Genomic DNA, 140,057 nt, shown 5'->3' with positions numbered 1-140,057 from the left:
TCACCTCACCCCAGAATAAATTTCAGACACCTGAATAACTAAGGCGTCGACTAAGAGTCATGAGGACCGAGTGGGAGAGTGGAATGTGGCCGCCAACTCCCTCACTCCGTGTGTGGGAAAGCTGTGGCCGTGGGCCGGCTCCCAAGAGGCCTGGCCCGCAGCCATCATGAGGTCCACGTCACAGCCAGGGATCAAAGCCACACTTTGTTTCCAGCTAAAGGCTTTTATATATTATTGCTTCTCCAGGCTCTAGCAACAGAAGACCTGACAAACCCTTTAGGGATCTCAAAACTTCCTGGCACAGCGCAGGGCGCCTGGGGGAGACTCCTTGGCACACACACAGCAAGCTCAGGGAACGGGGACTCAGCCTGGCCCTCCACAGTTTGCACGAGGCTGAGAAATCCCACCCCAACCAAGCAGGTCCAGGTCAGGCTCCTAGGGACAGATAAGGACTAGAACCTCCCGCCTGCCTCCAACCAGGTCCCCAGCCCTGGGAAGATGTAGTGGGAGTAGTAAGCCCTAAAGGCGTGCTGCGGCTTCATTCACTAGGCTACCTGTCAGGAATTCCAAAAGGACACCTTATTTTCAAAACAAAGCAAATCGGAATGACTCAGAGATCCTGAGATTGTTCTCAAGTTATGCAACACAGAGCTTACTGTGTGAATGGGGACTGGGCAGGCCTGAATTGGCTGAGCTTCCCCCAGATCTGTCCTCTTCCAGAAATGCAGGCTGCTCCACCACCGTCTCTGCACACGGCTCTTAGATCCCTAGTGCCTCCCCACTTTAAAGTGGCGGACAGGTTGTACCCCACTGCCACTCTGGGCCAGGACTGAAGATGTCCAGAGACAATACGCGTTCTGATTGCAGAAGCCCCTGAGAAGCAAACACCTAAAGGAAAACACACCCCCGCGGGGCCCACCTTCCACACAGAGAGAGAACGAGGAGCTCCTACCTCGCTGTGACAGACAGAGCTGGCCTTTGAGATCTGGTCCTCACTGCTTCCTGGGCCCACGCAGGCTGTGAGCTACTAGAAAAATCGACAGGGCCTGTCTCCTCAGCACAGCTTGGTGTTTCTGAGAAAACCCAAACGATGATTTCAAATGCAACTCGGATCTCCAGCTCCGCCCGTGTGCGGTGGGCGAGCCAAGCCCCTTTTATTTCAACAGAGCTGTTTCTATGAACTGGCTCATTCCTGCACCCCTCCCCGCCCACGCCCTGGTGTTGCTCAATGCGTGCCCTCAGCTGGCTGGCCGAGGGCTCCCAGAATACAGTCTCCCTTCCTCTACTCCCTCGTCACTCTCATCTCCTCCTACACCCCAACGATTCACAAACTGCCCAGGAAGGGCCTCTCTGCAAGGCCTTTCACAAACTGCCCAGGAAGGGCCTCTCTGCAAGGCCATCGCTGCGATGACCGACCACCGAAGACAAACTCCATCCGGTAGACCCGCAAGCCTGTTCAGATCGCCCTGGCCACAGCTGCTCCACCAACCGCCACATCCACCACAGACCTGGCTCCTCCATCCCTGTGGCGTGCTGCTGTCAGAACATTGCAGAACAACTGAACAGGAAGGATGAACACCACAGCCGGGGGTGAGACCGCCCATGACTCCCCAGGCGCAGGTTCTAGGGTGTTCCGGACTCTCAGACCGGAAGTCAGCAAACTGCACCTGCGCTGACGGGGACTCCGCAGGCCGCTCGGCTCTGCTCTGCCCTTGCCGGGGGAGAGCAGCTGCAGACAGCAGGTGAGCGAGCGTGCGTGGCTACAGACAGCAGGTGTGCGAGCACGCGTGGCTACAGACAGCAGGTGAGCGAGCGTGCGTGGCTACAGACAGCAGGTGTGCGAGCACGCGTGGCTACCCTTCAACAGCCGCACTGACAAAAAGCAGGCACCGCACCGCTGCCTGCTGAGCCTGTCTCGGACTCGGAATGCTAACGTGCCGGCTCGCAGAATTCGAGAATTTTCTAACAGCAGCCCTGCGGGCAAGACTGAAGAGCCGGTGCTGGCAGCAGCCGGGGCAGCCCGGGCCTCGGGGTGGGGGCGGGAAGCAGCACTCACCTTGACCAGCAGGGCTGCCACGATGCCCAGGACGGCGAGCAGCAGGAGGCCAAGCTTTCCTTTGTGGAACTGTTTCAGGAGGAAAAACTTGGCCCAGTCCACCTTGGACTGGCTGTTGGGGGGGTACCTGAGCTTGTTAGCGCTTTCTCCCTTTAAACTCTTCAACAAGCAGGGGCGCTGGTGGGAAAAAGTGTCAAAAGTATGCTTTCCGTGGTAAGCCCCCATCCCGCTGTGACCTATAAAAGAAGGAAAGAGACAACACAGGCTTCGCTGGGGGGGACACCAGCGACGTCTCCGGCTCGGCCCCCCCCCCCCCCCCCGGCGTGTGGCAAAGGTCTCTGTCCAGGAAAGGGTCTCCCCTGGCCCAGCGAAGCTGAGCTGTCACCCAGGGCTCCTTCCAACAGCAGGGCGAGCACACAGCTCTCTGAGGCCTGTGGCTCTGACGCACGCCCGGGACCGTGCCAAGAGCTTACGTGAAGTCTCTAAGATAATTTTTCCCACAACCCTACTTTGTGAAGCTCGCAGGCCCAGTCACGTGGCTGGCAGGCAGCAAGGCCTGGAACCCGGATCCGTCTGCCCCTACACGTACGTCTCATTCCCATCATTCCCCGTGGCTTTGTTTACCCACAGTCCCACTCACTCACTCACTTCCCCAAGCCCCTTGAGAGGAACAAGGACAACGGCCGCAGGGTTTCCAACTGCGGGTCCATGAGCAAGTGTCACAGCGTCGGCCCTCTAAGAAGCCACGCCCTGCGACAGTTTCCATTTCTCCCACGCACTGTGAGAACGACAGGCAGGCAGGTGCAAAACGGGGAGTGTGCGCTGAGCAGACAGACGGGCCTGTGCATGGCCCAGGGGAGGTTCACAGGGCCCAGAACGCAGAGCGACCACTCAGGAGGCGACCCCCAGGGGGCCCTGACATTAAGGAAGGGCAGAGGAAGAGGGGGCCGGCCAAAGGCACAGGCAAAGAAAGAGGGAAGTGGGAAAAACAGTGTCCAAAAAGCCGGAGGAAACAGAATTGTGGGAAACATAAAATTCATGGCTATGAAAGCTAGAGAATCCATGAAGGCCACTTAAGTTTTACCGAAGGACATAAAGCGGTTACGGAAACAGAGAGACGTAACACGGCCCCCTTAGGGCTCCCATCGTAAAGAGCCAAATTCTTGCCAAAATGATGTGTTTAGTTCCAAGTAATTTCAACCTAAATCCCAGAGATTTCAAAGAGCTTTCTCTGTGTGTGTGTGTGTGTGTGTCTGTGTGTGTGTGTTTAGGAGGTAGCAGTGATTCTAAAGTTCACCTAAAGAATAAATTTAGCACTGGACCCTGAAGCACAAACTACGGGCCTGGTTGAATATGTGGGTCTTAGAGACAGGCGACGTGGGCTCCATGGCCACAGGCTCTTCGACTCCCTTCCTGCCTCTCTGTGTGTGTGGACTCAGCCACACTAATGCTACCTATAAAGCTACTTTACAATGAAAACCGTGGGGTTGGCCCAGGGGAGGAGAAACCAGCAAGATAAAGAAACCAATGAGAAAACCCTATGAAAGACCTAAGCATGTGTTTTCTTGAGTTCCAATAGTATATAAAGATGATTATTCCAAAAAAATGGTGCTAACAGAATTGTTCTACTCTTTGGAGGAAAAAAGATAAAGGGGATAAATAAAATATTTTTTTAAGAAAGATAAAGGGAAGAGTCTCACATCACACAACATCCAAAATAAACTCCATGGTTAAATGTTAAAAAAAAGTCAAATATTGAGGGCAAACACAGGTTGATATTTACCTAACGTCACAGTAGGGAAGACATTCCTAGGCCTACTTCCCAAGTCGGAAACCATAAAGAAAAAGCCCTCCTAGGATCAGCTAACCGAAAGTTTCCAAATCACAGGGACAAGTAAAAAGACAAAATTTTAACCTGGGAAGAAATGCTTCTTACAGATACAACCAAGAATTAATTTTCTTACTTATAAAAAAAAGTCACACATAAGTAAGGGAGAGGTGAACATAGCAAAAATATCAAAAGGACATTAATAGAAAAGTCACGAGAACTAACCAAAAAAAAATTCAATGTCGGGAATAATCAAAGGAAGACAGACTTAGGTGGCAGGTGTTTTGGGTAGCAGTCCAGTAGCGGAACAGTCACGTGGGCGCTCATCTACCATTCCCAGGGATATAGAGGTGCAGCTCGGCAGGGGACTTGGCGATCCCTACCAGAAACCATGGAGACCTGGGCAGGCACTGTGGCCAGCACACTGAGCTGCCACTCGGGATGCCCATGCCTGTGTAAGAGTCCTGGCCGCCTGGCTTCCGATCCAGCTCCCTGCTACTGGCCAGCATGTGCACATGAGTCACATGTGCAGACCTGGATGGGGTACCTGGCTCCCGGCTTCAACCTAACCCAGTGCACAACTGTGACTACCAGAAGATGAGCCAAACCCCTTTCATTTAAACATTGCAGCCACTGCGACCACTTGGTGGTGAGCCAGCAGATCAAAGATTCTCTCTTTTTTTCTTATTGTTCCTCTGCCTTTCAAATATGTAAATCAATAAATACATTCAAGATTTATTTATTTATCTGAAAGGCAGAGTAACAGAGAGAGACAGGTTTTCCATCCTCAGGTTCACTCCCTAGATGGTCACAACAGCCAGGGCTGTGAGAGGCCAAAGTCTGGAGCCAGGAGCTTCATCCAGGTCTCCCACGTGGGTGCAGGGGCCCAGGGACTTGGGCCATCTTCCATGCTTTCTCAGGTGTATTAGCAGGGAGCTGGATCAGAAGTGGAGCAGCTGGGACTCGAACCAGAGCTCATTTGGGACACCGGTGCTGCAGGCCATGGCTTAACCTGCTGTGCCACAGAGCCAGCCCCAATAATTTTTTTTTTTTTATAAATCCCATGAAGACAAACATTGTCAAAGAAAAAAACCTAAACTATATATCAAAATATTAATAATGTTTATGTCTGGGAGTCATTACATTTTTCCTTATAGCTTTCTTGTGTTCTGCTTCATTGTTTGGACTTTTTGCCATTTCAATCTCTGGTACTTTTAGAATCAGAAGATAAGAGGATTTTTGTGTGGAAAACTTTTAAGCCCTTTTAATATAGGAATCAGCTTTCTAGACACTTTTCTGAAAGAAACAATCACAAATCACACAGATATGTAAGTATTATAATATCAAAAACTTTGAAATCACAACAATCTTACACCAGAAATGTATTATGCTAATGTGCCACATTCCTATGAAGGGACAGTGTGTGGTCACAAAATCATGACACAGGAGCTCGGCTGTGGTGCAGGTTAATCCTCCGCCTGCAGTGCTGGCATCCCGTATGGGCACCGGTTCTAGTCCTGGCTGCTCCTCTTTGGATCCAGCTCTCTGCTAAAGCCTGGGAAAGCAGTAGAAGATGGACCAAAGCTTGGGCCCCTGAAGAAGCTCCTGGCTTTTTTTTTTTTTTGGACAGGCAGAGTGGACAGTGAGAGAGAGAGAGAGAGAGACAGAGAGAAAGGTCTTCCTTTGCTGTTGGTTCACCCTCCAATGGCCGCTGTGGCCGGCGCACCGCGCTGATCCGATGGCAGTGCTTCTCCTGGTCTCCCATGGGGTGCAGGGCCCAAGGACCTGGGCCATCCTCCACTGCACTCCCGGGCCACAGCAGAGAGCTGGCCTGGAAGAGGGGCAACCGGGACAGAATCCGGCGCCCCGACCGGGACTAGAACCCGGTGTGCCGGCGCCGCTAGGCGGAGGATTAGCCTAGTGAGCCGCGGCGCCGGACTGGCTCCTGGCTTTGGATCTGCCCAGCTCTGGCTGTTGTGGATGGAAGATTCTTCTCTCTGTCTCTCTGTCTATAACTCTACCTCTCAAATAAATAGATAAAATCTTAAAAAAAAAAAATAACAACATGTAGGCAGGATGCCATAGGGTTGTGTGTTGTCCTGTGACATAAAGGTTAGGAAACAATACGCAACAGGACTCCTTTCAATAAAACATTCAACTGTACGTGAGTACGCATGTGTGTCACAGACACGCACCAGCTGTCTGGCACTATGGGTGATTTAAACTTTTATTCTTTGGGTAATTTACAGTGGAGTTGTGGGGAATTTTCTTATTCCCTGGATTCTTCTATCTTTCCCACATTTTCTTTAAAAAGCCTGTACTCCTTCTGCATTTAGGGGAGAAAGTCAGTTTTGTTTCAAAGAGGATACGGTTGGTGATGGCATATGCTACCTCATCAAGTAGGACAAGGACTGAACCCAAGCCCCTGAGATTTTCAATATGGGGCACTGTGATCCCACCCAGAACAGTTATAGAGCTGTCTGCTTCAACAGTTCCGTGGGAGCCAGGATCTTGTTGGCTGAACCGAGGAATGAAGGACAACAGAGCATAAGCCAAACTTTTTTTTTTTTTTTTTTTTTTTTTGACAGGCAGAGTGGACAGTGAGAGAGAGAGACAGAGAGAAAGGTCTTCCTTTTGCCATTGGTTCACCCTCCAATGGCCGCCGCGGCCGGCGCGCTGCGGCCAGCGCACCGCGCTGATCCGATGGCAGGAGCTAGGAGCCAGGTGCTTTTCCTGGTCTCCCATGGGGTGCAGGGCCCAAGCACCTGGGCCATCCTCCACTGCACTCCCTGGCCACAGCAGAGGGCTGGCCTGGAAGAGGGGCAACCGGGACAGAATCCGGCGCCCCGACCGGGACTAGAACCCGGTGTGCCAGCGCCGCTAGGCGGAGGATTAGCCTAGTGAGCCACGGCACCGGCAAGCCAAACTTTTAAGAATTTGGGCTGTGGGGGGCCAGCATTGTGGTACCTGGGACACCAGCATCCCATATGGCTGCCAATTCGTGTCTTAGCTGCTCTACTTCCAATCCAGCTCCCTGCTAACGGCCTGGTAAAAGCAGCAGCAGATGGCCCAAGTGCTTGGGCCCCCGCCACCCACATGGGAGACCTAGAAGAAGCTCCAGGCTCCGGACTTCAGCCTGGCTCAGCTCTGGCCACTGCAGCCATCTGGGGAACAAACCAGCAGAAGGAAGCTCGGTGTCTGTGTGTCTTTCTCTCTCTGTAACTCCAGCTTGCATATACATAAACAAATCTTAGGAGAAAGCAAGAACTCAGGCTGTAAATCTGCAATCATTCCAACCGCGACCCCAGGAGCCACCATCTTTCACTCAGTCCCTTTCTCACACTCACTCCATCGGCAGCTGCTGCTGCTTAGCCCCCAGAATAGTCGCTCCCCTCCCACGCTCACCCTCTCTAGTCTGGACCCGGCCAGATCCACTGGCCTCTGCCCACCTCAGCTCACGTGCGTCAGGCACTCTGCGGGTGCTGGCAAGATGTTTGCATCCCAAAGGGGACCTCAGCACTCACCAGCAGTGGCCTGGGTTCCTTGGCCATGGGACAAGGTCTCCTTGCCCAGGGACAGCTGGCCCTGCCACGCTGGCCCACTGTGTGATGTGCAGTCATTGATTTATGATATCACAGAGCGAGAGAGCGAGAGCGAGAGAATAATGGAGGGCTTGTGAAGACTGGTACTTTCACAATCTGCTCTGCTGCTCCGCCAGTTTTTACGATCGGCTGTTTTGTGATGTTCCTGGGTAGGCAGTGGACAAGCCTGCCACCCAAGTCCCAAGGGAGAAGTGAGGCCTGAGTCAGTCATCTCGGGAATGGGGAACGGGGGCAGCTCACAGCCCCACGGGAACGGCCGGACCAGGCCGCGTCCACAGGGCCGCCTGGGGAACCAATTTCTTTCCAAGCACAGACCCTGGAGCACAGGATCGCGTGCGCCCCCAACCACAGGGAAAGGCCTCTCCTCTCCACGGACGATAGGAGACTGCAGGGAACGCCTGGATCCCACTGAAGGGTTCTTTGCGTAGAAAACAAAGAGCCAGTAGAAGGTTCTCTTACGGCTGTCAGCTCCCAGCATTCTGAACATTTCCTCCACTACCTCACTTTAAAAAAAAAAAAAGAGGGAGCGATCAGAGAGCTTATTTAATTAATGAGAGACTGATTCTTGGCACTGCAATCTCCTAAATCTAAAAGAACAATAAACAAGTGAACAGAGTCATTGTAGCCACGGGCAGTGCTACCGAGGACAGAAATAGAGCAGGGAAGCGGGCAAACCAACGTCAACTGGGTGGCCCGGAAAGGCCCCTCTCGGGAGAGGACAGCCACGGGGGACCCACAGAGGAAGCAGCGGGAACTTCCTCGGCAGCCTGCCTGTGACTCGTGGAGGGGAGGAGCTTCTGGAATGTTCGCCAGGAGCACGGGAGATCCGTACTTACCCACTCCTCCAAAGGGCAAGGAGTTGAGCGTGAAGTGCATGATGACGTCATTGCCTGTGACACCACCACTGGACGTCTCGTCAATCATCCGTCTGATGAGCTGGGGACAGACCAAAGGCGTCCGGGTCACCGACACTGTGCTAAGGGGGCACTCGCTACCACTCACGCGGGAACCATCACCCTGGCTTTGTGTGCCAGCAGGAGTTCTTGGTGTGGGGGACATACGCCAACAGCCTTAGAAACAACCTAATTCGCTGTTCATCTCTAAGCTGAAAATCTGAAATCCAAAACTTGCTGAGTACCAACAGGATGCCACGAGTGGAAAATTCCACAGCTGATCATGCAAGGGGCCTCGGTCAAAATGCAGGTGTGCTAAAAACACTGCATACAATTACCTCTGGGTGGGGACAGGAAACATCAATGAGTTTTGTGTTTAGACTTGTTTCCACCCCTAAGATATCTCATTATGTATGTGCATATATTCTAGAACCTGAGAGAATCTAAAACACGTCTGGTCCCAAGCAGTGCAGAACAGGGCTACTTGACCTGTACATGAAGGAGACGCCCTGGACCTTACGGCCTGTGCTAGCAAAAGGCTCTGGATTACAACGAACAATTCAGACTATATTCTGGCCTTTAAAAATAATTTTATTATTTTTCTTTTTTTTTTTATAGGCAGAGTTAGATAGTGAGAGAGACAGAGAGAAAGGTCTTCCTTGCGTTGGTTCACCCCCCAAATGGCCACTACGGCCAGAGCTGTGCTGATCTGAAGCCAGGAGCCAGGTACCTCCTCCTGGTCTCCCATGCGGGTGCGGGGCCCAAGCACTTGGGCCATCCTCCACTGCCTTCCCGGGCCAGAGCAGAGAGCTGGACTGGAAGAGGAGCAACCGGGACAGAACCGGCGCCCCAACTGGGATTAAAACCTGGAGTACCGGCGCCGCAGGCGGAGGATTAGCCTAGTGAGCCACGGCGCCGGCCAATTCTATTATTTTTCAATCATTGCTGTAAATTATAGCACGTGAGTACTAGGTTTGTTTTTAGTCCTTATGAAATGCTAACCATATATATGACTGGCCTAAGGCACAAAGAGGGGCAATAATGCTTTATTAGTAAACGGTCATTTCGCCTGGGTGCCAAGGCCAAGGTCAAGTCTGCACTGAAACGACCTCCGGTGACCTACTGCTGGGCCGTGCTTCCCCACCCAGTTGCACCTGACCAGGAGACTAAGCCTCACATTGTCTGCGGTCACTGCCAATGTCACACAATCATTTTATTACCAGCCACGCGTCACAGGCCCCACGCGCCACAGGCCCCACACGTCTGGTCTCACTTCAGAAGTCTGTACCCTGTGCTCTCCATAGCGCTGCGGGTCCAGAAGCCAGCCTGTGACCCATTGCACTTTCCTGCTTCTAGTTTTCCTGTTTCTTCACAGGATCCTGAATTCCTCGCCCACCCTGAGGCCAGTGTCTGGTAGCAGCCACCAGGCACCTAGTGACATCAATGCCTGCGCCTCGAGCAAAGTGGCAGAGCTGCTCGACCTGCGGGGATGTGAAGCGCTCCACTGAGTCATTCGAGAAACTGAGTTCCAAGACATCACTGCATTTACACACCAGGGCCAGAGAGCTCCATCCCACCCGGCCCATCTGCCATTTCAGTCAAGGGCAGGCTCTTGCACACAGCAATGCCCCCTGGATTAACATCAGCAAAGCATCGAATGCTAGTACATCTAAGTCTTCCAATTATCCAGGAGCCATTTGTGAGTCAAAAAGCCTTGTGGGGCCAGCGCTGTGGCGCAGCGGGTTAAAGCCTCAGCCTGCAGCACCGGCATCCCATATGGGCGCCAGTTCAAGTCCCGGCTGCTCCTCTTCCCATCCAGCTCTCTGCTGTGACCTGGGAAAGCAGTAGAAGATGACCCAAGTCCTTGGGCCCCTGCAACCGTGTGGGAGACCCGGAAGAAGCTCCTGGCTCCTGATCAGCTCAGCTCTGGCCGTTGCAGTCATTTGGGAGTGAACCAGTGGAAAGGAAGACCTCTCTCTCTCTCTCTCTCTCTCTCTCTCTCTCTCTCTCTCTGCCTCTCCTCTCTCTGTGTAACTCTGACTTTCAAATAAATAAAATGATTCTTAAAAAAAAAAAAAAAGCCTTGTGATACTCCCCACTACAGTCTGAGATCTACCCCAGGGAACTGGGGAGAAAGGATGCAGGGATAACCCCGGGGCCTCATTAGTCAAGACAGCTCACTACACAAACACAACGTCCCCTGGCGCACGGTGATATGACAGAAATGACATCATCCTTTGTTGAACAGCACACAAGGAGGTGACTTGTGAGAAGTCACTATGATGAGGAGCTGTTCCCTCCCAGACTTACCTTATCGTTATGAGAAAATATATAGAGAGCCAGGGGCTTTTCACGTTCATTTATGAACTGTATAGCTTCGTCTGCATTTTTCACAGGCACTATCGGAAGAACTGGTCCGAAAATTTCTTCCTGCATCACTTTGGCTTCAGGGTCAACATCAGTCAGTACTGTCGGGGCTGAAACGAAAACACACAAAGTGCAAATGCTGAAGTGGGAGATTAAAAAAAAAAAATCCAAGTCTCCTGTCACACTTTTTATTTGTGTCTTCCATGTGTTTCGTCTGTCTCATCTATTTGTTTCGCCCTTTGCCTCTGCCACCCAAGTCAGGTCTCCGAAGAAAAGTCCCGAGTCCGTGGATGAAGCCATGCAGATGTCTCTGAAGTGGGATCTAAGGCATCCCTGTGTGAGGAGATGCCAACTCGGGAATATGTCTTCACATTTCATGCTGCACACAGCCATGTGCATGGTTTAACTGAGGTGCTGGTTCTCACGGATGAAAGCACAGACAGCTCCTCCGTCCAGCAAATGAACACTTCCCCCTTAAGTGCTTTCGTGCATAGCATCTCACTGGCTTGTACTTCTCCTCTGTGAGACAGATCCAGAAAAGACACTGAAAGGGTCAGTAGTCCCTGCCCCTGTTCCCGTGTTCCATTTGCCACAGGCAAGGGGCTCCAGAAAGGGCAACATGGATGGTGAAGGGGCTGCACCTGTTCCAGCAGCCATGCCACTTAGCAGTGCCCAGAAAGACCTGAGAAACCGGTCTTCAAATGAAAGAAGGCATCGAGAACAAGCAGCTGGCTTTTTCCCTACTCCTGGTTTCTCGTAGGCAGTCCTGGCACGTGGCTGAGGACACCATTCCAGGTGTGTATCGGTCGATGCCCACGTCTTCCTCGGGTCGGAGAACCTTGGTTTGGGCATCCAACCTCCTCGGCACGGCTGTGTGCTCAGCCAAGGCGACCCAGGCAGGGGCAAGTGCCAGTCAATCGAAGCTAATCGTAATAACCCCTCCCCCGGCCAATGATCAGTCTAGAAGCAGACAAAGGCAATAGGCTGAGGATGGGAGGAGGGAAAGGTGGAGAAGTAACCGCTAAAGCCCCCAGCTCAGCAGAGCCTTGAGACAGCTCATCGGGAGAGAAGAAACGTTTCCTCATTACTCATGGCCTTCAAGCTGGATTTTTTTAAGCCAGGCTTTTGGTGATCCGCAGCATCCTATCTGGTGAGCGGGCATAAGCAAAGCTATTCTGGGCTGCTTCTTTGCCAACCAAATGTATCTGTGATTTTTCGGTCACCTTGCATGTTACTTTAGAAAAAATGGAGTTCAAACTCAAAGTAATGCATGTTCTTGGTAGAAAAGAACGAACACAAAGAAGGCGAACAAATAAGGAACAAATCGCAAGTTCAAGCATGACAGGCTAAGGCTTGCTTTCTGGAATGGGACTGTCGCTGGCGAGGTGCAGAACTGTGGTGAAGGTCTTTCCTTTGTGCTGTTTTCCCATTCATAAACTGGAGAGCATCACATAAAGGATCGTTAGGAACAGAAACGGTTAAATAACACATGTGTAGGGGCCAGCGCTGCGGCGTAGCGGGTAAAGCCGCCACCTGCAGTGCCGGCATCCCATACGTGTGCCGGTTCAAGTCCCGGCTGCCTCACTGCTAATCCAGCTCTCTGCTGTGGCCTGGGAAAGCAGTGGAAGATGGCCCAAGTCCTTGGGCCCCTGCACCCACATGGGAGACCCAGAAGAAGCTCCTGGCTCCTGGCTTTGGATCAGCACAGCTCCGGCCATTGCGGCCAACTGGGGAATGAACCAGCGGATGGAAGACCTCGCTCTCTCTCTCTCCTCTCTGCCTCTCCTTCTCTCTGTGTGTAACTCTGACTTTCAAATAAATAAATAAATCTTTAAAAAAAAAACACACATGTAAACATGAAAGGCCAGTGCAACTCAGGTGGAATAACGAAGCATGCATACATATACAGATCTGTCAGTAGCTTATAAGAAGAGCAGTATACCAGAAAGCAGTATTTTTTTAATAGCTTAGTAAATAAACACTATATAGGCAAGCCTCTTTAGTATCAGTATGTAGTGTTACGGGTGGTACAGGACTTTTCTTCCCGAAGCTCATGCAGATGTTTAAACTGGGAAGCCTCCATGTTAGTGGTTGATGGGCCAAGGGTGCAGGCTTGATCTAAGGATGGCCTCTGAGAGGCGGGTCTGGTGGGAGGCCTTTGGCTCCCTGGGGGTGTGCCCTTCAGGGTGGTTCCTGAGACAGGCCTGATTACGGGAGTTCAAGTTCTGCCTCGCTGTCCTTTTTGGCTTACAGTGTGACTATCACTCTGCACCAGCCATGACCTCCACAGACACCGGCAATGGGGCCACCTGATCCTGAACCCTAACCTTCGAACTGTAAACTGAAACACACCTTCCCTTTCCCAAGAAGCTCCTCTCAGGGATTTTAGCTAATGAAAGGCTGATACAAGGAGTGTCAGTACAACCTGCCAAGCTGCTCTGCTTCCCGTAGGACCGGGTGGTTTCCATTACCTATGTAGCGCGTGGCCTCGTCGGTCTCCCCACCAAAAGCTATCTTTTGTCCTTCAAGCAAACTTTGTATCCTCTTAAAGTGACGAAGATTGATGATCCGTTCATAATCAGGAGACTCTTTTATGTTTTCTCCATAAAATTCCTATTTAAAACAATAGGAGTATTTAATTGTCACAAAATCCCACACATAGGATCTTCAAAAAAAATTTATGGAAAACACATACTGTGAAAGAAACCATGCATACATTTAAAAAATCTCCCATCCAAATAAACCTACATTTTCATTCAATTGTCCAGGAACTTCTTGAAGCACCCTCATGTTTCAATTGCTTTAAGTAAGGGCAAAATCCACCCGCGCCCAAAAATTGGCCTGCTATCATATCCTCACAGAATCCAACACACATTCTCCCCACGAAATAATTTAACAGTAGCACAGAGGTAGTAAGTGAAAGCTTTTTGGCAGGTCAAGGACAAGAAAATAAACCATTCCTACCTGCCCCCCCAATAGATCTATCATTTTCCATAGTTCTGGAAGGTTCCCAAGGATCTACTACTGTAGTCCATCCCTGGCTCTCCCGGGGCAGGGCTGTGGCAGCGGGAGCAGGCGAAGGGAAGACGTCTTGGTCTGGAGCAGGTCACTCATTTGTTCTTATAGTTGGTGACCACCACTCCCCTACACCAAGCTGTACAGAAACCCAGAGTCTGCAAGGCCTAATCTGCTACCTGCCGTTTACAGAAAACGTCTGTTGACCTCTGCCCCATTTTGTTGTTACATCTTCTCTGGACTGATCGATCTTTCACAGATCACAGCACTCAAATGGTCAAAACAGAGCTTTGCTAAATTACCATGACAGAAGAACCTCAATAAGCACACAACCAGGACTTTCTATGAAGACAATCACAAAGTTACCGAAGCAACCCCGGGGATCCACCCGCCCTCTCCCCATCCCACAACTCCCTTCACAGTCTCCTGTTCTGGATCCGCTGTCAGTCTTACCATTGATGCCCAACTCCCACATCCAGACCCCAGCACCTCACCCCAGGTCCCTGCCCGCTGCACGCCGTGAAGCATTTCAGTGAACTTGCTGGCACACAATTTCCACTCTCCAGTCATCTGCATCGCTCTGGTATTTTTGATCCTTGTTTCAGTGCTCAGTCAAGATTCAGGGTGCACAACGAGCACTCCAGAACTTTCTTTCACCCAGGGGGCCGAGGGGCCCCCTCACACCACTGACCTCGATCACCCTGCTCATCCTGTTCCTTCCTACCAATCCCGATTGCACACTTCATTCACGTCTTGGCTTATGACACTACCATGCAGCCGTCCTTAATCTCCTCACAGCAGATCCTTACTTTAAGCACGCCCAAAGCCTGACAGCCATATAGAGGGCACATTATAAGTAGATATTTAATCAACTCACTCCTTCCAACTTCTGGTCCTCTATAGACATAAGAATTGATAACCTTAACCAGCAAGAGCCACGGGTCTCTAATTATACAGTAAGAGATTGGCGCTCGTCTCGGAACCACGGAGGCACAGTTAATTTTTAAGCGTGTGCCATAACTGATCCCTAACAAATCGACTAGACGGTCACATGGATTTAACACCAACCTAATCTTGCTTCCAGCAGACATCCTAGGGAAGCTGCACAGAACACTTTCAATTAGCCAGAAAATTAATTCAGTCCCAGATGCTACTGGAATTCTCCCAGGTGGAAGAGGGCATGGAGACGCTGCCTGCAAATCGTTAAGCCGATTCCTTGTCTTGCTGAAATCAGTGGGCTCGGGTGTGTGGAGCACAAACCTGCACGGTTTCCTTAATCTTCTGCACAATGTGGTTCTGCAGGGACGCTTCACAGAGAACGTAGTCGGGAGCAATGCAGGTTTGGCCACAGTTCATGTACTTCCCCCAAGTTATGCGCCTGAGGGACAAAAACACAAATCCGCCCAAATATTCATTTGTTAGGCACGCTGTTTGTGGTGTTTAAATGGTTTGCAACTGAAATGCTTTCCTGTTTTTACTTGATTCTGTTTATTAAAAAAAAAATAAAAACTAGTCTCGACATCAGTCAGTTGGAACTTAGATTAATTTACATTTTCCGGCTGAGGAAGACGATTCTAAGGAGCAGGAGAGTTCTGAAGCCAGCTCAGGGAAATGGGACGTGCAGTGATGCCACACTGCCAGCTGTAGAGAAAGCGGACACAGCATCCCAACAGCCCCTTCCCGCTCCAGCCAAGGGCGTCTACTGCGTCACAGGACCTAGCTGCACACTCCGCCTCTCCCCATTTTGGCAGGATGTTCAGGGACAAAGCAGGATGAGTGCCAGCCTCTCAGATCCTTCCCCTCTACCAGGATCCTTCTCCACTACGGCAAGCCCTTCCTACACAGGGAACACAGCCCAAAATCTCAACACCCACCCACTCACTCACTCAGGGTCTCTCGTGCGAGCCATTATGCTCTACCTCAGAAACCCTGACCTAACTCCCTCCCGCCTCCTTTGCTCCCTGTCCGTGACAGGGAGAGGAAGCTACACTATCCAGAGCACAGTGTCAGCTCTACGTCCTGGTACCTCCTGATGGCTGAACTTGACATAGCAGAGGGAATCTGAAACCTTGTATTTCCTAGTTCTCAGGCGCAAGATGCTATTCCCAGCTACAAAATCAGTAATACTGGTGTTTCTCAAGAGATCAACTTCCAGCTGCAAATTTAAAGATTGTATTAGGCACACACAATCCTTTGGATTATCTACTTCCTGGATCATCTATTGAGAGCATTCAAGTTTCTTGCCAGACTTGTCTGTATTCTGGAGAACAGAAATTCCTAAGGACAACCACGTGATGCCAGGACCTACGGTCCCTGACTTCTCACAGCGGCACCAAGGGACAGTCTGCGAGAGCCCTGGTTGTCTTGACAACCCCTTCATGATGTTGTCTTTGTGCCATCAGGCACAGGGTTCAAGCACAGAGGATGAGGAGGCTACTGCTATGAGCTAGGCAGAGCGGAGAGCCAGCCTCACCTGCAGACAGTGTCCAGGTCACAGTCTTTATCGATGTAACATGGACTTTTCCCTCCCAGCTCAAGAGTCACCGGGGTCAGATGCTTGGCCGCAGCTTCCATGACGACCCTCCCGACGGCAGCATTTCCCGTATACAGAATGTGGTCAAAGCGCTCCTTCAGGAGCTCCGTGGTTTCCTTCACGCCACCGTTCACGACAGCGTACAGGTCCTGAAGAAAGAGAAACGGAAGCTCCTGCATTGCCAAGGTCACTGTAACGCCAACACCAGCAGTGCCTTCAAGTAAACGTGCAAACTTCAGGAAAACCCGGAGACCGTAAAGAACAGTGAGGGACGGGACGGATGACGTAAGAGAGGGCTGACCAAGGACAAGTGCAGGACAGAGCCGCTGGCACAGGGGAACCGACAGCCTCATTGGGATGGCCCCAGAGGCACCCTAGTTTTCTACCTGAGTTAGGCAATCGAGACACAGGTGAGGGCAGATGGTTGGACTTGAGCAGGGAAATGCAGGTCATGTGTGTGTGTGTATGTATGTGTGTATCTGTATGTGTGTGTGCATGTATGTGTATGTGTATATGTGTACGTGTATATGTGTGTGCGTGTATGTGTATGTGTGCATGTATGTATGTGTATATGTGTATGTGTGTGCGTGTATGTGTATGTATGTATCTGTATGTGTGTATGTGTATGCATGTGTGTATGTGTACGTGTGTGTATGTGTGTATGTGTATATGTGTATGTATGTGTGTATGTGTATATGTGTATGTGTGTGTATGTATGTATATCTGTATGTGTGTATGTGTACGTGTGTATATGTGTGTATGTGTATGTATGTGCATATGTGTATGTATGTGTGTATATATGTATGTGTGTGTATCTGTATGTATGTGTATATGTGTACGTGTGTATGTATGTGTATGTGTGTGTATCTGTATGTATGTGTATATGTGTACACGTGTGTGTGCATGTATGTGTGTATGTGTATGTATATGTGTACACGTGTATGTGTGTGCATGTATGTATGCGTATATGTGTACACGTGTATGTGTGTGCATGTATGTGTGTATGTGTATATGTGTGTGTATGTGTGTTTGTATGTGTGTGTATATGTGTGTGTGCATGTAAGCTGAGGATTTTGGTGAGAAAGTGGCTGCTGCCAATGGCCACACAACAGATCTCAGCTGCATGTCTTAAACTGAATGTTCTCTTCTCTGCACACACAGCAGGGCTCAGCCCACGACAGGATGCTGAACGAGCGGTACACAGCACGGCTGAGAGCGCTCGCTTGCAAAGTCCATCTGGGCTGAATCTGGGCTCTGCCACTTGCGGATTTACGTGACATCGGGCAAGCTGGGGACTTCTCTGGCCTCAGCTCCTCCTCCCCAGCTGCTGGGAACTGAGCCCCTGTGTGCACTGGGCTTTGCTTAGCGGCTGTTCTGTGAGAGAGAACACCCTGGACAGGGCAGAGAACACAGGACAAGGAAGGGAGACCAGGGAGATGTTCAGAAGATTCTGAGGGAGCATGAAGCTGGCTTGTGGGCCACACGGTGCCATGCGGTCTGCTCTTTGAAAGACTAAGCAGTTCGCACTCACCACGTAGTTTAACAGCCCAACCCATGTTTCTGGTTTTAACTTTGCTAAGGCTTTGTCTACAGAGCAGGTGTGAGTGACGCCTCCTTCCCAGTAAGCTAACAGCAACAGCAACTGTCCTACCCCCAACTGGACTGCTGAAACATGTACACCTGCTAAAGGGCAAAGCAGGCCCCTCCTCCTCCAGCTTCAGATTCCAAGTCCCCACACAATCCCTGACCTCTCCCTTCCTTCCAAATTACCATTCCTGGGGGAGGGGAGGAGGATAGCCACGCCTATAGGAACACAATTGCTCTCAGGGCTGCCTTAACACTGATAAGAGCCAGCCTTGGCCTGAGGCCACTGCAAATTAACAGGTGAGATACCGGTAGGAATTTTAAAGTTGTCTTTTGTTGAAAACAAAGTGAGACTTCTCCCTGCAGCCAGTGCAGGTGGAGCTCCTGGAGCCCCTCCCAACCCCAATTTCATGGTGGCGTCACAGTTTTCCTCCCTAGCAGGGAGCTTTCAATCCTCTCAAATGCCAACAGCGGAACCCCAGGGGCGGGGCTACACCCTCTGGCTCTCCTAGGCCACTTTTCTTTCTGACTCTTCCTGCCACATACATCCTTTTTTTTTTTTTTTTTTTAAGCAGAAGTACTCTTTCGTAATCACACAGATTGCCAAGTTGTTAGGATAAAAGAGATGGTCAGAGACAAGGGGCACCCAGCACGCTACCAGTCTCTCATAAATTAACTCACTAAATGAATACCTCTACAGCATAAGGTAGTGCAAACAAGGATTAATCCAACATGTCGCACGGTGGGAGATCTATCAATAGCAAGCGTGCCCGTGAAGCCAGGGGCCTAAACACATGTAACCGTCAGGGCTGGGCCATCCGCACTGCATTTTGGAACTTAATTTCTTATAGGAAGCCAACTGTTGGGCACTTGGGGAAACTGCAGATGCCTGGCCAGCAATGACATGCGTCAGCCGGAGGATCTAACGTGTGTTTTCCATGACAAACCGCTGTGTTCAAGACGGGGCAAGACATTCTTACCTGGTCTAAGTACTGAGGGAGCAGCTTGGCCAAGACCTGAGCCGTGTGTTCACTTAGTTCAGAAGGCTTGAGGATCACGGCGTTCCCTAGACACAGCACAAAGCAGAAGAGACTGGTAGCCGGGCACTTCAATCACAGCTGTCAGAATGGTGTTCGCGCAGGGAATCCAGTTACCGCCGCCTTCCTCACAATGAGCGTCATCGTTCTCTTCCGTGTCACCCCCGCCTCACACGTGCACATCTCACTGGCAACAGGCTCCAGCGGCCTTGCCTCCCTCTCCAGCTTTCTATCACTTCTCTCCCTCAGCCCTCGGGTTTTCCTCTCTACCCTGGAATCACTGGGCAAATAGGTTATGTCAACATGAGCTGTTGATCTAGATCCTGCGGAGTAAGAAATTATTCTCTCGGCTTTGGCTCTACACCCAAGCCACCGTTACTCACAGAGCCTTTATCTGAATGCAGAAGCTGGTCGGGCAGAATCAGGTGTTTGTCCAAGACCAGAGTCGGCAGCTGAGACCACAGCAGATCCTGACTCCAACCCCTTACAGGTTCATCCCCCCGGCACTTGGAAACTTGGCCATGCGGAGGTGGGTGCCGTGTTGTAACAGGGTAAGCCAGGGCTTGGGATGCCTGCATCCCATTCCAGAGTGCTGGTTCCAGCCCTAGCACCTCTGCTTCTGACCCAGGCTCCTGCTACTGCATCCTGGGAGGCAGCAGTGTTGGCTCAAGGGCCAGGGCCCCTGCCAGGAGTCCCTGCGAGGAGCTCCAGGCTCCTGGCTTCAACCTGGCCCAGCCCTGGCTGTGGTGGGAGTTTGGGGAATGAGCCAGCAGATGGGAGATTCTCTCTCTCTCCCCTGCTCTGCCTTTCAAGTAGATGAAAGTAAATAAACATTAAGAAGTAATCACACATATCCCAGCAGCCCACTTAGAAACACAACGAGAGAGAATGAACCCTTCTAAAGAGGCGTTCAGACACAAAGTGGCACCAGACCTGCAGCGATGGCGCCGATCAGCGGCTGAATGGTGAGGACGAACGGGTAGTTCCAAGCTCCGATGATCAGGACGACTCCCAGCGGCTCGGCCTGAACATAGGCCTCGTCCAGCATGGTGAACAGGTTCTTCTTCACCGGCTTAGCGGTGACCCAGTCGGCAAGATTATTCAGCATAAAGTCAATTTCCCCAAGGACGGTAATGACTTCCTGACTGTATGCATTCAATTCGCTCTGTTGTCAAAGAGCCACAGTTAACCTTGCGCAGCGAGTATGATCCACGTGGCCCAGAATGTCAAAAACCCCAGGCGGCGACGGCTGGTTAGCAGTCCAGACTCCTTCAAACCCTCGTAAGCACCTGCTGATCCCTTCCTGCTATAGTCAATGCCTCTAAACCCTTCTCCACTGATTCCAGCCTTCTCAAACTCCAACTGAAACACGGCCTCTTCCAGGAAGACCTCCCTGATTCAGGGTGGCCTGCCTCGATCACACTTCTAATACCTTAGCAAATAGGCTTTTGATCTGTATCTTAACATTCTACCCTCAACAATGTTTAACTCTATTTACATTTTACCTGTGCATGTTCTGATTCTTAAGTTTAAAACCCTCAGGGGCAGGGCACTGACGTCTCCAGTAATCCTACATAACACACGCTCACACATCTGATGCTTGCAAACAAATGGTTCAGGCTTTTCGGAAGCTTACTCTATCTTGTTTATTTAATATCATGGCTCCTTCCCACCAAAACATATAGAGCAACCCACGGAGAGGAGCTACATGCACGCCCCCAGAGCGCCCGCAAACGCACACCGGGGTGGGGGGGCTAACGCCAACGCCGGAGGCTCCGGCTTTATCGACATCGCTGGCGACGTCACTCCCACGGGGACAGCGTAACCCCAAAGCCAAGCAAACAAAATAAAACCCCGAGCTGCGGCAGAGCGAAGCCCCCGAGCGGCGTCCCGCGACCCCCGCCCGCCCGCGGCCGCGCGCCCACCTTGCACAAGTCGGCGGCGATGGCCGCCAGGATGTCCGCCTCGCGCTCCTGCACCATCCTCCGCAGGGCCTCGAGCTGCTGCAGCCGGAACCGCAGGGGCCGCGAGCGGCCGGATCGGAACGCCCGGCGAAGCCGCTGCACCTCGCGCTCCATGGCCTCGTCCTGAGGAGAAAAACGAGAAGTCGGCGGGAGCCGCGGCGAGGGGGCGTGGCGGGCCCCGCCCCGCTCCTCCTCCGCTTCTCCCCTCGCGGGGCGCCCACCGTGGACCCCGCGCCGCGACTCACTGCCACTCAGTCGCCACGTCCGGACAGGACTTCAGCCAGGGCCAAGTCCAACTGGCCGACCCCGCGGCGCGGCAGGGCTGGGCGTGACCCCGAGGCGCGCGCCCATTGGTCCGGGCGGCCCACGTGACCGCCGGATCAGGCCGCGGCCACGCCCCCTCCCCGGGGCGCGGCCCTCTGCGGAGCGCGCAGTCCCGCGCTTACTTGCCCGGCTGCTGGGGGGCGCTGTCCCGGCGCTCGAGGCTACGCGGGGCTTGGTAGGGGGAGGTCGGGGTGTGCGCGGCTGGAGCGCCGAGGTTGGGGGCTGCGGAGCGGGGCCGCTGGGAAGCGAAGCCTCCGGGTGGCTCCAGGAAGCGGAGAGAGGCGTCTTGGAGCAGCGGCGGGGCTGAGGCGCGGCGGTGGGCCGCTGGCTGAGAGAAGCGAGTCAGGCAGGGAGCGCCCGGACCCCGACGGGTCGCGGCCCGCGCCCCCCAAAGCGCCCTGCGGAGGCGTGCTCCCCTTCCTCTTCCATTTTGTGGCTCTTCAGATGTGGCCGGATGCGCGGCGGCGCGAGCTGCCGGCAGCGCCGGGCGTCGGGCGTCTGGGTCCCGGCACCCACCTCCCCACCCTCACCCTGTCCCTCGGGCTCCGGCTCCTCCCTCCGCGGATCGGCCGTCCCCACCCAGGCAGCGCCTCAGTTCCTGCGAGGTGGCTCCCCTACCCACTCTCCCCGGGGGCAGGGGGCCGAGACTGCGGCATGAGCAGGGTCGTCAGAGAGCTCGTGGAAAACCATGCACGGGTCGCAAGAATTCTTTGCATGAAAACAAGCTTATCTCTCTATCCCATTTCCCACGAGCTTGTTGAAGTATCCTCATGCATGCATTATCCTCTTCCATTCTTGCATGAAAGAATTCCCTTTCGGCTGCAGGTCACCTGCGGGCCCCGACTCCCCATGTTACAGCAGAACCCCCAAAAAGGAAACCCACCCGCTTCCTCGTTGCTAACCCAGTGGGGGAGTTCCCGGTTCTTTCTCCTCTGCACTCAGCGGCTGACCCGCGCCACCTTTTCCCTGCACCCTTGTGGTCTTCCGGTTAGCTCACCACGCCCTCTGGGTATTCCTCTGCTAGCTCTTTGGCAGTCGCCCGGTGTCGGAGAGGGCTCTAATCCCGGTCTTTTCTCTCAGCTCCCGAGGTACAATCAGCTGTGTCCTCTTGGTGTCCGTTTGAATGTCTGCAGAAAGGCTGAGTTACCCTCCTCCGTAAGCAAACAACACACGATGCGCCCCTCCAGTGGCCCCCTATCTTGAGAAGCGGGACTGTCCTTTGTTGTACTCCGGCGAGGGTCCTTGGAATCACCCTTGAGTCTTTGGCCCTGATCTCCAAAACAGGCCTCCGTTGAACCCATCCACTCTTATTTCGAATCAGCGCCACTTCCTCCTGAAGTGTCCACACCAGGGGTGTCTGAGTGACCTCCCTTCTTGCGCTCCTGGCTTTGTGAAGGTGACTTATCTGTAAACCTCATCAGCGGGCTTCCCATAAAGTTCGGCCGGCAAGGGGCACCCCCAGGAAATCAGAAGGCGGTTTCTGGCTCTTTCTACAGAGGAAGAGGAGGCAGGATTATGTCTTCCCAGGTCAAGGCAAAGGGCATAGGCGCTCGTCCAGCCTCTTGGTGTCCTGCCAAGGGTGTTGTAGCTGCTTCTGAACCGCCCCATTCTTCCTTTGACGTTTGATACTTTTAAGAGTCTTTCGGCGGCAAGGAATAACTAAGAGCGGTTTCTCTTTGATGACTGGACTCTCATGCACTTTGCGGAAGCCCGTTCTCCACCTGGCTGACAAGCCATCTCTCAAAACATACCCTGACCGTCCTTGCCCCCTGCTCAAAACTTGCCAGTGTCCTGCTGGCACATCTAGAATAAAACCCAAACCCCACGCTGAGTTCCCCCAAATCCTCCGACCAGGGCTGGGCCAGGTCAAAGCCAGGGGCCCACATGGATAGCAGGGGCCCAAACATTTGGGCCATCTTCTGCTGCTTTTCCCAGCAGGTAGCTGGGTTGGAAGTGAAGCAGCCAGGACATGAACCTGTGCCCGTATGGGATGACGGTGTAGCAGGCTGCTTTACTCATTATGCCCACAATGCCCAGCCCACCCCACATCCCTGTAGTGGTTTTGGGGCGTTTGATGAGTGAACCAGTAGTTGGGAGCTCTCTCTTTTCTCTCTCACTCTCAAATTAATAAAAAATGAATTAAAATAACAGTCTCTACTACTCTGTCCCTTACCCTGTTGTCCTTTTCCTAATGGTATAAATGGAATATTAATTTGCTTATTTGTCTTAGATGTTCACTGTACTGTTGGAACCCCTCGTGGGCACTCGTTCTTTATTGAATGAATGGTACACTTCTACATACTCTTGTCTGGTCTTGGCCCTGCCAACTTTGTGGCCCTTTCCAATAGCCTGTAATTGGAGGTTTCTTTAAGGAGATTCTTGGTGAAGCAAGCACACTGGCAAGACTTCAGACTCTTCTTCACTCCTCGTTTTTGCTTGCCTGCTAGAACTAAGCCAAATCCAAACACCAGTCCGTGTGGAGCCCGTGGGGTTAAAGTAGAGAGATTGCCAGTGAGAAGGTGAGCAGGCTTTCTACATTTCAGGAAAAAGCACTAGCGTCCAACGCACAGCAAGTCGGTAGAGAACTGAGGTTGGCCTGGGCATAGCAAGCCAGCCATCCAATGTCAATGTCTAGAACTGTCAAGATTTAAATTAGCTCAAAGCTCATCGCAGAGGATTCTCAGTTATCTTGTTGATTTGACCCATCAGAGACTTCAGCTAGAAACTCTGGGTTGAATACACCTTAAGTAAAAGTAAATTATCTAAGATAAATTGAGACAGGACTCATGCTACCAATCTTTTGGAAATATAAATACTGGGGACATGCATTTGGCCTAGAGGTTAAGATATCCACATGCCACATGGGAGCACCTGAGTTCAGTTTCCAACTCCCTCCTGGTCCTGATTCCAGCTTCTTGCTGAAACTGACCCTGGCAGGTAGCAGGGATGGTCCAATGGGGAGGCCTGGATTGAGTTCCTGGCTCCTGGCTTTCCAGTTCATGGTTGCTGGCTGTTGTGGGGCTTTGGGGAGTGAACCAGCAAATGGAAGAACTTGTGGTCTCTCTCTCTGTCTCTGTCTCTGTTTCTCTCTCTCTCTCTCTCCCTCCCTCTCTCTCTCTTTCTCTCGCTCCCTGCCTCTCAGATAATAAATATTTTTAAAGTAAATAAGAGAATTCTGAAGTGAAATTGGAATAGGAATCAGCATCACCTAAGATAAGGTCATCTTGAAGTAGCAAAGAGCTGCTGCCCCTTCTGAGAATAGGACGTAAGGATTTCTGGAAAGAACACCTAGGGTTCTGACATCACAATCACCGAGAGTTTGACTCTTTACCCACACTCAGGCATTATTAGTTGGAGAAATTAATGGATAGTGTTTTGTTTGGCATACAGGTATTTTAAAAAAACACATCCAGGGGCCTGCGCTGTGGCACAGCAGGTTAACACTCTGGCCTGAAGTGCCGGCATCCCATATGGACACCGGTTCTAGTCCCAGCTGCTCTACTTCCAATCCAGCTCTCTGCTGTGGCCTGGGAAAGCAGTAGATGACCCAAGTCCTTGGGCCCCTGCACCCACATGGGAGACCCAGAAGAAGCTCCTGGCTTGGGATTGGTGCAGTTCTGGCTGTTGCAGCCTACTGGGGAGTGAACCAGAGGATGGAAGACCTCTCTCTGTGTCTCTACCCCTCTCTGTGTAACTATGCAAATAAATAAATCTTAAAACACACACACACACACACACACATCCAAACACTTTAATAGAATAAGGTGATATATTTGGGAATTCTTTTTTTCTTCTCTTTCAAGATTTACTTATCCTAAAGACAGAGAGACACAGTGAGAAACAGAAACAGAAAAAGAGATATCTTCCATCTTCTGGTGTACTCCCCAAATGGCTTCAACCACCAGGGCTAAGCCAAGCAGAAGCCAGGAGCCAAGAACTCCATCCAGGTCTCCCACAGGGGTGGCAGGGGCCCAAGTCCTTGGGCCATCATCTGTTGCTTTCCCTGGTGCATCAGCAGGAAGCAGGCTGGGAAGCAGAGCAGCCAGGACTAGAACTGGCACTGTGACATGGGATGCTGGCCTCGCAAGTGGCAGGGGCAGAGATGGTGGTGACCCACTGCGCCACAACACCAACCCCTTGAATATTACTTCTCTCAGAAATGTGGTAGATTATGGTAATTTTAGTATGCCTGCCCGTGTTTCTTTCCAACCCCCCTTTTCAGTTCAAAAGGGCACAGTGGGTTAAGCTGCCACCTTCAATGCCCACATCCCATGTGAGCGCCAGCTGGAGTCGCAGTTGCTCTGCTTCGGATCCAGCTTCCTGTTAACCTGGGAAGGCAGCAGACTATGCCAAAGTATGTGGTTCCCTGCCACCCGTGTGGGAGACTCAGATGGAGCTCCAGGCTCCTGGCTTCAGCCCTGCCCAGCCCTGGCTGTTGCAGTCATTTGGGGAGTGAACCAGCAGATGGAAGACCTCTCTACCCCGACTCTGTAACTCTTTAAAATAAATAAATAAATCCTTTTTTTTTTAAAGGCTATCTCTTCTCTACTCAATTGCATTGTTTCTCTACAAAACTTAGTCAACTATATTAATGCAAGTCTATTTTGGTCTTTGTATTCTCTTCCATTGATCTCTCACCAATACCACACTATCTTGTTTACTATACTTTACATTAAGTCTGGACACTCAGCAGTCAGTTTTATAACGTCATTCTTCTTCAACTTGTTGGCTTATCCGGGCTTTTGCCTCCCCATGTAAATGTTAGAATCCGTTTGCCAAGGTCCACACAACAATTTGCTGGATTTTGATAGGGAATGTGTTGAATCTATAGATCAAACTGAGCAGAGCTGACACCTTGATGATGTTGAGTCTTCGTGTCAATGGATTTTCTCTTCATTTACCCAGATCTTCTTTGGTGAAGATCTAGCATATCCAGGCATATGGAAAGAAGTAGTTTCCATTGTGTAGAACTTTAGGCTTATGTCTAAGTAGCCTCCCATCCCTATTTTAGTGCTGATATAATTGGCATTGTTTTCCATTGCTTTTAATTTCAACTCAGAGTGTTCACGGTGGCACACAGGAAAGAGGCTGACTTTGGCTTAGCAACCTGCATCCTGAAGCCTTGCCACAATCACTCAGCAGTTCCAGGATTTTTGTTGTTGGTCGTAGCTGAGGTTTTCCACCTAGATAACCATGTGACTGAGAACAAGAGCAGCTTTATTTCTTCTGTCCTAATTCGCATATATTTTATTTCCTTTATTTCTCTTACTGCATTAGCTAGAACTTAAACTGTGGAGAAAAGAAATGGCGAGGTTGCTGTGGCGCAGTGGGGTAAGCCGTCATCTGCACATGGGCGATGGTTCAAGTCCTGGCTGTTCCACGTCTGATCCAGCTCCCTGATAATGTGCTTGGGAAAGCAGCAAAGGATGATCCAAGTGCTTGAGGCCCTGCACCCACATGGGAGACCTGGATGAAACTCTTGATTCCTGGCTTTGGCCTGGCCCAGCTCTGGCCATTTCGAACATTTGGGAAGTAAACCAACAGATAAAGATCTCTCTCTCTCTCTGTCTCTGCCTCTCCTCTCTCTTTCTGACTTTCAGATAAATAAATCTTTTTGAAAAAAAATTTTTTTTATTTATTTGAGAGGCAGAGTTATAGACAGTGAGAGGGAGAGACAGAGAGGTCTTCCATCCGCTGGTTCAATCCCCAAAAGGCTGCAATGCCGAAGCTGAGCTGATCCTAAGCCAGGAGCTTCCTCCAGGTCTCCCATGTGGGCACAGGGGCCCAAGGACTTGGGATGTCTTCTACTACTTTCCCAGGCCACAGCAGAGAGCTGAATCTGAAGAGGAGCAGCCGGAACTCGAACCGGCGCCCATATGGGATGCCGGTGCCACAGGCAGAGGATTAACCTACTGTGCCACAGCACAAGCCCCTAAATAAATAAATAAATAAATAAAAATAAATGGTAAGAGGGAGCATCCTTGTGTTATTTCGTATCAGCAGGAAGACATATTGTTTTGCTCCTTGAATGTTACCTAAAGTTCTTTGCACGTACTTGTTACTAAATTGAGAAAGTTCTCTATTATTAGTTTGCCATATGGCTTTATTTTTTATTGCCGTAAAACAAACATCACATAAAATTTACCAGTTAAAGGTCACAGTTCAGTGACTTTAACCATATTCACAGTGATCCGCCACCAGCACTATCATCCATTTCTGAATTTTTTACCTGCCCTGCCATAACCTCTGGGTATCTTTATTTAATGAAGTGGACTCTTCTGGTGCTGTGGTTTGGACATGGTTTGTCCCAACCAAGACTCGGGGGAGGCTTGGTCCCCAGTGCAGCGGTGCAGGGAGATGGGGTGGAGCGGGAGGTGTTTGGGACATGAGTAGGATCGGTGCCTTCCTCACCGCCACGAGAGCATGCTCTTAAACGTGAGCCCACCCCTCGTGTGTAGCCGCTTTCACAGGTGCCCACTTGCCCTTCTGCTTTCTGCCGTGAGTTGAAACAGCTCGAGACCCTCCCCAGATGGGGTCGCTCCCTCCTGGATTTCCCACCTCCAGAACTGTGAGCCGAAATAAGCCTTTCCTTCATTAATTAGCCAGTCGCAGGCATTGTGTTATGGCCACAGACTAAGGCACCTGGGTAATTCACGCAAGTGAAAGGATGCCGTCTTTGTCCCTGTGAATTTGCACACGCGACCTGGCGTAACTCCGAGGAGGACTTATTTTCCTTAGTTTCAAGGTTTATCTGTGTTGTTCCGTGTATCAGAATTTCATTCCTTTTTAAGGCTGACAATACTCCTTTGTAGGTATGTGCCATGTTTTGTTTATCCTTTGTGTGGTTTCCTCCTTTTCACTACTGCGAATGGGGCTGTGAACAATGGTGTGCAAGTCTCTGAGTCCCTGTCCTCCGTTCTTTCCAGGGTATACCTAAAGTAGAACTTTTACACCATATGCTGATTCTGTATTTAATTGTTCGAGATCCCTCACAGCTTTCAATATTGGTTGTATCATTTTGCATTCCCAACAGCAACATACAATAGTTCCAATGCTCCACGTTTTCACCAACATTTGTTATTTTGTTTTCTTTATGTAACACTTGTGATTTTAAGTTGCATTTCCCTAGTATAGAGAATATTTTCATGTGCGGACTGGCTGTTTATCTTCTCTGGAGAAATGTCTACTCAAGTCTCATGCCCACTTAACCATATTTTAAAATTTATTTTCTTTTTATTTTACAGGCAGGCACAGACAGAAAGCTATCTCCCATCCTCGAATTCACTCCCCAACTGTCTGCAACAGCCAGGGCTGGGCTAGGCCAAAACCAGGCGCCTGCAACTCAATCCCTGTCTCCCACTTGGGTGGCAGGAACCCAAATACTTGAGCTATCACCTGCTGCCTCCCAGGGAGCACATTAGCAGGAAACTGCAAACAGAAGCAGAGCTGGGTTTCGAACCAGGCACCCTGATATGGGATGTGGTTGTCACAAGCAGCAGTTTAACTGCTGAGCCAAATGCCTGACCCCCACCCCCACCCTATATTAACTTTTTTGACTTGAGCAGATTTTTGTTGGTGATGCTGAGTTCTGTGAATCTTTATAGGCTCTGAACACCGATCCCTTGTCAGATACATAGTTTGCAAACATTTCCTCCCATTCTATTAACTATTGTTAATGATGAGTTTTCTTTGATGCACACTTTTTAATTTTAACTCCTATTTATCTATTTCTCTTTAGTTGCTTGTGCACTTGGTATCAGATCCCAGGAACCACTGCCTAGTCCATTCTCATAGAGACTTTGTCTTGTGTTTTCCTCTAGAGGTTTTACAGTTTTGAGCCTGGATCTTAGGCCCTCCGCCGCTCTTTAGTTAACAGTTGTGTCTGGCAAACAGTGGTGGAGGTCCAACTTTCTCCTTTTTTTATGCAGATATTCAGTTTCCCTAGCACTGTGTGTTGAAAAGCAGCACCCTTGTTGAAATCATTTGCTCACATAGGCCAGAGTTAATTTCTCAGCTTCCAATTCTGTCTGTTGGTCTGTCTGTATTTCAGTACCACACATTTGGCTACTGTCACTTTGCAATGCATCTTGAAATCAGGAAATCCTCTAACTTTGTACTTCTTTTCCAAGATGGTTTTGGCTTCTTGGTTCCCTTGAGATTCCACATGGGGCCGGCACTGTGTCGTAGCAGGTAAAACCGCCACCTGCAGCACCAGCATCCCATATGGGCACCGGTTTGAGTCCCAACTGCTCCACTTCCGATCCAGCTCTCTGCTATGGCCTGGGAAAGCAGTGGAAGATGGCCCAGGTCCTTGGGCCCCTGCACCCACGTGGGAAGACCCAGAGAAAGCTTCTGGCTTCTGGGTTTGGATCGGCGCAGCTCCAGCCATTGCAGCAAATTGGGGAGTGAACCAGCGATGGAAGATCTCTCTCTGTCTCTGTCTCTCTGCCTCTCCTTCTCTCTCTCTGTAACTCTGACTTTCAAATAAAAAAATAAATCTTTAAAAAAGAGAGATTCCACATACATATGAAGATGGATTTTTCTATTTCTGCGATGTGCCTTTGGGATTTTGATAGGGATTGTATTCAATCTGTAGATTGATTTTGGTAATATTGCCATCTTAACAGTATTAACTGCTAACTCTTTTTAAAAGATTTATTTATTTATTTGAAAGGCAGTGTTACAGAGAGGCAGAAGCAGAGAGAGAGAGAGAAAGGTCTTCTGTCTGCTGGTTCACTCCCCCAGATGGCTGCAATGGCCAGAGCTGCGCTGATCCAAAGCCAGGAGCCAGGTCTTCCAAGGTCTCCCACATGGGTACAGGAGCCCAAGGACTTGAGCCATCTTCTACTACTTTCCCAGGCCATAGCAGGGAGCTAGATGGGAAGTAGAGCAGCCGGGTCTCGAACTGGTGCCCATATGGGATGCCGGCACTGCAGGCAGTGGCTTTACTTGCTACGCCACAGCACCGGCCCCTGTAATATACATTTATAACTAATCTAATTCGACTCTTGAATAACATTTCTCGTACTACACTTCATGAGTAATGCAAGTGCCTTATCCCAGAATATTTTCAATGCCTTTTCCTAACCTTTATTTTTGGAATCTATAAGCTATAATAACCCAAACGCAATGTTGCTACTACTATTTTAAACCATTTTTTAATCCATTAAATAAATTAATAATGGAAAAAATAAGAGCTTTTCTTTGACCTTCATTTATTGCTTTTCTAACTCTTCCTTTCTTTGTGTCTATCTGAGTTCCCAGTGGATTTCAGGAAAGATGGTTACCATGAGATCACAGTGCAATGCTTCCCACTCACGGGTATGGCGCAACACAGGAAAACAAAGACAAAACACAGAACCATAGTGTTAGGAAGGAAGTGGAGGAAACTGAGCCCTCACACACCGCTGGTGCTAACGTGGAAGGCACAGACACTGCGGAAAACACCGGTGGTTCCCCAAAACTTACATGCAGAACTACCGCATGGCCCAACAATGTCCTTCCTGCGTAAAAACTCAGAATGTCCAAACGAAAGCTTGTACGTGAATGTCCACAGCAGCACCGCTCACCAGTCAAAAGGAAGGGACAACCTACCCGTCCACTCACACTGGACACACACACCAACTGTGCCCACAGCCCAGGGAGACGGCGCTCAGCCCTGAAAAGGAAAGGGGTCTTAACACACGTCAGTCTGTGGGGGAATCGCAGAGGAACATCGTGCCAGACGACAGAAACCAGGCTCAGAGGGTCTCACGTCATATGACTCCTTCAAGATGAAATAACCACAACACGCAAACCCACAGCCGCAGATCAGAGATGGGTGTGCGCCCGAGGGGGGGGGGGGCGGGGTGAGATGGAGATCTATGGACTAGAAAGAGGTGGTGTCGGTGCAGCAGGGTGAGGGGGGCGGGGTGAGGCAGGGCTCTGGGCTGGGGACTCTGCTCATGGCCTGGTGGGCTTGCCGTTGGGAAAAACTAATTATTGGGATTTTTTTTGGTTTGGTCAAATGCGCTGGAAAAGGCTCTGAAGATCCCTTGTCTGGAAGGTGAAGCCACCGTAGCTGACAGCACAGCAGCCAGAGCACAGCTTGAGTTTCTGGTCATTAAAATATACGTTGCCGTAAAATTGTGTTAAAAGGCAAAAAAATGAAAACGACTTTTATTGACTTTATATTCCCCAAATATTGCCAGCCACACTTTCGGTTTTAAGATGTTCATTGTATCAAACCTCGACATTAACAGAATACATTAACAGACCAACTGAATGAGGTCAGCCACCAAGCACAAAAAAATGAAGCAACCTTCCCGAAGGAGGAAAACTATTTTCCATACAGAAAGAGTAAAGAACATAAAAGAACATTTCCAGGGGCCAGTGTTGTGGAGCAGCAGGTGAAGCCGCTGCTGGCGACACCCACATCCCACATGAGCACAGGTTCAAGTCCCTGCTGCTCCACTTCCGGTCCAGCTCCCTGCGAATGCACCTGGGAAAGCAGCGAAGGATGGCCCCAGTGTTTGGGCCTCTCTCACTCATGGGGGAGACCAGGGTGGAGTTCCAGGCTCCAGGCTTTGACCTGGCCCAGCCCCAGGTGTTGTGGCTGGGGAGTGTATCAGTGTATGGAAGATCTCTCTCTCTTTCTCTGCCACTCTGCTTTTCAAGTAAATGAAATCTTAAAGAAAGAAAAAAAAGAAGAACCTTTATAGTAGGCAAAATCAAATTTATGGATTTAGAAACCATGATGGAGTCAACAGAGAAAAAGTTTACTTCAAATTCTAGCTCCGTTCTCGAACCACTGTTAGGATAGGGTAGCTTCTCAGAATGACCAAGGAACAACACTAACATCTGGGGCATGAAGACCATCGGCCAAACGACAAGGTCGCCTTCCAGGCTTAACTGATGCCTATCATCTGTAATCGGTTAGTAGACAGCTGATGACAGTGTTTTAGCCACGGTCCCCAAAAACTCTTATTAGAATTCCGGCCAAAAAGACAGCAAGAGCAGCAGCTAAAGCCCCTCCGCGGTAGAAAATCAGCTGCCTCGTTGACAAGATGTGCCCGACAGTGGGCACCACGTACTGCGTGCCGCCTTCTTCTAGAACCACCAGCTGGGCCGTCTGGCTCTCCGGTCCAATGACATCAGGCAAGATCACTGCACCGGGCACTTCTCTCTCCAGCATTGGTAGAACTGTTTGCAGAGAACAGTGGGGGAGTTACCTTGTGAACCGGGTGGAGCAAAGGACTGTCACGGAAGGTGTATGAGATGACATGGTAAGCACTGGCTGCCAGTCGTCAGTCAGGATACATGGAATTACATTCAACACATTTCAACGGAGAGCCCGGAGTCCACCTGGCCAATGACCGGGACAAGTTTGATTGAGCAAGAGAGCAGGATTTCATAAACTAAGCCACTCCGGCTACACTCAGTTTCAATCTTTTTAAGAGAAATAGGGCACACTATAGCAAAGCCCCCATTACCTGTAGGGGGAGGGATGGTCTCTTTACTCCCTTTTAGCCCAGCTCGAACCCGTGCCTAAAAACAAATGTCAGGTGAGTACCGGAAGTGGAAGTCAAGGTAGCAGTCTTCTGTTCCAGTGCAAAGCTCCCGCTCAAGGGTGACGTCATCTTGCACCACCTTTCTTAGTCCTGAAAATGCCTCAGGCCAGCAGAACACAACACCAGACAACCAGGCTGAGCGCACAGCAATAGTACAAAAAGCCTGTTGCTAGCATCGCGAGTGTCGTGCATTGTTTGCACTTACACCTTTCAGTGTTCCTAAACACAGGTAAAAGCAGTAAATTCTAAAGATGAATGGTGTCAGTTTATGGTCCTGCCACACTCTACTCACCTCGTAAATCAAACTGAGCGCAAGAAAGACAAAATAAATCTCAGTTAGGCAAATCAAAAGGGTTGAAAACGGAAAGGCTGGGTACAGCTGATGGTGGACAGCAGTGAAACCAAACTCACCCCTGGTGTTCCGGGCAACAACCCCGCCTCAGGCCAGCACCTACCCATCTCCTCTCAAGCCCCAAACAAGAGAAGGGCTTCCCACTCAACACAGACGCATCCATCATGATCTTGACCCTCTAGCCCTACGCCGCGTCCCACAGATCACAGATGTGTAGCATACTACCTTTTAGTGAAAGAAAAGAAACCTACGCAAATCAGTAATCTGCATAAGCGGACCCAAACTGCTATTTCTCTAAAACTGTTACACTGAAACAGGAAAGATACTTGGCAAGCGAATTCCTTTTTCTGTTGCTGCTGTTCACTTGTAAGGTGCATTCCCCGGTCTGTAGGTGTTAACTCAGCTCCACAGCAGGAGGAAGACGCGCTGCAACGCACTGCAAGGCGGTCTTCCCTCTGCCCCACCTGGCCTGTGAGATACATTTCATGGCCCTAAGAGGTTCCTGATCACGTGCTGGGATCAAGCAGGGCCACGTTTCCAAAAAGACACCACCTGTTACCTGCTCTGCAGCTCTTGTCCAGTTTGTCCTCCAAACATACACCAGGTAGAAAAGGGCTTGAAAGAAGACACAGAGGATCAAGCCCGACCAGAGGCCTGTGGGTGTGAAATGAGTACACAGGTCAGATCTTCTCCAGATCCACAGAGTGAAGTCCCAGTTAACCTCCGCCAAATTTTACATGACAGCGATTAGGTTAAGCGCTACCAGGGAGGCGTTTGTCAATAACGGAAAAAAGACTGGAACAAAATGCATTGAGATGCCCCCACATGACATCATAGGCAATTTCAATCCTCTTAATATGTTTACATATGTACAGGTAGATAATTTGTTCAAATCTATTTATTTATTTATTTATTTTTATTTAAAAGACAGAGACAGAGACACACAGAGAGATCTTCAATCTGTTAGTTCACTCCCCCAAATACCCAGACAGGTCTCCCATGTGGGTGGCAGGGACCCAAATACTTGGACCATCACTACTGCTCCCAGGGTGCACATGAGCCGACATCTGGAGTCAGAGTGGAACTGGGACTTGAACCAGGTGCTCTGATAGAGGACGCGGGTATCCCAGTGTCTTAACCACTGCACCCAAGGCTCACTCCACAAAGGCAGATGTCCATTATGCTAAGTGAGACACGCTAGGCACAGAAACACAAATCCTGCACGATCCGTTTCACTTATGTGTGGGAGCTAAAAATAGCTGAACTTACAGAAGGGAAGCAGAGTGGTGGCTGCCCCGGGCCGGAGCAGGGAGGCTGGAGAGATGCTGACCCAAGGTGCTCCCAGTTAGGAGCACTACGTTCAGGACCCAGATGGTGATTCACGGGTGACTACTGTTCGTGACAATGCGTTGTATTCATGAAAACTGCTAACATTTTACATGTTCTCACCATTAAAAAAGAAGGTACCCAGGAGCAGGCTTTGTGACTGACACCCACATCCGATGTCGAAGCGCCAGTTCGAGTCCTGGCTACTCTGCTTCTGAGCCAGCTCCCTGTCAACGCACCCGGGAAGATGATGGTCCACATGCATGGGCGCCTACGCCCGCATCAGAGACCGGGATGGAGTTCTTGGCTCCTGGCTTCAGCCTGGCGTAGCCCTGACTGTTGTGGCCATTTGGGGAGTTAAGAAGCAGATGGAAGATCTCTCTCTCTCTCTCCCTCCCTGCCTATTTCTCTCTCCTCTCTCCTCTCTCCTCTCTCCTCTCTCCTCTCTCCCTCTCCCTCTCCCTCCCTCCCTCTCCCTCTCCCTCCCTCCCTCTCTCTCTCTCTCTCTCATCTGCCTTTCAAATAACTAAATAAGCATTTTAAAAGAATGTATAAGGCAACGGATATGTTAATTAGCTTAAATAACCCATTCTACAATGTATACATGTATCAAAACATCATGTTGTACACCGCAAATATATACAACTTCTATTTGTCAATGTAGCTAACACATCTGAGCACATACCATAGAAAATAGCAATAAGTACTTTAGTAGATAAAGAAGGAAACCACTTATTGACAAAGGAGCTTAAGATCTAATGGGGGGGGGGTCTTTTATTTATTTATTTTTTTCTAACACTTAAGCTGAATTAAATGTAAAGCCAAGGGTGAAGACGGTTGCTTTGGTTAAGTGGTGCTTCCGAGGGTCTTGTGGTAGAGAAGGACCGCGGTAAGTCCCTGGCAGTTCTCCTCCCAGGTACCTGTAGACAATGATGGTGCCAGGCTGGGATGAATCAGGTACTGCCTGGTCCAGTCCGTGCCGATCATTAAGCCAGCATGGGACATTACCAAGACGACGAGACACTAAGCACCAGCAGTGTGTGGACACCAGCCAGCTCTTCCGACGGCTTCCAGACTGACATTGCACCAAGAAAGGGGGAGAGAACTGACAGCAGCTCTTTCGCACAAACGCAGCTGGCCTCCAGGTCTCGGGGAGTCCAGCAGGTGGACTCAGAGTCAGTGCCCAAGTCTCCGGCCAGTCCGCATCTATTCTCTACGGACAGATCTACTGGAAGCGTCTTGGGATGAAGCCTAAGGGAGAAGGATCTCCCTGAGGAAGCCACGAGAGGTCTGAAAACAAGTTGCATTAAGCCGAGGGACCTCCACCTCTTCCGCCTGTAGGGGGAACAGGTGCGGAGCGCTAACATCTCAAGAAAGGACGTGAGTGATGCGGGGCGGAGACTGTGTACAGGTGACAAGTCCATCGCCATGCTGCTGTGTGCCCAGCTCTTCCCTTCTCACCCGTGGGCTAAAGCCCTCACACGTGCAAAGGCTGTTACTGAGCCACACATCGTCAGGCTTGGCAGCGGCACTGGGCAGAGCTTGCAAGCATGGGTGACCGAACCAGAAAGGCGGTCAGAGGGCGGAGATGTCGGCCAGAGTGTACGAATGTAGGTGCGGCTGAAACCGCAGAGTGGAGGGCAGGCACGAGGTCAGGCCAAAGATGGAGGCACCGTCAGCACCAAAGAGCGAGGCCCTGAGACTCACGGGAGAGCGCAGAGGCCAAGAGGAACAGCACCGTCGCCAGCATTCCAAGAGCAAAAGCAGATAGAGCGCCAGAGAAGTAGAGAAAAACCAAGATCCGAGTGCGAGCTGAGAAAAAAAAGGAACCTTGGGGCCGGTGCTGTGGTGTAGCGGGTAAAGCCACCACCTGCAGTGCAGCATCCCATAAGGGTGCCAGTTCAAGTCCTGGCTGCTCCACTTCCCAGCCAGCTCTCTGCTGTGGCCTGGGAAAGCAGTGGAAGATGGCCCAATTCCTTGGGCCCCTGCACCCACGTGGGAGACTGGGAAGAAGCTCCTGGCTCCTGGCGTCGGATCGGCCCAGCTCCGGCCATTATAGCCAACTGGGGAGTGACCAGCAGATGGAAAATCTCCCTTTCTCTCTCTCTCTCTCTGCCTCTCCTTCTCTCTCTAACTCTTTCAAATAAATACAACACAGGAACCTCGCCCAGATGCTAACACAGCACAGGCCCAGCGGATACAGCACTCAGTCAATGCCAGGTAAAGGGTTGGGGGAGGATGAGCCCCAAGGATAGAGGACAACACCAGGGCGGCTCTGGAGTCAGCTACCCGGGTCAGCTCCTGCTTCCCCGCTAACACGTGTGCTACTCTGACACACTACTAAATCCCTCAGGTTTTAGATCTTATGATAAAATGCAGCTAATGGAAATCATACCTTATATAGTTGTCATTAAGTTAAACGGCATAATATGCATAAAGAGCTTAGCACAGTTTGACAAAAGCTGTCCACGAATACTGTCTTATCTGTGCATTTGAGCAGTTACAGCATTTGCAGGAAAAATACAAATTTTGGCACATTTTGGCTTGTGGTCAAGGTGCCCATTAAGATGAACACAGCACACACTGGAGTGCATCGTGGGTTCAGTTCCCACTTCTGGCTCCTGACTCCAGCTGCCTGCTAATACAGACAATGGGAACAGCAGTGGACGCTCCAGGGGTTGGATTTCCGCCACCCACATGGGAGACCTGGGCTCCCAGTTTCAGTCTGGCCCGGTCCTGGTTGTTGCAGGCATGTGGGGAGTGGACCAGGGGATGGAAGCTCTCACTTGGGACTGGAAGACTAAATGCTACTAAGGTAGCACTACTCTGCAAAATAACTACAGGCTCGCATGCAGGCCTGATTAAGAACGCCAATGCCTTTTCAGACAGAGATGGAAAAGCTGGTCCTAGTTCAGGTGGGATGGCAAGGGGCCCCCAACAGCCGAAACAACAACAATGGAAAAGCATAACAAAGTTGCAGGATTCACAGCTCCTGACTTCAAAACTTATTACAAGGGGGCTGGTGCCGTGGCTCACTAGGTTAATCCTCTGCCTGCAGCGCCAGCATCCCATATGGGTGCTGGGTTCTAGTTCCGGTTGCTCCTCTTCCAGTCCAGCTCTCTGCTGTGGCCCGGGAGGGCAGTGGAGGATGGCCCAAGTGCTTGGGCCCTGCACCCGCATGGGAGACCAGGAGGAAGCACCTGGCTCCTGGCTTCGGATCAACGCAGCACGCCGGTCATAGCAGCCATTGGGGGGGGGGGTGAACCAATGGAAAAGGAAGACCTTTCTCTCTGTCTCTCTCTCTCACTAACTCTACCTGTCAAAAACAAACAAACAAACAAACAAAACCTTATTACAAAACAACAGTAAGCAGGTGAGGGTGAGGATGGGTAAGGACAGACATACAGACCAATGGGCCAGTACTGCAAGTCCAGAAATGAACTCCCAAGTCCACGGTCAGCTGACTTTTGACAAGCAGTCCAAGAGCACGCTGTGAGGAAGACTACGGTCTTCACCGAGACCTACTCACACGTCTTTCAGAGTGAATTCTGCCCAGCAGTGTGGGCTCCGAAGTTCCCCACCACTCACCAGGCCCCAACAGTAACTGACTCCTGCTTGAATCCATTATTTAGTCCTGGTCTTGGCCTGAGGGCAGGAGCTTGCTGACTTTGTTCAACACTGCATTTTAGACAGACATTGCTAACTCCTAACACGACAAGTGAGGGTTGAGGCGAGTCCCTGGGGAATCAAACGCATACCTATTATCCCAAGTTTGGCAGCAAACATCAGAGATACTCCAGTGGGAAATCCGAAAACATAGTAGCCGATGGCATTCAGGAGAGCACCAATCTTTTGTTTACCTGTGCCTCTCAGGACTCCTCCGGAAGTGCCCTAGGGAGAAGAAAAGCAAGGTTGCAGGCTCGGGGCTGTCGTCCTACCAAGTTCACGATACAACATTAATATCCCGTTACTTTGGATATGGTCAAATCTTAAAACAAGAGACCAAGGACAACATTTGGCATCTCAAGTTATGTTAACAACAGCTACAATACTAAAATGCAACAGCTTTCGTCAGAAAGCCATCACCGAATAGTATTGGGATCTGTTTATCCTGGCTGTTTAAGAATATTTTGTAAATGCAGATGTTGGGGCCGGTGCCGTGGCACAGTAGGTTAATCCTCCGCCTGCGGCACCAGCGTCCCATATGGACGCCAATTCCAGTCCCGGCTGCTCCTCTTCCAATCTAGCTCTCTGCTATGGCCTGGGAAAGCAGCAGAAGGTGGCCAAGTCCTTGGGCCCCTGCACCCACATGGGAGACCCGGAAGAGGCTCCTGGCTTTGGATTTGGCGCAGCTCCAGCCGTTGCTGCCATCTGGGGAGTGAACCAGTGGAAGGAAGACTCTCTCTGTAACTCTACCTCTCAAATAAATAAATAAAATCTTTTTTTTTTTTTTTTAAATGCACGTGTTATAGAGAAGATGTAGGAGCAGCCTTTAGCCTGGCAGTTAAGATGTTGCCTCCTACACCAGAGAGCTGGGTCTGATTCCTGCCTCCAAATCCGGCTGGTGCAGATCCCAGGAGGCAATGGTGATGGCTCCAGTAACTGGGTTCCCACCAACCAGCTTCGGCCTCCGCTGTTGCAGGTACTGGGAGAGCCAGATGATAGGAGCTCTCTCTGTCTCTCCACCTCTCAAATAAGTTATACAAAAGATTTTTAAAAATTTATTTGAGAGGCAGAAAGATGTACAGAGACACAGAGATCGCCCATCTGCTGGTTCAATCTCCAAAATGTGGGGGCCAACGCTGTGGCGCAGCAGGTTAATGTCCTGGCCTGCAGTGCCAGCATCCCATATGAACGCCGGTTCTAGTCCCGGCTGCTCCTCTTCCCATCCAGCTCTCTGCTGTGGCCTGGGAAAGCAGTAGAGGATGGCCCAAGTCCTGGGGCCCCTGCACCCAGGTCTGGAGGGAGCTCCTGGCGTCGGATAGGCACAGCTCCAGCCGTTGCGGCCATCTGGGGAGTGAGCAAGCGGATGGAAGACCTCTCTCTCTGTCTCTACCTCTTTCTGTAACTCTGTCTTTCAAATAAATAAACTAAATCTTTAAAAAAAAAAAATATCTCCAAATGCTCACAATAGCCAGGGCTGGGCCAGACCAAAATCAAGAGCCAAGAACTCAATCTGGGTCACCCCTGTGTGTGGCAGGGACTCAAACCATTGATCCATCACCTGCTGCCTCCCCGGGGTGCCCATTAGCAGGAAGCTGGAATTAAAAGCAGAGGCGGGACTTGAACCCAAGCACTCTGATGTGGGGTCCCATGTGGTGTCTTTACCACTGTGCCAAGTGCCTGCCCCACAATTAGTTACTTTTTAGCTAGGTGTCATTGATGGTATCTCAGCAGAAGTCAGTGTAATATCACTGCTGCTGACAATGAACATGACCTTGTCTTCGCACTATTCTTAGGACAGCCAGTGCTCCAATCGTGGGCTCAGAGTGACGCGGACAGAGTAGAAGTTGCATAGGGAAAAACAGCAAATGACAAATGGGCCTAGAGGGCGCGTCATGAAGGGTACGCGCTCGGCTGGGAACAAGCTTCGAGGAATGATGCTGCACGACAACACAGGGGCCTTCAGATCCCTGTCCTCCTCCCCCTCCCCCTCCCCCCCTCCCCCTCCCCCCTCCCCCTCCCCCTCTCCCTCCAGGGGGAGCCTGGAGACGGACTTTGTTGGCCCAGGGAGGCAGGCACAGGCTAAGTCAGAGAGGCGGAGAACGCGGGGCTCCTCTTCCTTGTGAGGCCGGGTTCTGGTGCAACCCGTTCCCTCCCTCCAAGGCTCAGGCTAAGCAAGAGCTCCCTCTGTGCAGAAACAGAACTGGACATTCGATTTTTTAGCTACAAGGCCAGAAGGAGCCCCGCCAGATACTCACTGCCAGTGCATCAAATAGATGAAAGGGAGCAAACACGGGCATCACTTGGCTCACCAGGGAAATAATATCTCTGTGGGAGGAAAAGCAAGCAGTCAGTGACCTAAAAAAACAAATCATGTGCAATCACCGGTTACCTGCTGACCTGACGCACCCGAGAGATGGAGCAGTCAAGTTAGTCAAAACAGTACGTTTCTTTTGGACAAAGTGCATAATAAAGCATAATTCCATGGGGAGGGGATTTGGAGCAATGGTTAAGTCACCACCTGGGACGCCCACGTGCAACGTCAGAGTGCCTGGTCCCAGTTTCCCCGCTTTGGACCCAGCTTCCTGCTAATGTGCACCCTGAGAGGCAGCAGGTGATGGCTCAGGGACTTGGGTTTTCTGACACCCACATGGGAGATCCGGATTGCGTGCTGTGCTCCTGGCTTTGGCCTGGCTTAGCCCAGCAGTTGTGGGCGTCTGGGGAGCGAAACCAAGAGGACGGACGATCTCTCTGTGTGTCTGTCTCTCCAAGTCACTCTCTCTGCCTTTCACACAAAGATAAAAAAAAAGTTTAAACTATTTTTTTTTAGAAAATGAGTGAGAACCAAATCAGGACACAGAGTCTCCATCCAGGTGACATCATGTTAGATGGCACAACAGGAAGCTCAAGTCGCAAAAGCAACTTTGAATTGGCAAGAACTGTCAGGATTGGCTATTTCAGAACACTGAGTCTAGTCAAAAACTCGCAGTAATAACTAAGTAGTAAGTAATACGAGGAGTGAGGGATGAAGAAAGAGGCTGATAAATATTAGGGATTCTGGCATTTCACCTCACAGCCACTTTGCCATCCCCCGCCGTGGTAGACAGCTGTAGGGGCCCTGCCTGCATTCCTGTCCTGACTTGCTGGGGCCAAGTTGGGCAATGAGCACCTTGGCCTCCAAAAATCAAGACTGTGTGATTTGATCTTCCTGGAGGGCCACAGGGAGCACTGGTACAGAGGCCTTGGGGGCTGTCCCCGTCAAAGACTTCAAAGAAACAAACAAAACCTAAAGTTTCATATGGGAGCAATGAAATTAACAAAATGTCAGGTTATTTCATCTTTATGAAAACTAATTTGCAAAGGTGACTGAATTATAAATAGCTGTGGAGCCAGCGCTGTGGCTCAGTGGGTTAATGCCCTGGCCTGAGGCACCGGCATCCCATATGGATGCCAGTTCGAGATCTGGCTGCTCCACTTCTGATCCAGCTCTCTGCTATGGCCTGGGAAAGAAGTGGAAGATGGCCCAAGTCCTTGGGCTCCTGCACCTGCGTGGGAGACCTGGAAGAAGCTCCTGGCTTCTAGCATCAGACTGGCCCAACTCTGGCTGTTGCGGCCACTTGGGGAGTGAACCAGGGGATGGAAGATCTCTCTTTCCCCCATCACCCCATCCCTAACTCTGCCTTTCAAATAAATTAATTAATGAATGAAAGAAAGAAAGAAAGAAAGAAAGAAAGAAAGAAAGAAAGAAAATAAGGAGCAAGGGCAACGGATGCTTCCTCCTTGTGGAGGCTGAGTTCCCCGGGATGCTGGTAGGACGTCGGGGTAGAGAGGAAGAACGTAACGAACGTGCCAGATTTTTTGATGAACGAGGAGCAAATGGAGATAGAAAAGAAAATGCTGTCACCCACGGAACTAGGAAACAAGAAATGCCAGGATGAGTACAAAGTTAGACAACAAGAATCAATGAGCCCACACGCAGGATCTTGCACTTGGGCTCACGAGGACAGCCACACACGAGAGGAAGGGGGTGTCAGGGCCGCCCAGTGGCATGCGGGCAGTCGCATCCCGGGACTCGGGGTGGTGTAGCCAACCAAAACCCCAACGCTGGCTCTCAGGCTCCACGGTGGTGCTAACCGTGGCTCACGGCACTGCCCTCGGGTCTGCGTGAATTCACGACGGTGGAGACGCAAGACCACGTCCCAGGAGACACGGCTGTATGAATGCCAGGCGTTTGCCAGGAAGAGCACAGGAGTCCCGTCTCCACCTGGGGCCAGAAATGGACGCTCTCCCAGGGCGGTCGCAAGAGCAACTCTGCTATCAGTGGGCAGAAGCTATGGGTGGGAGAGGGGGATTTCAGCCCCAAAACAGGAAAGGGGTCCTGAGAGCCCAAGCTGTCCTGGGAGGTAGCAAGTTCCTTCCCACCAAGCTTATTCAAGCAGAAGCTACACAGCGGACAAGGACAAGGACGTTTCAGAGGAATCCCGACGGCAGGTGGGTGATCACGTTCAATAGCTTTTTAGATCCCTTTAATTTCTATGATTGCTAATTTGGAAAGTTTTTTTTTTTTTTTGCCATTACTTTTTCAATTTTTTTTATTCTTCCTTCTCCTCCTCTGCTTTGACAATCCTACATGCATTTTAGGCCATTCACGGCTTTTCCTTCTCAGTCTTTCGTCTCTCTGCATTTCATTTGGGATGTCTGCCGCGTCTGTATCTTTAAGCTGACTATTCTTTCATTCTTTAGTGTCTAATCCACTACTAATGTCCTCCAAGGTGATTTCATCCCACAAGTTCTTTCCTCTCTCAAAGCTCAACTCAGTGGCTTTGTTTTGCTTTTGTATCTTTGTTTCACTTTGACATGTTTCTGTTTTCCTCTGACTTCTTGTAAATGTGCAAAATAGCTATATAGTTATATATATAGTTACATAAAGATATATTTATGTACTAATTCCATTACTTGTTTCATTTCTGGGTCAGTTTCAGTTGACTTGTTTCTCGTCATCATCAATAGAGGATCATAATTCTTGATAAACGTGGTAGTTTCACTTTTTTTGTTTTTAAAGATTTAGTTATTTATGTGAAAGGCAGAGTGACAGAGAGAAAGGGGAGGGGAGGGAGATAGAGATCTTCCATCTGTTGCTTCACTCCCCAGATGGCCACAGCAACCAGGGCTGAACCAGACCAAAGCCCAGAGCCTAGACCTCCATCTGGGTCTCCCGTGCGGGGAGCAGGGACCCAGGGATGGAACCGTCACCTACTGCCTCCCAGGGCTCACAATGGCAGGAGGGCAGGTCAGAAGCAGAGTAACCGGGACTTGAACCAGGCACTCAAGGATGACACGTGGGCGCCCCAGGCAGCAGTCTAAGCCCAGTCACGGTGTTCGCTCCTGCTTGGTGACTCTTAGTCGTACGCCGCACTCTGTGCACTTCACCATGCTGAGTACTGCGTATTCTTTTGCTATTTGCAAGCACCCTTGAGCACTGACGTGGTTAAGTTCTATGATGTAGTTAAGTTTTCTGGGATCAGTTAAAACCTTTCAAGGCTTGCTTTTAACCTTTGTGACACAGGAGCAGAACACAAGTTAGTTCTAGAGCTAATTTTGCTCCACTATGGAGGCCAGATGCTCTGCTAACTTTCCCAGCTGCCGAATGTGCTTCAAGGCTGTTCCGTTCTGGTTGGCAATGACAGAACTTTTTCCCCTATGATGGGTGTTCTGCCTGCTCCTTTGGATGCGTCCCCCGCCTTGGCCATGGCCCCCACCTTGGCCGTGGGCTGGAAACCCTCTCCCAGGAAGCTGGGGCCATCAGGGACTCTCTTCCTTTGTTTTGCCTCCCAGGAATTATTATTCTGCACTGCCTACAGCCCAACGTCTGAGAGCCGTTTGTTCTTCACTTAGGGTCTGAAGGTAAATCCAGTCCCCGGAACTTTATCAGATCAGATCACCTCCTTAGTGCTAAACTTTTGTAAGAATGTGTTAGGAGGCCGGCGCCGCGGCTCACTAGGCTAATCCTCCGCCTAGCGGCGCCGGCACACCGGGTTCTAGTCCCGGTCGGGGCGCCGGATTCTGTCCCGGTTGCCCCTCTTCCAGGCCAGCCCTCTGCTGTGGCCAGGGAGTGCAGTGGAGGATGGCCCAGGTGCTTGGGCCCTGCACCCCATGGGAGACCAGGAAAAGCACCTGGCTCCTGGCTCCTGCCATCGGATCAGCGCGGTGCGCTGGCCGCAGCGCGCCGGCCGCGGCGGCCATTGGAGGGTGAACCAACGGCAAAGGAAGACCTTTCTCTCTGTCTCTCTCTCTCACTGTCTACTCTGCCTGTCAAAAAAAAAAAAAAAAAAAAAAAAAAGAATGTGTTAGGGTATCAGTCTATCTAAAAGCAATAGGGTCAGAACAACTAGAAGAGTACATTTAAAAATAATAAAACTAGGGGCTGGCGCTGTGGCATAGTGGGTGGAGCCACTGCCTGCAGTGCCAGCATCCTATATGGGCATTGGTTTGAGTCCTGGCTGCTCCACTTCCAATCCAGCTCTCTGCTATGGCCTGGGAAAGCAGTAGAAGATGGCCCAAGGACTGCACCCATGTGGGAGATCCTGGCTCCTGGCTTCGGATCAGCCTAGCTCTGGCCATTGTGGCCATTTGGAGAGTGAACCAGTGGATGGAAGACCTCTCTCTCTGCCTCTGCCTCTAACTCTTTCAAATAAATAAATAAATCTTCAAAATAATAATAAAAAAACTAAATTTCTTCCTAAAAGTAATTTGAGGTAACTGATACAAATTACTGAAGCTCTTCTATGAACTGGTTTTTTAAATATTCACATGACACCTTATTATGAATCTATGCAGCGTGGAAACGCATAACTACAGAAAATGTAGTAACAGTCAGCCTGCGCTGAAGGCAATGATGCTTGTGGCTACTGCCCAGGCTACAGCAGGCACGGAAGTAGCCAGCGTGCCCGGACGGTGAGGGGCCTTCCTGGGGAGAGGCCGTCTGTGTGCTACTCCTGGGGGTCTCTGAGCAGAAGCAGCACTGAGCACGGAGAAGCCCCTCTCAGGTTTGATGAGCGCGTGAGCTGGCTAGTGGAGCAGCAGGGTGATGTTCGTGGGCTCCTGTCGCTCAAGCTCATTCAGAGGTAGTGCCGGACCTCTCTCCTGGCTGCACCCGGGCTTCTTCCCCAGTGAAGTGACATGCTCCGTGGGGCAGCCATAGTCAGAGAGAGGCAGTTCTGGATGAGTACCTACTTGTCACTGGTGAAGACGTAGGCGACCACATCCTTCAGAGCTGCGAGCAGGACGCCCACCACAAGCGCGCAGATGCCTGGAAAACAGAGAGGCCACGAGGAAGGACAGTTCCCCAGGGGGACGCGTCCTGCGGCGGATCTCTCATGAGATTCTGCATCCACAGCTCAAGACGCGGAATCACGTACGTGAGGGCTTCTTATTGTCTATGAAATGCGCAAGCAAGATCAGATGGTCTCATCTGCTTTTTCTTCTTTTTTTTTAAAGAGCTATTTTTATTTATTTGAAAGACAGAGTTACAGAGAGATGCAGAGGCAGAAAGAGAGGTCTTCCATTTGCTGGTTCACTCCCCAGATGGCCACAATGGCCAGAGCTGGGCCGATCAGAAGCCAGGAGCCAGGAGCTTCTTCTGGGTCTCCCATGCGGGTGCAGGGGCCCAAGGACTTGGGCCATCTTCTACTGCTCTCCCAGGCCACAGCAGAGAGCTGGCTGGGAAGTGGAGCAGCCAGGACTTAAACTGGCATCCATATGGGATGCTGGCACTGCAGGCCAGGGCTTTAACCCTCTGTGCCACAGTGCCGGCCCCTCATCTCCTTTTTCTAAGAGAGACTCATGGGAAAGATGCTCAATGAGATATCGTTATTGTGGTTTGAGGTTTTGAATCCCCTCCAGGTTCATGCTGAGATTCATCTCCAGTGTGACAGCACTGGGAGGTGTGGCCTTTGGGAGACTCTGCCCTCACGAGTGGTATTAGGGCCCCCGTACAGGGACTGAGGGAGGGAGGTGGTCCCCTTCAGTTCCTTCTGCCACGAGGACACAGCATCAAGGCACCATCGTGAAAGCAGACAGCAGCCCTCACACACGGCCCACCCTGCTGCTGCCTGGGTTTGGGCCTTTCACGCTTCCTGAGCCATGAAAGAGAAATGTGGGGGTCTTTGTAAGTTACCCCATCTGTGGTAGTCTGTCACGGCTAAGACAGCAAGATAATTAAAACTCTTTTCCAATTGCTCAGAATACAGAGTGCTGGAGATGCAGAGGAGGCAGGAGCCACCCAACTACAGTCATAAAGCAGGACTGCCGAAGAGAACCACTGCCTTTGAAATTAGCTCAGTAATGGGGCTGTGCTGTGGCGCAGCGGGTTAATGCCCTGGCCTGGAGCGCCGGCATCCCATATGGGCGCCGGTTCTAGTCCTGGCTGCTCCACTTCCCAGCCAGCTCTCTGCTGTGGCCTGGGAGGGCAGTAGAGGATGGCCCAAGTCCCTGGCCCCCTGCACCCACGTGGGAGACCCGGAAGAAGCTCCTGGCTCCTGGCTTCGGATCGGCGCAGCTCCGGCCATTGTGTCCAATTACGGAGTGAACCAGTGGGTGGAAGACCTCTCTCTCTGTCTCTACCTCTCTCTGTAACTCTTTCAAATAAATAACATAAATCTTTAAAAAAATTATCTCAGTACTGCCAAGCATAACGTTATGTAGTTGGTAGATAGCAACAAAAAACAATTAGCAGTAATTAGTATTATTATTACCAATTAGTAAATTGGCAAGAGCATAAAGAACAGAGATCTGGGTTGTGTATATGAGGGTACTTCAAAGTTTGTGGAAAATGGAATCAAGCATGAAGTTTATTTTGATATAAAGCCCTGCATTTTTTTCTTTTCTTTTTTTTTTTGACAGGCAGAGTGGACAGTGAGAGAGAGAGACAGAGAGAAAGGTCTTCCCTTGCCGTTGGTTCACCCTCCAACGGCCGCCGCGGCCAGCGCACTGTGGCCGGCGCACCGCGCTGATCCGATGGCAGGATCCAGGTGCTTCTCCTGGTCTCCCATGGGGTGCAGGGCCCAAGCACTTGGGCCATCCTCCACCGCACTCCTGGGCCACAGCAGAGAACTGGCCTGGAAGAGGGGCAACCGGGACAGAATCCGGCTCCCCGACTGGGGCTAGAACCCGGTGTGCCGGCGCCACAAGGCAAAGGATTAGCCTAGTGAGCCACGGTGCTGGCCTGTATTTTTTTTTTTTTTTTTTTTTTTTTTTTGGTAATAGGCACTTTTATGAAGTTTTGGAAGGCCTTTCCTACACATCAATTTCAAATCTCGGGGGCTCGTAAGGAAATGCTGATACACGGATCCTCCACTTACCCGCTAAAGCCAGCCTGGAAGCGGCATCACTCACCGGCACACAGGAGAGCGGCAGTACAGGAGCACCGGGCCTGCTCAGCACTCCCAGCTCCCAGGGCGTTGCCCACACGGACGCTGGCTGCCACACTGAAGCCGAGGGGCACCTGGGAATTAACGAGCACAAAACACAGTCACAAGCCATCAAAATCTCCAAATTCAGCGCTGGTGCACGAGCGTCCAATGACATGGAAACTGTAGACAGACTCAGAGATCTGCATTCTAGAACCTTCTATCACCACGTGACCGGAAAGGCACAAGTGGCTCAGCCTCACTGACACAGGAGTTCTCACTGTTAAGAAAAAGGTCTCGGCCACCCCTGACTGTTCCCCGTGGCAGATGGATCAGAGCAGACCCTGGACTTGAGGGCCAAACACCCTGTTATTGGCTACACACACTCAGGAACTAAGTCCTGACACGTACTAGCTACATCTCTATGAGATTTAACTTACTCTAAGTATGTAAGGAATTTGTGAGGATTAAAGGAACCATGTGCAGAAGCACTCACAGCACAGCCTGGCACTCAGCGGGCACTCGGGAAAGGCTGATAAATCCAACACCCCAACAACCCTCAGTGGCAGTGGGATGGATGAAATAAACACCCGAGAGTCAAGCAAATCCACCTCTGCGAATGCAAAATCTTGATTTTAATCACTGATTACGGAAACCTAAAGCAATGAGCATCCTTGCTTCCTAAACAGATCGTCACACAACTTCCAGAATCGTCCTTCAGGCCTCAACTGTTGTGGGGCACAAACCACTCTGACTGTGGCTCTCACGCTTGCTTTTGCTGATTCACACTTCGGCTTTAACTCCTTATCCCCACCAGAAGGAGCACCCTTCCTGCAGCCTTCGAATTTGCAACTGTTTCATCAAACTGGTTGTGTTGATAACAATTTATATATATTAAGTTGTAGGAATTTGGAAAGCAGCAGAGTTGAGGACATAAAAAGGCTTAAGACTTGTATGACCACGGTATATATGTATTTGACTTCTGGTTCAAGATCTACGACTGGCTCACAGTAAACTCTCTTCCCTCTCAAAATGCCACTAATAGGGGCCGGCGCTGTGGCGGAGCGGGTAATCTGCAGTGCTGGCATCCCATATGGAGACGGTTCTAGTCCCAGCTGCTCCACTTCCGTTCCAGCTATGGCTTGGGAAAGCAGTGGAAGATGGCCCAAGTCCGTGGGCCCCTGCACCCACATGGGAGACCTGGAGGAAGCTCCTGGCTCCCGGCTTCAGATCGGCGCAGCTCCAGTCGTTGCAGCCATCTGGGGAGTGAAGCAGCGGATGGAAGACCCCTCTCTCTCCCCCTGTGTAACTCTGACTTTCAAGTAAATAAATAAATCTTTTTTACAAATGCCACTAATAGAAAATAAATGTCCATGCTTAGTGGAAAATAAATTGTCAACATTGAGAATTAAAGAGCAAACTGCTTTTGGAAAAGCTGCCACCACGAAGACGCCAGGGTGAAGCCACGGGAAGCCCACAGCGCAGGGAAGGCAGGACAATGTGCGTGAGAAGTATTTGGGGAGACACGCAGGGCGGAGGGGGGCGACAGACAGAATAGCCGATCCAGGCCAATCACATCCTAAGGTTGCACGAGTGCTAGCCTCTGGGTCCCAGTTCCCTCCCCGCTACGTATGTGAAATAGCAGCACATTCCTCCAAAGGCGCTGCAGGGAGGAGTCCACGAGTCACCGTGTGTAACGTGTAGACACTGCTGCCTGGATCCCAGCAAGTGGGTGGCTGTTACCCAGCTGGTAGTATTTGGGAAGCGAAGGAGAAATCTCATAACTGCATGTTCCTCATCTTGTCACTTGGGAAGCCAAGCTGCAGGTGATAGATCAAGAAATAGAGGTGCGCGTTCATTATTTAAAGTCATATCCACCCAGAAAGCTAGAAATAAAGAACAAAACCCACGGGGTTGCCCGGGATACTACAGAAGGCGAGCTGCCTCCTCCCCGCTCCCGGAGCCAACAGCCGCTAGGTCACGGTGAGCAGAAGGCACGAAGCTCTGTGACAACCCCCAGAACTAGAGGCAGGAGGAGTCAAAAAGTGGGACAGCTCTGGGGAACCAGGCTGAAAAAAAAAAAAAAAAAAAAAAAGAGGAAGCGACTTGATTTATCATTTTTATAAACTTCTTTTTTTTATTTTATTTATTTATTTATTTATTTATTTATTTTTTGACAGGCAGAGTAGACAGTGAGAGAGAGAGAGAGACAGAGAGAAAGGTCTTCCTTTGCCATTGGTTCACCCTCCAATGGCCGCCGCGGCCAGCGCGCTGTGGCTGGCGCACCGCGCTGATCCGATGGCAGGAGCCAGGAGCCAGGTGCTTCTCCTGGTCTCCCATGGGGTGCAGGGCCCAAGCACCTGGGCCATCCTCCACTGCACTCCCTGGCCACAGCAGAGAGCTGGCCTGGAAGAGGGGCAACCGGGACAGAATCCGGCACCCCGACCGGGACTAGAACCCGGTGTGCCGGCGCCGCAGGCAGAGGATTAGCCTAGTGAGCCGCGGCGCTGGCCATTTTTATAAACTTCTAAAGGTGGGGGGGAAGCTATTGTAATCCATAAGCTGTACTTTGGAAATTTATGTTCATTAAATAAAATAAAATTTAAAAAAAAGGATTAAAAAAGCAGAATATATTTTATAAACAGCATCAGACTAGTTTGTTTAGGTGCTCCTTAATGTTTCAGTTTTAACAGTTTGTAGAAATAAGCAACCTTTAGAATTGTCTAATAAACATGCAATTAAAATATTTAAGTATAAATAAGTAATAATTGTGCAGTTCCTATAAAATAAAAATTATGCAAGGTGTAAAAAAAAACTTCTAAAGGTAAGTACTTCAAAAAGTTGGTGGAAAATGGAAAGAAAAGCTAACTATTTTGGTGCAAAAAAAATTTGAGCTCCATACACGGGTTTTTTATAATGCTTATTTTCCATGGACTTTTTGAAAACTCACCATGAACCGCTTTTAGAGCAAAACATGAACTGCATTGATAATCAGGCATTTTAAGAACACATACAAGGGCCGGCGCCGCGGCTCACTAGGCTAATCCTCCGCCTAGCGGCGCCGGCACCCCGGGTTCTAGTCCCGGTCGGGGCGCCGGATTCTGTCCCGGTTGCCCCTCTTCCAGGCCAGCCCTCTGCTGTGGCCAGGGAGTGCAGTGGAGGATGGCCCAGGTGCTTGGGCCCTGCACCCCATGGGAGACCAGGAAAAAGCACCTGGCTCCTGGCTCCTGCCATCGTGTCAGCGCGGTGCGCCGGCTGCAGCGCGCCGGCCGCGGCGGCCATTGGAGGGTGAACCAACGGCAAAGGAAGACCTTTCTCTCTGTCTCTCTCTCTCACTGTCCACTCTGCCTGTCAAAAAAATAAAAAATAATAATAAAAAAAAAAAAGAACACATACAGCCAGCGCCAAGGTTCACTAGGCTAATTCTCCAACCGTAGCACTGGTACTCCGGGTTCTAGTCCTTGTTAGGGGGTGCCGGTTCTGTCCCGGTTGCCCCTCTTCCAGACCAGCTCTCTGCTGTGGCCCGGGAGTGCAGTGGAGGATGGCCCAAGTGCTTGGGCCCTGCACCCGCGTGGGAGACCAGGGGAAGCACCTGGCTCCTAGCTTCAGATCAGCGCTGTGCGCCGGCCACAGCAGCCATTTGAGGGGTGAACCAATGGAAGGAAGACCTTTCTCTCTGTCTCTCTCTCACTAACTCTGCCTGTCAAAAAAAAAAAAAAAAAAAAAGAGCATATCATTTATTCAAAAAAGAAAAGAAAATACCCATTTTCTTATATTAACAGCGAAGATGTTTTGAAGTGCTCCTTTCTGGTAAGATCTTCTGTGCTAAGGCTCAGCTTTCGACGAGGATGGCACTGATCTGTGGATCACTGTGGAGGCACCGCCTTCTTAACAAGGGCAGTAACCGGATCCAGCTAAAAAGACCACGAGAGTGTCTCAGGCATGGAAAGCCAAGACACTGTGGCAAAAAATGACCTACATGAAAGAGCTCTGTGAGTGAGATCCCAGCAGAAAGAACGGCCATCCAAGAAGGAGGTACCTTTCTCTGAAGGGAGGAGAGAACCTCCACTTTGACTATGACCGTGTCTAAACAAGATAAGAGTCGGAGAACTCAAGGGGCTTCCATAGCCTTGGAAACTCATGACTGGAGCAGAGGGAGATTACTGATGCCATAGACAGGAGTGTCAATTGGTAAAGTCAACAACAGGAGTCACTGTGCACTTACTCCTCATGTAGGATCTCTGTCCTTAATGTGTTGTACATTGTGAATTAACGGTATAACTAGTACTCAAACAGTGCTCTATATACTTTGTGTTTCTGTGTGGGTGCAAACTGTTGAAATCTTTACTTAGCATATACTAAATTGATCTTCTGTATATAAAGATAATTGAAAATGAATCTTGATGTGAATGGGATGGGAGAGGGAATGAGAGATGGGAGGGTTGCGGGTGGGAGAGAGGTTATGGGGGGGGGGGGAAGCCACTGTAATCCAAAAGCTGTACTTTGGAAATTTATATTTATTAAATAAAAGTTAAAAGAAAAACAAGGTGAATAACAAAATCAAGTTCCCCAAGCCACGAGCCCAAGAATGGACAAACGGATCCTAGAATCCACGGGGCTCAAGAAGACCCCGGGGACTCGAGACGGTCGTGGACAAGAAGAGACTGGAGAACTCACCCCCAGCTCAGCACTAACACCGGAAGACAGTGAGATACCATCAAAGTGCTGGGCGAGCAGGTGGGCCCTCCCAGCTAAGCTGCCGCCCTTCACAGAGGGCGGATTCAAGGGCATCAGTCAGCCCAGCCCGAGGCTTCTCCGCGAACAGGCCTCGGAATCTACGCCAGCGCGGACTGTAGCTCTTAAACCTGACCGTAATCATGGAGCTAAGCCACACAACCGAAAACAAGGTGAGAATAAAGTAAGGCAAGATTAAGGAAGTTCAAGCTATCTAGAGAGTATCTGGGGGGGAGACAGGGGTGACGGACTTCCAGGTTTTAAAGCAGGCACGCACCCACGTGGACATGTTGCAAGCAATCCTCGAACACATGCAGTAAGATACAAGATTTACTATCTCCTGTCAACGCCTCTGAACACCTCGTCCCCAAAGGCCTTCCAGTCTCCCCTATGTACATACCGAAGTTCCCACTATGTACGTAACGACCTGTATCTCTCACATATTCTGCGTCTCTGTGCGTCTTTGTTTTATTCTACCCTCCTTATGTTCATCATTTTCTGTGTGCAGTTAAGGTCTTTAGCCTATCAAGTATTAAATTTCAACGGCTATATACTCTCTTTCTGCAAGTTCTACTTGACTGTTTTCCAAACACTGTTCTTTTAGTTTCAATTCCTCCTTTTTTAAAAGATAAAAAAAAAAATTACTGATTTATGTGGGAGAGAGAGAACTCTCGTCCACTGGCTCACTCCCCCAGTTACCTTCTTTTTTATTTATTTATTTATTTATTTTTTTTTTTTTGACAGGCAGAGTGGACAGTGAGAGAGAGAGACAGAGAGAAAGGTCTTCCTTTGCCGTTGGTTCACCCTCCAATGGCCGCCGCGGCCGGCGCGCTGCGGCCGGCGCACCGCGCTGATCCGATGGCAGGAGCCAGGTACTTATCCTGGTCTCCCATGGGGTGCAGGGCCCAAGCACCTGGGCCATCCTCCACTGCACTCCCTGGCCACAGCAGAGGGCTGGCCTGGAAGAGGGGCAACCGGGACAGAATCCGGCGCCCCGACCGGGACTAGAACCCGGTGTGCCGGCGCCGCTAGGCAGAGGATTAGCCTAGTGAGCCGCGGCGCCGGCCCCCAGTTACCTTCAACAGCTGGGAACCGGGCCCACAAGGAACCCAAGCCAACTCCCACAGAGGTGGTAGGAGCCCAGCCAGGGTCTGCCCTAGCATTAGCTGCAGTCGATAGGCAGGGCCAGGGATCAATCCCAGGTTTCCTGATGGGGGAAGTGGCTATCTTACATGGAGTCTTAACCGCTGGGCTCCAGGCCCACCCCTCCATTCACTGTTTCATGTTTCATGATTCTATGCAGAATTTTCTATTTTCTTTCTCATTATTACATCATTGGTTCAATTTCTGAACTCCAATTGTCCCCATGTGTTGTGTCAACTTTTGCTTATGGTGGATTCCTTGTACTGTCCCAGTTGTATTAAAAGCTCATCACCATAAGGGGACGTCAAACCTCGAGGCACAGTGGTCTACAGTCCTGTAGCCTGGACTCCTCTCCATGCCCAGAAAGGCAGCAACTCACACCTGCCTCTCACTCGTCACTCCACAAGGCCCCTGGCAACCTTGAATCAGAGGGCTGTGGCAGACATTTGGGACAGCGACTGAGATATGGCTTGGGATGCCCCTCATCCCACACTGGAGTAAATGGGTGAGAAACTAAGGATCACATGGAAGTCCAGCTTCCTGCTCATGCACACCATGAGAGGCAGCAGGCTGGGTCCCCACCCCCCCAACATGAGAGACCTGGATGGAGTTCCCGGCTCCCAGCTTCAGCCTGGCCCAGTCCAGGCTGCTGCAGACATTTGTGGACAAGAACATTCTCTCTCATACACACACACACACACACACACACACTCTCTCTCTCACTCTCCCTCTGCTTTTCAAAAAAACAAAACAAAACAAAACAAAACAAAAAAACACCAAACAACCCAAGGGCCACTCTCCAACCTTACACTGTGCAGGCCCCGGGCAGCGCTCAGCCCAGCCGCTGGCTCCCTCTGAAGCTGCTGTGCCCTGGGCCTCCTCCACGTGTTCTCCGCACATCCTCCCCTCCATGCTGGCTGCCTACTGCGTCCGTGACGGCGTCTCCTTCCGTTCCCGACCTCCCCACGCCGGGCTGGCTCCTAGACCTGCTGCTCTGTTTGCACTCCTAGATGACCATGTCAATTCCCATTAAAAAAAATTTTTTTTTTCATTTTAAAAATGAAAAAAAAAAATACATGGAAACAAAAAAATGTCCCATAATCCTCCTGCCCACAGACCTCTGCTGCTTTAGAAACAAAATAAAACAAAGGTGGTTCTCTGTACAGGGTTGGAATAGCCCAAAGGCACCCGAAGGTAAAAGGCGTCACCCCCACACTGGGGTTCAAGCCAAAACCCTTGGAGATAGCTGTGACAGATGCCGCACGCAAGCCCTGACTGTGGCCTGGCAGCTGGCCTCAGCACATCACCACGGCCTCGTCTTCCACCAGCAGCCTCCCGCCCACACCCCTCCCCTCTGTGTCAGCCTCCATGGGGTACAAGAGGCTGTGTCCCCTGCGGGAGTCCCCAGGCCTACCCCCCCCCCGCCTATGACAACCACACCTCCCCCAGTTCCTCGGTGGCCCAGGAGCCCTGGGCCCAGGTGCCCCAGTGGGCTGTCCAGGCCGGTTTTTCCATACAGAAAGGCCCTGCCTGACTCGCTATCTCTTTTTATGTCTCTCAAATATTTTTGGCTTTTTTTTTTTTTTAAAGATACTTATCGTACAAACAAGGGCGGCGCTTCAAAAAGTTCACGGAAAACAGAATTAAAAGCTAAGTTTGTTCTGGAGTCTTCACAGGAAAAAGGCTATGTCTACACTTCCAATTGTTTTGCACCAATTCAACCTATCTTTCAGTTCCAGGTTGTTTTTTTTTTATTCACAAACTCTTTGGAGTACTCTCGCATATGATGTGTGTAATGCACGTACCCAGTGTTTATTTGTTTATCTCTGTCTCCCCACCAGGCCACAGGCACGAGAGGTCAGGAGCTACCTCCTCCTCACCTCCATCATATCCCAGCATCAGTGCCCTCCCTGCTTGCCTGCATTTGCCAGGCCTTATGTTAAGTTTCAGATGCACGATCTCATTCCGCACCTGCAAAGTGGGCACGTGCCCACTCTGTACGCAAGGAAACAGAAGCTGAGAACAGTTAGGAAAAGAGCTGGGGGTAGCACGGCTGACGGGCAGCATGGCCAGGACACCTCGTCCCTCTCCAGTGTGTCTCTCTCCCTCCCTCTCCCCCTCTCTCCCTCCCTCTCCCCTTCTCTCCCTCCCTCTCCCCCTCTCTCCCTCCCTCTCCCCAGCCCTCCCCACCCCACTGTGCCAAGTCTCACCTGAGGTTCTTACCATGTAGGCCACAGAGGCCAGTTCGTAAACGATGGCTTGGGCCCCAAGCTCTGTGACGTTGATCAGCCCTGAAATGTCACCACACACAGAAGATGTTTCAAAGAGTGGGCCAAAGCAAGCCCTTTGCTTACGGCACTAGAACACGCTCTAAGAGAAGCCGAGCACTTCCCCTAGACGTAGCCGGGTGCTGAGATTCCCCACCTGTGCTGCGGAGACCCTCAGGGCGGCCCTTCCTGCAGACGCGACGCGGGCTCCATCTGGGGGCCCCTCACCCTGCCACTGAGGGACGAAACATCAGGTGTCCAAGGAGGAAGGGGGAGGCCCCTGCAGCTGCAGAATGTTCCGGGGGACAGGCAGGTTCACATTGTAGGAGGGGAGGAGGAGGTCACAGAACTCCCTCTGCACAGTCAATGGGACAACCTAGGCAGCAGTGCCACAGTCTTTCATTCTCTGTCTCTGTGTTCCCATAACAACACTCAGACGGCTCAGGAGGACAGCTGTGACCAAAACTGTTACAAGGCCAAGGCTGGAACAAAGCCACCGTAGCCTCTCTGTGCTTGTGAAAAGCCTTCAAACACATGGCATGAAACCCCAGCGTCTCCCAAATGAAGGGCAGGGTGGGGCGGGTAATCAGGGCAGGGTAGGGCAAGAAGTCGATAAGCAGGTTCAAGGCCACGGTTACGTGGGAGGAACAAGTCTCACAGCCAAAGACTGCAGCTAACAATAACAGGGAGGAGAGCATGTTAAGTGTTCTCATCATGATAAATGTTAGGCCAATTACTCTAATTGAGCATTATACAATGTGCACGTGTCTCAAAACATCACCTCGTGTCTCCTAAGTACGTATGTGTGATGGTGTGTCAATCAAAATGAGATATGTAAATAAAAAGGAGAAAAGGGCCAAAAGCAAAATGACGGGTGGTGTAGTAGAAGTAGAGCCGCACCGAGGTGAACCTGCTGATGGCTGGACGAGGGTCTAAACCTGTCCTGCGTGGAAGGGGGCAAGGCAGACAGGTAGACCCGGAATCTTCTGGCGAGCTCTGGAAACGTGGCCGCTGGGCTGCGGGCAGTTTCTGCGGCGCGCAAACGCACCTGCAAGGAAAGTGCCGATCTCAAAGCTCCACCACTCGATGCACACCATGAACAAGCTGGGAATAGCCAGACGGGTGTATGAGCCCCACTCCTGCAAGCAGTCCACGGTCCAACCTGGAGAACAGGAAGCAAAAGAGCCGTTCAATACCAGGAATTCGACTGCACACACCCGCCTCCTCCAAATGGGCCAGAGATGAGGGAGGGGTGACCTCGGCTTCCCAGCAAAAGGTAAAGAAAATCCCACAGGGGCAGAGTGTGGGATGGCAGGCACCAAGCTGGCAACACTTGGTAAAACCGAAGCCAGTCTATGCCCTGTCACTTACACAACCCACTCCTGGGAAACTCTCGTACGAGAGCTCAATAAAAGCCGCGTGGGATACTCCCTGTGGTAGAGTATGGCTGTCGGGTGTTGTGGACATCAAGGAGCCAAACTTAGGAAAGCAGAGGTGTGAAATAGGAGAGAAGTGCCTTGTGACAAAGCCAAATCCTGGAATGGTTGTAGACGCAGCTGAGGCAACAAGGCTACACCCACCCACCCACCACACACGCAACACTGAGGTCTTAAAGTGTGCTGTGCTCACAAACAACCAGAGTACAAATACATCAGTTGGGCTAAAACAAAACAAAAACCTTCAGGGGGCTGGCATTGTGGCAGGTCACCGTCCGCAGTGCTGGCAACCCATATGGACGCTGGTTCGAGTCCTGGCTGCTCCACTTCCCTGTTAATGCACCTGGGAAAGCAGCGGAAGATGATCCAAGTCCTTGGGCCCCTGCACCCACGTGGGAGACCCGGAAGAAGCTCCTGGTTCCTGGCTTAGGCCTGACCCAGCCCTGGCTGTTGCAGCCATCTGGGGGAGTAAACCAGCGGATGGAAGACCTCTCTCCCTCTCTCTCTCTCTCTATCTCTGCCTCTCTGTAACTCTGCCTTTCAAATAACTAACTAAATCTTTAAAAATAACTAAATAAAAAACTTCTGTGCCTTGAAGGACATAACCAACAGTGTGGAAAGGCAGCCTGTGGAGGTCATGGACCTGCTGGGGGTGCCTGGAGCCGATCTCCAGGACCCACAAACACGTCCTGCAGCTCAAGAACACAACACCCAACCACTAGACTGCCAGATGGGCAAAGGTACCTGTGTAGACCTCTCTCCAAATAAACACCTAGCAAGTTTATGAAAAGATGCTCAATAGTATTTTTTTAAAACTTTGTTTATTTACTAACTTTGTACACAGAAGAGCTGTACAAATGAATCTCAATGGAGAATGGGACTGGGAATGGGAGAAGGAGGAGGAGTGTGGGTGGGAGAGCAGGTATGGCGGGAAGAGTCACTGTATGCCTAAAGTTGTACTTAGGAAATTTGTAGTCCTTAAAGAAAAGGTTTCTTGGGGTGGGGGGAGAAAAAAAAAAGAAGGTGGCTGGGGAGAGGGAGAATTGTGACATTTGATCTGAGAAAAGGACAGAGGGAAGAGGAGGTGCACATTGTAAAATATCGTGGCCAGCACTGGCTGCCTGTCCAACCACACTGCTCCTCCTTCTGCAAACCCTCGTTTTCTTCCGGGCACCCATACCTTCTTTGCACCTCGATGCTGAACCAACTACCCTTCAACTTCTGGATACGTGAGCCAGCTATATAAGCTTAGTAAATTAGGTGAAGCTAAGTTGAACTGTTTTTTTTCCCCTTTCAAACATATAGCTGAATGACTCCTGATATAAATACACACACCAAAAACACAATATTTTCAACCCGCAATGTAACAATGTATTTCAATAATAATCATCAGTGGATGCTAAAACCCCTGGATGAGAGGTCTTTGAGGGAACCAGACAGTTAATTGTTAGGGAAATATGAATATGGATACAAAGCATATGATTCTCCTTTTCATTTGTTACCTATTTAGTTGAAAGTCAAAGAGAGAAAGACAGAGTGCCCATGCCCTGGATCACCCCCCAGATGCTTGCAACGGTTAGCACTGGATCAAGCCAAACCCAGGTCTCCAACATGAGTGGCAAGAACCCAAATACTTAGGCCTTCACTGTTGCCTTCCAGGGTCTGCGTTAGCAGGAAGCTGGATTGGCGTGGAACAGGACTCAAGTCCAGGCACTTAAGTATGGGACATGGGCATCTTAACTGCTGGGCCAAATGCCAGCCCCAATAATACAGGTTTTTTTTTTTGTTTTTTTGTTTTTTTGTTTTTTTTTTTTGACAGGCAGAGTGGACAGTGAGAGAGAGAGACAGAGAGAAAGGTCTTCTTTTTGCCATTGGTTCACCCTCCAATGGCCACCGTGGCCGGCGCGCTGCAGCCGGCGCACCGCGCTGATCCGATGGCAGGAGCCAGGAGCCAGGTGCTTTTCCTGGTCTCCCATGGGGTGCAGGGCCCAAGCACCTGGGCCATCCTCCACTGCACTCCCTGGCCACAGCAGAGAGCTGGCCTGGAAGAGGGGCAACCGGGACAGAATCCGGCACCCCGACCGGGACTAGAACCCGGTGTGCCGGCGCCGCTAGGCGGAGGATTAGCCAATAATACAGGTTTTTAAAGATTTATTTATTTATTTGAAAGGCAGAGCTATGGGTGGAGGGGGGTAGGGTGGGGAGAGGGAGAGAGAGAGGTATCTTCCATCTGCTGGTTCACTCCCCAAATGGCTTCAATGGCCACAGCTGAGCCAGGCCAAAGCCAGGAGCCAGGAGCCAGGAGCCAGGAGCTGGTTCTCCCATGTGGGTGCAGGGGCCCAAGCACTTGGGCCGTCTGCTACTGCTTTCCCGTGAGCATTAGCACGGAGTTGGGTCAGAAGTGGAGCAGCTGGGGCACTAACCAGCACCCATGTGGGATGCCAGCACCCCAGGAGGTGGCTTAACCCACAACACAGTTCCCGCCATAATACCTTTAAATATCATATTCAGTAAATTTTTATTTTCTTCAGTACGCTGGTAATATTGTGGTTATTCAGGAGAATGTAGCTGGAGAGGTGCATACTGATATAATTACTTGGCGAAGTTTTGTGATGTCAGTACTTAACTAGACAGCAACAAATGGCTGGAATGTTTTCCCCTATTTTCATGTGCTGGAACCAAAAGGTAATGCAAATTTCCCGTGAACTTTATTTATTTATTTGAAAGCCAGAGAGACACAGAGGGCCCCTACCTGCTGGTGCACTCCCCAAACGTCTAATATTGTTGGGGCTGGGTTGGGACTGAAGCTTGCAGTCACTCAACCCAAGTCTCCCATGAGAATGACAAGAACCTCACCACCGGAGCCATCTCCGCTGCCTCCCAGGGTCTGCGTTAGCAGCCGAATTGGAGTGGAGCTGGGACTCAAGTCCGGGCACTGATACGGGATACAAAAATCCTAATTGACATCTTAGCTGCTTGGCCAAACACCTGACCCCTCCATGAGCTTTCTGAAGGCCCTTCATATATCAACACACATGAAGACGAAAGGGACAAATACGGCAAAATATTAACAACAGTCGGCACATCTGGATAAATCATATGTGAATGGCCAAACCATTCTTCTCACTTTTTGGTGGGCTGGAACATTTCAAAAGTTAAAATTTTAAAAAGTGGTTGGGATTACAAACTGCGTAAAAATATTCAAGGGTGGGGCCGGCACCGTGGCTCACTTGGTTAATCCTCCGCCTGCGGCACTGGCATACAATATGGGCACCAGGTTCTAGTCCCGGTTGCTCCTCTTCCAGTCCAGCTCTCTGCTGTGGCCCGGGAAGGCAGTGGAGGATGGCCCAAGTGCTTGGGCGCTGCACCCGCATGGGAGACCAGGGGAAACACCTGGCTCCTGGCTTCGGATCGGCATAGCTCCAGTCATGGCGGCCATTTTGGGGGTGAACCAATGGAAGGAAGACCTTTCTCTCTGTCTCTCTCTCTCACTGTCTAACTCTATCTGTCAAATAAATTTAAAAAAAAAATCAAGGGTAATGCAAAAACACGCAGCTAATGCTTGTTAAGTACACCTTACGTTATCATCCCGGTTCTAACACCACCACATGAGTTCTAACACCATCATGTGGATTAACTCAGTTAATCTTCGCAAGAATTCAACGACGCGGGTCCCACTGTGACTTCTGTTGTCACCACTTTACAGATGAGGCTCAGAAATTGCCCCACTGTGACGAAGTGGTGGCAGCAGCAGTGTGGCCACCTGAGGTCCCCTCCATGCAGACTCCAGGAGAGAACTGTTTGAATCTGGGCAAACTAAACATGCAGACAGATGTTCCTCACCTAGGCACACGTTTGCCAGCTGGGAACAGCCCTCAGTATGCACCTGCAGCAAGCCATGGACCTCCCGGACATACTGGCTACCCTGGCCCTGGGCTGGCTGTCCAGGGCCCCACCTGCAGGCTTTGCAGTTACTGGTCCTGGCAGCTTTCCCATCCCAAATCAGCCAGGTGGGCTTGCAGGGGGCACCATGCACGCCAGACTGCCACCTCCGCTCAACTGCCCACCTGGATTGGAACATTTAACTCAGATACTCATTCATCAACAAACTGAACTACTCAAAGTCTTCATAGGTTTTGACGCTAGTAGCAAACACAGAGTGAGGCGCAGCGTTGGAGGGAGGGTTTTCTTTGCAGTGGAAGATGACTGATGGCCGTGCCAGAAACGGTTATGGGGCGTCTGGCTTCACGATAATGTGAGCCCAAAAGGGCAACAGCAGTGGTAGGCCCAGCTCCTTCGGGCGACAGAGACGCTAGCTCCCCCTGGTGCACCTACAGGTCATGTCGCTCAGACCTGGCACCCGCGCCTGCCACAGCTGGAACTCACAATGAGAAGAAAAGAGGATGTGCTGGGTCCCTGCGCTTTGTGTGGCTGTCACGGACATGTTGATTTTGAGGTTAAATCTCGCGATGAAAGAGGTGTGGCTGGAGAGGTTTCTAAGCGGTGGACTGGGCCTTGGGGACACTGGTAACTGTGGGGTCCAGTTCCCTTCAAGACTCCCATGCGATGCCCAGGGCTGGCTCCCTCCTTAGCTTCGTGTTTTCTGAAAGATCTACAGGTTGAGACCAAAACGTGGGAGTGGATTGATCAAAACTCCTCGGAAAACGTGAAATCTGCGTATTGACTGGGGATACCTAAAAGGAAAACTTAATTTTTTTCTTTTGTGAAATGATTCGTGTGAATTAAGCTGGGATGCCTGTAGCTCCAGTACTGTGATTTTGCATTGTAGAGTTTATTTTCCCTATCACTGCCTCATTTTTATATTTATTTTATTTTTATTTATTTTTGCATTATGTACTGTGCATTTATGAGAAGCGACAAGGGCATTTTTGCATTTAGAAATGGAACTTTTTATGAAAAATTTCTTTGGGTTATAAAATCTGATTTCTTTTCTTTTTTTTTTTTTTAATTTGACAGGTAGAGTTATAGACAGAGAGAAAGGTCTTCCTTCTCTTGGTTCACTCCCCAAATGGCCACTACGGCTGGCATGATCTGCCGATCTGAAGCCAGGAGCCAGGTGCTTCTCCTGGTCTCCCATGCAGGTGAAGGGCCCAAGCACTTGGGCCATCCTCCACTGCCCTCCCGGGCCACAGCAGAGAGCTGGCCTGGAAGAGGAGCAACCAAGACTAGAACCCGGCGCCCATATGGGATGCTGATGCCGCAGGTGGAGGGTTAACCAAGTGAGCCATGGCGCCGGCCCTAAAATCTGATTTATTTTCTACATTTATAATACATTGCTTAAAAGCTTACTAGAGTAATATTCATATAAAAGTAGGAAATCATTCCATTTTAAATCTAGTTACAATTTATTTCACTTCAAAGGTAATGGCATTTTGCAAGTACTATATATTCAAAAAGTTAAAAAAATAACAGTTTGTGTTCAAATAATTCTCAGTACATATATCATTGAGGAAAAGTTAGATTTTTAGGTATCTTCAGGAAATTGTACTATACTTAACTTCTATTGGTGAATCTACTATATATAAGACATTTATGTGGACACAATAATACATTTTTAAATGGCTTTCAGTGAACAAGGAAGACGTGATTCTTTCCAAAAGAAGAACACATTTGAAGACTCATTCCCTCCAAAACTGGGTATTTTTTCAATTTCTGAAGTTACTATTTATAGGCAAAATATTTAACTTCTGTATTCTATCATCCCTAGAACATAGTAATTATAATATTCCTCAGATATTGAGTAGAACAAATATATTTCTTCAGAGTATAAATTTCAAAAATAGTCTGATAGATTATTTACAATAACAAAATATCTGAAATAAAAACATTGATATATAAACAAACAAACCAAAAAAAAAAAAAAAACAGAAGAAGAAGTGGGACTTGAACCTGGACAGTCTGGCTCTGGAGTTTAACCACAGAGCCCTCCTACTGCCTCCCTGAGGGAGAGGTGCTCCAGTAAGAGTGGAGAACAGCAGAAGCAAGGAAGAAAGAAAGTTGACCATGAACACAGTAAAAAACAATTTTTTTTTAAAGCAGCAAGCTTGGGGCTGGCACCAGGGCACAGTAGGTTGATCTTCCATCTGCAGTGCCAGTATCCCATATGGGTGCTGGTTCAAGTCCCGGCTGCCCCTCTTCCCATCCAGCTCTCTGCTGTGGCCTGGGAAAGAGTGGAAGATGGCCCAAGTCCTTGGACCCCTGTGCCCATGTGGGAGACCTGGGAGAAGCTCCTGGCTCCTGGCATCAGACTGGCACAGCTCCGACCATTGTGGCCATTGGGGAGTGAACCAACGGACGGAAGACGTTTCTCTCTGTCTCTCTTTCTCACTGTCTAACTCTGCCTGTCAAAAAAAAAAAAAAAAAAAGAAAGAAAGAAAGAAACACAAAGTAAAAGCAACAACAATGGAAAGGACAGAGAAGAAGCAAATGTTTACTTTTTTATAGTAATACTCAGTATGAGAAAATTTGATTAGGTTTTAAAACATTGCACATTTTGTATAAACTGTATTTTGAAACTTCTTGGGCCAACACCGTGGCTCAATAGGCTAGTCCTCCGCCTTAAGGCGCCAGCACACCGGGTTCTAGTCCCGGTCGGGGCGCCGGATTCTGTCCTGGTTGCCCCTCTTCCAGGCCAGCTCTCTGCTGTGGCCAGGGAGTGCAGTGGAGGATGGCCCAAGTGCTTGGGCCCTGCACCCCATGGGAGACCAGAAGCACCTGGCTCCTGCCATCGGATCAGTGCGGTGCGCCGGCCGCGGCGGCCATTGGAGGGTGAACCAACGGCAAAAGGAAGACCTTTCTCTCTGTCTCTCTTGCTCACTGTCCACTCTGCCTGTCAAAAAAACAAAAACAAAAACAAAAACAAAACAAAACAAAAAAAAACTTCTTCATGTGGCCAAAAGCATTCATGAGACTGATACATTAGACTTAAAAGGTATTAATTAAATGCTTAACAGTGATAAATTTTCATTCAGTGTATAAACACTTGAAGAAATTTAAATTGTTCATTCCCAAGTTTTTGGTGTTTATGTGTGTAAGTACTGTGTGACTATTTGGAGGAATGCTGATTAAAGAATGTTAAATGGTTAATAAATTCACATCCAATACACAAATCTACACCCAAAGCTCCCCAAACATTGAAGGATCTATTGCTCTGGGGTAATTAACTAGATGCACCTGTGTTAATAAAAGCCTAAAAGGCAGGATTATTCTTAGGTGTTTAAATCCAATTGAAAATTGATCCCTGTTAAAAATAAGAGTGGGAATAAGAGAGGGTGGAGATGCACAGTTCGGCACACGTTTCCTCGGAGTTACCCCGAAGGCCAAAAACTTGCCATGGGACTCCAAATCCCATTAAGTTGGCAGATACTAATGCCGTCTTACATGTTAAAGTGATCATATTAAGTGTGTAATTGATTATATAGATAGGATTAAGTGTCAAAGAGATCATATAAATAAGACCAATCATCTGGTAATAACAATAGATAGAATTAAAAAGATGAGAATGATCCAACATGGGTAGCAGGCCACACAGCAGATTCATAGAATGACAAATGCCCTAAACAGCACTCTGACCTCAGAATCAGCCCTTAAGACATTCGGATCTTGCTGAAAAGCCCATGAGAGCATTTTAGACATAGAAAGCCAAGACACTTTGGCAAAAAATGATCTACATGAAGGATCTGTGTGAGATCCCAGTGGAAAGAACAGGCCATCAAAGAAGGAGGTACTTTTCTCTGAAGGGAGGAGAGAACTTCCACTCTACTTATGGATCACTGATGGAGTCTGTGGACTCAAAAGGCTTTTATAGCCTTGGCAGCTCACAACAAGAGCCTCGGGTGATTACTGACATCATAAATAAGAGTGTCAATTGTTAAATCAACAACAGGAGTCACTGTGCACTTGCTCACCATGTATGAGTTGTACTATGAGGATTAATGGTAAAACTAGTCTTCAAACAGTACTTTACACTTTGTGTGTCTGTGTGGGTTCAAACTGTTGAAATCTTTACTTAGTATAGAGTTGATCTTCTGTATATAAAGATAATTAAAAATGAATTTTAATGAAAAACGGGATGGGAGAGGCAGTAGGAGGTGGGACAGTTTAGGGGTGGGAGGGCAGCATGGGGGAAGAATCGCTATATTCCAAAAGCTGTACCTATGTAATTTATATTTTAAATTAAAAATTTCTAAAAAAAAAAAAAAAAAGCCTATGAAGATACAATTGCTTTCCCTGTCACTAAAACTAAGGGGTGGAAGAGAATAAAAACAAAGACGGAAACTGAGCAAGGAGACTTTCTGCGCTGGCTTGTCCACTAGGAGCAGAGTAGTGACTTACTGGGAACGACCCACTTCCAGAGAAGCCATGAGGGGTCCCACAGCCAACACCAGCAGATGGCCAGGAAAGGCCACCCACAGAGGCTAAGCAGGCTGGCGGCTCACGGGGGGAACGGGGACTGACTCAACATCACGAAGAGTCTTGCGTGGGTGATGATGTTCTAAAACTGGACTGTGGCAAAGATTGTACAATTCCACAAATCTGGAAAAAAAACCTTTGAATTATGCCTTTTCTAATGAGCGAATTTCATGGTTTGTAACCTGCACCTCCACAAAGCTGCTAAAATAATAGCTGAGATAGCTTTCCTCGTATGACTTTTGAAACATAAATCTGAAATGATTAAGAACTGAAATCTGACAAGAGGAAATGAACAAACAGGGTTTATACACAGAGGTGGAGGCTGGGCAGAGTCAGCTGAGAATTCTCTAAGCTCTCACGTCCTCCTGTCTGGTCAGAGAAGAAAACTAAAAATAAACTGGTTGTAAGAATCAAATGGCACCAGCTCCGCAGCTCACTAAGCCTAGTAATCCTCCACCTTGTGGCGCCGGCACACTGGGTTCTAGTCCCGGTTGGGGCGCCGGATTCTGTCCCGGTTGCCCCTCTTCCAGGCCAGCTCTCTGCTGTGACCCGGGAGTGCAGTGGAGGATGGCCCAGGTGCTTGGGCCCTGCACCCCATGGGAGACCAGGAGAAGCACCTGGCTCCTGCCATCGGATCAGCGCGGTGCGCCAGCCGCGGCGGCCATTGGAGGGTGAACCAACGACAAAGGAAGACCTTTCTCTGTCTCTCTCTCTCACTGTCCACTCTGCCTGTCAAAAAAAAAAAAAAAAAAAAAGAATCAAATGGAGATTTAAAAATCTAAACTTGCCCTATTTAGTCATTTTTAACAGATCGCCTTTGTTTTATATTTTGGTGTGTGTTGTGTGTGGGACATTTCTTGTTGCGGGCAAATGCTGGTCTCGAGTCTGTCTCACTCATACAAATACACTGGAACCCAGATGGGTGGGACCTGGCATCCTACCACATCAGAGTAGAGCAGTACCCCCGCCCCACCCACAGGGCAGACATTCCTAGACACCCCGCAGATGCCTGGAACTGCAGATGGCACCAAATCCTGTAATTACAGATTGACTTGTTTTTCCTGTACACGTATACCTATGATGGAGTGTACTTGATGAATTAAGCATAGGTGGAGATGTTGGGATTAAGCTGGGACTCTATAAAGATACACTGTAACGGCCGGCGCCTCGGCTCAATAGTGTAATCCTGCACCTGCAGCGCCGGCACACCGGGTTCTAGTCCCGGTCGGGGCGCCAGATTCTGTCCCGGTTGTCCCTCTTCCAGGCCAGCTCTCTGCTGTGGCCCAGGAGTGCAGTGGAGGATGGCCCAAGTGCTTGGGCCCTGCACCCACACTGAAGACCAGGAGAAGCACTTGGCTCCTGGCCTCAGATCAGCACGGTGCGCCGTCTGTAGCGGCCATTGGAGGGTGAACCAACGGTAAAGGAAGACCTTTCTCTCTCTCTCTCACTGTCCACTCTGCCTGTCAAAAATAAAATAAATAAAAATTTTAAAAAGATACATTGTAATACAAGTTTTGTGAATGCGGCCTCCCCTCTTCTCCCCAAATCTCTTACATTGGACTCATCCTTCTCCTTGTTGGCCACAGCTAACTGAAGCCACGGAAAGTGAAACGGCACGTGGCCCAGGCTACTATCTGCTACTCAGCTCCCACCGGGATCCCATAAATGAGCTCCCGAGGGGACCTCCTTTCCCAGCAGGAGCGTGCGTGGGGTCTGGAAAGAGTGGTGAGTACCAGGGTGACCCTGGGAGAGCTCCAGGACTGTAGCAGGTTGCCCTTGCCAAATGTGCCCCAGTTCCAGCCGTGGCACTGGCCATTATTTGTTGACTAGAATCCATTCCCCTGTTTTTCACAGGAATAAAGACACCAAATTTTAGAGGCCACTTTTACATTTCTTGCAGAACTGATGTGGGCAACTTTCAAAAAATGTCCTCTTTTCTTAAGATTTATTTTATTTATCTAAAAGCAGAGAGAGAGAGAAATAAAGAGAGAGAGGGAATCTTCCATCTCCTGGTTAACTCCCCAAATGGCCACATGGCAAGGACTGAGTCAGGTCAAAGCCAGGAGCCAGGAACTCCATCCTGATCTCCCACATGGGTGACTGGGGCCCAGGCACTTGAGCCATCTCCCACTGCCTTCCTGGGTGCACTAGCAGGCAGCTGGATCTGAAGTGGAGCAACCAGGACTCGATTCAGTAACGCAATACGGGATGCTAGCATCGCAGGCTGTGGCTTAATTTGCGGCACCACAACACCAGCTCCAGGAGAAGTTCTTAGACAGTGTGTGGGTGCCCTGTCCTCTCCTTGCTACCTGCATCGTGGGAGCCATGCTGGAGCCATTGTGGTCCATGAAGTGACCTTGGGAATGGAATTGACACGGTGGGGAAACAAGGTAAAATCAGCATGGAACCAGGTTGCCTACTGACAAGGGTGGAGGACACAACTCCGTGCACGTGGCTGGGCCATGGGAGGAGGCTTTGCACAGGACAGACCCCAACAACTCCCTCGGGTTTCTTGTATTTGAGGGAAAGTAAGGTCTGATCTTCTTTGTGAAATTGTTGTTTGGTTTCTCTGAGATTCACAGCAGAATGTAATCCTAACACAAACTCTATCTACAATATTTAATTTACTAAAAATAATGGTAGAAGGAAGATCACATGTTAGTATTTATTAAATCTGATGTTGTATATCATGGGTGTTTGCTATTTCTCATACTTTTCTCTAACTTTTACATGTCCAGTGGTTTGTGACTGTAATGATGTTATCCTCAGGGCTGGACCCAGGGTACAGAATCAAATCAGAAGCAGTTTAAATTTATGGTGTCTCACCCGAATAAGAACTTCTCGAAAGCACACATGTGCAATGGCCAGGGGCTCACGACAAAACACTCAGCATCACTGCCTGCAAGGGAGATGTTAACTAAAACCACGGGCCAGCACCCCACACCTGCTAAAGTGGCTTCATCAGGAAGATGAAAGATAGACGAGAGTGGGTGAGAATGCAGAGAAGGGAACCTCGCACGCTGGTGATGGAACCGGAAGCAGCACTGGGGGCTCCTCCAAGAGCCCAAAAATAGCACAACCACAGAAGCCACAACTGCACTGCAATCAGTGTGTCAAAGGATATCTGATGCCTCTGGCCAGCTGCAGCATTAGTTACAGCAGCCCGGACGGGAAACTCAACATGGATCCCCACGGAACAGACGCAGAAAATGGGGTTTATGAGAGCACTTCAAAAGTTTGCGCAAAACTGGAAGGAAAAGACGAGTTTACTCTGGTGCAAAAAAAAAAAAAAAATGTTTGAAATCCAGGGGCACTTTTTTTTTTTTTTTTACATAGGATGCATTTTTCAAGAATTTTTGGCAGTACCCTCAGATACACACTGGGAAATACTATTCAGCCTTTAAAAAGAACAGCATTCTGTCATTTGGGACAACACAGAGGAACTTAAAGGACATCATGCACCGTGAAATAAGCCAGGTGCAGAAAGATCAATACCAGTGATCTCTCTTGTATGGAATCTTGAAAACGTTGAATTTGCAGCACAGACAGTAGCACGATGAAAACAGAGTGGGAGGGAGAGGCCGACGGGCACGGATGTCAGGTGCACAGTCTTGAGTTTCAGCATCCAACACGGTGACTACTGTTGTGAATCATGTACTATGAATTTCAACATAACCGAGAGACTGAATTTCAAATGAATCACCATAAAAATGGTAAAGAAGTTCGGGGAGAGAGACATTAATTAGCTTGATCTACTCATTCTACATTGTGTTTATGACTGTATCAAGCCATCACATTTGGTTTGACATGCAACCAGTAGATAGAAGATCTCTCTTCTGTGTCTCTGCCCCTCAAATAAGCAAAAAATAAAAAACTGACCCTGAGATTTTCATTTTTCAGTAACTTAGACATTCTCCATACTTTTTAGATTACCTAAAAAAGATAAAACAAAACAAAAAAAAACCCTCTCGAAAAAAAAAAATCCAGAAACCAGAATTACGACTTTCTTTTTTCGGAAAAAAATTTTTTTAATTTATTTGAAAGGCTCAGAGATATAGAGCTATCTCCCATCTACTGGTTCTCTCCCGAAATGCCCACCATAGCTGAAGGCAGGCCAGATGGAAGCCAGGAGCCTGGAACTGCACACAGGTCTCCCATATGCGGGGCTGGGACCTCCCTATCCCTCCACCCATCTCCTGCTCCAAGGGTGCACATTAGCAGGAAACCAGAGTCAGGAGCACAGCCACGACTCCAAGCCACGCACACTGACACAGGATGGGGGCAACCCAAGTGGCGGCTTAAACTCTGCGCCAAATGCTAGCCCTGGAATCACATCTTCCTGAATATCCAGTAACAGAATTGAAGAAGTCTGTGGCTCCATACCTCCCCAGGTGTCGACGTGGATTCTTTTCCACCACACGTAGAGGAAAAGGAGGGCAGACACGAAGAACTGGGAGGTGGTGTTCGCCCAGGCAGAACCCCTGCAGGACAAGAAGTCAGCACTGCCCATCAGCAGTCTCCTTCCACATGCAAACCAGCTGACCACCCTGCACGGGCTCTCACGCCACGGCGGGAATCGCAGCCATTGGCTGAGCCCGGAAGTCCCGGACTACTTCCTTTGAACACTTGAAATGCTGAATCCACTTATACTGCACTTGTTCCCCCTCCACCAGGGTTGAACTTTCTGGAAGAACCAAACATTTCTGTTCATCCATGGAAAAACAAAAGAACATTAAGATTCAAAATCTCCACCTCTTCTCCTATCATAGACTTCAATAATGTACCAAATAATTTCTTAAACATAACTAGCTAAAAGGGATTTATTAAACCACGACAAAAATACAGGTCATAGCGGCTTTGCTTCCCAGGACTATAATAAATTGGCTTTCTATTGGCAAATGACCTTGGAGCCCCTTCAGCAGGTGTGATGCCCACTTCATCGTGACAAACGACGTGTCGCCCCATGCTGGCACAGAGACAGGAATTCTGCTCTCTCGCCTACTTTTTTCATTGCACTGTTGCACCAGCCAACGCCTTGAGCAGTTCAAAGTCTTTATTTGACTCCTTTCTACTTTAACATCCAAGGCACCTGGGGTTTTCCAAAGCTGCTTTTCAGGTTGCTTTGTTTTTTCTGGGCTGAGATACAATCACCAGCCCCTGCCCAGAGGGTGGTCAGAGCAGCTAAAGCCCGCCCTCCGCTTCCCTTTAATGCCAGCATCGCCACTCCAGGAGGAGCTGAGGCCTCCTGACCACACAGGCCATGCTTTTCAACTGCACCTGGGAACGTGTGCCCACCCCTACCTGTGATGGCAAAAACTTCTTCCCCCTAAAATAAGAGCAACCCCACTGCCCTTGCTCTGGGTCGCGGCTTCAGAAACAATTCCCTGTGGTCCCCTTATTTTCTGCAAATAAATTATTTGTGTGCCAACTGCTTCTAATGTTTCCCTTTAAAGGCTTGTTTGTTTGAATGGCGGTACCCGCATTAACCATGTGTGTAATGTGTACACACACACACACACACCTCTCCTTACATACCTGAAACAAAGTCTCATGAGAAATAGTTGACGCACCTCTTCTTTTCCCTTTTTTTCTACTGAACTCATAATACATTTCATTTTTACAAAGTACTGGCCACGACCCACTCAACTGACTTCCATGTATAAAGAGACACCCTAGGGCAGGCATTTCACCAAGTGGCTGCTGGGATACCTGTGTCGCACAGCAGAGTGCCTGGGGTTGAGTCCCAGTTCTGGCTTCAAATTGCAGCTTCCTGCTAAGGTGCACCCTGCGGGCAGTGGTGACAGCACAGGTCCTGGGGTCCCTGCCAACCACAGGGGAGACCCAGGTAGGTTCAGCCTCAGCCCAGCCATGGCTGCTATAGGCACGGCTAGGGGGTGAAGCAGTGGACAGAAATATCCTTTCTCTCTCTCTTTCTCTCTCCCTGTCTCTCAGTGGAAGGAAGGGAAGGAAAGAGAACACACTCCCCTAAAGCATCCACAATCCACTGGGGCTGGGGCTCTATCTATCCCTGCGTCTTCAAGAGGGGGTGGGGTCCACACCGGCAGGTTCTCCTTTCTTCGTGGGACCCCCACATCCTCAAGCTTCCTAAAGAGGGGAACGTTCTCAATCTTACAATTCAGAGGCCTTGGGAGAATGCCTGCAGGCCAGTGACCCTCTTGTGTCTCTCTGCCTGAGTCACCCAGCACAGCCTCCCCAGACCACAGCATCTCCCTTCCCTGTGGACATGCAAGCTGCAGCCCACACGTGGCTTCTTCCAAAACATCGTCCCTATCCCTCCACCTGCTCAGCCATTCCCCCCCAGCCACTCCAGCTGCTCCTGGGCGCTCCCCGCTCTGGCTCTGACCTGTGGCATAGTGCACCTGCACACCCCGCGCCAGGCGCCTGTCTTCCCTCGACTGACTGCTTCACCCCCTGGCCCCTCAGCCCCTAGAACAGATGCAGCACCCCCCCAGACACAGTCTGTGCAGAAGGGCTGAGTCACTACTCACACCACTCCGAGGTGCAGGGCGTACAGCAGGAGGGCATTCATGCCCACGTTGAGGACATTCGCGGCAATCCCGGTAATGACTTGGGGCATGATGACGCCCTACAGCCGCCAAGCAAACAAGACATCATCTTTCAGCATGAGTTAGCCGGGTTCACTAGGCAACAGTTCTCAGAGAGGGTGAAGTGAGACAAGACTGGAACAGCCAGGAGTTAAAACAGACGTGCCTCTTCCACCAGTGCTAACCCCCACCAGACCAGACAGAAGTTTGTGAACGTTTTTCAACGACCAGGCAGGTCATGGTGAGACCACTGGCCGGGGAGATGCCAGGGAAAATGTCTGACCCTCTCCGCAGGGCTGCGTTTGGCTCTCAGGGACAAAATGCCCAGTGAGGCCTGTTTGCAGCAGGTGCGCAGTGAACACTCAGCCCTGGGGCTACAGAGCAGGCACGCCTTCCTTCCACTGTGATGCCCACTTGACACTATATGTCACAGAATGTTTCCTTCAGTAAAATGGCTTCGAGGATGCCATCTTGAGGTTTAAAGGCTGGGGGCGGGCTCAGCCGTGGACACTGCTCAGCCATCTCCTGGCCTCAGCCTGCTCCTCCTCACCCAGAGGTTTGGACCCTGTGCACTTTCAGAAATGTGTCCAGGCAGCTCTGGGCCCTCTTCCTCTAGGCAGAAGCCAGGCTGGCTCCAGGCCAGATGTCAAGCTGCTGGCCAGCACCGGAGGAGGCGCAGGATGGCAGGGACGGGGGCGTCATCAGACAGACTCGGAGATGAGCAGGAAAAACCAGGCAGACTCATTCAGGCATCTGTCCTGGACTGGGTGCTGTCCATCCACAAGGCCCCACATCCCCCAGGCAAACAGGAGATCCAGGAAAGAATTAGAGAAAAAACAACATGGCTTTTGGGTAGAAAATTCTCCAAGAATATTTGCTCTACGTTCCAGTACTATGGGGTAAAAATAGGGAAAGAATCTAATACCTGACTTTGTAAATATCTTGTCTGCAGCTGGAACAGGAAGGCTGCCTGTGAGATTAAACAGAAACAAACACTTCTCATTGACATAGAAATATAACCCATTCCCACTGTTTGTTTCCATCCTGGTTTCTAGGATACTTGTTCCCGGTCTGTGACCTCAGTCAGGACCAAACCCACCAAAACCCACACCAGACACACTGGGATGCGCTTTTTTTTTTTTTTTTTTTTTTGGACAGGCAGAGTAGACAGTGAGAGAGAGACAGAGAGAAAGGTCTTCCTTTTTTTTTTTTTTTTCTGTTGGTTCACCCCTCAATGGCCGCTGCGGCCGGTACACCACGCTGATCTGAAGCCAGGAGCCAGGTGCTTCCCCTGGTCTCCCATGGGGTGCAGGGCCCAAGCACTTGGGCCATCCTCCACTGCATTCCCAGGCCACAGCAGAGAGCTGGACTGGAAGAGGGGCAACCAGGACTAGAACCCGGGGTGCCGGCGCCACAGGTGGAGGATTAGCCTAGTGAGCCGCGGCGCCGGCCTGGGATGAGCTTCTCTAACAGCAGCCATGGCCCCAAGGTCCTGAAGGCTCTGATGGGCCTGTGGCCGCATTGCTGCCATACCCCCCGCCCCGGGACCCCAGGAAACATTCTGGGCGGCGAGACTCACGGCAGGAAAGACATTTCTTCCCCTCGTCAGCTTTTGTATTTTGCTTATGCTGCTGGACACCAGAGTGTCACAGGGTCTGACAATCGGTAAGACGGGGACAGCAGGTACGAGAAACTCAGGCTGAGCATCTATGTCAACAGAGGCGGAGGCGGGGGAGGGAGAGGCACCACCTGAGCTGCTTCAGGTCGTGAAACTTACAGGAAGAGCAGGTATAAAAATCATCACGTAGACTTGGGCTATCCTGAAATAATAATAATAAAAAAAAAACAGTCTTCAGTTAACATTACAACATTTCTGGTCATTCTGTCTTCAAATTGAACCCAGGGTATTTTTTTTTTCTAAAACTTAAAACTGCAGCTGATTTGTGTGGGAGGAATTTAATACCAATTTCCAGGGGCTGTGTCTCTGCAACCCACATCACCGTTACCCTAGGCAGGTTACATGGCTGCTTCCTAAGGGGAGGCCTGACAACCTGGCAGCTGCCAGTACTTCCCTCGCACACAAAGTGGAACGCACACAGGAAAAGGAGCCATCCCCGAACAGCGCTGAGAAGTGTTAGACAGTGACAGGACTACCTCCAGTGAGCAGGAAAGAACCTCTGCTAAAGACCACGTGCCAGGGGGTAAAGCCAGAGACCACGCTGGGACTTTAAGCTCTGACTAGCTTGGCCGCCAGCTTCCTGCTGATGGTCACAACGGGAGGCAGAGGGGATGGCCCGTGCTCGGGTCCCTACCACCCCCTTGGAAGACCCAGACTAACTTCCAGACTCCTGGCCTCAGCCCGGCCCAGCCCCGCCTGTTGTGCCCACATGTGGGGAGTGAGCCGCTGGGAGGAAGATGTCTGTCTGTTTCTGTCTCTCTGCCTTTGAAACAAATATTTAAACACAAACAAAGAAACAAATAATAATAATAATAAGCAGCCAACTACATTGCTATTTACTAGAATGCATCAAAAAATTCATGAAAAATGGAATGAAAAGTTAAGTTTCTTTTTTTTTTCTTAAAGACTTATTTATTTATTTGAAAGTCTGAGGGGCTGTCACTGTGGCGCAGCAGATTAAAGCCCTTGCCTGCAATGCCAGCATCCGGTATGGATGCCGGTTCGAGACCTGGCTGCTCCACTTCTGATCTAGCTCTCTGCTATGCCTGGGAAAGCAGTGGAAGATGGCCTACGTGCTTGGGCCCCTTGCACTGGCAGGGGAAGACCCAGAGGAAGCTCCTGGCTCCTGGTTTGGATCAGTGCAGCTCCAGCCGTTGCAGCCAATTGGGGGGTGAACCCCTGGATGGAAGATCTCTCTCTCTCTCTCTCTCTCTCTCTCTCTGCCTCTCCTCTCCCTGTGTAACTGTGTCTTTCAAATAAATCAATAAATCTTAAAAAATTATTAGAAAAGAAAAAAAAGGAAGTCTGAGTTACACAGAGAGAGAAGGAGAGGCAGAGAGAGAGAAAGAGAGAGAGATAGGTCTTCCATCTGTTGGTTCACTCCCCAGTTGGCCGCAATGGCTGGAGCTGTGCTGATCTGAAGCCAGGAGCCAGGAGCTTCCTCCAGGTCTCCCATGTGGGTGCAGGGGCCCAAGCACTTGGGCCATCTTCTACTGTTTTCCCAGGCCACAGCAGAGAGCTGGATCAGAAGTGGAGCAGCTGGGACACAAACCGGCACCCATATGGGATGCCGGCACTGCAGACGGCACTTTACCCACTATGCCACAGCGCCGGCCCCGAAAGTTAGGTTTCGATTCAAGGGCACAGTCACTTGAGCCATCATCTGCTGTCTCACAGAGGCATTAGCAGGAAACTGGATCAGAAGCTGAGGAGCTGGGCTATGAGCTGGCTGTGTGGTATGGGATGCGGGTGTCTCAAACAGAGGTTTAACCCACTGCACCACAACGCTGGCCCCACGTGAGCCCTTTGAAGTATCCTCACACCTTTGTCAAGGGAAAAATTACTGTGTGCATTTGCAGACGCAAAAACGGACACAAAAGGGAGATGGGGCCAAGGTCAGGCCACCCTGGTCCTGTGTCTTGTCACACTGGGCAGGTGTCCCCTGGCCCACAGTCACAGCTCCACCAGGTAAATGGCTGAGAAGGTCACTCAGCCGCCTGCTCTTAACCCCGGGGAATTCTGGAACTGGAGAGGCTGCTGACCTGGCGACCTCGGGATCTTGTTTTAAGAGCAGGAGGAGGCGCTCGGTATTGATGAAGATGGCCCAGCAGGGAAAGCAACACAGCATCAAGATGAGGATCCCTCTCTGCAGAATGACCCCCACACGCTTCAGGTTCTTACCGCCGAAGGACTTTGAGAAAATGAGAGAAAGTTAGCACCACCAGGCAGGCCAGGGCCTGGGCCACCCGCCGCAAACAGCTCCTGAGACCCGGGCAGCCCTATTTCCCACTGTCCACTTCCCTTGGGGCAGCTGATGGGGCAGGCGGAGCTTCTGAGTCAGGGCTGTCTGTGAGCTAGCGGCTCCTGTGTCATTTTACCACGTGCAAGCCATCAGCCCCTGCTCCCGGGAAGGTGCAGGCACCAGAGACTGGTGGAAAGAAAAGCTAGAGGTGACCTTGGAGAGTGCCCGGGAGACGACGTGGGCCTGGGGGCCTCTAGGGGGCAGTGCGGGGCAGGGGTGCTCAGCGGTGGAGGCAGCAAGGCCTTGAGGAGGGTCTGTGACCATGGAGGCCCAGGGAGTGCTTAGGAGAGCAGACCGCCAGGTGCTCACCAGCTGACGTACAGATAGGCTCGGTGGGGATGGGGAGGAATGGAAAAATATCAACGGTGGCTGAGCCGAGAGAGGGGGTCAGGACCAGGAACGCAAAGAATGTTTTCAAGATGCGTAGGGGAGGGATCATACAGGAAGGGACCAAGGAGCAGACGAGACCCAGAGCACACAATTTGCTGTTTGACAGAATGATAGGAGCCCATCGACTGGGACTGGAGCTCCCGCGCTGGGCCCCGGCAGGTCAGACCAAACCAAAACGGAGTCGCTCCAGCTAAGTGCCACGGCAGCAGCTGAAACTTTAAGGAAGCAGGTGGATCCCAAAACAGACTAGTTCTTCCTGAAAACAGGAGATCCCAGGCTGTCTGAGTCCGTGTAATGAGAAGGCCTCCTCATCTTTCGCCTGGATAGAAAAGTGACCTGAAGTAGCCTAGTGTTTGTGCATCCTTCAAGGTCTCTCCCTCACTCTGCTGTTTCCTTGTCTCCACCCTACAAAGCCCACCGTTCTGCCACTGCCCTGTGGGAGGGGTCTCACGTCACTCCGTAGAGCGGAAGCTGCCAATGAAAGCCGCCTGGATCCATAACTAAATCTGTCGTAAGTTTGGATTTGGATGCGGTAAAGCTAACTCTGCTCTGTTTTCAGCATTGAACTTGAAACATAAAAGGCAAAAACAAACAACAACAACAAAACACAGTGGACAGTTTCCTAGGCAGTCTCTATTATTGGTAATTGCCAATAAGAGAGCTACCTGGGGCAAGGTGGGCCTCACCTGAGACATGAGCGTGTCGCAAGCAGAGGCTAAGCCCGTTCCAACTGAAATTCCAGTGACATTCACAACCTGCAAGAAACAACGAGCCAGGTGCATCTGTCACTGTCAGCCCAGGGACCATCAAGACCGAAGGCACTACGTTTTTATATTTCAGATCAAATAATGTCTGTATCAACTGTTGAATAGACCTGGAGCCATAATCACTCTGTGTAGAACAGGGAATCTTAAATCCTAGTTTATCTTAAACAAAGCAGGGCATTAGAATTTCTGGATTGAAAGGTAAGCTGGGGCAGGTGGTTGACCGAATAGCAACACTAGCACCCCTCCTGGAAGTGCCTGGGTTTGATTCCCAAGCTCCAGTTCCTGACTTATGCTCACTCTTGAAGCCAGTGGTGATGGCTCAAGAAACTGAGTTCCTGCCACCCACGTGGGAGACCTGGATTGAGTTCCTGGCTCCCAGATTCAACTCTATAGCGTGGAGCCTACAATGAATGGGAGGGCACTTGTGCTCACTTGCTCTCTCTGATCGCAGGAAAAAAAAAAAAACTTCACACACATGAGTATTTTTTTATATTTTTTAAAGATTTATTTATTTGAAAAAAAAAATACACAAAGAGAGAAGGAGAGGCAGAGAGAGACAGAGAGAGAGCGAGGTCTTCCATCTGCTGGCTCACTCCCCAGTTGGTCGCAATGGCTGGAGCTGTGCCAATCTGAAGCCAGGAGCCAGGAGTTTCTTCCAGGTCTCCCACATGGGTGCAGGTACCCAAGCACTTGGGCCATCTTCTACTGGTTTCCCAGGCCACAGCAGAGAGCTGGACTGGAAGTATAGCAGTGGGGACTCGAACCAGTACCCATATGGGAAGCCGGCACGGCAGACCAGGGCTTTAACCCGCTGTGCTACAGCGCCAGCCCCGAGTCTATTTTTGTAAACTTGCTGACTCTGCTTGGCTTAGAAGGCTGCTCTTCCTCTACAGCTCACAGCTTCTCCCTTGGTCAAGTCAGCTGGCCAGAGAGCTGTGACCTTGGACCCCACTGCCGACTGCTTTGCTATCACAGTTTTTATCAGACTGAGCTCTGAGAGTATAGCTCTCACTTACAATCGAGGACAGTGTGATAAAAGATGGAACAAAAACCGCTACTTTGTCTCCTGTGCCCAGCTGTCCAGGACACAGGTTTCTTCTTCCCCTCCGCCCTCTTCTCCTGGACCGAGGATTTGCTGAGTGTGCATTAGATACAAATTCCTCCTGAACTTTTACTACTCGGTGTTAGAGACTGGGAAGCCCACCTGGTGCTGGGCAGATGCGATTCCCTGGTGTGTCTTCCTTGGGAAAAGTCTGCTTTCTTGGGGAAAGTTTTATTGCCCGATGTTATTGCGCAAAAGCCATACCCTTGGGAGAAGGCTGGGACCACCTGCAGAGCTACTGGGATGCCGGCAGGGACTTCCTAGTGTAAAATACTGGGCTGCTTCTAAGGTGCACTTCCAAGGCTGCTGCATGCTACAATTCCCTTGGGAAGAAACTCTCTCACACTGGCTAATTCCTAATTTGCATTGTTGTGTCTTGTTTAGATTGTACCTCCGGAAGTTGCTCAAACGGGGGCGGGGTTGGGGTGAGGGCAAGGGAATTTGGTCAATAGACGTAAAAGGAACAAAACTTCTGAGAGCAAGGCCTGTGTGCACAGGCCGGTCACCACTTTCGAGGCCGGGTATCAATAAACAGCTCATCTGCTGCTTCCTTCACCCGTCCTTTGCGGGTGGGTGGTCTCAGGGGGGCTTATTTCCCACAGGCACACACCAACCTTCCCACTTGTGGTCTTCAGGGCTTTCCAATGTCATTCTGGATTTGCATTTACTCTAGTCCTGCAATTCTTTTTATTTATTTATTTATTTTGACAGGCAGAGTTAGACAGTGAGAGAGAGAGACAGAGAAAAAGGTCTTCCTTCCATTGGTTCACCCCCAAATGGCCGCTATGGCTGGCACTGCGCTGATCTGAAGCCAGGAGCTGGGTGCTTCTCCTGGTCCCCCATGCGGGTGCAGGGCCCAAACACTTGGGCCCTCCTCCACTGCACTCCCGGGCCCCAACAGAGAGCTGGACTGGAAGAGGAATAACCGGGACAGAATCCAGCGCCCCGACTGGAACTAGAACCCGGGTGTCGGCGCCACAGGCGGAGGATTAGCCAAGTGAGCCACAGCACCGGCCTCCTGCAATTCTTATATACAAAACTAGGGGAAAAAAAATCTACCATCATTGAGTGATGGAGGGGGCAGAAACGTGGGAAGGAAATCACAAAACCACAGACCCTGAGACCTTAACTTAGTGTTCTCTCCAAGATATACAAGATATACACTTCAAAAAGTCCACAGGGGGAAAAAATGAATGAAAAGATCAAAGATAGGGAGGGGCTGGCATTGTGGTGAGGTGGGTGAGGCAGGGCACACCCCCTGTGACGCCAGCATCCCATAGGAACATTGGCTCCAGTCCCAGCTGCTCCACTTCCAACCCAGCTCCCTGTTAATGAGCCTGGGACAGCAGCGGAGGATGGCTAGAGTGCCTGGGCCCCTGCCACCCAGATGGAGCTTCTGGTTCCTGGCTTTGGCTTTGTTGGCCCTGGCCATTGCAGTCATTTGTGGAATGAACCAGCAAATGGAAGATCTCTTTCTCTCTCTCTCTCTCTCTCTCTCTCTGAATCTTCCCTCCTCCCTTTATAACTCTGCCTTTCAAACAAATAAATAAATCTTTAAAAAAAATAATAAATTCAGGGATAGTGCTGTGGCATAGCAGGTAAAGCCGCTACCTGCAGTGCCAGGATCCCATATGGGCACCAGTTCAAGTCTCAGCTGTTCCACTTCTTATCCAGCTCTCTGCTATGGCCTGAGAAAGCAGTAGAAGATGGCCCAAGTCCTGGGGCCCCTGCACCCGTGTGGGAGACCGGGAAGAAGCTCCTGGCTCCTGGCTTTGGATCAGCACAGCTCTGGCCATTGTGGCCATCTGGGGAGTGAATCAGTGTATGGAAGACCTCTCTCTCTCTCTCTCTCTCTCTCTCTCTGCCTCTGCCTCTCTGTAACTTGGCCTTTCAAATAAATAAATAAATATTTTCATAAAAAGATAAATTTGTTTTTTTCATAATCCATATTTTCCATGAACTTTTTGAAACACCCCATACACACAGATTTCAAGATTTTCTGCACCGAAATAAAGTTAGCTTTTAATCCCATTTGCAACAGCCTCATATTTTTAAATAATTTCGACAAAATAAAACTCTACAAAGATGCCCCACGGTGAAGCCTGAAGCCCTCAGCAGGTCACAGAATGGAAAAGGGGCAGAGAGTGCGGAGATGGCAAAAGGGTGAGGGGCAGCCTCACCTCCCCCACAGAATGCCTGCCCCAGCCAGGCGAGCTCGCCATGAAAGCTGACCAGAGCTCCGGCGCTCCACGGGCCTCTCAGGGTGCCCCACCCACCACCCACCACCCACAGGGGGCCAGAAGGGGCTTTTTCTGAGACTGAAAAGAAGCCACCCGCTATGGCCAGCAAGAGGAGCATTTTCTCACTTCCACTGAGAGCCTGGACGAAATGCAAAAGAGAAGCAATTTTCACCACGTCAGTAACAAATAAATAAAAATCCGTGCACAAAAGAGCAAAGACGGTGTCATTTCAATCCACGGCGGAAGGGTGAAATAAGGCTACCACGGGGAACCGTGTAACTCGATAATGGTCTGCAGGTTTGCTGGTTTCTGTGGCTTCTTGGCCAATGGCTGCGAGCTCCTAGCTGGACCCGCAACCTCGGCCACGAACGCGGGCCCAGATGCGTGCGGGGCACGCAAGATGCCTCTCCTTGGTGTGGGCTCCGCGGCGCTCTCCACACCGGAGGCCCGAGGAACAGGCGGGTCGCGGGTCGCCACGAGGGAGAAGCCGCGGGGGCCGCCGTACCGGGGGCAGATGGGCAGCACCTACCGAGACGGCGAGGGTGACGGCGTCCAGCTCCACTTTGCCCAGGTGTCCGCAGAAAATGGAGCTGACCAGGCTAATTAGGAAGATCATCAACTGGGCAAGGAACTGCGAGGGGAACAGAGAGGCGCGCGGCTCGACCCCGGGACTCCCCGCCGCCGCGCACGCCAGCACCGCACCGGGTGAGGGGGCCGGGGCCCGGGCCGGGGAAGCCACGCACTCACCACAGGGCCCGCCAGCGCCGCCAGCGCCGCCGCCTCCCGCCGCAGGTCCGGGGACAGCGCGCCCCGCAGGCGCCTCAGACCGCTGCGCCAGCCGGGGGAGCCCCGCACCTTGCGGGGCTGGTGCGCGGCGGCGGCGGGCGCGAGGGGCTTCCCGCCGGCGCGGGGAAGGGGCTCCATGCGGGCGCCGGAGTGCGAGGGCTGTGAGGCGGGAGGCGGGAGGCGGGAGGCGGGAGACGGTCGCTCGGGTCCCGGCCGGCCCCGCGCCGCTGCCCCCGACTCCCACTCCCACGCTCACGCCCGCCCCGTCCAACCGTCGCCGCCTCCCGCGGGACCCCGGGCGCGGGGTGCGGGGCGCGCGCCGCGCTCGAGGGAACCCGAAGTTCTCTGAGGAGACTGTCCGTGGGAAAAACAAAACGTGGGCCAGAGAAGGCCGAGGGGGCCACCCCAGCCCTCCACCCCCGCCGACCCCGCTTCGCTCTCTTTTAGGGGGCGTTTCTGACCCACCTCACCACCACCATCACCACGTCCCCCCATCCCGCTCCTCAGGGTTCAAGTTCAGCTACGCTGGACGGGCCCCGGGGACCGCCTGCCAGTGCGGCCTCCAGGGTTGGAGGAGCCTTGGTGTCCCCCGGGACCTGGCTAGGGGCAGAGTCCAGGGTCCAGGTCCCTGGAGGCCCCTCTAGGTGGCCCTTGAGCAGAAGGGAGAGTGTGTGGTCTCTCTCCCGGAGAGCTGAGGGAGGGGGCGTCAGTGTCCACCCTGAAAGCCACGTTCAGCGCAGGCCTTCGCACCCAGGGCAGTGCCCTGAGCTGGAGACAAGAAGCCTTGTGAGGGCCCTGGCCATGATCCGCAGGGGTGCTGGGCTCTCACAGAAGCTGGCATTTCTGATTTGGTTCCTTATCTGTTCTTCCAGGACAAAGCCGCGCCCCCGGCTCTTGTAACCATCCCAGCAGGGGCCTGTCCCCAGCCCACGGTGAGCTTGCCGAGCTCACAGCGTGTGCCTTCCCCGGGAAGCGGCACTTGCTACAGGAGATGCTTGGAACAGAGGTTCCTTAAACAGACGTGAGACAGGACGGAGGTAAGCAAGGGACAAGGCTTAAAGAGCTCAGAACGGACGGGCAGCTCTCCACAGCGCCCAGGCTACATTCAGATTGGGGTTTCTGAGGGTGTGGGGTGCACTTCTTCCCACCACTCCCCCTCACTCCCAGCCATTCTCCTAGACAAAGGGTTAGCTGGGTGTGAGATCAGTGAAATACCTCCCATGGTTTTGTTTGGTTACCCAGTGTAGGATGGGGGAAGACCACCTATAAGGTTACTGGAGCATAGGCAGGTCTTCCTAGTGTAAAATACTGGGGCTGGAGCTGTGGCCTGAAGCCCCGGCATCCCACATGGGCGCCAGTTCGAGACTCGGCTGCTCCACTTCTATGGCCTGGGAAAGCAGTAGAAGATGGCCCAAGTCCTTGGGCCCCTGCACCCGGATGGGAGACACAGAGGAAGCTCCTGGCTTTGGATCAGCACAGATCTGGCCGTTGCGGCCAATTGAGGAGTGAACCAGTAGATGGAAGACCTCTCTCTCTCTCTCTCTGTGTGTGTAACTCTGACTTTCAAATAAATAAATAAATCTTTTTTTAATTTTTTTTATTTTTTAATTTTTTTTTTGACAGGCAGAGTGGACAGTGAGAGAGAGAGACAGAGAGAAAGTTCTTCCTTTGCCATTGGTTCACCCTCCAATGGCCGCCGTGGCCGGCGCACCGCGCTGATCCGATGGCAGGAGCCAGGTACTTATCCTGGTCTCCCATGGGGTGCAGGGCCCAAGCACTTGGGCCATCCTCCACTGCACTCCCTGGCCACAGCAGAGAGCTGGCCTGGAAGAGGGGCAACCGGGACAGAATCCGGCGCCCCAACCGGGACTAGAACCCGGTGTGCCGGTGCCGCAAGGTGGAGGATTAGCCTAGTGAGCCGCGGCGCCAGCCAAATAAATAAATCTTAAAAAAAAAAAAAAAAAAAAAAAAAAAAAAACAAGTAGCAATACATAGTGTAAAATACTGGGCTATTCCTATTCCTAGGCTGCTACATGCCCTTCCACGGGTACTCTGTTTTGCTTAGGCCCCCTGGCTTCTGTCTTCCTGCCTAACAGGATGAAGTAGGGATACTGCTTAGGCTAAGGCCTATAGTGACACCATCCTCCAGTGCCACCCTCCACATCACTGGCAGAAAGGACCAGTTCTTGGTCTACCTCAGTTTCCAACTATTTCCTGTGCCCGCAGTGCCTGAGACCCAGTTCCCACTGGTAGCTTTGGGATCCACAAGGAGGGAAGGCCTATACTTCCGGGAATGGAGGAGGCCTGTACTTCTGGGGAAGAAAAGTCCTTGTCAGGGTCCCCGCGGGTGCCTAAAGGTCAACCAATGAGGATCAGACCCGCCTCAACCTTTAACCCCCACGCCCTGTATCTACAAAAGGCGCTCTCCCAATCTCTGATGCGTGACTTCCCAGCCCCCCCCCCCCCCCCCCCCGCTCTGTTGGGACTGGGGAACCTCACCCGGGAGCGGAATCCCAATAAAAGCTTGTGAATTAATCCCAATCTCTGACGCGCGACTTCCCAGGCCCCCCGCCCCCCCCCCCCCCCCCCGTTGGGACTGGGGAACCTCGCCCGGGAGCGGAATCCCAATAAAACTTGTGAATTAATTGATTTGTCTGCCTGGGAAGATTGGTTACACGCCGGATACCTTGCACCCACATGAAGACTGGCAGATGCCAGGGGCCCGTGGAATAACAATTCAAGACGCAGGGAAGGTTTCTTGTAAAATATATTTTAAACAGGAAAGATATTCTGTAAAAGATATTTTGTGAAAGATCTTTTAAACAGTTCACTCATTAAGAATTTTGTATATAGGTTTGTAACGTCAAAGGCAGGAAGCAGAAGCAATGCAAAGCCACGGACCATTGCAAAGAGGACAAGGTAGGCCTCGGTTGAGTCAGTCTTGGGTGAATTATTATTATCCAGTGTCACCTTGCAGACAGCGTCCTGGGCCAGAGTGAGTTTTTTAACTTTGCCTGCATTTCCTCCTTATGCAGATCTGTCTTTGAGTGCGCATCCTCAAAACCCGAAATCTATGGTGCTACTGGATTAGATGAACACAGTTAATTACTACTGCGGTGCTTATGAATCGGAAGACGTCCCAGCTTACAACAGTTCCACTTCAAATGGTCTGACTTCAGAATGTGAGCGCATTAATTAATGATACTGAGTTCATTCATAATTAATGAGAGCGTTAAGCTTTCTGGAGAGATTGTATATGTTTTGGCTTTGGGTCTTGTCTCAAACTCTGAGCAGCTCGCCATCAGCCACACGGTCACAAGGTCAAAGCAGTGAGATTCTCAAGTGTGCTGTGCTACAGAGCTGCAAGGTTCAGTTGGTGCAGGGGATTCAACGCGTTGGCCATTTACAGTCTTGTCAACTGAGGATGGATCCACGGAGACCAGACCCCCTTTGGAAGTCTAGTGCATAGTATCACGTGACCGGCCTCCAGCCACATCACTGGGTTCTGACATATACTTTCACTAGAATCCCCGCGAGCAAGACTAAAATGACTCCCAGCAGGAGGAGCCCCCGCCGCAGCGCCAGCTGTTTCCCAGACAAATGCGCGCTATCCTCAGGGCGGACCGGAAGAGGCAGCTCTGGGTGCACCTGCTCGTTCAACTCAGCCCCTTCCTTTCTGTCAGCATCTCTCAGGACAATTCCACCATGGCTGTCAGGGCCCACTTGGGGGAGAGAGAAACTCAATTAGCATCTTAAGAGGAATTTGTTCTTCCATTTGTATGAGAAGGGATACATATATGTGCTAATAACTGAGAGAAAGTTCAGGAAGTAGTTGTTACAGCGACTAAACAGAGAAATCCTATCTCCCAGTGGCTCGCTTTTTCACACACTGATGATCCCATTGTAGTCAGCGTCCATGCTTCCGGGAGCATGCCCCCAAGAGCTAGGTTACCAGTCATAGGTGCGATCTCCAAGGGGCCAACGTTCTACGTATTTCAGAAAGAGAACAAAACAAATGGAGGGGCCAGAGTGGTGGCACCGTGGGTTAAGCCACCACCTGCGATGCTAGCCTCCCTTATGAGTGCCGATTTGAGTCCAGACTGTTCCACTTCCAATCCAGCTCTCTGCTATGGCCTGGGAAAGCAGTAGAAGATGGCCCAAGTGCTTGGGCCCCTGCATCCATGTGGGAGACCAGATAGAAGCATCTGACTCCCAGCTTTGGATCAGTGCAGCTCCGGCCATTGCGGCCATCTGGGAAGTGAACCAGTGGATGGAAGACCTTTCTCTCTGTTTCTACTTCTCTCTGTAACTCTGTCTTTGAAATAAAATAAAATAAATCTTTAAAAAAATGCTCTCAAGAGTTCTGAGGGGAAATCATTTCTAACAATGCCACATAACATGTTTGCCCTGCGTGAAGCTGTTCTCAGTACTCAGTACACTGGCGAAATCACAGGGCTCAGTTTTGCTGCTTCGAGTCCTCATTTGGTTTGTCCCGTCTCCCATGTGCACGTTATCTTTGATGATGTCACAGACTCTTTATGTGGAAATTGTTTCAGGAGTAATTTGAGACAGGACTGGCATTGTGGTACAAAAGGTTAAGCTACCCCTTGGACACCAACACCCCAGGTAGGAACTCTAACTCAGTCTGGGCTGCTCCACTTCCAATCCAGCTCCCTGCTGATGTGCCTGAGAAAACAGCAGAAGATGGCCCAAGTACCTGGGTTCCTGCCACCCACATGGTCTCCCTGAATGGAGTTCCTGGCTCCTGACTTCTGCCTGGCCCAGCCCCGGCTGTTGTGGGCCTTTGGGGAGTGACCCAGCGAAGGAAGTTGTCTTTCTCTCTCTCTCAGTGACCCAGCAATGTACGATCTGCCCCCTCCTCTTGTCACACTGTCAAATCTTTAAAAACAGATTTATCCAGTGCATACACTCACAAGAGTTTAAATTATAAGGGGGTATTGGGGCTCAGGCCACATCACCCCAAAACATAACTGTTGGAGACCAGAATATGCCACCCAAAAATAAGACTAATTTGGCACATTTCCAGCTGGGTACAACTGTGCATCTTCTTGTAAAATACATGCACATCTATTAAGGAAAGTTGTATTAGTAGTGTATGTAAGAAAGAGACACTTTTATTGCCCGAGACACTTCCCCTGCCTGGCAAGACCACCTTCATTCCCTACATCTCCTGCCTTCACCCTCCCACACCCCGAGTCACCACCACCACTCAGAAACCCCAGCCCCGTTCCTTTCTGTAGCTCTACACTCTCTGTGTCAATGAGCTCACCCTTCCTGCAGTCTCATATTTTGTAGACACATATGGTTAATCGAGCTTTTGTCAACTTAATCTGTAGCCCAGCCCAAGAACCTAGGAAGGTGAAAGAAAGTCATTTTCCCAGTCCCATATGAGTGGAAGATACTGTGAGTGCTTGACCCATGGGACTAGGGAGGTAGAAGGAAAGATGACCGCTTGCCATGGTTCTCATCAATGCCCATGGCTGCTTGCCTGATGAACACGAGACCCCATGAAAACAAACATGCAAATGGCAGTTTCCAAGCTAGACTCATAACACAGGATGGCCAGATATCAGAAATGCCTATACATGGAAAGCCAAGACACTGTGGCAAAAAATGATCTACACGAAGGATCTCTGTGAGTGAGACCTCAGTGGAAAGAAGGGGCCATCAAAGAAGGATGTACTTTTCTCTGAAGGGAGAAGAGAACTTCCACTTTGCTTATAGCCTTGTCTAAATACTGACAGAGTTTTGGACTCAAAAGGCCTCCACAGCCTTGGCAGCTCATGTCAAGAGCCTCAGGTGATCACTGAAGTCATAAATAAGAGTGTCAATTGTTAAATCAACAACAGGAGTCACTGTGCACTTGCTCCCCATGTAGGACCTCTGTCCTTAATGAATTGTACTATGAGAATTAACAGTAAAACTTGTTTTCAAACAGTACTTTACACTTTGTGTGTCTGTGTGGGTTCAAACTTTTGACATCTTTACTTAATATAGAGTTGGTCTTCTGTATATAAAGTGAATTAAAAAGAAATCTTAATGAAGAATGGGATGGGAGAGGGAGTAGGAGGTGGGATGGGAGTGGGAACTCTTGAGAGGGTGGGTATGGGGGGGGAGAACCAGTATATTCCTAAAGCTATACCTATGAAATTTGTATTCATTAAATAAAAGCTGTCTTTAAAAAATTCAATTAAAAAAGGCAAGAGAGAGAGTGAGTGAGAGAGAGAGAAATGCCTATAATAAAATCCTGATGAAGTGCCACAAATTACTGGAGGACTGGTGACCCTTGAGTCACCTACAGTGAGCTGTTCGTGTGTGGGATTGACACTAACACACTGTAAGTCAATAAACCCCCGACTGGGTGTTCCTTGACATGTGTTTCTGAAACATGACTGCCCTATTTAAATGGAAGTTCACAGTAGCAAAGCCAGTGTCCCACAGAGGGCCCCTTAAGCCCCCCCACCCCGCTCAAGCAAGGCTGGCCCAGAGTCCTAGGAGGTCCCTCCTACCTGGGTGAGGCTGGTCTGGGAGGACAGCAGAATTCCCATTCGAGGCCGTATTTACTGTTAAATTGGCATGGACCCGAGCCTAGGAGATGAAACTCGAGTAAGTCCACAAGGTTTTTACGGCAGTGCTACGAAGACATTCGACTCCACCCCCAGTGTAGGAGGAGTCAGGCCAGGACCCTCCCCTGACAGGTGACATAGAAGCTCCTCCAGGTCACAGGCACGGACGTGCCCTTCACAATGACTGAAGTGTGGGTGCTGTCGGGAGGTGGGGGGCACTGCAGAGGGATGGAGAGGACAGGCACCGAGCGCTTCCAACTCTCCCTTCTGTTTTTAATTCTCCTTTTTCTCCTACCTCTGTGCAGACCCCACATTGACCCAGAAAGCTAATGAAAAGAGTGATACACACAAGTATCTTAACAGCATTTGGGGATCATAACAGACAGTAGGAGGAAGTTCATGCTTCTCATCTTTCTTCCCAGGGACAATTTTTTTTCTTTTCTTTTTTAAAGACAAGACACAGACACAGACAGAGCTCCTATCTGCTGGTTCACTCTGCAAACACCCACGATGGCCAAGGAACGGGACGGGGCGGGGGGGCTGAAGCTGGGAAGAGGGAACTCAATCCAGGTCTCCCATGTGAGTGACAGGAATCCAATCACTTGAGCTGTCATCTCCCAGAATCTGCTTTTGGAGGAAGCTGGAGTCGGGAGCCAGGGTTGGGAACCAAACCCCAGCATCCCAGGTGGATGAGCGTCCTAAAAAACAGCTTCATTACTGGGCCAGATGTCTGCCCCCGGTGCCAATTCTTATCCTGAAATTGGCTTTTCGGTGCAGGGGAAAGCCTAACACAAGATGCAAGGAAGAAAAGAACTTTCCGTTTTGCCTTTCATTGACTAAAACAAAGGGAAACAGATAAAGCCAGGGGCATATGGCCCTTCACATCTGAATTAGATCTACTGAAAATAGGGGCTGGCACAGCACCATGGGTAAAGCCGGCACCATGGGTAAAGCCGCCTCTCGTCACACCAGTATCCCATGTCAGAGTGCCGGTGTCAGTCCCAGCTGCTCCACTTCTGATCCAGCTCCCTGCTGATGCTCCTTGGAAAGCCGCAGAGGATGGCCCAAGTCCGTGGGCCCCTGCCACCCACATAGGAGACCTCGAGAGGGTTCCAGACTCCTGGCTTCAGCTTGGCCCAGTCCCTGGCCTTGGCAGCCCTTTGGGGAGTGAATCAGCAGGTGGAAGATCTCTCTGTCTCTCCCTCTCTCGTACTGCCTTTCAAATTAATAAATCTTTAAACATAAATCTGCTGAAAATAACAAACCAAAAAATAGCCTTCATGATAAAAGAGAAAATCCCAGAATGAAAGAGGCACCAAAGTGGATCCCAGCTGCAGCCTAGAAAAGCAGCTTTGACTGGGACAGCAGTGAGCCTTCGTTACCTGTTGGCAGGCTTTTGTCCAATTTAGCCGAGCAATAAAGCCGAGAAAACACACAGCCTGAGAGACAGCACAGACGACGATCCCTAACCACAGGCCTAGGAATGGAAAGAAGAGAGGTCACTGTGGTAGGAACCCACTGGCCACCCCTAGGAATTATTTCTGCCACCCCACTTCCACCTGCCATGCTGAAAATCTGCTTTCAAGTCTGAGGCGGGGCCCACAGTGGACCAGAGACCTGCGGCTCTCTCCTTGGGCTTCCAGAAGTTTCCAGAAGGCTTCCCAAGGCCACCCCCGAAGGGACATCACCTGTGGTTCAGGATGTCAGAGGAAAAATGCAGAGGCCCTCTATGGCCTTTGAGACCATAATGCTTGTAACATCAAGAAAAGTGTGTTAGGAGAAAATAAAATTTCTCAGGACAAACTACTGTGGACCTCAAGTGTTGACACAGCAGCTAAGGTACTGCTTGGGACGCCACAGCCCATATCAGAGCGCATGCATTCCAGCTTCCTGGGAGGTAGCAGCAATGGCTCAAATATTTGGGTCCCTATCACCCACGTGGGAGACTTGGGTTGAGTTCCGAGTTCCTGACATCAACCTGGCCTAGACCTGGCTATTGCAGGCTGTTGGGGTGTGAACCAACAAATAGGAGATCTCTCTGTCCCTCTGTCTTCCAAAATCAATCAACACTTAACAAGAACATTACAACGGGACTGCGGACTAACTTAAAAAAAATCACCATTCACAAACAGGAGCAACGCTCCCTCCCCGGGACATCCTGCCTGGCTATGAGCGCAGACTTGGCTGGACGCTTGTGAAAAAGCTGTGGGTCTCAAAACCCCATCCCGACTCCCCTGAACGAACTCACATGGGGCACAGGGAGGGATGCGACTGGTGAGCTCAGCAGTGCAGCAAGTGTGACAGACTGAGGACACACACCGTGGCCAGATCACATCTAAAACAGAACGCAAACGCCTGCCCGTGTGGGGATGGAAAAGACCCCGCCGAATACGAGGAGACTCAAGAGTTTGTGGGAAATAGAATTGAAAGATAAGTTAATTTGGGTGCCAAAAACAAGCCAAAAAAAAAAAAAACCCACACATTGAAATCCGTGTATACTTTTGCCATAATACCCAGTTTTCATCAACTTTTTTTTTTTTTTTTTTTTTTTTTTGACAGGCAGAGTGGACAGTGAGAGAGAGAGACAGAGAGAAAGGTCTTCCTTTTGCCATTGGTTCACCCTCCAATGGCCGCCGCGGCCGGCGCGCTGCGGCCGGCGCACCGCGCTGATCCGATGGCAGGAGCCAGGAGCCAGGTGCTTTTCCTGGTCTCCCATGGGGTGCAGGGCCCAAGCACCTGGGCCATCCTCCACTGCACTCCCTGGCCACAGCAGAGGGCTGGCCTGGAAGAGGGGCAACCGGGACAGAATCCGGCGCCCCGACCGGGACTAGAACCCGGTGTGCCGGCGCCGCTAGGCGGAGGATTAGCCTAGTGAGCCACGGCGCCGGCCCAGTTTTCATCAACTTTTTAAAGACTCCTTGTGTGCATGGATTTCAAAACTTTTTTGCACCAGAATAAACTTATATTTTAATTCCACTTTCCACAAACTTTAGGGAGAGGAGATGAGGATCTGACAGCTGTCCAGGCAAAGCCCAGAGGTGGGTGCTACTTGGGAGACATCACCTGTACCCCAAGGGATACCTGGCTCCCTGTTACCCATCTCCCCACAATCTTGCAGGGCCTGGGCCATCCCCTGTGTCCTTACAAACCCAAGCATCCTCTGCCTATTAAGCTCTACATGAGGTTCCGCCACCTGGCTAAGTCTGACACCCCCACACCTAAGGCAACTTGTAAAGCCTGGGTGTTCTCTTTTCCTGTTACCTGTCACCAGCTTCCTTCATAGACTACAATTATTGCGACTTCAGAGGGGAACGTTGTACCTCTGCACCTCCACAGCCTGCTGCGGCCAGCCCAGGAACACCTTCTCCACAATCAACATCCCAGAGGGCCGGGCGCCTGCAAATCAGACCCGCGGGAGACCAGGCTGCTTCCAGGAGAGGCAACCCCGCGGCACCTGCGACAATACTTAGCTCCAGCTGCACGGGACGTGGTCCCGGATCGTGGTACCTCCAGCCAGGGCACATCTGAGCCATCCCTTGGCACCACCAGGAAGCTTTCCCCTTCTGTTGAACCTCCGATGGAGACCAACTCCCTTCCAGAGCATGCTTGGGGCACACAGCCTCTGCCGTGTGCCTTTGGTCTTGGTTTATTTCCACAGCTGTTCAGATCCATAGCAGTTGCCAGTGGCACCAATCACCCTCCCGCCACATTTTTCAGGTGGGATCAGCCTCCCTTTAGAATAATAAATCAGACTTTTCTCCCGGCCCCAGGCACCTTGGGCCCCAGGCAAGGGTGACAGTGCAGACGTGGCCAAGTCCAAGGACCACACCACATACACCACTCCCAAAAATGGCATCCAGAATCCCTGATCGGGAAGATACAATCTCTTAATGGGGTAGAGCCCAAGTTCCTGAAGAACAGACATCTCACCAAGATGCACAAGAAAAAAGGCCTGAAGCAGCCGCAGGCTGACGACGCCAAGGCTGTGCGTGTCTTCGATGAGGCTACCAAGGCCCTTGTCAAGCCCCGGGAAGCTAAGCTACGGTCATCAAGCTCGAGCCAGTGGCCTACGTCATCCGCCCCAAACGCACGAAGCGAGCTGGTGCCCGCATCACCAAGGGTCTTAGGCTGAGCCAGCAAAACATGCAGTCAAGGCCAGGCCCAGCTCAGGCTCAGGCTCCTGCTCCCGCGGGCACCCAGGCCCCCACAAAAGCTCCGCAGTAACAGCTTCTATCAGCCAATCCAAGGACAGAAGGACTGGTGAGACCCCTGGCTGCTGTCTTCATGGGCTTAATGTCTGCCTGTGCTGTTTGTCCAAAATAAACCTGAGGCAAGGTCTCTTAAAAAGAAGGGGCGGGGGGAGGGGGAGAGGGGAGGGGGAGGGGAGGGGCCGGTGCTGTGGCATAGCAGGTAAAGCCACCACCTTCAGTGCCGGCATCCCAGCATCCCACATGGGCACCAGTTCGAGTCCTGGCTGCTCCACTTCCGATCCAGCTCTCTGCTGTGGCCTGGGAAAGCAGTAGAAGATGGCCCAAGTGCTTGGGCCTCTGCATCCACAGGGGAGACCCAGAGGAGGCTTCTGGCTCCTGGCTTTGGATGGGTGCAGCTCCAACCATTGCGGCCAACTGGGGAGTGAACCAGCAGACGGAAGACCTCTCTCTCTCTCTCTCCCTCTCTCTCTCTCTCTCTCTCTCTCTTGCCTCTCCTTCTCTCCATGTAACTCTGACTTTTAAATAAATAATTTTTTTTAAAAAAAGGGAGAAAGTTATGGACCATATGCTATCCCTATAATGGAGTAACAAAGCAAGGCACTGGCTTCCTCTTTTAAATCCATTTTTCTCAGTACCTAGAAAGTATACATTGTCCTAACCATCTTCAGCAAAAACTAACCATTTATCTCCTGCTAAAAGTTGAAAACTCAGAATTAGCTTTCCAGCAACTTCACCATGCATCATTTAAGATTTCTCTTAGGGCAGGTGTTCGGCCTAGCAGGTAAGACACCAGCAGGTGGCAGCAGCTACCGGCTCCAGTCCTTGGATCCCTGGCATCTACTTGGGATACCCCGGAGTCGAGTTCCCAGCTGCTGGCCTCAGCCTGGCTCAGACCTAGCTATTGCGAATGGGAGAGGCCACTGTATCTATCTGTGTCTCTCCCTTCCAAATAGATAGATGATAGGTAGGTAGATAGATAATTTTTTTTAATTTCTATTTCACTAAATTAAGGAACCCCAAACAGGGAGATGATTGGATGTCAATAGCGGGGGCTAGCACTGTGGGGTAGAAGGTTAAGCCTCCACCTGCGGTGCTGGCATCCCATATGGGTGCTGGTTCAAGTCCTGGCTGCTCCACTTCCGATCTAGCTCTCTGTTATGGCCTGGGGAAGCAGTGCAAGATGGCCCAAGTCCTTGGGCCCCTGCACCTGCGTGGGAGACCAGGAAGAAGCTCCTGGCTCCTGGCTGCAGAACTGCCCAGCTCCAGCCATTGTAGCCATTTGGGGAGTGGACCAGTGGATGGAAGACCTCTCTGTCTGTAACTCTGCCTCTCAAATAAATAAATAAAATCGAGAGAGAGAGAGGGAGAGGGAGAGGGAGAGGGAGAGGGAGAGGGGGGGAGAGAGAGAGAGAGAGAGAGAGAGAGAGAGAGAGAGGACAAAAGTGATTCCAGCCAACAGCATTTTCTGAGGTCATCCTGTGTTTGCTTGGCCCAACAACTTCAAGGAAACCAGTGTGTAGTATCTCATGGCATTTAAGAATCTCCTAAGGTTCTGGGGGTGTGGCTCAGGGATTTGCATACTTGAAGGCCCCCCAGGGAATTTTGATGACCGTTATGATTGGCTGAGCCTCCAGCATCCAGCAGTTCTCCCGGCACCGTGAGTCAGTGCACTGTGCGTACCCAACCGGCAGGGACCCAACATTCAAAACCAATTTCTACTGTGCTTTTTCCACAAGGTGAGTGGAGGCATCGACTCCGTCTTCTCACAGAACCCTCACTTCCCCAGGATCCCCAACATTTACCAGTTCTTGATTCTCTCAACTTTGCATGCAGTGGGTATACTTTTGTTCAATGAATCTATGGACCCTTCAGATAGAGAAGGATCTACATTTTAAATTTGATTCCTCTTCTGAAAAATGTGAACTCACAGAAATAAAAAGTAGGATGATGGTTACCAGAGGCATGGGTGGCCCAAGGGGTTGAAAAGGGAGGGATTAGGAGCTGTTGATTGAGGGTACAAGGTTTCAGATAGACAGAAGGAATAAGTTTAGAAATGTATTGGGCCGGCGCCGTGGCTCACTAGGCTAATCCTCCGCCTTGTGGCGCCGGCACACTGGGTTCTAGTCCCGGTCGGGGCACCGGATTCTGTCCCGGTTGCCCCTCTTCCAGGCCAGCTCTCTGCTGTGGCCAGGGAGTGCAGTGGAGGATGGCCCAGGTGCTTGGGCCCTGCACCCCATGAGAGACCAGGATAAGCACCTGGCTCCTGCCATCGGATCAGCACGGTGCGCCGGCCGTAGCGCACCAGCCGCAGCGGCCATTGGAGGGTGAACCAACGGCAAAAGAAGACCTTTCTCTCTGTCTCTCTCTCTCACTGTCCACTCTGCCTGTCAAAAAAAAAAAAAAAAAAAAAGAAATGTATTGCAAAACAAGGTGACAGTGACTACAGTCATAATAAGGTATCGTATGTTTCAAATTAACCATAACCAAAATAGATTTCTCTTTCTGAAAGATTATCTATTTGAAAGGCAGAGTTACGGAGAGAGAAGGCAGAGAGACTGAGAGAAGGAGATCTTCCATCCACTGGTTCACTCTCCAATGGCCACAGCAACTGGGGCAGCACCAGGCTGAAGCCAGGAGCCTAGAACTCCATCTGGGTTTCTCAGGTGGAGGGCAGGGTCCAAGTGCCTGGGACATCCTCTGCTGCCTTCCCAGACACATTAACAGGGAGCTGGATTGGAAGTGGAGCAGCCAGGCTTGAACCAGCACTTATATGGGATGTTGGCTTTGCAAGAGGCAGTTTAAATTCCTGTGCCATAATGCCTAAAATAAATTTCAAATGTCACACCATTAAAACAATAACAAAGCAAAGTGATAGATATGGTAATTACCTGGATCTAATCATGTGTGCACATGTGTGTTAAAATGTACACAATTATGATTTCACAATTAAAATCATATTAATATAAGAGGTCTTCAAAATGGTCACGGAAATTGCCTATTATAAAAGAAATAAGCACTTTTTGCACCAAAACTAACTTATCTTTTAATTCCATTTTCCATGAACTTTTTGAAGGACCCCCCCCATAAAGGATATAAAATTTTAAAAGAAAATATAAAGTATCTTCTTAATATTTTATATCGATTGCATGTTGCAATGTAATACTTTGGATATACCATATTAAATAAAATACATTAATCAAAAAATAAAAATAAAGTCGATTACACTAATATTTCCATTGGCTACACCATTGGCAAACCCAAAAGAAGAAGCAGGCCAAAAACTCAGCTAAATAATTTTCTGAACCCTGATGCAAGCCCAGTGAACTCTGGGAATTCCATTTCTGGAACATCTCTTGTATTTTCAATTAAAATATTATCGAACTTCTGAGAAATTTGCAACGTCAGGAACCCATGGACTGGAAGTTCTCTGCAGGTTTCGGATGACTCCACGCCCTTCTAAACCCGCCAAGTGCTTGATAGATCAAATAAGCCAGGCTGGAGTCAGTCCCTGCTTCATCCCAGAGATAACGCTCAGGTTCTAACACAATCACTTGTTAACTGCCAGTGAATTCCCAACTGTTATTTTAGAAATCAAGTCATGCATTTCCCTCCTCTCAAAAAGATGACCTCTGACAACTTCAGAGCCTGTGGATTAAATTCTTCCCTACAAACGCAGTAAGGCCAGAGAGCATTCTCTCCCTCTGTGCCACCCACACTCATCACACCCACGCGAGACACTAGGAAGGAGATGGAGACAGCAGAATGGGGTGACGGTGACAAGGAGAGAAGGGCCATGCCTTGCCCTGTATGAATGCTGCCGTGCCATACAGGTGAACACAAGGGGGCGCTGTGCTGGGGTTGACTTAGCCACCAGCCCAGATTTCTCCAGCCTCACCCCAAACCCTCCAAGATGGCCAGGGTGCCACAGTCTCAGCCCAGCCGACTCCCTCACAGGGTCTCACCATCCAAGGGCTGTCTCTAAAAGTAGATTCGGCACAACTCCGAATGCTTCTTCCAATGGTCTTCATTGAAGAAGTGGGAACTAGACAGCTCAAGACGGGGGCTAAGTCAAAAAGGCATCCTGGGCACAAGTGTGGCTAGTGCAAGATCACCTGCACCAGCAAGAGATACGTCACCACGTAGCTCCCCACCTGTCCCCTTCCTGCTCTGTGCCACAAGGCACAGAGTGAATGTAGGAAAGTTTCAGAATTTCAGTCAGATCGCTGAGTGTCCCAGTGGTCATTTTCCAGGCCATGGTACCCAAGCTCTGCCCACCCACAGTTAAAGCTTACCGATCACTCCAAGCTTGGCTGCAAACATGAGAGCAATGCCAATGGGGAGACCCACCACGTAATACCCAATGGCATTGACAATGGCTCCAAACTTCTGATTGCCACTTCCCCTCAAAATGCCACCGCTCGTTCCCTGTAGGCAGACAACATCACCCATCAGTGTGAACACCACGCTGCTCCAAAGATCCCCCACCCCATCCCCAGGGCCCAGCCAATCCCTACGTGGAACCCTGACTTGGCAGTCCACGCCCATGGGACAGTCTTCCTCTAAAGCGAATGGGATGGTAGAACAACATTCAATTTTACTACCGACCCTAGACCTTCTTTTCTGTTGAAATTGTCACCACAGAAGAAATACATAGGAGGGTACTTCAAAAAGTTCGTAGAACATCAAATTGGAAGATAAATTTAGGGGTGGGCCTGTGGCACAGTAGTTAACCCTGTGTTTGGGGCACCCATTTCTCATATCAGAGTGCCTGGTGTGAGTCCTAGCTACTCTGCTTCCAATCCAGCTCCCTGCTAATGCACATCCCAGATGGCGGGAGATGATGGCTCAAGTACTTGGGTCCTGGTCATCCATGTGGGAGAGGAGATTGAGTTTGGAGCTCCTGGCTTTAGCCTGGCCAACCCTAGTGGGTTGGCATTTGCCAAGTCAGCCAGTAGAAGGAAAATTCCCTCCCTCTCTCTCTCTTTCTCTCTCTCAAATAAAATGAAAATAAATAGATAATAAAAGATTAATTTATTCTGGGCACAAAGAGTTTTGGAAACCCATGCATAGTTTTCTCCTGATGCACATTTTCCTTGAACTTTCTGAAGACTCCTTGTATGTACTGCAAAATGTGTCACACCCACAGAATCGCTTTCACTTTCATTTTCCAGGGCCTTCCAGAAGTATCCTCATAGCTCATGAGCGCGCTCAAGGCAATACTGCACAATACCTACAGCAAGACTTTCAAAGAGATGGGAAACGGCGTAAATGGGGGTCACCTGGGCCACCAGGGCGATGATGTCGCTGTCAGGAAGGCAAAGAACACGGTGATTAGCACCAAGGCGTGGAAGAAGGGGAACTTGGCTGTCCCCAGGGGCTGGGGCCTGGCATCTGTCCCGGCCCGGCAAGGGTCATCCTTCCTGGTATACACATTCCAGCCAACAGCCAATTCGGGACAGTCCTGCTGGCTGGACACAGAGAAGCTAACTCTGTGTCAAATCACACAGCTTTTTGAAGATAACTGTGAGGGGCTGGCATTGTGGTGTAGCAGGTAAAGCTGCTGCCTGCAGTGCTGGCATCCCATATGGGCACCGGTTCGAGTCCTGGCTGCTCCACTTCCGATCCAGCTATGGCCTGGGAAAGCAGTGGAAGATGGCCCAAGTCCTTGGGCCCCTGCACCCGTGTGGGAGACCCAGAAGAAACTCCTGGCTTTGCATCAGCGTAGCTCCAGCCATTTTGGCCATCTGGGGAGTGAACCAGCAGATGGAAGACCTCTCTCTCCCTCTCTCTCTCTCTCTCTCTCTCTCTCTCTACCTCTCCTCTCTCTGTGTAACTCTGACTTTCAAATAAATAAGCAACTCTTTAAAAAGAAAAAGAAATGTGTCCATTTGCTCACATAGATGAATCAAATAATCTGGTGCCTCTGCCCACCCCCGAAATAAAGTTTCAATGACATCACCACCCTTCTCCTAAAGGTTTTATTCATTTATTTATCTACTTACTCACTCACTCAAGAGGCAGAGAAAGCTTCCATCCACTGGTTCACCACCCAAATGCCCACAATGGGCCATGGCTAGACCAGCATTGAAGCTGAGAACCAGACACTCAACCAGAGTCTCTCCCGTGGCGGTGGGAGAACCCAATTACTTGAGCCGTCACCTCTGCCTCCTGGGGTCTGCATTGGCAGGAAGCAAAGTAAGAGGTCAGAGCCAGGTACTGAAGCCAGGTATCCCAATGCAGCACGTAAGTGTTCTAACCACCAGGCCAAACTCTTGCCCCTGCCCACTGCTCTCCTGGGAAACAGGTGCCTCTCCCTCCCCCGGTGGGATTAGGTCAAGGAATAATTTGGTTTTCGGGTTTCCCATGGCTCCTAATCACATCAGAGATAAAGACTGTAGGTCCCTCATTTTCATACTTTTTTTTAATATTTATGTATTTTATTTGAAAGGCAGAGTTACAGAGAGGCAGAGGCAAACAGAGAGAGAGACAGAGAGACAGAGAGACAGAGAGAGACAGAGGCCTTCCATTCACTGGTTCACTCCCCAAATGGCCGCAATGGCCGGAGCTGTGCCGATCTGAAGCCAGGAGCCAGGAGCTTCTTCCGGGTCTCCAGTGTGGGTGCAGGGGCCCAAGGACTTGGGCCATCTTTTGCTGCTTTCCCAGGCCACAGCAGAGAGCTGGATCAGAAGTGGAGCAGCCAAGACACAAACCAGCACTCATATGGGATGCAGGCACTGTAGACAGCAGCCTTACCTGCTACGCCACAGCGCCAGCCCCTTCACTCTTTCTCCTGCCCTGTTTGGTTGGGAGAAGTAGACAGATGTGGACTCCAGCTCTCACGGCTCTCCTGCATGCAGACGCAGTCAGCTCCGCCCCCTGTGAGGAGACGGAGAACACTGGCTGCTCTCCCTGCAGTGAGGACATCTCACCTCCCCACCACAGGACGATCACAACCCACTCTCCCAGATCTGAAGACACATACATGAAGAGTAAACTGTCAAAGCTCGTTCCATCTGTGCTGCCGGCTTTTGGAACCCACGAAGGCAGTCAATATGCATTTTGGACTTGCTGATAAAAGTGTCTCCACTAAGAAGTATCCTCACATTGTTTCTAGAATCACAGAATAGCAGCTTTCTCTTTGAAGAAGCAGGGGGAAGAGGCCACAGAACCCAGAGGAGCTGAACAAGAGTCCCTCAGTGAGCAACCTGATACAGGGCCAGTGCCCTTCTCCAAAATGTTTGAGACCAGGGGCGGCGCTGTGGCGTGGCGCGTAAAGCTGCCACCTACAGCGCTGGCATCCCATATGGGCGCCGGTTCGAGTCCCGGCTGCTCCACTTCCGATCCAGATCTCTGCTGTGGCCTGGGAAAGCAGTAGAAAATGGCCCGAGTCCTTGGGCCCCAGCACCTGCATGTGAGACCTGGAAGAAGCTCCTGGCTCCTGGCTTCAGATCTGTGCAGCTGTGGCCATTGCTGCCAATTAGGGAGTGAACCAGCGGATGGAAGACCTCTCTCTCTCTCTCTCTCTCTGCCTCTCCTCTCTCTGTGTAACTCTGACTTTCAAATAAATAAATAAATCTTAAAAAAAATGTGTGAGACCAGAAATACTTTCAGATTTGGAGCTTTTTCGGATTGTGGAATATTTTCATAAAGTTTACAAGTTGAATGTCTCTAATCTGAAAATCCAAAATCTGAAACTTTTCCTATGCCATATTTGTGCTCAAAAAGTTTTGGATGGAACAAATATTGCATTGTAGCAGGTTAGGCTGTAGATTATAATGCCTGTATCCCATATCAATTGGTTGGTGTCCTGGCTGCTCTGCTTTTTATCCAGCTCCCTGCTAATGCACCTGAGAGGAATTGAATGATGCCCCAAGCACTTGGTCCCTGCCACCCAGGTCGGAGACCCAAATGGAGTTCCTAGCTCTTGACTCATGGCTTCAGCCTGGCCCAGCCCTGGCTGCTGTAGGCATTTGGGAACTGAACCAGTGGATGGAAGATTCTCTCTCTCTCTCTCTCTCTCTCTCTCTCTCTCTCAAATAAAAAATAAAATAAGTAAATCTTGAAACACAAAAGTTTTGGACCTCAGAGAATCTGGGATTTTAGATTTTCCCATTAGGGATGTTCACATCTATAATGTGACAGTTGAGAAGGCTCATTGGTGAGATTTTTAACTCAATGTGGTCTGACAAACATATCACACAGCAACTACAAAGCAGGCAGTGTGGCAGATGCTGAGATACCAAGCTGATGGTTGCCATTAGGAAGAAAATGATTAGCTGGAAAGGTAATATAATGGTACCAGAAAGGAGTTTCTTGAAAACACATGAGGATTCCAACCACCAGAAGCATAATGTCGCCAAGCCCCCTCCAATTGGCATTTTAGACCCTAAGTCAGTTCCCACATAGAATCGGTGAGATTTCTGATCTTGCAAAACGACTTAGATACCCCTCTCCCAAGCAACAATCCCAGGGAACCCCTACCCCGTGATCGCATCAATCCAACTTAATCATGCCTTTATCACAGGTTTCACACATCAAGAAAGCTCCAGCACTCACCGGTCGCTAGTGAAAATGTACCCTACAAGGTCCTTGCAGCTCAACAGCATGACACAGAAGACGACAGCAATCAGCTCTGGAGGTACAAGGGTAGGGGAAAAAAACCAGCACTGGGAACAGGGAGCCCCACAGGAGGGGGGCACCTGGGCTGCCCATGCAGGCATCTGTCCCACAGATGGGTCTAACTCAGTACCTGTGACCAGCAGCGCAACCGCGGATGACTTCTTTGCTTGCTCAATGTTTCCGGCACCCAGCGCGTTTCCTACCCGGACGTTGACAGCCACACTTAAGCCCATAGGGATCTAAAAGGAACAGGAGACCGCAAAGTGAGAGCGTGGAGCAGAGAGGCAGCCTGGCACCTCACACCTCAGTGGTCAATCTTTGGTCACACTCAAAAGATCAAGTTGTGTCATCCTTCCAGGTGGTTCAGCTGGCTGCAATGGAGACCCCACATGTCTCTCAAGGTATTTGCATTGTGACAATGTGAGAGTCTTAACCATGAGGAAATACAATTAAAAGGTAGCCAGCGCCGCAGCTCACTAGGCTAATCCTCCGCCTTGCGGCGCCGGCACACCGGGTTCTAGTCCCGGTCGGGGCGCCAGATTCTGTCCCAGTTGCCCCTCTTCCAGGCCAGCTCTCTGCTGTGGCCCAGGAGTGCAGTGGAGGATGGCCCAGGTGCTTGGGCCCTGCATCCCATGGGAGACCAGGAGAAGTGCCTGGCTCTTGCCATCGGATCAGCGCAGTGCACCAGCCACAGTGCGCCGGCCGCGGTGGCCATTGGAGGGTGAACCAATGGCAAAGGAAGACCTTTCTCTCTGTCTCTCTCTCTCACTGTCCACTCTGCCTGTCAAAAGAATAAAAAAAAAAAAAAGAAATACAATTAAAAGGTTTCAGATGGAAACGGTGTTAGGATTCGCAGCACGAGCAGACCATCTGGAGTTTCTGCTGGTGTCCCCTTCAGCTCACATGAAAGAACCAACCTCCCAACAGGACCCTCCTGGGCTCCAGGATGGAGCATTGTTATCTAAAGTGACAAACACCTGTGCCCATCCATGGAAAGCTTCCATAAAAATGTCTAGCATCTCACCAGAAACTCTCGGACACTTACCATGTACACGATGACGGCCAGCTCGTAAGTGACAGACTGGGCACCCAGCTCCACCATGCCCAGGATACCTGGTGAAGACAGAGAGAGAGAGAAAGAGAATTGGCGCCCTGAGCTGGGGCAGGGCCCCAAGGTTCCTCCCACCCCCGTGGTCGTCATCTGTCCTCACACGGACCGCTCAGGAAGCTGCCGATCTCGTAAGCCCACCACTCCATGCACAGCATGAGCATGCTGGGGATGGCCAGACGGAAGAAGGAGGCCCAGTCCTGCAGGCACTCCAGGGACCACCCTGCAGAGGGGACAGAGATGAGCCACTGGGCTGGAACTCCAGCAGAGACCAAACTCATGTGCACGCTGGAAGACAGAAGGCGTCTTTACCTCCCCACGTGGCCTGATACACTTTGCTCCTGAGGATGTAGAGAAAGAGGAGGAGGGCCAGGGTGAACTGGGCTACTGTGTTGGCCAGCGCAGAACCCCTGGGAGGAAGGTCCTCTGTGAGGGGAGGGACCTGGGCTCCGGCCCTCCCTGGCCGCGCCGTCTCCAGCCAGCCCTGCAGTCTTCTTCCCAGAGCCGCGTTCCCCTGCATCCCTCACAGCATCTCCAGAGCTGGGGCAAGTTAAAGGGCCCACTCATCTCCCCCACCACCACCAATCTGGGGAAAAGCCACACATAAGGGGTCCCCCTCTGTGTGCCCCAAGAGCAGGGCAGACTCACATCACCCCAAGATGCAGCTGATACACAAACAGGTAGTTGGCGAGCGCATTGACAAGGTTGGCTGCAACTCCGGTGACGACCTGGGGCAGTACGATGCCCTAGAGCAAGGAGACAGTGCAAGCCACACCTGAGATCCATAGGGAGGCATGGCCTTTCCACCTTATACACACACACACACACAGGCAGAACAGGCAGGCTCAGTGGGGGGTCTGGTCACTACTGCTCCCCCCAATCTCTCTCCCTTCCCCTCCCATGTGGGAGACCCGGATGAAGCTCCTGGCTCCTGGCTTCAGCCTGGCCCAGCCCCAGCCATTGTGGCCATTTGAAGAGTGAACCAGCAGATAGAAGACATTTCTCTGTGTATCTCTCTCTCTCTCTCTCTCTCTCTCTCTCTCTCTCTCTCTGTAGCTCTTCCTTTCAAATACATAAAATAAATATTTTAAATATTTATTTTTTATTTAAATATTTAAAATAAATATTTTAAAGAGAGAGAGAGAGAAATGGGTCATCTCAGAGACGACAAACATTGACAGGGATTCAAAGGTTAAACACCTGTGACCTCAGACAGGAAATGAAAGTAGAATGTTCTATCCACGAAGACTGAAACTCAGAAAGGGACCTAAGAAGAGCCTGTGAAACCAGTGTTTCTCTGTGGGGTGCGGAAAGGACCTACCGTCTCTGACTCCCAAGCACAAAGGGTGGGGGAAACAGCCAGTCTGGCTGGTGTCTCAGATTAAAATTAGCAGTGGGGCTGGCGCTGTGGCATAATGGCAGGTGAAGCTACCACCTGCAGTGCCAGCATCCCATATGGGCACCGGTTCAAGTCCTGGCTGCTCCACTTCCGATCCAGCTCTCTGCTATGGCCTGGGAAAGCAGTAGAAGATGGCCCAAGTCCTTGGGCCCCTGCACCCATGCAGGAGACCTGGAAGAAGCTCCTGGCTCTTGGCTTGGGATTGGTGCAGCTCCAGCCGTTGCAGCCATCTGGGGAATGAACCAGTGGATGGAAGACCTTTCTCTCTCTCTCTCTCTGATTCTACCTCTCTGTAACTCTGCCTTTCAAATATAAACAAATCTTTTTTTTTTTTTTTTAAAGGCTCACGGCCCAGGAACAGCATTAGGGCACAGCAGGTTAAGCCATTGCTTGCAACACCAACACCCCCTCTTAGAGCACCTGTTTGGGTCCCAGCTGCTCTGCTCCTGATCCAGCCTCTGCTACTGCATGGAGAAGCAACCAGAAGGTAGCCTGAGTCCTGGGAACCCTGGAGCTCCTGGCTCTTGGCTTCAGCCTAGCCCAGCTACTGTGTGGCATGAACCAGAATCTGGATACGATGGTCTCTTTCTGTGTGTCTCCCTCTGTCGCTCTGCCTTTCAGATAAAAAATAAATCAGAAAGAAAGACAGATAGACAGATAGACAGACAGACTTAGGACACAAACATAAAATTAAAGCAGGAAAAATGGGAGAGGAGACCAGGTCTGCCATCCATCAGGTGAAAAAGTCAGAGGAGACACTCTCTCTCCCCACTCCCCACGGTCCTAAAGACCCCCTGCACCACCTTCTGTGAATGCTTATTGCTTCTTTTATATTTAAATTTTAGTTTCATATTGGAAAGAGACAGACAGACAGACAGAGCTCCCTTTCCCTGGTGACTCCCCAAATGCCCACACGCAGGGACGGGGCCAGGCGGAAGGCGGGAATTCAACCCAGGTCTCCCGCAGGGGTAGCAAGGACCCGAGCATGTGCGCCATCACCCACTGCCTCCCAGGGTCCAGGTTGGTACAAAGATGGAGTCGGGACCTGGAGCTGTGCACTGAGCCCCGCGGCTCGCTGGTGTCAACCTCCAGGTGAAATGCCCACCCCCACTGCTGCTTTCTGACCCACTGAGCAATTTTGTTCTCAAACCCAGGCTGTGAGCAACTTTGCTGTTTGAAAGCCTATCAGGAAATGGAAAACATGCCACCTCCCTCTCTAGGGCTGAAATCATTTTAGCACACAAAAGGGCAGCCTGGACTTCTGACCCAGGAGCAGAACTTCTGGGCTCTGAGATCTCCATCTCTCAGCCCGCTACCTCCATCTCAGCTGCACGGGTTCCAAGGGAACAGGACCTGGGTCCACATGAGGGTCCCCCATGTGCTGACCCCCCTCCCTCCCAGGGCTGCTCCATCTGAGGTCACCTGAGCCCCTCCTTCTTAGCTATCCCTGCAATTGGAGGGTTCACATCCCCACTGGGGAAAGAGGGGGTTCAGACTGAACACAGCGGAGAGGCTGGCTCCTGGGAGCCAGATGGGGGGGGCTCTGACCCTTCACAATCTCTGGGGAGCAGGCAGCTGCACCCTTCAACCTAGGGAGCTGGGTTAAAAAGCAGCCAGGGGCTGGTGTTGCGGCATAGCGAGTTACGCCTCCATCTGCATTGCAGGCATCCCATAGGAGTGCCAGTTGGAGTCCTGTCTGGTTTACTTCCAGTCCAGCTCCCTGCTAACGTACCTGGGAAAGCAGCAGAGGATGGCCCACTTTGGAGTTCCAGCCTCCTAAATTCAGCCTGGCCCAGCCCCAGCCTTTGCAGCCATTTAGGGAATGAACCATTGAACGGAAGATTTCTCTCTTTCTCTCCCTCTTTCTCGGTAATGCTGCCTTTCAAGCAAAAAAAAAAAAAAAAAAAAAAAAAAAAAAAAAAAAAAACAGAGCCAGGTCTGATCCTAACACTGCCAATGACAATATTTACAGGTAGGAATTAGATAAGAGCTTTCCAGAACCAAAAATAATGTGTTCCTTTCTTAACAAACTTCTGTACATCAACACCCTGGGGACCCAATACCCAACAATGTCTCTCAGTGGTTCCCAGGAGGAGCGATGCCTCCACCCTGACCTCCCCATCCCCAAAGTGCTCAGAGGAAAAAGACAGTCAACACTACCTGGTTGAGCAGATATTTCACTTGCAAGGTATAAAGAAAGGTCGCCTACAAGAGAACAAGAGAGATGCTTGTTTAACCGCTCAGCAGTGCAGCTCGGCCACACAGCAGGAAGCCGGGAGCCTGGGCTGCCTGGCCATTCCCAGCGGAGCCAAGGAGGGCTCTGTGTGCCAGGCGGGGGGTCAGGATCCTTGTGGTTTATGAACAAACGTGATCCATTCAACCCCTCGCCTGGTGAACGGAGGTGCAGTTTCCTAGGTGCTGAGAGAGGCTCTAAGGGAGGGACAGGGGACCAGGGTCACCTCTCAGAGGGCACCTCCCTGTGGGCCAGGTCACCCTCCTGTGTAATGGAGTGAGGAGAGCACAGCACACATGAAAGCTTCCGGGATAAACTAAAGAACACAGGGCCGCTTACAGCCAGGATCATGGGGCTGACTGTGTCCCCTAAATTCACACAGAAGCCCTAAGTCTGCAATGTGGCTGCATTGGAGGTCTTTGAAGAGGGGATTCGATTAAAAAGAGGGTGATAGGGGCCAGTGCTGTGGTATGGCAGGTTAAGCCTCCGCCTGCGGCGCCACATCCCATACGGGCACCAGTTCGAGTCCTGGCTGCTCCTTTTCCGATCCAGCTCTCTGCTATAGCATGGGATAGCAGTAGAAGATGGCCCAAGTCCTTGGGCCCCTGCACCCACATGGGAGACCTGGAAGAAGCTCCTGGCTCCTGGTTTTGGATCGGCTCAGCTCCAGCCATTGAGACCATTTGGGGAGCAAATCAGAAGACAGTAGACCTCTCTCTCTGTAACTCTGCCTCTCAAATAAGTAAATAAAATCTTAAAAAAAAAAAAAAAAAAAAGAGAGAGAGAGAGAGGGTGAGGGTGATAGGATAGGGCCCTAACCCAAGCCCATGGGACGGCCCTGTGAGGAGGCAGCAGGAGAGATCCCAGGAGAAACCAAACCTCCTGGCTCCTTGACCTTGAACCTCCAGGACCTGGAACTGTGGGAAAAGAAATCTCTGTTGTTGAGGCCACCAGTCCGTGGTGCCAGGTCCCGGCAGTCCCAGCGGACGCATTCAGTGCCGCTCTCCCACGTAACAAAACTTGGCTCTGACTGTCCGTTCACTGCACAAAACTGCATCAAATATTAACACACACGTTCTAGGTGATCACACTCAGCAAACAAAACAAAAAAAGTGATGCCCATCACCCTAACATTAGTCTTTTAAATCCACCTCCCTGGAGCTCCAAGACAGTCCAATTTCAGTCTCCTGAAATGGGCACCTCTAACCTGGCATTTCCTTAGAGACAAATGCCTACATCCCTCCGGCATAGTTAGATCCACACTCGGACGGGCATAATTCGATTCACACTTCCCTGACGAAGCCAACAGCACCTAGGAGAGTCGCGTGGGCTGTAAGTTCCACAGCCGCCTCCCGCCAGCAGCCCCCAAGCTCCAAACCCTTGGACACTCACAGGCAGGGCTGGAATGAAGATGGTGACGTAGGTCTGCGTGAGCCTGTTGTTAGGGAAAGAGGAAACCAGCGTCGGAGCTGCCGCCATCTCAGCGGAAGACAGGCAGGACCAAGCCCCCCAGACCGCCCTCTCCACTCCAGGCAAGCTGTTGGAGCGTATGTGAGCGTCTGTGCTCTTACAACCAAGATGGGCTCTCTTGGTCCCACCAAGCCTGCAGGCTCAGGACTCGGCTTTTCGGCCCCAGCACGAAGGCCAGAAAATTCCTGTCGGTGGAGTGCTTCCACGTCGCACAGCCAATGCTTGCGTCCTCTCCCGCCACCAGATGTGATGAGCAGAAACATGTCTGCACACAGGGCCAAGGACTGATCCTGGGTTCCCCGAGTCTCCACGCGATTACAGCCTACACTTCCTGTGAACCAAGCGCCCCGCCCACATGCCACACGGAGGGAGTTTGTGCAGTTCACTTCCCCCAAAAGCCTTCACCCAGAGGAGGAGGGGGTCTAGATCTCAGGCCCCAGGAAATCTTGACCCCTCTGGGGGCGTGGCCTCTGCCGTCCCCGGCCGGGATGCGTGCTCGCGCGCTGCCCCCTGGCCTGGCCTGCGCTACCTGGACACGGCCGGGTCCTGTCTGAAGAGCAGCAGGATGTGCTGGGTGTTGAGGAAGAGCGCCCAGCAGGGCAGGCAGCAGAGCAGCAGGATGAGCGAGCCGCGCTGCAGGATGACGCCCACGTGCTTCAGGTTCCGGCTCCCGTAGGTCTGGGGTGCACACAGCCGGGCACACCCGTTAGTGCAGAAACCACGCCCCTCCTCCCTCTCCCCCAAAAAGCTTTCAAGCATGCCTCATCAAGAGACTTGAGGCGGGGCTGGCGCTGCCGTGTAGCGGGTTAAGCCACCACCTGCAGTGCCGGCATCCCACATGGGCGCTGGTTCGGGTCCCAGCTGCTCCTCTTCGATCCAGCTCTCTGCTATGGCCTGGGAAAGCAGTAGAAGATGGCCCAAGTGCTTGGGCCCCTGCACCTGCGTGGGTGACCGGGGAGAAACTCCTGACTCCTGGCTTTGGATCAGCGCAGCTCTGGCCATTGCGGCCAATTGGGGAGTGAACCAGCTGATAGAAGATCTCTCTCTCTCTCTCTCTCTCTCTCTCTCTCTCTCTCTCTCACTGTCACTCTGCCTTTCAAGTAGGTGAAAATAAACAAACATTTTATTCAAACTAAGGTGAAAGGCCTGGTAGAGACATTCTGAATTCAGCTGATCTAGGAGGATAATTAGATAGGAATTTCTAGACGCTCCCTTGTGAGAGCGGATGCCTAGCCTAGCAGTGAAGATGCCCACAGCCCACGTCAGAGCCCGGGCTCTGCTTCCCGGCTGCAGCTTCCTGCCCATGCACACACCGGGAGGCAGCAGTGATGGCAGAAGGGGTTGGGCTCCTGCCACACGTGTGGGAAACCTAGGTTCAGTGTCCACCTCCTGGCTTTGGCCCCTGCCCAGCCCCATATGAGCAGTTTGGGAATCAGTAGTTAGGAGTCATCTCTCCCTCTCCCCACCCCCACCCTGTCCCTGCCTCTCGAATTCATAAGTAAATAACCCCCCATGCGATGCCAATGGGCAATCAGAGTTGTACAACCTGACACTTGTGGGACACCTTCTGGCCTTCCTAAAGCAGGATAGGACCATGGCATGCTGGAGCCGGCTCTCACTGCCTTACAAAAGCCGGACTCTGCCCATCTCATCCCACTGTGCGATCAGCAACATCTCTGCAGTAGCTTGGGACCAGCAAGCACCACCCCCAAGTTCTGATGGTCCTGCCATACAGTTTCACAGCGGGGAAACAATGACATGACAGCAATAAGCAGTGTGTCGGCTCCACACTTGGAAAGTGGAATTTGGGGGTTACCCAGGCTGGCGCTGGTGGTGCCATCTTCCCTAGCATTTTGTGTTCCTTTTCTTTTAAGGTTTATTTATTTTATTTGAAAGGCAGAATGACAGAAAGATAGAGGCAGAGAGAGAATTGGAGAGGTCTTCCATCTGCTGGTTCAGTCCACAAATGGCCACAACGGCTGATCTGAAGCCAGGAGCCAGGAGCTTCTTCTGGATCTCCCATGTGGGTGCAGGGGCCCAAGGACTTGAGCCACCTTCTACTGCTTTCCCAGGCCACAGCAGAGAGCTGGATCAGAAGTGGATCAGCCGGGACATGAACCGGTGCCCATATGGGACGCTAGCACTGTAGGTGGTGGTTTTACCAGCTACTCCACTGCACCGGCCCCACATTTTGTGTTCTCACATCCTACCATGTCTTCAACAATGACATGAGCTATTCAACACTTTAGTCAAAAGCAAGCCTGGCATTAGACAGTTCTAGCAGCTCTCAGCTAATGCAGGAGTTCTGAGCCCATGTAGAGGAGGCTGAGCGAGGGTGCTTATAGGTCGGGTGCATGACGACAGCTTCAGCTGGCAGTGGGTGTCTCGGGATGGAAGTGCATCTGTACCACAAGTCAGAATAACTCTTCCGCCCCCTCCTTCGAGGCCTGGCTGTTGCGCATTCACCAGCATGGGCTGGAGGGGCCCAGTGACCTTGTCTTAACAAATCCAGTGGGTGATTCTGACACAAGCTCAAGTTTGAGAACCACAGGACTACACCAAACTTAAAGAAACACAGAAGGGACTTTTATTTTTGGAATGATAGAGAGACAGGGAGAGGAGATGGACCAAAACATCCACTGGTTGGTTCACTTTCCAAATGTCTGCAACAGCCGGGACTGGGTTAGGCTGAAGCCAAGAGCCCGGAACTCAATCTGTGTCTCCCACAGGAGTAGCAGGGACCCAGCTACTTGAGACATTGCCTGTTGCCTCCCAAGGTGTGCATTAGCAGGAAGCTAAGTCGAGAGCCATAGCCAGGACTCAAAGTCAGGCTCCCCTGCACAGGGTGCATGCATCTCAAGCAACGTAACAAACACCTGCCCCTAGAGAAAGGCTTTAACAAAACATCCTCTGTTTGGCCGGCACTGTGTGGCACAATAGGTTAAAGTTCCGCCTGCAGCGCCAACATTCATATGGGCACTGGTTCGAGTCCCGGCTGCTCCACTTCCGATCCAGCTCTCTGCTACAGCCTGGGAAAGCAGTAGAAGATGGCCCAGGTCTTTGGGCCCCTGCAGCCATGTGGGAGACCTGGAAGAAGCTCCTGGCTCCTGGCTTCAGATTGTCTCGGCTCTGGCTGATGCGGCCATTTGGGGAGTGAACCAGCAGATGGAAGACCTCTCCTCTCTCTCTCCCCCCGCCCCCGATAACTCTGTTTTTCAGATAAATAAATCTTAAAAAAAAAAAATTCCCTGCATGATGTCAGGGTGGTGTCAGGGGATCATGCAGGTCAACACTGGCTCACAAGGCTGAAGGAGCCAGAGAAAGGCTGGTGGCGTGGAAGCGCTCACCTGAGCGGGGAGTTCCTGCCTGGCCACTAGAGAGCATTTCTGGGAGAGTGGGAGCCCTTGCACTTACCTGGGAGATGAGGGTGTCGCAAGCAGAAGATAAGCCGAACCCCACGGAAACACCCATGACGTTGATGACCTGCAAGACACCCAAGGACAAGACCTCCCGGAGTGAGAGGCGGGAAGGAGGGTGGCTCTCCTCTCTGTGCTGCTCAGAGTCTGCTAGTGTTAAGTCAACTGAACCTGTTAGGTAGGAAGATGGAAATTAGCCGATGTGCACAGAAGGGGCCAAGGGAGACAGAGCACCTGCAGAAAGGATGGAGCGCCCTCCAGCTCAGCCTGGAAGCAGCCCAGTACTTTACACTACAAAGTCCTGTCCGTACCCCGCTAACTTTACAGGTGGTCCTAGCCTTCCACCCACCCCACCCCCAAGGAAAGCACCCCAGCTCCGAGTCACTCAGTCTGCTAACAGTAAGCAGTAAGACCTTGCAAGGAATCTCACCGACTTCACACCCAGCAAACCCCCTTCCTCCAGAATAGGGTGGTGGGGAGGAGAAATGGCAGGAAGGCCTGGGACCCCATTCCCTTAAAACCTCAGTCTGAATGCAGGCTGTGCACCTGGTCCTTGAGGTGTATTCTCTGCATTAAACTCTGTAACCTTGCAAACCCTACTCTGAGTCTCTCTCTCTCGCTCTCTCTCTCTCGCTCTCTCTCTCTCTCTCTCTCTCATCACACTGGAGAGGTCCCATCCCTTCTGATGGATGCCCGACCTCATTAAGCCCTGCTACCTTCCTTAACATTTCTCTGCCTCACCTCGGAATTCTCTTTTGCCAGCCATTTCCCATACCAAATCAACTCTGTGAACAGCCCAGAGCCCCTGCTCAGACCAGCGAGGCCATCTTAAGAGATGGGCACCAGTAAGAGAGAGAAGAGAAATGAAGTTATAACCAGGTCTTTTTCTTTTTGAATTTCAGAGAATCACAAAAAAAAAAAAAAAAAAAAAAAAAAAAAAAGTCATCAGCAAATGAGAAAGAAACCAGAACATTTCTCTCCAAAACACACCTGAGCATGGCCTGGCCCAGCACCTGCAAATCTCAGAAATCAGGCAGTGTCTGATGCTTCTTGGGTGCACCTGCCTTCCCCAAGGTCAGCACCAAACCTTGGGGCCCCTACAGCTCTGCGGAGCCCAGGGCACCGCCCCCAGAGCCAGGAAGCGGCACATAGGATGTCCGACACTGTCCTCAGCAGGAACCCCTTCCTTGCACCCACAACCCCAACTGGGCCTGGCCCAGAAGTGCCAGCTCAGGTAAGCCCTTGGCCTCCCCTTGCCACGCCTTGGCCAAAGTACATCTGGCTGAAATCTGTCCCCAAGTTTCCAAGCACAACTGGTCCCCAGCTTACGGTGGCTCAACCTAGGGCTATTTAAACTTGACTAGGATGGGTGAGAAATACACATTCATAAAAACTGATCAGGGCTGGCAGTGGGGCACAGCCTATGGCACTGGCATCCCATATGGGCACCGGTTCGAGTCCCGGCTGCTCCACTTCCAATCCAGCGCCCTGCTGATGCACCTGGGAAAGCAGCTGAAGATGGCCCAAGTCCTTGGGCCTCTGTACCCATGTGGGAGACCTGGATGGAGCACCTGGCTCCTGGCTTTGGATCGGCCCAGCTCTGGCCATTGCTACCATTTGGGGAGTGAACCAGTGGATGGAAGATTTCTCTCTGTCACTGCCTCTGTTTCTCTCTCTCTCTCTTCTCTGCCTTTTAAATATTTTTTTAAAAAGTTCAGAGCTTGGATTTGGATGTTTTCTGGTCCAGTCCTCCCTGGTGTGTACTGCACAACTCCCAGGCAGCCCCGGGGTTGCAAAGGAAAACCCTGACTCCTGCCGACCACTGAGCTAGGATGTGTGTGGGGTGAGGTGAGTCGCGGCGGCGTCACCTAACAACATCTTCAACCCTACAGCAGGACACAGAACCCCTCAGAGCGCAAGGAGTTCTGGACCTCAAAAATGGAAAACTGAGCCCCGACTTGCCCGTGGTACCCCTGAGGCCAAAATCATTGCTGGTTGCTTGGCGACTGCCTCTGAGCAGCCTGGCACAATTCGGCAGTGGCAAACCCAAGCATCCGGAGGCACCAGGCAGGCGGGGCAGGGCCTGTTCTCCCAAGGGCGGGGTGGGAGAGGACAGGCAGCCAGGGAATCCTTTCTTCTCTTCTTTTCTTTCTTTTTTTTTTTTTTTTTTTTTTTTTGACAGGCAGAGTTAGACAGTGAGGGAGAGAGACAGAGAGAAAGGTCTTCCTTCCGTTGGTTCACTCCCCAAATGGCCGCTACGACCGGTGCACTGCGCTGATCCAAAGCCAGGAGCCAGGTGCTTCCTCCTGGTCTCCCATGCGGGTGCAGGGACCCAAGCACTTGGGTCATCCTCCACTGCCTTCCAACAGAGAGCTGGACTGGAAGAGGAGCAGCCGGGACAGAATCTGGTGCCCCAAGCAGGACTAGAACCCAGTGTGCCAGCGCCGCAGGCAGAGGATTAGCCAAGTGAGCCATGGTGGTGGCCTTTTTTTTTTTTTTTTTTTTAAGGGAATCCTTTCTTCTACAACACCACACTGGCCAAGCTGACAGCTACGTGGTCTTCTGATCTGGCAGAGACAATCCCCGACCCCTGTCAGAGTTAATGAGCTCTCTTTAGTCTTGGGGGTTCATATCCATGACAGAAGCATTTGGGGGTCCCCGTTAACTTTAGGTCTAGACATTAGGATCTACACGTTCCACTTCTGGATCAGGACTCTGCGGAAGACAGACAAGCTCGGCCAAGTGGGTTGCCCCCAGTGAAGCCAAAGTTTCCCCTTTTTATGATTCCCTTCTCCTAGGTGCGGGACCAAGAGGGAAGGGAGCCAGAGCTCTATGGCTCACAAATTAGGTGACATGGGAGACAGAATAAGATCCCTCCCCCCCCCCCCCCCCCCGCCCAGTGCCCAGAACAGGTTCCAGCCCCGAAACCCTCTCAGCTGCAGAGGAGAACGCGTGTGTGCGGGTTTGGAGGTCACCGTCCCAGAAGCAAGAGGAGAGGAGTAGAAACGGCCTTCCTACCCCAGTAACACCGGCTAACAACAGACCCGCACCTACCGCGATCGCCAGTGTGACGGCGTTCAACTCCAGCTTGCTCAGGTGGCCACAGAACACGGAGCTCACAAAGCTGATCAGGAACACCATCAGCTGCGCCAGGAACTGGGGTGACAGAGGGACAGAGGTGAGGGCAATCCCAGCTACCAGAGGGACAGCCGGGACCCAGGGGTGACCCCGCCTCTATCAACTGCAGCCCAAGAATATGATGCTGGCATCTGCTGCCAGAGTGCCAGTTCGCATCTCGGCTCCTCGGCTTCAGATCCAGCTTCCTGGTAATGTGCCTGGGATGGCAGCTGCAGATGACCCAAGCCTATGGGTCCCAGTCACCCACGGGCAAGACCAGGAAGGACTTCCTGGCTCCTGGCTTCATCCTGTTGAGGTCATTTGGGAATTCAACCAGTGGATAGAAGATTCTCTCTATCTCTCTCTCTCTCTCTCTCTCTCTCCCCTCCCCTCTTGCTCTCTTTCTCTGCCATATACATAAATAAAATAAATCATTCTCTTTTTTTAAAAGATTGATTTATCTATTTGAAACTCAGAGTTACACAGAGAGGCAGAGGCAGAGAGAGAGGGGGGGGTCTTCCATCCGCTGGTTCACTCTCCAGATGGCCGTAACAGCCAAAACTGGGCCAATCCGAAGCCGGGATCCAGTAGCTTCTTCCAAGTCTCCCACGCAGGTGCAGGGACCCAAGCACTTGGGCCATCTTCTACTGCTTTCCCAGGCCACAGCAGAGAGCTGGATCAGAAGTGGAGCAGACAGGACTCGAACTGGTACCCATATGGGATGCTGGCACTGCAGGCGGCGGCTTTACTTGCTACACCACAGCACTGGCCCCCAAAAATAAATCTTTCTTTTAAAAGACTGGGTTCATCTGATTCCCTACCCCCTAGGACAGCACAGCTGCCTAAGCATGCGCCACGTCTGGTTCACAGCGTCCCCTCCAAAAGCTGTTGCTCTGGGGATGGTGACACTCACCGCTGGCCCGGCCACAATGCTGTCCTTACAGCCCTGCAGGGCGAACGGCTCCTCTGAAACGCTCAGACAAGACCTTCTCTCTGGGGCCCCAATGACTGAGTTCTCAGCCCCTGCCTCCAGCAGGCACTGCACATCCCAAGGTCGCTATGTGAGGCTCTGACCAAGCCCTGAAACCTTGACAGTTCAAATGGCCGCCCTCTCCTGCCCCAGAATCCAGATCCAGTTAGAGACAGCGTTCGCCTCCTGGTATGGGCCAGCACACCTGCTCCTCACTGTGGGAGGAGGCGTGTGTATCTTCCTGGCACCAGCTCCCAGACCAAGCCCAGGGGCCTCTGTCACGACCATGGACACCAAGGGTGAACCTCACCTCCAGCTGGGCCTGCTGCTACTGAACAGAAGGAACGCTTCTGGAACATACTGCACAGCGAGCTGCCGTGAGAAAGACGGGAGTGAAGCGCCAGAGACAGAGGCTCAACTAAAATGTGCAACCAGGAAGCTGCTTAGCCTTACAGTTAAGACAGCAAGTCCAACTCAGGGCACACCGGGCCGAGTTCCATTCCTGACCGGCTCCTGTGTCCAGCTTCCTGCAAATGCACATCTGGGGGGGGGGCACAGTGATGGTGAGTCACTAGGAGCTCACTAGATTGAGCTCCTAGCTCCTAGCTTTGATCCAACCCAGACCCAGACCCAGCCCCCTAGCTGGCCACTGGGGGCATTTGGGGAGTCAGGAGGGCTCTGTCTATCTTCTTTTTTCTCTCTTTCCTTGACTTTCAAAAAAAAAAAGTTGCCATGAAAAACCCAATTCTGCAGAATCTCAAGCCAGGACCCACCCACGGATCCCAGTACCAAGGGATGGTGCCATGATGTAGGCACTGTCACCTCCCCTGTAGGCACGCCCTATGGTTTCACTCGGTGGGGCCGAATGGTGGGTCTGGACATGGTGACTTTGGAGGCCACAGGGTGTTCTGTGTGTATGTACCTGGGGCCACTTTTGAATCTTCCCCATCACACAGCCCACAGTCACAAAATCTGTCCTCTGGGGCCAGCGCTGTGGCTTAGCGGGCAAAGCTGCTGCTTGCAGTGCCAGCATCCCATATGGATGCCGGTTCGAGTCCCAGCTGCTCCACTTCTGATCCATCTCTCTGCTATGGCCTGGGAAAGCAGTGGAAGATGGCCCAAGTGCTTGGGCCCCTGTACCCACGTGGGAGACCTGGAAGAAGCTCCTGGCTCCTGGCTTTGGATCAGCGCAGCTCCAACCATTGCAGCCAATTGGGGAGTGAACCCAAATGCCCTCAGTGGGCAGCTAGGGGGCTGGGTCTGGGTTGGGTCAAAGCTGGGAGCTAGGAGCTCAATCAGATGGAAGACCTCTCTCTCTGTCTCTGCCTCTACCTCTCTGTAGCTCTGCTTTTCAAATAAATAAATCTTAAAAAAAAAAAATCTGTTCTCTCCTTTCCCAAGGGGCAGCACCTTCGCACGCTGCAGCTCCCTGTCTCGCAGGCAGGCTGTTTTTCCTGGGTTTCTGGGAAATTCTACTCAGCTTCCCCCATCTCAGGCCTTTGGAGAGGCGCCCAGACTCTGCTATCACAAACCGTACCATTTCTGAACGTCATTTTCGCTTGGGGGTGGGGGGGGGGACGACAGGACATTTTCTTGGGATGCATGCCCAGCTCAAGGGTGCACTGGTGAAATGCCTCTCACACAAAAGGCCAGAACATCTAGTTGAGCTCCACCAATCCCAGATGCACCTTCAACCTCAGTGCTGGCAAAAACAGCTGCTTTATGCAGGCTGCTGTGGCTTTGCCGGGGTTAGAGCAAGGACCCCACGCTCAGCTAGCACAAGTCAGGCTGGGCCAGGTGGAGCCAGACCAGCCTGAGCTTCCGTCCCAGGACAGTCACCCTGCAAGTTCGTCTTACATCTGGTTCCAAAGCTTTTGGGTGGACTTCTGGCCACTACGGAAGGGTCACCTGTGTGCTGACCCAAATCAGGAGAAACCCATGGGACCAAGGAGTTTGCATTCCAACACGCCCCTCCCCCTCTCCCCTCCCCCTCCCCTCCCCCTCCCACCTCCTCCCCACCTCTCCATCCCTGACCCTATACAACCCAGTCAACATGCAAGGGACCCCTTGGAGCCATGCCCTCATGAAGCATGCTGCCCTGACAAAGGTTTGTTCCCATACAAGGCTCAGTGACGGCTGTCTGAAGAACAGGCTCACTTAGAACCAAACGTGTGGCGGAAGTGGCCACACCGACTTCCTCTGTCCCCGGGGTCCTTTGCTCATTCTTGGGCCAGGTGGCAGCAAGCAAACCCGGTCGTGAGACTCCTGCCGCCTAGCAGCTTCGGGGCAGGGTGCTCTCCTGGGCCAAGTGCCTGCAGGGCAACACCACACACCTGCTCCGGGTACGGCACCTCATTATGAAAGGGCCTCGCTTCCTCCTCCTGTGCATGTCTGGAAGTTCACCCTCAGCAGTGGAAGGTCAGCACCAGGGGGCCTCAGAGCAGCCAGGCGGAAAGCCCCCTTCTTGTTCCCCATGAGGACGCGTCAGCCCCCAAGACTCCTGATTCTCAACTCCTGGTCTCCCATGGGGTGCTCACTTTTGGTCCACGGCAGCACAAAGTGCAACCCCACGCGCAGGGGTGCGGGCATGAGTCAGCTCAGGTGTGCGTTGGAAGAGGACTTCGCTGCCTCCAAGGTGCAGCCCCTGGGCAGCCTGAGCTGAAGAGGGGCCGGAGCTCTTGGAGGCTGAGAAAGCAAATGTGCAGAAGTGGATGCTGCTGAGAGAGACGTAGGCGCTATGACCGAAGGCCTGGGTGAGGACGGGCCAGCGGAAGAACTGTGAGGGCAGAGGGAGGGGCCCTGGCCCTTCCCTGGTGTCTTCTGTCTTGCTGTTGCCATCACGGAGCCCTCCTCAAACTCATTCACCCTAGGACCTGACTCCCAGAGGAACCGGCTTCCCTTAGGGGTCTTCCCGCCACTGGCTGGGATCAGCTCCTGCCCCCAGCAGCCTTGTCCAGCTGAGTCTGACCCTGTCGCTAACCAGTAGCCTCAAGCACTGTCCCGCACCTGCTGGGCACAGTTCAAGCAGTCGGACCTGCAGTTTTGCCTCTGTGCGTTCTGACCGGGTGCGGCCAGCCTCTTCCGTCATCAAGCCCTTCCACAGTGCCTTAGCTGAGAGGGACCCTGGACGACAGCAGACCCCAGCCTCGGAGCCTCCCCTCCTTTAGCTCAGTGTCCTTGCCCTTGGTAAAATCCACTCACTGAATTGAGGGGGCGGGGCAACCAGCCCCCAGGTTTCTAACCACAGGAGCCATGAGGTTTCCCCCGTCAGATAACATCTGGATGTTCAACCTTGTCTGGAAGAGTTTCTTTTCCGGGAACTCCATGACCCCAGCAGAAAATAACTACCCCCTGGCTGACAGAGGCCCATTTTACCATCATAAAAATTCTCTGATGCAGCCGGCGCTGTGGCACAGCAGGTTAAGCTGCTGCCATCCCATACGGGGGCCGGTTCGAGTCCCGGCTGCTCCACCTCCGACCCGGCTCCCTGCTAATGCACCTGGGAAAGCAGTGGAGGATGGCCCAAGTGTTTGGGGCCCTGCGCCCACATGGGAGACCTGGAAGAAGCTCCAGGCTTCCCTGGCTTTGGCCCGGCCCAGCCCTAGCCATTGCAGCTATCTGAAGAGTGAACATGCAGATGGGAAGATCCCACCCAACCCCTGCCCATAACGCGTTCAAATAAATAACTCTTAAAAAATAAAAAATCCTCTGATGAGCACGACATCACTGACCAATCGAAGGAAGGCCACGAGCTCCAGTGACGAACCAGGAACCTGGACAGGAGCTGAACACGCAGCTCTGAGCCTCAGCTTCAGACTGTAAGAATCTGTACCCTAACCCCTTCCACCCACTCCCCCAGGTCAGTTTTTTTATTTTTTATTTATTTATTTATTTATTTATTTATTTATTTATTTTGGACAGGCAGAGTTAGGCAGTGAGAGAGAGAGACACAGAGAGAAAGGTCTTCCCTTTTTTTCCATTGGTTCACCCCTCAGATGGCCACCACAGCCGGCGCGCTGCACCGATCCGAAGCCAGGAGCCAGGTGCTTCTCCAGGTCTCCCATGCAGGTGCAGGACCCAAGGACTTGGACCATCCTCTACTGCACTCCCAGGCCACAGCAGAGAGCTGGACTGGAAGAGGAGCAACCTGGACAGAACCGGTGCCCCAACCAGGACTGAACCCGGGGTGCCGGCGCCGCAGGCTGAGGATTAGCCTCGTGAGTTGTGGTGCTGGCCCCCTAGGCCAGTTTTTGACTTTCTGCACAGGAGTGAAGGGATCCAGCATTGGGGGTTCCATAGCTACTCCCCTGATGAGTTCTGGGATTGTTCTCTATCAGCCCATCCCCAGCCCTTCCAGATCTTTCTGCCCTGCAGCCCTGGGGCGTTCCTGAGCGCCTTCTCAGATGCTTGGGCCCAGGCTAGCCCACCTCCGTCACATCACAGCCCATGACCCCGGAGAATCTGGCTTCAGGATTATTGTTCAGGACTCACGGTGCAACCAGGCAAGGAGGTGCTACTGGCAAGCCGAAGCCATGGATGGAATCCCTGAGCGAGGTATCAGTTCCCCCCCAAAACCATTTCCTAGGCTTCCCCCAGGACAAAACAGAGAGAACACAATTCCTAAGAGGCTAAACAGGTGCCAGCACCCTCTGTCTGCAGTCCACAGGGACTGGGAGGGAAACTCCCAAATTAGCTCTCCATTGCGAGATGCCCCAGTGTTTAAACTCTGTTGGATTCGATTCTCGATTTCCTTCTACAGGGAACATACATTTACAACATGCACAGATACTTCCCCAGGAGTTTTTCAAAGAGATCTTGGAAAACGGAATAAAAGGATACGCTTACTTGGTGGTTTGTTTGTTTGTTTGGACAGGCAGAGTGGACAGTGAGAGAGAGACAGAGAGAAAGGTCTTCCTTTTGCCATTGGTTCACCCTCCAATGGCCACCGCGGCCAGTGCGCTGCGGCCGGCGCACCGTGCTGATCCGATGGCAGGAGCCAGGTGCTTCTCCTGGTCTCCCATGTAGGTGCAGGGCCCAAGTACTTGGGCCATCCTCCACTGCACTCCCGGGCCACAGCAGAGAGCTGGCCTGGAAGAGGGGCAACTGGGAAAGAATCCAGCGCCCCGACCGGGACTAGAACCCAGTGTGCCGGCGCCGCAAGGCGGAGGATTAGCCTAGTGAGCTGCGGCGCCGGCTTACTTGGTGTTTTGAAACCCACGCATAGATTTTTTTTTCATATTGGACATTTTCCAAGAACGTGTGGAAGACCCCCTTGTGTTATTCACAGGAAGTAAGGAGAGGCTCTGCCCCCAACATCACCCTGGTGTTTGACCCTGGAGACCCCAGGGGTCCCCCTATACAGGACCAGGTTCCTGGGAGGGGCTGGGCCTGGGAAAGCTCCCGGCTGTTTGAGGGGTTCTATTAGAGCAGTCCCACCCCTCCAGCAGCTCTGGGATGGAGTTCTGAGCCATGCGGAGGTCCCCGTCCTCATTCTATGAATGAATGAGGTTCAGAAACTCTTTAGAAGAGGTTAGGTGATAGCTCCAGTGCATGCAGCTGTCCCGTGACATACCCAGGGGACCAGCGCAGGTCTCGAGGTCCCAGCTGTGGGGTCCTCCCCCACAGTCTCCTCCCCACTGGATGGATTTTCAGGTCGTGGCTCTGGCCCTGGCCTTCCTCTTGCCCGAGGATCACCACTTCCCACAAAGCATCACCCCTGCAAGGGTCTTACCCGGCCCTTCACCTCTGCCCACGGCCAACAGACACACACTTGCTGCTCCCTGTGCGAGGACCTGGCTCTCCTGCCTCCACACTGGCAGGAGGACATTGGATTTTGTGTGGTTCTTCTGGATTTTAAAACCCATATTACTTAGACGAGACAAGACAGAAAGACCTTAACCTAATAATAATAATAATAATAATAATAAAGTCACAGATAACAGCAGCTCAACCCCAAAGAGAACCCCATTAAAAACTGTTTTGTAAGGGCCGGCATTGTGCCAGCATCCCATATGGGGCACCTGTTCAAGTCCCAGCTGCTCTACGTCTGATCCAGCTCCCTGCTAATGGCCTGGGAAAGCAGTGGAAGATGGGCCAAGTGCTTGGGCCCCTACACCTGCATGGGAGACCCAGAAGAAGCTCTTGGCTCTTGGCTTTGGCCTGGCCCAGCCCCTGCCAATGTGGCCATTTGGGGAGTGAACCAACAGATGGAAGATCTCTCTCTCTCTCTCTGTAACTCTGCCTTTCAAATAAACAAAATAAATCTAAAACAAACAAACAAACAAAAAACCTCTTTTGTAACACAGTTGTCTAGAGGGCAGTGTGGGGTAGGATGCTCTGGTTTCCTGGGCAGAGGACAGACTCCAAATTTCAAAGAAATACCAGGGTGCTTCAAACAATTTGTGGAAAAATGGAATGAAAAGGTGTTCGTTATTTGCACAATAAATTTGAAATCCCTGCATTTTTTATAATAAGCATTTTCCGTGAACTTTTTGAAATTCTCTTATGCATAGATTTCAAAAAATATTTTTTGCACGGAAGTAAATTTGTTTTTAATCCCACTTTCCAAGACTTTTTGGAAGGACCCTCTTGGTAGCTCTGGATTTCTAAACCCAAGGCAGACCTCTCACCTCCCTGCTCTACGTTTCGAAATCATTACTTAGACCGCTGAGCTCCGGGACTTCGCTGCCAGTTTTCCAAGAAACCAAGTTCAAGAGCGTTTCAAGGCCCCCTCCCTGGGCTGCACCTGGTCCCAGAGAGGGACCCGGGTCGCGCTCGTCCCTGCTCCCCGCAGAGGCTGCAACACAGGAGGCGGGAGCCGCCGGCCTGGCGCTGCGCCCCGCGCGCCTGGGGCGCGTGCCAGCTGTGCCGGCTGCGCCAGGCAGGTCCGCTCGTTGCCGCGGTGCACAGCGCCGGGCACCGGGACGCACACCCGGCTCTCCGCACCGACTCTGAGGCCCCCGCTCGCCAGCGGCCAGCTCCCTCGGTCCCCTCGGTACCCACGCGGCAGCAAGGGCCACGAGAACCCCAGGCGGGAGCAGCCTCCCCCTGAGGCCACCTGACTCACCGCGGGGCATGCCAGCACCAGGAGCGCTCGCAGCTCCTCTCGAAAGTCCGACAGCACCAGGCAGCGCAGCCAGTGGCGGCGCTCAGGGCTGGCCTGCCGGCCTCCGGGCCCGAGTTCCACGGGCGCCTCCATGTGCCTGGCGCGGTGTGGCTTGTGGCTGGCGAGCCGAGTGCTGAGCCCAGGACCTGCCCCCACCGCAGTCCCCGCCCCCAGCCCGCCCAGCGCCGGGAGCCCGAGGGACCCCCCCCCCCAACACAGTCTATTTATTCCTGGCTCCTCTGCTCCACTGTGGACGCCCACGGGTCTCTACAGGGCTGGTGAACTCCTGCATTTGGAAGGCCCGGGAACTAATGGAAGGCGAGCTGGTGGCCGCGTCCTCCGAGGGTGGGACTCCCTGCGGGGCGTTGCAAGGGGGAGGGGAGCTCTGAAACACGTGACGGCAGAGTCCTAGGGCTGTATGTACCCCGGCTGCAGACTGGGCTCAGCACACGTTTTGGTACGGGCTTGGATTTAGCATACTCCATTAATGGAACCAGTTTCATGAAAAACTTTGGAAGTCTACCGGGATAGAGCAAACAGCTCCCCCTTTTTTTCCTCCAGCAGCGCAAGTGAGCGTTCACCTGGTTCACTCCCCAAATGGCCCCAACAGCCAGGGGCTGGGTCAGGTGCAGCCAGGAGCGAGGAGTTTCATCCAGGTTTCCCACACGAGTGCAGGGGCCCAAGGACGCGGGCCATCTTCTACTGCATAATAGCAGAGAGCCGGATAGGACCTGGAGCAGCCGGGACTCAAACCGAGAAGCATATGGGGTGCCGGGGCTGCAGGCGGCAGCTCTACCCGCTGCCCCAGCAACGCTGGGCCATGTAAAATTCATTCTCAGGCGAGTGAGCCAACCGAAGCAGTGGAAATGGAAGCAGACCTTTTTTGGCTCCCGTGAGCAGGAAGTGTGGGTTCCGGGATTTAGAGACAAGATGCCTCACGTTCTCCCCTCTCCACACCCTGTGTGACTTTGCACTCCGGTGCGAGGGAGGGCGGCCGCCAGTGCCCTCCCACCCCGTAGGCAAGAAAGTAAGGCCCTCTCCCTTCCCTATAGCTCCAAACCATAAAACAAGAAATGGGGAGAGAAGCTGATTGGCCCTGCCTAGGGTTCTCAACCACCTCTGGAACCATCTGTCACCCTGGCCAAGAAACAGGGTCTGTGTTTCGCTGGCTCTGTCCGGAAGAGCTTGAGTGCAGGGCAGAGTTTGGCTCAGTGGGGAAGACATGCCTTGGGGTCACAGCACCCCACATCAGAGTCCTGGGATTGAGTCCTGGCTCCGCTTCCCATCCCAGCTCTCTCTGAAAGGCAACAGGTGATGGCTCAAATACTTGTTCCTTGCTGCCCAGCCCCAGCTGTTTCAGGCATATGGGGCATGAACGAGATCTCTCTGTGTATCTCTCTCTATTCAAATATAAAATAAATATACAAATATTTTTTTAATATTTATTTATTTATTTAAAAGTCAGAGTTACAGAGAGAGAGAGAGAGAGGTCTTCCATCTGCTGGTTCATTCCCCAGTTGGCCACGACGGCCGGAGCTCTGCTGATCTGGAGCCAGGAGCCTCCTCTGGGTCTCCCACATGAGTGCAGAGGGTTAGGGACTTGGGCCATCTTCTAGTGCTTTCCTAGACCATAGCAGAGAGCTGGATCGGAAGTGGAGCAGCCAGGTCTCGAACCTGCACCCATATAGGATGCTGGCGCTTCAGGCCAGGGTGTTTTTTTTTTTTTTTTTTTTTTGGACAGGCAGAGTGGACAGTGAGAGAGAGAGACAGAGAGAAAGGTCTTCCTTTGCCGTTGGTTCACCCTCCAATGGCCGCCGCGGCCGGCGCGCTGCAGCCAGCACACCACGCTGATCTGATGGCAGGAGCCAGGAGCCAGGTGCTTTTCCTGGTCTCCCATGGGGTGCAGGGCCCAAGCACCTGGGCCATCCTCCACTGCACTCCCTGGCCACAGCAGAGAGCTGGCCTGGAAGAGGGGCAACCGGGACAGAATCCGGCGCCCCGACTGGGACTAGAACCCGGTGTGCTGGTGCCGCTAGGTGGAGGATTAGCCTAGTGAGCCGCGGCGCCGGCCAATCAGGCCAGGGTGTTAACCCACTGCACCACAGCGCTGGCCCCAAAATATAATTTTTTTTATTTGACAGGCAGAGTTAGACAGTGAGAGAGACAGAGAGAAAGGTCTTCCTTCCATTGGTTCACCCCCCAAGTGGCCGCTATGGCCAGCGCGTTGCGGCCGGCGCGCTGTGCCGATCCGAAGCCAGGAGCCAGGTGCTTCCTCCTGGTCTCCCATGCAGGTGCAGGGCCCAAGCACTTGGCCCATCCTCCACTGCACTCCCGGGCCACAGCAGAGAGCTGGCCTGGAAGAGGAGCAGCCGGGACAGAATCCGGCGCCCCAACCAGAACTAGAACCTGGAGTACTGGTGCCACAGGTGGAGGATTAGCCAAGTGAGCCATGGAACCAGCCCAATATAAATATTTTTAAAAGAGGCTAAGGTGCTAACTCTCACTCATCATTGTATTATTCTAGTATGGAGTAGAAACGTTTAATAAAATTGCTATATATAAGTTCTTCAACAAAAAATACCAGTTCTTTATATTAATAAGAACATATGTATGAGAATCCTTTTAAAAGTAATTTCACAATATCAGCAAATAAAAACTCCTTGCTGGGGTGGGCACAGTGGGTTAGACCAGCATTTGGGATGCAGGCGTCCTATAACAGAATGCCAGTTTGAGTCTAAGCTGCGCCACTTCCAATCCAGCTCCCTGCTAATGCGCCTGGGAAAGCAGCAGAAGATGGCCCAAGTGCTTGAGCCCCTACACCCACATGGGTGACCTGGATAGAGTTCTAAGCTCATATCCAAGGTCTAAATTCCTACCTCTGTCTTTCAGATAAATAAATAAATAAATAAAGCTTTTTTATAAAAAATACATAAGAGGGATCGCTCTGTGGTGTGGTGGGTACAGCAGCCTCCTGCAGTGCCAGCATCCTGTATGGGCAGTTTGAGTCCCGACTGCTCCTCTTCTGATCCAGCTCTCTGCTATGGCCTGGGAAAGCAGTAGAAGATGGCCCCAGTCCTTGGGCCCCTGCACCCATATGGTGGTGCAGATGAGGCTCCCGGCTTCGAATCAACCCAGCTCTGGCCGTTGCGGCCATTTGGGGAGTGAACCAGTGGATAGAAGACCTCTCCCTCTCTCCTCTCTGTAACTCTGCCATTCAAATAAATAAATCTTTTAAAAAAATTTTTTTTTGCTTTGGGTGTGCCTCTGAGAATGCTTCCAGAGGAGACCACGTGTGGGTCAGGGACCCCGGGGTGGGGGAGACTGCCTAGGTAGGGCGGGCACCACCGAGTCAGCTGGGGGCCCACAGGGAGCTGGGAGCAGGAGGAGGACCTTCCCTCCAGAGCAGGTGCATTTTCTCTCGCTGCTGCCCTTGGACTTTAGAGTCCCAAGTCTTTCATCTGAAGGGCACAGGCACATGGGCAGAGCCCCTCAGTGGAGAACTGAGGCCTGCACAGTCGGCCTCCCTGGTCCAGCAGCCACTGTCTTCCTAGCCCAGGACACGGCCATCTCCCTGGCCCTCCAGCTCCCAGCGGGCCTCTGTGATCCTACGAACCATTCTATAAATCCTGTCACTATATGAGCATACTTTAGGCAGCTCGTGGAAAAGGGAATTGAAAGACAAGCTTATTTGGGGGCAAAAATTTTTTTTAGATTTTTTTTATTGTTTATTTATTTGAAAGACAGAGTTACATAGACAGGAATTGGGAGAGAGAGAGAGATCTTCCATCTGCTGAGTCTCTCCCCAACTGGCCAGAATGATCAGGGCTAGGCCAGGCTGAAGCCAGGAGCCGGGAGCTTCTTCCGGGTCTCCCATGCTGGTGCAGCGACCCAAGGACTTGGTCCATCTTCTACAGCTTTCCCAGGCCATAGCAGAGAGCTGGATTGGAAGTGGAGCAGCTGGGACTCAAACCAGTGTCCATATAGGATGCCAGCATCGCAGGTGGAGACTTAACCTGTTAGGCCACAGCACTGGCCCCGGTACAAAAAACTTTTGGAACCCATTCATAATTTTTCATAATGCACATTTTCCACGAACTTTCTGGACAACTGACATATGCATGGGTTTTCCAAAGCTTTTTGCACCCAAATAAACTTCTCTTTCAACTCCAGTTCCCACAAACTGGTTTCGTAAGATTTATTTACTTCTTTATTTGAAAAGCAAAGCAACAGAGAGTGAGAGACAGAGAAGGGGCTTCCATTCACTGATTCGCTTCTCTCACATGGGTGACAGGAGCCCAAGGGCTTGGGCCATCTTCCACCTTCCCAGCAAGAAGCTGGATCAAAGGTGGAGCATCCAGGACTTAAACACACAGTCAGCCTCCTGAGCAGCTGCTTAATCCTCTGTGCCACACACCTGCCCTTTGGGCCTAACTTTTAGGTGGTAAAACACACAGAGACAAAGAAAAAGAGACAGAGAGAAACAATGGCTAGGGCTGCACTTGGGCCAAACCAGGAGCCAGAATTCTGGTCTCCAGGTGGTGGCAGAAACTCAATTTTTTTTTTTTTTTTTTTTTTGACAGGCAGAGTGGACAGTGAAAGAGAGAGACAGAGAGAAAGGTCTTCCTTTGCCATTGGTTCACCCTCCAATGGCCACCACGGCTGGCGCACTGCGGCCGGCGCACCGCGCTGATCCGAAGGCAGGAGCCAGGTACTTATCCTGGTCTCCCATGGGGTACAGGGCCCAAGCACTTGGGCCATCCTCCACTGCACTCCCTGGCCACAGCAGAGAGCTGGCCTGGAAGAGGAGCAACCGGGACAGAATCCGGCGCCCTGACTGGGACTAGAACCCGGTGTGCCGGCGCCGCTAGGTGGAGGATTAGCCTAGTGAGCCACGGCGCCGGCCCAGGAACTGAATTTTTCAAGCCATCACAGCTGCTTCACCAAGTCTGCATAGCCAGGGAACCGGAGTCAGAAATAAAAGATGGGAGTGGAACCCTGGCACTCTGATAGGCAACAAGGGCACATCAGTCACTGGGCTACGTGCCCACACCTCCCATGTACTTTTTGAATTCTCATGTAACACAATTAAAGGGATGGAGAAAGGTATACCATATTAACACCAACCTTTTTTTTTTTTTTTTTTTTTTTTTTGGACAGGCAGAGTGGACAGTGAGAGGGAGAAACAGAGAGAAAGGTCTTCCTTTTAGCCGTTGGTTCGCCCTCCAATGGCCACCATGGCTGGCGCACTGCGGCCGGCACACCGCGCTGATCCGAAGGCAGGAGCCAGGTACTTATCCTGGTCTCTCATGGGGTGCAGGGCCCAAGCACTTGGGCTATCCTCCACTGCACTCCCTGAAAGAGGGGCAACCGGGACAGAATCTGGCTCCCTGACCGGGACTAGAACCCGGTGTGCCAGCACCGCAAGGCGGAGGATTAGCCTAGTGAGCCGTGGCGCCGGCCTTAACACCAACCTTTAAAAGAACATGGCTGGGGCCAGAGCTGTGGACTGCAGCGCCAGCATCCCATATGGATACCAGCTCGAGTCCCAGCTGTTCCACTTCCAATCCAGCTCCCTGCTATTGCACCTGGGAAAGCAGCAGAAGATGGCCCAAGTCCCTGGGTCCCTGCACCCACGTGGGAGACCCAGAGGAAGCTCCTGGCTCCGAGCATTTTGCCACTATCTGGGGAGTGAACCAGCAGATGAAAGATCTCTGTCTCTCCTTCTCTCTCTCTAACTCTTCCTTTCAAATACATAAATAAATATAAAAAGAAAAGTGTGACTGAAGCCATATTAATTTCAGACAGAGCAAACGTCAGTGTGACCACAGAGAAGATGGGGACATCCCATAATAACAGAAGTCAGAACAGTCCTCAACACGCATGCATCTCACTGGAAACAAGCAAGCCGGAAACTGATAAAATGCCAAGGAGAAATACATGAATCGGCTATTATATCTGGAAATCTAACACCCCTCTCTCAAAAACGGACAGACTAGCAGGCAGAAAGTCAAGGAGGACTGAGTTGAGCTCATACCGCAGTGGAATGGAATTCAGAATCAACCCCATGAAGATGACTTGGCGAATGCCAACGTAGGCGCTGCTGAGTAACACATGAATCAAAGGAGAAATCATGAGACACATTTTTAAATATTTTGAACTACATAAATACATAAAAATTAAGATACATCTCATCAAAGCTTGTGGAATGTACCAGAGTAATAGAGGAGAACTTGGGGCTGGTGCTGTGACGCCATTAATATGGCTTCAATCACACTTTTCTTTTTAGAATTATTCATGTATGTGAATGGCAGAGTTACAGAGAGAGAGAAGGAGCGACAGAGGTCTTCCATCTGCTGGCTCACTCCTCAGATAGTGGCAAAATGCTCTGGGTGAAGGTGGGTGAAGCCAGCATCACATAGCAGAGCACCGGGTTGTGTCCCAGCTGCTCTGCTTCTGCCAATACTCCTGGGAGAGCAGCAGGAGATGACCCAAGGACTTGGAAGCCTGTCACCCATGCAAGACACCCAGATGGAGTTCCACCTCCTGCCTTCAGTCTGGATCACCCCCAGCCATTGAGGTCATTACGGGGTGAACTAGCAGAGATCTCTTTCTCTCTCTCTCTCTCTCTCTCTCTCCCCATCATCTGCCTTTCCAATAATAAATAAATCTTTTTAAAAATAAAGCGAAATTTGTAGTATTGAATGTATATATTAGAGGAGCTCTAAAACCACTCATCAGAGCTTCCACCTTAACAAACCAGAAAAAGAAGGGCAAATTAAATCCAAAGCAAATCCAAAGCTTCCCCCCCCATACCGTCCCTCCCACCCACAACCCTCCCCTTTCCCACTCCCTCTCCCCTTCCATTCACATCAAGATTCATTTTCGATTATCTTAATATACAGAAGATCAGCTTAGTATACCTTAAGTAAGGATTTCAACAGTTTGCTCCCACACAGAAACTTAAAGTGAAAAATAATAGATGATTTTTTTTAAATGATGATGAAATCAGATCAGACCTATTGTCATGTTTAATCCCAGTGAGAGTCAAGTTGGGAATTGATAATTTCTTTTTTTTTTTTTTACAGAAGATCAGTTTAGTGTACATTAAGTAAAGATTTCAATCGTTTGCACCCCCATAGAAACACAAAGTGAAATATACTGTTTGAGTACTCGTTATAGCATTAAGCCTCAGTGTACAGCACATTAAGGACAGAGATCCTACATGAGGAGTAAGTGCACAGTGACTCCTGTTGTTGACTTTACAAATTGACACTCCTGTTTATGGCATCAGTAATCTCCCTATGCACCAGTCATGAGTTTCCAAGGCTATGGAAGCCCCTTGAGTTCTCCGACTCTTATCTTGTTTAGACACGGTCATAGTCAAAGTGGAGGTTCTCTCCTCCCTTCAGAGAAATGCACCTCCCTCTTTGAAGACCTGTTCTTTCCACTGGGATCCAGGCACCTTACCTTGAACCTTGATTTCTCACCACCAAGTAATGACAATTCCCAGCTGCTCTGTATTAATAAACTCATTGGGAGTACAAGAGGAAAATAGGTGTATAGGGCCCAGCACCGTGACTCACTTGGTTAGTCCCCCGCCTGCGGCACTGGCATCCCATATGGGCACCGGGTTCTAGTCCCGGTTGCTCCTTTTCCAGTCCAGCTCTCTGCTGTGGCCCAGGAGGGCAGTGGAGGATGGCCCAAGTATTTGGGCCCTGCACCCACATGGGAGACCAGAAGGAAGCACCTGGCTCCTGTCTTCGGATCAGTGCAGCACTCCGGCTGTGGCAGCCATTTGGGGGGTGAACCAACGGAAGCAAGACCTTTCTCTCTGTCTCTCTCTGTCTGTAACTCTACCTGTCAAATAAACAAATTTAAAAATCTTTAAAATGAAAAAGAAAAGAAAACAGGTGTATAAAATTGCACTTCAGGGGCCAGCACTGTGGCATAGCATCTCATATGGGCAACGGTTCGAGTCCCAGCTGCTCCACTTCCGATCCAGCTCCCTGCTATGGCCTGGGAAAGCAGTAGAAGATGGCCCAAGTGCTTGGGCTCCTGTACCCATGTGGGAGACCCGGAAGAATCTCCTGGATCCTGGCTTCAGATAGGCACAGCTCCGGCCTTTGCGGCCAACTGGGGAGTGAACCAGCGGATGGAAGACCTCTCTCTTTCTCTCTCTCTGCCTCTCCTTCTGTGTGTAACTCTGACTTTCAAATGCATAAAAATATTTTTTAAAAATTGCACTGTAATCTCTATCAATTGATGCAAATATAAGGTGTTGTGTTGTTTTTTCAAAATTTTTACTTATTTATTTGAGATGCAGAGTTGCAGACACAAAGAAGGAGAGACAGAGAAAGGTCTTCCATCTGCTGGTTCACTCCCCATATGGCTGCAATGGCCAGAGCTGGGCCAATCCGAAACCAGGAACCAGGAGATTCTTCTGAGTCTCCCACGTGGGTGCAGGGGCCCAACCACCATGGGCCATCTTCTACTGCTTTCCCAGGAGCATTAGCAGGGAGCTGGATCAGAAGAGGAGCAGCCGGGACAGGAACCGGCACCTCTAGGGGATGCCACAGGCGGTGGCTTTACCTGCTACACCACAGCGCTGGGCCCCATAAGCCATTGCTGTTAACGCCATCATTAATCACCCCATTCTAAGGGACCTTGGAGGTGGCCTAGATGCATCTGTGCAAATCATCCTAACATTTCCGTGATGGAGACCTTGCTATTTGTATTAGTTTTCTATTGCCACAAACATAGTGGCTGAAACGAGACCGATGTGTCACACTTCCGGAGGTCAGGGATCCAAAATGGAGACAGGTGGACTACAGTCAAGGTGTCAGCAACTACATCCCTTGCTGGAAGGCTCTCCAGCACAATTCATCTCCTTGGCCTTTCTGGCTTCTAACGCACCCACATCCCTAGGCTCCAGGCCCCTTCCTCCAACATCTGGGCATTGCAACATGGACACGTTTGGAGGGCACTGCCCTGCCCTGTCCCCCCCTCCCCCGCATTATTTCTGAGTGTTCCTGAAGGGCGGGCAGCTCGCTTGTCAGCCGAGTGTTATCTGCAGCCCTCTCCCAACAGCCTTAGCTCTGCCCGCAGGACCCACACCTAGGAAGGCTCTGCGGAGTGCCACGTGGTGGCTCCGGCTGAGGCACGTGTCCCCGAAGGCAATTTCTGTAGCGTCTCCTGGGGAGTCTGCTGTCAGCCAATGATTCTCCCCCTTCAGTGTAATTGAGATCCCCACATCCTGCAGAAGTTGAGAAAAGTTTATTTGAAAGGCTCAAATTGTCTATTAAAGAAGAGCTTGTTCTTGTATTTTTTTAGAGAATAAATGACAGAGGATCCAATTATTATATATACATTTTATTGGATATATTTAAAAGACTGATGTAACGGTTTTATTTTTTAAATGTTGCTACTTGCAATTTACCGGCACTCGCAACTATTTTTAAGTTCCGATGAAAGTGTTAGGTGCACTTTTAATACATGTGCAGAGGTTACAGAGTTTTCCAGAAATTCTCTTAGGGGCTACCGAAGCAAGAGCGGTCAGCAGCTCGCAGAGAACAGACGCGGTGGCGGACGTCCTGTTTTGTCTAGGCTTGCCATTTGCGCCCTCTGCTGGTGCGCCGAGGGTGGCTGTTACAACAGCAACGCTGACCTGTTCTCTGCTCTCTTCTCCCCCAAAACCTAAAACCCCGACCCAGGCGATTCTGAACTAGGGCGAGACCAGAGCTGGGAAAGCTGTTGAGGGTTCGAATGATGCATTCATAGCTCACAGGGCGCAGATCGCAGACCCGAGCGACTAGAAGCTGGACCAGAGTTGGGGAGCTGCTCAGCCTCGGAAATCTAAATAACTTCAGAGCAGTGGAAACGGCCACAGCTGCAGCGTCTGCGGCCGCGGCGGCGGCTGGACCGCTGGCTGGACTGCTGGCGGCGTTGGGCAGGCACAGAGGCAGGCAGTGGCCCCGCCTCGGGAGCGCCGCTGGGGCGTGACGGCCCAGGACGACAGCGCCTGGCCACGAGACCCCACTGGCCACCTGGAGCTTGTCCCATGTGACTTTGAGCCAGGGGTCCTGCAGGACACCAGGCCTCCCGAGATAGAGCCTGTGGGGGAGTGACCTGGCTGTGGTTTCCAGCACCAGGGACAACGGAGCCTGTAGGTAGGGTTGCCTAACTGGAGCCCGGAGCTTTCACGGTGTTGCTGTTGGGCACTCCCACCGCCTTCTCTCTTTCTTTGAAACGTTACTGGGAGTGGATTTGACCGGGCCTGGGGGGAAACTAGAAGATGTGTTTGTTCAGAGAGTTTAGCTCCATTTCTGCTGGCTGTGAGCCCTTCTCTCCTGGGGAACCACCTTCCTGATCTGAGGGTTTTGGATCAGGCAGGTGGAGTGAATTCTGGCCTGAATCCATGTTTCATAACATTAGACTCTATGAATAACAATGACTATATTTATTTTTTTAAAGGGAGACTCTGGGGTGGGTGTTTGGCACAGTAGTTAAGACACTGCTTGGGGGCTGGCTCTGTGGCGTAGCTGGTAGAGCCACTGTCTTCAGTGCCAGCATCCCATATGAGTGCTGGTTCGAGTCCAGGCTGCTCCTCTTCTGAACCAGCTGCGCACTAATGAGCCTGGGAAGAAGCAGCGAAGTTGGCCCAAGTACCCGGGCCCCTGTACTCACGTGGGAGACCCAAAAGAAGCTCCTAGCTTCAGGTCAGCCCAGCTCCGGCCACTGTGGCCATTTGGGGAGCAGAAGATCTCTGTCTCTCTCTCTGTCTCTCTAACTCTGCCTCTCAAATAATCTTTTTCTTTTAAGATTTATTTTATTGGGGGCCGGCGCCATGGCTCACTTGGTTGATCCTCTGCCTGCGGCGCCGGCATCCCATATGGGCGCCGGGTTCTAGTCCCGGTTGCTCCTCTTCCAGTCCAGCTCTCTGCTGTGGCCCGGGAGTGCAGTGGAGGATGGCCCAAGTGGTTGGGCCCTGCACCCACATGGGAGACCAGGGGGATACTCCTGGCTCCTGGCTTCGGATCGGCGTAGCTCTGGCAGTAGTGGCCATTTGGGGGGTGAACCAAGGGAGGAAAGACCTTTCTCTTTGTCTCTCTCTCTCTCACTGTCCAACTCTGTCAAATAAAAAAAATTTATTTTATTTATTTGAAAGACAGAGTTACAGAGAGAGGTAGAGACAGAGAGAGATCTTCCATCTGCTGGTTCACTCCCCAGATGGCTGCAACGGCCGGAGCTGCACTGATCCAAAGCCAGGAGCCAGGAGCTTCATCCAGGTCTCCCACGCGGGTGCAGGGGCCCAAGGACTTGGGCCATCTTCTACTGCTTTCCCAGGCCACAGCAGAGAGCTGGATTGGAAGTGGAGCAGCCGGGCCTCGAACCAGTGGCCATATGGGATGCCGGCACCGCAGGCCAGGGCTTTAACCTGCTGCGCCACAGCTCCAGCCCTATCAAATAAATAAATCTTTAAAATATATATATATATATATGCTGCTTGGTCTCTGTCACACTGCCTTTCAAATAACTAAATAAGTGGGGGGGGGGGGGGGTACCGGCATTGTGGTGCAGTGGGTTAAACACTGCCTGACTGCCTGTGACACCAGCCTGGTTCAAGTCCTGGCTGCTCCGCTTCCAATCCAGCTCCCTGCTTATTTGCCTAGGAAACCAACAGATGGCCCAAGTCCTTGGGCCTCATACCATCCGTGTGGGAAACCCAGATGAAGCTCCCGGCTCCTGGCTTCGGCATGGCCCAGTCCCAGCTGTTGTCGTGGCCATTTGTCTCTGCTACCTTTCAAATGAATGCATACATCTTAAAAAAAAAAAAAAAAAAAAAGACTGCTTGGGTCAGCCACATAGGAATGCCTGAACTACAGTCCTGGTCCTGCTCCCTCCAAATTCCAGCCCTCCTTTAAATGTGCACCCCAGGAGGCAGCAGGTGGTGGGTTCCTGCCAGGGAGACCAGGATGAAATTCCCAGCTCTCGACTTCAACCTGGCCCAGCCGCAGTCATGGTAGACATTTTGGAAGTCAGCCAGAAGATGGAAGAGCCCTCTCGGCCTGTCTCTTTCCATTTCAAAGAAATAAAATAAATAAATAAATAAATAATTTTAAAAAATAAAAAGAAAGAAAGAAAAAGGGAGAATGTGCCTCCATGACACCAAAAGTGAAAAATTCCACACCTGACCGCACATGAGTCTCCCTCAAATGCAAACTACAAACAGCATATAAAATCACCACAGGGCTGCATTGTGGCGGAGCAGGTAGAGCTGCCACCTGCCACACTGGCATTTCATATAGGCACCGGTTCAAGTCCCAGCTGCTCCACTTCCAAGCCAGTTCCCTGCTGATGGCCTGGGAACAAAGCAGACGATGGCCCAAGTGCTTGGGCCCCTGACACCCATGTGGGAGACCCGGATGCAGCGCCAGGCTTCTGGCTTTGGCCTGACCCAGCACCGGCAGTGTGGCCATCTAGGGAGTGAACCAGCATATGGAAGATCTCTCTATATATATAGAACTCTGACTTTCAAAATAAATAAATATTTTTTAAAAAAATCACCTTCAAGCTATGTGGATACAGCGTATAGCATATGAAACATAAATTTGGCATTTCAACTTGGGTCCTACTCCGGAGACGGCTCATTATGTGCATGCAAAATTCCAAAAGTCTGTAAAAATCTCTGTGCTTGAATACGGGTGCTCCAGCAGTATTACCATATTGGAATGAGTAAACTTTCTATGCAACTTAACTGTTTTCCACACATACATCTACTGAGTGAAAAACCAAAAGTACTTACACATAGTAATGAAGTGAATATCCGACCTTCCAAGAGTGGGGTAGCAATCCAGGCATGAGGGAAATGACCCCCCTGAGAGACCAGGAGCCCCTTAAAGTGGACCGAGGAAAAAGAGGGAGACCCCCCCCCCAGCAGACACAGGAGACTTGGAAGGGGAAGAGGCCGTGGCCTTGAGGTCACTGGGACCTGCTGGGCCAGATGGGGACACTCTGCAGCTTAACAGGACCTCCTGTGGGTTAACAGAAAGAAACTTCTTCTGGAAAAAGGAGCACTATTTTCCCTGCCTCTAGCCACAAATCTCGGTTGTTAACGCCCCAATTTCTCGCTTACGGACTTTATTTTTATTCATTGCATTCCTCCGGAGCGGGCAAGGAAAAAAACCAACTTTGACCCCGACGTGACTTGAACACGCAACCTTCTGATCTGGAGTCAGACGCGCTACCATTGCGCCACGAGGTCACACTAAGCGGAGGGCTCTGCGTCGTTAAAGGCCTCGCTTCGCCGCCGCCGCCCGCGGCCGGGAAGGTGCGAGCGGCCCGCGCGCTCCCTCCGGAGCTATGGCGCAGGTTCCCGGGCGGAGCGCCGGAGGCTCGGCGGCTCGGCCGCGCGCGAACGGCCGCCTCGGAGGCGGCTGAGGCGGGAGCAGCCGCGGCCGGGCTCGGCTTCTTCCGCGGCTTGCGGGAGGCGGTGGGCTCGGGCGCGGGAGAGCGAGAGGACCCCCGGAACGCGGGGACCCCCGGAACGAAGGGACTCCGGGCTGTAGGGCACACGGAGCCCCTGAGGGCGGCCCGCTGCCGCCTCGCAACATGGCGGCGGCCGCGGGGCTGCGGTCGCGGCGTCGGCGGTGCCCGAGGGCGTTCAAAGGCGGGGTGCGGGGCCGGGCGCCCCGCTCCGGTCCCCAAAGGCGGGAAGAAACTGCCAGGAAAAAACTCCATAAGCTCGAAGGGGCAACAATTTTGTTTATATATACATATATATACACACACACACACACACACATAAAAAATCTGAGGAAAATCAATCGTCATATGGAAGAAAATGATAGTTGAAAAAAAATCCCCAGACAACCCCTGCTACTGCTGTGTTGTGCTCTTACTCCCCGATTTTTACCGGGTCCATCCCAAGGAACTTAAAAAAAATCGTGCAAAATTGGAATTAAAAAATAAGTTATTTTGGTGCAAAAATAAAGTTCTGAAATCTATGCGTAGCCTTTTCGTCGCGTCTCCTCCCTTGTTAAACTTCTCTTTTCATTCCGTTTTCCACGAACTTTTGACGTTCCCAAATATATGGTCCAGATACGTAATTGGCAGATGGTTCACACACAGGTGTATCTTTGAAACCTGGGTCCAGACCCAGAACACTGAACACCCCATTTGCAGTGACTTTAGGTTTCATTGTTAAGATGGGGTTATACATACATAACAGTTTGTTCATAACCACACTTGCACTGCCCCTATGTGTGAGTTCATATTTTTCCCCCGGCTTAATTATAAATGGTTCATTGTCTTACTAGGGGGAGTCTTAAATGTCTGTTTTGTACAGTAATTTTTTGTTTATTTGTTTGAAAGAGAAAGCAAGAGAGAGAGCTTCCATCTGCTGGTTCTCTCTCCAAATGCTCACAACAGCTCTGGTTGGGCCAGGCTGAAGCCAGAAGCCAGGAACTCCATCCAGGTCTCCCACATGGGTGGCGGGGACCCAAGCAGTTGGGTCATGCTGTGCTGCCTTGCAGGACTGGAACCAGGCACTCTGATACGGGATGCGGGAGTCCCAGGCGTGGCTGCACCGCGGTGCCCACCCCTCTGTTTTGGACAGTACTTCCTTCTCCCTGTTAAATAAGAAAAATCAATCTACTACACGAGTAAATAAGTTCTTAAGTAAAATAATAATAAAGTACTGTCCTTATTTAAGGACAAGAACCAGTTTTTAAAATGTATTTTATTTGAAAGGCAGAGAGAGGGAGGAAGTGAGACAGAGTAAGCAGGCTCCCATCCCCAAATGCCCTCAAAGGCTGGAACTCAATTTGGGTTACCCATGTGGGGGCAGGAACCCGACTACGTGAGCCGTCACCTGCTCTCTCCCTGAGTGTACTAACAGGAAGCTGGAAGCTGCCGTAGGACCAGGACTGGAACCCAGGCACTCGTACACATGAGATGCAGGCCTCCCAACTGAGGACTTAACCACTAGGCCAAATAGCCACCCCTGCCTGCAGGATTCATTCAAATTCAGTAAATACAGCACTCACGGGGCCTGATAATGTTTTAGAGAAGGAAAGATCGGGGATGGACCCCACACTTTGCAGAAGGAAAAGAGGCGCTGTGCGTGGCTGGTGCTCCCAGGAAAGCTTGCGAGACAGGCATCCAAGTGGGCGTGTGACACGGTGGTGACATCAGTGGAGTCTGAGAGTCTTGGTTACTGTACTGGAGTGCCTGGCTCAAGCCCTAGCTGCTTGGCATCTCATCCAGCTGCCTTCCTGTGTACAGTGTGGGAGCCAGCAGATGACGACTCAAACACATGGTCCCTGCCAGCCCCAAGAAGGACCCAGATTGAGTTCCTGGCTCCTGGCTTCCACCTGGCACAGCCCTAGCAGTTGCAGGCATTTGGGGAGGGAACCACTAGATGGGAGATTTCTCTCTCCTTTTCAACTAAAATGGAAAAAATTTAAAAATAAATAAACAGAATAGCAGGCATTTGGGACTAACGGTGATGGTTGAGGGGCTGCCACAGACTGTCAGAGAGCAGGGTTAGAAGGCTCTGTCTTGGTCCTTGGGAAGTGGAGGGTCAGCCCAGCTCACAATGTGGGACTGAGTCCACGGCCAAGTGGCCAGGGACAATCAGGCACCGCCTCATTGTTTCTGATGGCGCAGGGTACACTGGGCCACAGGGAACGGCCATCCTCCTGGTCACTCCCAGACTTGCTTCCTTGTGAAGCCCTCCAGCACTGCCACGCGGTGAAGCCACTGTGAGGAAGGGCCAGGGGCCCAGAACTTTCTGGAAGGAAGGCTCCACAGGTAAGGAAATCCCAGTGACACTCAGGAGTCTGGAACCCTGCCAGGATTTGTGGACATAGCTTTGGGGTCCTGGCCCCTCTTCTCCTGGGATATAGAACCAAAAACTGTTGTGTTATATGATGTGGGTAAACCACTGAAGTGCAGTGTGAAACTATCAAGTGAAGGGCTTAGGGCAGGTGTGTAGCCCCGTGGCTAAGATACCATCAAGATGCCTGCATCCCACGTCAGAGTACTAGGGTGGCTTCCTAGCTCTGGCTCCTGATTCCAGCTTCCTGTTAATCCCTGAGATGCAGTGGTGATGGCTTGAGTCAAAACTTGGATTAGGTTCTCAACTCCCGGCTTTGACCTGGCCCAGCCCTGGCCATTGCAGACATCTGTGGAGTGAACCAGAGCATGAGAGTTCTGTTTGTCTCTCCTTTCTTCCCCCTGCCCACACCCACCCGTGTGTGTGTGTGTGTATGTGTGTGTATGTGTGTGTATGTGTGTGTGTGTGTGTGTCTGCAACTCAAATACTCAAAAAAAAACATTAATGAAAGGATTAAGTGGCAGCATTGTGGTACAGCGGGTGAAGCCACTTCACCACCAGCATCCCATATCAAGTACTGGTTCGAATCCTGGTTATTCTGCTTCCATTCCAGCTCCCTGCTGATGCACCTGGGAGGCAGCAGAAGATGGCTCAAGGGCTTTGGCTCCTGCCACACACGTGGGAGACCGGGATGAAGCTCCTGGCTCCTGGCTTTGGCCTGGCCCAGGCCTGGGTATTGCAGCCTTTTGTGGAGTAAACCAGCAGATGTCTCTCCCTCTCTCTCTCTGCCTTTCAAATACATAACTCTTTTTGTTTAAATCAAAGGATTAGAGCAAGTGTGTTGGGCTGATGTGGCTAAGAGTCCATTTAACAGCTAGAATCCTGCTTACCAGGGCAAGGAGGGAGGCAGGGGTGCAGCTGTGTGGCACTTAAGTCAAATCCTGTCTGTCTGTCTGTCTGTGTCTCTCTCTTAACGTCCTGCAGTAGTAGAACTTTTATTAAGCATACGGATGTACCTGTTTTGTACAAAGCGCAGTAACCTTGCTTCCTCTCTGTACCCCTTGAGGTTACCACTCCGGCATCTCATGTTCACATGAGCCCACTTTGGGCAGCAGGCAAAGGAGGTAAAGGGAAGTGCGATCCTGAAGGGAACGCGCACAACCCAGGGGGAACCAAACCTGCCAGAGGTCGGCGGGGTTCTCGGCAGGTGCTGGGGTCGGGCCCTAGCCCTGCTCGTCTGTCTCGCAGCAGGAAACACATCAGGAACAGAAAGTCCTGCGCATCGCTGAAGCGACACTCTTCTAATGCTACCTATGCTGATGCTGTAACGAGCTTATCTGTAATTCTTCAAGAAATTCCGTCCTGATTTATATCCCTGTCAATTGCGCGTCTCCCTTTGAGCATCAAAAAATAAATAATTTTTTTAAAAAAGCAGTAAGTTGCAAAAGGATGTCGCCTGAGACTTTTTATAGAAGAAACCTACTTGCTAGAAGTCACCTGACCAAACACACGTGCACAGCCGAAGACAACAGCACAGTAAAAATGGACCCAGCTGGAAAGCATCTCTGTTTCCCAATCAGACCCAGCTCGTCTGCATCTGTGGATTGAAAGCGCTCCTCACCCGCAGTGGACTAGATGGGCCGCTGGTTGCTAAGAAAAAGCCACGGCTTGCCTGCTTGAGGCCACAGTCACGTGCTGCAGCTGGAAGTTTAATCCTGCAGGTCTTAATCCCATTTGGCAGGAGGAGGGGGGCCACAGGGAGGTCATTTGCTGGCATGAAGCTGTCCCCGCCGAAGTTGCCCGCCTGACTCGGTCCTGGATTGCTGAAACGCGCCCTCCCGCTTGAGGGCTGCTGGGCTTGCATCGACCACATCCAGAAAGCGAGCAGTGAACTCACTGGTGTCCCGCGGGGCGTGGCTCTAAAGGCTGCCAGGTTCTTTGTTCCGAAAAGCTCTGGGGGCGGGGCCAGCCACTCCCACGTGTTTCTGGAGGAACCACAGTGTTTTCACTGCTGGCATCATCTGTGTCAACCCCCTGGGGAACAGCCAAGGGTGCAGCTGACATGTCTTCTGTTTCGTAAACAATGTTGACTAGAACATTCTCTGCCTGACTGATGAGCCCCACGATGGGGACCTGGGAGATCTCAACATTCCCGACTTTGAACACCTCATCAACTAGAGTGGCAGAAAGCGGCTGAGCTATAGTACAGGGTGCAGTGTGCCCGGCTCAGGCTCAATTTCTTTTCCGCCGGAGAAGGTGTGGGCAACCGGAAGCTGCCCAGGGACTGCATGGAGGAGCGCCTGACTCCCCCTAGCGGGAGCTTGACTTAAAATTCTCAAGTCCAGGATTCCACATCTTGGTCACTATTCCCTTGGGGAACTCTCGGAAGGCTCTGGGCTGGTGAGATCCCAGGACACACCTCAGAACCATTTGTTTAAAATTCTGATACAATGCTTTCATCATCAGGTATGTCAGCACTCATTTTTAAATTGCTCCATTTTTCCTTTATCTTCACTGATTTGGAGGCCTCTTGAATTCCGCACTGGGAGGGTATCTCCTACCGGCCCTGCTACTCACTGTACCCAGAAACTGGAAAGAACTCCTTATTTTAAAACTTGTATATGTAAACTGCAAACTTGGAAA

The 140,057-nt window shown here is 51.2% G+C and overlaps 3 protein-coding genes, 1 long non-coding RNA gene, 1 other non-coding gene and 1 pseudogene across 28 annotated transcripts in view; 1 reads left to right on the top strand and 5 right to left on the bottom strand.

Moving 5' to 3' along the window:
* ALDH3A2 (aldehyde dehydrogenase 3 family member A2) overlaps positions 1 to 21,709 on the bottom strand; it is a 24,164-nt gene extending 2,455 nt beyond the window's left edge. Inside the window, exons 1-11 of one of the 6 annotated variants that reach the window (XM_008250349.4) lie at positions 21,326 to 21,709; positions 20,841 to 21,002; positions 19,849 to 20,080; positions 18,859 to 18,944; positions 16,235 to 16,443; positions 15,022 to 15,139; positions 13,218 to 13,359; positions 10,690 to 10,856; positions 8,323 to 8,422; positions 2,057 to 2,292; positions 953 to 1,073 (exon numbers count right to left, since the gene is read on the bottom strand). In XM_008250349.4, coding sequence (XP_008248571.2) covers positions 993 to 1,073; positions 2,057 to 2,292; positions 8,323 to 8,422; positions 10,690 to 10,856; positions 13,218 to 13,359; positions 15,022 to 15,139; positions 16,235 to 16,443; positions 18,859 to 18,944; positions 19,849 to 20,080; positions 20,841 to 20,993 — 1,524 coding nt within the window. In that variant the 5' untranslated portion in view covers positions 20,994 to 21,002; positions 21,326 to 21,709 and the 3' untranslated portion in view covers positions 953 to 992. Of the gene's footprint in view, positions 1 to 952; positions 1,074 to 2,056; positions 2,293 to 8,322; positions 8,423 to 10,689; positions 10,857 to 13,217; positions 13,360 to 15,021; positions 15,140 to 16,234; positions 16,444 to 18,858; positions 18,945 to 19,848; positions 20,081 to 20,840; positions 21,003 to 21,100; positions 21,281 to 21,325 lie in introns of those variants that run through there. The other 5 variants (XM_008250348.4, XM_002722653.5, XM_070061540.1 and 2 more) reach the window with 5 other exon arrangements.
* A 9,636-nt stretch (positions 21,710 to 31,345) lies between these two features.
* LOC100339032 (multidrug and toxin extrusion protein 2) lies at positions 31,346 to 81,576 on the bottom strand. Of its 9 annotated transcripts, XR_007911382.2 has the most exons (18): positions 81,306 to 81,576; positions 81,088 to 81,189; positions 77,136 to 77,204; positions 75,800 to 75,948; positions 73,857 to 73,899; positions 73,005 to 73,049; positions 72,023 to 72,120; positions 69,897 to 69,994; positions 56,693 to 56,806; positions 55,601 to 55,668; positions 47,487 to 47,595; positions 45,327 to 45,402; positions 40,352 to 40,421; positions 38,189 to 38,321; positions 33,664 to 33,758; positions 32,675 to 32,729; positions 32,414 to 32,546; positions 31,346 to 31,869 (listed from the first exon to the last, which is right to left on the bottom strand). XR_007911382.2 is itself a non-coding variant. In XM_002722654.4 (17 exons), exons 1-17 carry the CDS (start codon positions 81,480 to 81,482, stop codon positions 32,143 to 32,145), a joined length of 1,743 nt encoding a protein of 580 aa, XP_002722700.2. In that variant the 5' UTR covers positions 81,483 to 81,576; the 3' UTR covers positions 31,346 to 32,142. The 9 variants fall into 9 exon arrangements, 3 of the variants coding, with proteins under 3 accessions (XP_002722700.2, XP_008248569.2, XP_008248567.2); XR_007911379.2 differs by having other exon boundaries at positions 32,414 to 32,729; XM_002722654.4 differs by lacking the exon at positions 32,414 to 32,546 and having other exon boundaries at positions 31,346 to 32,384.
* Positions 81,577 to 81,692: 116 nt separating this feature from the next.
* LOC108175824 (uncharacterized) lies at positions 81,693 to 103,887 on the top strand. Of its 3 annotated transcripts, XR_007911384.2 has the most exons (6): positions 81,693 to 82,381; positions 84,198 to 84,263; positions 84,380 to 84,526; positions 100,667 to 100,780; positions 100,905 to 101,162; positions 103,611 to 103,887. It is a non-coding gene; the product is annotated as an uncharacterized lncRNA (long non-coding RNA). The 3 variants fall into 3 exon arrangements; XR_011383713.1 differs by lacking the exons at positions 100,667 to 100,780; positions 100,905 to 101,162; positions 103,611 to 103,887 and having other exon boundaries at positions 81,698 to 82,130; positions 82,217 to 82,381; positions 84,380 to 85,696; XR_011383712.1 differs by lacking the exons at positions 100,667 to 100,780; positions 100,905 to 101,162; positions 103,611 to 103,887 and having other exon boundaries at positions 81,698 to 82,381; positions 84,380 to 85,696.
* On the bottom strand, positions 84,098 to 121,717 carry SLC47A1 (solute carrier family 47 member 1). Of its 9 annotated transcripts, XM_070059943.1 has the most exons (19): positions 121,541 to 121,677; positions 114,928 to 115,015; positions 113,442 to 113,543; positions 110,386 to 110,454; positions 107,501 to 107,649; positions 106,894 to 106,936; positions 106,709 to 106,813; positions 105,429 to 105,473; positions 102,518 to 102,615; positions 102,182 to 102,279; positions 101,973 to 102,092; positions 101,807 to 101,874; positions 100,892 to 101,000; positions 100,699 to 100,774; positions 97,377 to 97,446; positions 96,435 to 96,567; positions 89,314 to 89,408; positions 87,875 to 87,953; positions 84,098 to 85,066 (listed from the first exon to the last, which is right to left on the bottom strand). In XM_070059943.1, exons 3-19 carry the CDS (start codon positions 113,526 to 113,528, stop codon positions 84,840 to 84,842), a joined length of 1,671 nt encoding a protein of 556 aa, XP_069916044.1. In that variant the 5' UTR covers positions 113,529 to 113,543; positions 114,928 to 115,015; positions 121,541 to 121,677; the 3' UTR covers positions 84,098 to 84,839.
* A 13,051-nt stretch (positions 121,718 to 134,768) lies between these two features.
* Positions 134,769 to 134,840, bottom strand: TRNAW-CCA (transfer RNA tryptophan (anticodon CCA)). Its single transcript has one exon. It is a non-coding gene; the product is annotated as a tRNA-Trp (tRNA).
* A 4,045-nt stretch (positions 134,841 to 138,885) lies between these two features.
* LOC100339278 (replication protein A 32 kDa subunit pseudogene) lies at positions 138,886 to 139,769 on the bottom strand (annotated as a pseudogene).
* Positions 139,770 to 140,057: the final 288 nt, after the last annotated feature.

The sequence above is a fragment of the Oryctolagus cuniculus genome, chromosome 17 (genome assembly GCF_964237555.1).
Source record: "Oryctolagus cuniculus chromosome 17, mOryCun1.1, whole genome shotgun sequence".
NCBI classification, from domain to species: Eukaryota; Metazoa; Chordata; class Mammalia; order Lagomorpha; family Leporidae; genus Oryctolagus; species Oryctolagus cuniculus.
The sequence above is the reverse complement of the archived record's forward strand: the minus strand, read 5'-3'. Positions and strand labels throughout refer to the sequence as shown.

Bases quoted from the DNA above. Each gene is read 5' to 3' on its own strand.
- SLC47A1 (XM_070059939.1), bottom strand. From the start codon at position 121,672: ATGGAGGCGCCCGTGGAACTCGGGCCCGGAGGCCGGCAGGCCAGCCCT. The intron at 110,455-113,441 runs GTAGGTGCGGGT...GGTGTCTTGCAG, and splicing joins CCGTCACACTGGCGATCGCG to GTCATCAACGTCATGGGTGT. The intron at 102,616-105,428 runs GTAGTGTTGACT...TCCTTGCTCTAG, and splicing joins TGAAATATCTGCTCAACCAG to GGCATCGTACTGCCCCAGGT.
- LOC100339032 (XM_002722654.4), bottom strand. From the start codon at position 81,482: ATGGAGCCCCTTCCCCGCGCCGGCGGGAAGCCCCTCGCGCCCGCCGCC. The intron at 73,050-73,856 runs GTAAGTTTCACG...TTAATCTCACAG, and splicing joins TTTTTATACCTGCTCTTCCT to GCAGCCTTCCTGTTCCAGCT. The intron at 72,121-73,004 runs GTATTAGATTCT...TGGCGGCTGTAG, and splicing joins CAAGATATTTACAAAGTCAG to GGCGTCATCATGCCCCAAGT.